At 41.6% G+C, this 144,179-nt stretch overlaps 2 protein-coding genes across 4 annotated transcripts in view; one reads left to right on the top strand and one right to left on the bottom strand.

The window, feature by feature from the left end:
- The window catches only part of LY75 (lymphocyte antigen 75), a 47,360-nt gene extending 6,626 nt beyond the window's left edge, over window positions 1-40,734 (top strand). The window contains exons 6-35 of the mRNA XM_030454262.1: window positions 364-504; window positions 2,176-2,364; window positions 2,966-3,123; window positions 4,032-4,142; window positions 5,353-5,441; window positions 5,805-5,977; window positions 6,153-6,349; window positions 7,673-7,815; window positions 13,414-13,495; window positions 14,051-14,122; window positions 15,539-15,662; window positions 16,508-16,543; window positions 16,813-16,988; window positions 18,081-18,145; window positions 19,224-19,300; window positions 21,219-21,355; window positions 22,831-22,936; window positions 24,848-25,008; window positions 25,674-25,803; window positions 28,328-28,554; window positions 29,387-29,555; window positions 30,687-30,848; window positions 31,797-31,919; window positions 32,383-32,577; window positions 32,959-33,179; window positions 34,616-34,790; window positions 35,310-35,477; window positions 36,616-36,738; window positions 37,182-37,349; window positions 38,305-40,734. Coding sequence (XP_030310122.1) covers window positions 364-504; window positions 2,176-2,364; window positions 2,966-3,123; window positions 4,032-4,142; window positions 5,353-5,441; window positions 5,805-5,977; window positions 6,153-6,349; window positions 7,673-7,815; window positions 13,414-13,495; window positions 14,051-14,122; window positions 15,539-15,662; window positions 16,508-16,543; window positions 16,813-16,988; window positions 18,081-18,145; window positions 19,224-19,300; window positions 21,219-21,355; window positions 22,831-22,936; window positions 24,848-25,008; window positions 25,674-25,803; window positions 28,328-28,554; window positions 29,387-29,555; window positions 30,687-30,848; window positions 31,797-31,919; window positions 32,383-32,577; window positions 32,959-33,179; window positions 34,616-34,790; window positions 35,310-35,477; window positions 36,616-36,738; window positions 37,182-37,349; window positions 38,305-38,489 — 4,283 coding nt within the window. The 3' untranslated portion in view covers window positions 38,490-40,734. The remainder of the gene's footprint in view (window positions 1-363; window positions 505-2,175; window positions 2,365-2,965; window positions 3,124-4,031; window positions 4,143-5,352; window positions 5,442-5,804; window positions 5,978-6,152; window positions 6,350-7,672; window positions 7,816-13,413; window positions 13,496-14,050; window positions 14,123-15,538; window positions 15,663-16,507; window positions 16,544-16,812; window positions 16,989-18,080; window positions 18,146-19,223; window positions 19,301-21,218; window positions 21,356-22,830; window positions 22,937-24,847; window positions 25,009-25,673; window positions 25,804-28,327; window positions 28,555-29,386; window positions 29,556-30,686; window positions 30,849-31,796; window positions 31,920-32,382; window positions 32,578-32,958; window positions 33,180-34,615; window positions 34,791-35,309; window positions 35,478-36,615; window positions 36,739-37,181; window positions 37,350-38,304) is intronic.
- A 5,822-nt stretch (window positions 40,735-46,556) lies between these two features.
- On the bottom strand, window positions 46,557-138,962 carry LOC103532494 (unconventional myosin-X-like). Of its 3 annotated transcripts, XM_030454049.1 has the most exons (41): window positions 138,833-138,962; window positions 124,379-124,477; window positions 118,980-119,138; window positions 114,662-114,849; window positions 114,293-114,427; window positions 109,531-109,655; window positions 108,202-108,215; window positions 107,486-107,570; window positions 105,775-105,878; window positions 104,347-104,476; window positions 103,362-103,480; window positions 99,772-99,918; window positions 98,939-99,039; window positions 96,711-96,777; window positions 96,163-96,255; window positions 92,672-92,740; window positions 91,713-91,795; window positions 90,160-90,268; window positions 89,379-89,459; window positions 88,233-88,357; window positions 87,325-87,439; window positions 81,365-81,471; window positions 76,831-77,136; window positions 71,849-71,888; window positions 69,601-70,371; window positions 66,902-67,025; window positions 66,170-66,413; window positions 65,255-65,350; window positions 63,607-63,700; window positions 62,920-62,975; window positions 61,870-62,012; window positions 60,592-60,786; window positions 59,274-59,431; window positions 58,076-58,199; window positions 55,927-56,224; window positions 54,483-54,690; window positions 53,732-53,868; window positions 52,699-52,822; window positions 50,454-50,903; window positions 49,470-49,661; window positions 46,557-48,872 (listed from the first exon to the last, which is right to left on the bottom strand). In XM_030454049.1, exons 1-41 carry the CDS (start codon window positions 138,851-138,853, stop codon window positions 48,759-48,761), a joined length of 6,150 nt encoding a protein of 2,049 aa, XP_030309909.1. In that variant the 5' UTR covers window positions 138,854-138,962; the 3' UTR covers window positions 46,557-48,758. The 3 variants fall into 3 exon arrangements, with proteins under 3 accessions (XP_030309909.1, XP_030309911.1, XP_030309910.1); XM_030454051.1 differs by lacking the exon at window positions 76,831-77,136 and having other exon boundaries at window positions 138,833-138,961; XM_030454050.1 differs by lacking the exon at window positions 99,772-99,918 and having other exon boundaries at window positions 48,491-48,872.
- Between the last annotated feature and the right edge of the window lie 5,217 nt (window positions 138,963-144,179).

The raw sequence follows: 144,179 nt of genomic DNA, 5'->3' as shown, positions 1-144,179 counted from the left end.
CTGGAAAGGGTCTGCCAAAGGAAACTGAAGGCTGTAAAAAGTGTTGTCCCCAAAGATATTTCTACTCTGGTAAAGTGCTCAGCCAAGGATATGTTGTATTTTAAATAAAACATTCCTCCTGGTTCTATGATTAAACATTGAAAAAGAAGTCCAGAATCCTTGATTCTGAAACTTAAAAAAACATTTCTCTGCGACCTAGGACAGGACAGGTGCCTTCATTCAAAGTAAGTTTTGTCCTTCAAATGCAGGACACTATACTGTGTAAAGTATTCCTGTACTGAAAAGCAATAGAAAAAACCAACAGTCAGTGCCTTACTGTTTGGTGACTTGTGCTCTTCTGGTTTTGTTTGTTACTGGCTATAGATATGAGGAGTTCATCCCCACTGGATGGAACTAGCTGTGTGGTGATGAATGCTGCTTCAGGTCAGTGGCAGAGTTACCACTGTGGGACTCCACTTCCGTATATTTGCAAGAAGTCACTCAATGAAGCTTCAAGCCTCCCAGGTAGGAGACCTTGTGTGTTTGTTTTTGTGTAATGTCCACTGTTCTTTTTTCCTCCCCAGGCCTTCTTAGGAATCTCTGCCAAAACACTTATACAACAGCTTTGGGGTTTTACCAGACCCAGAAGCAAACTCTCTATTTTCAGTGTCAAGATGATACATCACAAACAGCTTTCATTTTTTGCAGCTTTCTCATTCACACATAAAGTATTTCCCAGCACAGTCCTGCCCTTTTTATCACATAATTCTCTATGGCTTGTGCTTTCTTTCATATGCTTCTGAAAGTCTGGACCTGGAAGTTATACCTCAAGCCTTCCCACATCTACTTTAAGCCCATTTCTCTCTTTGTGTGTATTGACATAAAATAAGACCTGCCTGAGGCTTGGATCAAACTCTGTTGTATTAAAATAGAAGTAGTTAAATGACCTTACTATCCTTTGAAAGCAGGCCCAGCACTGGAAATAAGAGTGCAAGAGTTTGTAGTTCATCCAGTATAATCTTTACTGGATCTATAACAGATAAAAGTAAACAATACAATAGGAAAACCAGAACAGTTCAAAGATTTATTCTTTCCTCTCTACACATACACACACGTAGTCCTTCAGTTTTTACAGTGTCCAGGTGTGGCACATAGCTGTCATGCTTTTGGACATTTACCTACTCCTGGATTTCCAACAGTACATGGCCTTTTCTTCCGTGTGTGCTTTTTTACCCAGTTTCCACAGCTAATGCTTGTGGGGCTCTCTCTGGAAAACTTAATGGAAAATTATTGTCTTCGGGTAACAGGGAGGACTAGGGAGTAAGAGGGATGGAGCATTGTCCTAGAGGTGAAAACTGGCTGAGGCACATTCTCTCCAGCTCCTCCAGGGGAGAGGCGTGCCTTTGCAGAAAAAAGCCAGTAAGCAGTTTCAATTTAACTGAACCAGTTCAAAATTTTAAACAATTCTTTGAACCAATTAACCATCCTTATCTGTTCTCTGGCTCCTCAGAGAGGTATATAGAGTTGTTACCAATGTTTATACAGTGTTTTATTATTTAAAAACAAAAATTACTGTGATTGGAGTAATTTCTTGTACATTTTGAATCAGAAAGGCTAGTATATATGTTCTCCAGCATGCTCTAAAAACCATGTGAATTCTTGAATATTTTAGTTTTCAGAAGAAAAATGTTTTAAATGAAGTATTTGTTTCATTGTGAGCTATTTAAAATTGGTCTCATGCATGGTACTGCATATAGGTTATAGTGCCCTGTAAAATTGCAAACACCTGCTGGAAACAGAAAGTAAGCACCTTTTTGTTGAGGTTGCTGTCCTTAAATTAATAACTGGATTGCCTGAAACTGCTTTTGAAATCTTGCTTACAATTACTTTGGAACCTTTCATTTACAGTAAGACCAGCTTAGTGTAATACATTCCAGCTTTTTACTTTCATTCCCACTAATGTCTTTCTTATGGCCTCAAAACATTACTAACCCCGTTAATGCTGCTCAGTCAAGTCTGTTTGCTTGACTGAATTGTGATCCTTTCTTAAAACATTATCCCTGTGAATAGGTGCTGATTGGTGCTTTTTGGCTGTTCTCAAGGTGCTGCCAGATTTGAAACATGAAGAAAACACCAACCCATTGCACTGGCCAATATACAACAAAACCTCCTAATTCCATTTCTGTTCACTACTAGAGTTCTGGAGATACTTGGATACTCGCTGTGATTCAGGCTGGATGCCCCATAATGGTTTTTGCTACATGCTGATGCCCACCCAGGCACCTTGGAGTGCAGCAGACAAGTTGTGTAGAGCAAATAACAGTAACCTCATCAGCATACACTCCTTAACTGATGTTGAACTGATTGTTACAAAGCTTCATAGTGGTAAGTTGGAAAACTAGTAAAGGTCAGGCACCAAGTGCTGCACACCATAAATTACAAATTGCTTTCCATTTTCTAGCATATGATTGTCATGTTCAGGTCCAGTCTCTGCTCTTGTTCCAGTATGATCTTTATTTATTTATTTATTTATTGGGCTAACCTACTTCTTGTTGCCTAGTACCTCATGCTTAATTTTGTCATTCAAATCATTTGACTACTGATTGATTTCATTGAACTCATAAATGTTATCTGTACTCTATGGTTCTACATCGTTGTGTGCACTCTAAAAATTTAATTTGGTTGAGGTTTGTTTTTTTTTTCTTGAGTGTTCATTATTTCTGGGGCTTTTTTTGGTTTTTTTTCCTGTTTTTTACATTCTCTGTGAAACTTACATTCATGAATATAATTCAAGAAACAGGATTAAAAAATGCTGTGCTTGTCTCACACCCCCTTTATCATTGTAAGAAAAAAATAATTGTGGCAGTTATGCTGTGCAGCATAGTGCTAAACTCCTAACTTCAATTATTTCATATTCTTTTCCAATTTTTTTATTCATTTGAATATTATTTTGAAACTAAAATGTTGTCCTAATTTTAAATTACAGATGTTAAAGATGAAATGTGGATGGGTCTCAGGAATGAAGATGTACCGACTTTGTTCAAATGGTCAGATCACTCAGCTGTGGTTTTCACATACTGGGATCAGAATGAACCAAATATTCCTTTTAACAGCACTCCTAACTGTGTGTCATATTCAGGCGAGGTAGGAATACAATGTTGAGTTTCTATAGCTTTTTCTCTGTCACAGTAGAAGCAACACTGATGTGTGTGAAAGTTAAGGGGAGGGTAAAGCAGATAATGATTTTCTGGGATAATCTTTAAAATGCAGAGAATTTTTCTACAAACAAATTTTTCAACATTATTTAGCTGACTTTTGATAGCTGTCTTCTGCTAAGAATAACCTCACAGCTCTGAGACTGCCATTGCTGTTGGCCAGCCAACTGTCCATGTCACTCTGCATTTTGGGTTCCCATATCCTTGTGTGTCTGGCACAGAGAGCTAGGAAGGAGGTGGGCCAAACTATTGAAAGGAAAAGATTAGTTCAATTATTTCCAGGACAAATTCAGGCCACCCCATCTGCATATGGGTTGTAAGATGCCTTAGTAAGAGAAGAGGAGAGGACAGGTGCTGGGGAGATAAAATACAGAAGAAGCAATGGGGTTGGGGGGAAGTAGGTCACAAAAGATGAGTAGAGAGGGAAATGGGCTGTAATCCATTCCCCAGACTCAGTGGAAAACTGGGGCAAGCACCTGCCTGCAGTGCTGTTAGGCTCTCAGCCTGGAGCTCATGCCCAGCTCCTCTGAGCTGCCTCCTCCTGGCCCTACAGTAAGCTGGGCACAACTCATGTGCCCACCCTGGCCTTTTCCACCCTTTTCAGATGCAATACAGAATCCTCCCATCTCTGCATTTGTCAGCTTTCCCCCTTCCAAACCCAGACCTGTATGCTTGGCACTATTAATAATCCAGGGCATCCTGCCTCTTGTGTTGTTGCTAGAGGCATTTTAGCTGCTCTCCTTACTAAAACTCAGCCACTATACTATCGAAATTGAAAGATTCTAAAATTTTAAGGGTTTTTGTTTTGTTTTGTTTTGTTTTTTTGCCTTCTCATAGTTGGGACAGTGGAGAGTCAAATCCTGTGAAGAAAAATTGAAATATGTGTGCAAGAAAAAAGGAGAGATTTTGAATGAAACAAAATCAGATACAAATTGCTCATTGGAAGAGGTAATAAGAAGTCTGTTTTTCTCTTACTTCCACTTGGTTCACAATCCTGCATACAGTTTCTTACTTCCCTTTTTTCACTTGCCTCTACAATAAAATCTACAAAAAATATCTACAATAAAATACATTTTTAAGAAATAGCTGAAAAAGGACATTTGTATAGCATAAGCCAAATTTTTTATTCTCTTAGTCAGACTCTGGACATATTACCACTGTTTATTGATGCAGGTATTATGGACTTGGGCGATGCTGTGTTTTATTTATTTGTTTGGGAAAAAAAATTGGTTTTATTAGGTTATCACTAGTGCCGCTTCTTCTATGTTTTTTGCTTTAAATGTGTTCTAAAATTTAGGATAAGCACTTTGCAACAGAGGTTAGCAGAGGTTGATAAATGAGATTAGCTTTCTGTTACACTTGGCTCTCATTTTGTTCTTTGACTTGAATGCAGGTTTTGCTTGTTTTGTGTTTGGGCTTTTTACAGTATAACATGTTTACAGAATAAATAAGACTCGAAAAGTAATCCTTTCTGTTTTGAACAATCTTGGCATAGTATTACTGGCTACTTAAGTGTTCCTTGTTTCAGTTTTTGTGTGGCATATTGCCTGCAAAAGGAAACAGGCTTATCCTTTATCTTTCTTTCTGTACAACCTGGGGGTATTTTTATTCAGTCTCTTCAGAGACTGACAGTGTGTACAACTTACAGCTTTCTGTGCTCTTCAAACACCAGTGCATTGGTAGGCTAGCAAAGAGGTAACACATTAATGTTCATTGAAATTTTGAAATTTTAGTGGGAATATAGCCAAAAAGATTTGAAAAATGGAGAAAGTTTTTAAGTTCAAATGTTTTCAACCTAAAATACTTTTTCTCAGAAGTAAAGAAACACCAGTAACACCCTCTTTTTATTCCTCTGAGTTCTGGCGTTGGTGGAACAGCATGAAAACTCCTATTGTTTTGAATAGGACTAAGCTGTCACCCTTGTGTTTCTCCCTCTAAATGCACATGGCAGTCAGAAGACTCAGCACAGTTGAGCTAAAACAGTGGTGTATTTTATTCCCGTGGTTCTATTATTTCTTAGAACTGTGAATCTGAGAGTTGATGATAGTGGACCTTGTATGTGATATACTGCATTTCTTGTATATGCTGTGCCAGCTTGTGGGCACTAACCAATGTTAGCTATGATTTATGGAATGTATTTTCCATTCTCTAACTCTAGGGATGGGAGAGACATGGAAACTACTGTTACAAGGTTTATAAAACAGAAGTTTCATTTGGAGCACAATGCAATCTGACAGTGATGAACAGGTAAAGCACAACTCCATAATTTATGGGCCTGTGTTACAGTACGATCCTGGAGATATGGTCAGAGATTAAAACCTTTGTATTCTAATTAATAGTTTATAAAGAAAAAGTAGAGATAGAAGATAGAATTGCCTTTTTAGAGAAACAGCAAACCATGTTTTCCGTGGTGTGACACTGGTAAACCTACTTGGTAAAACCTTATTGGAAGTATGTGAGTTCCCAGCCTGCTGACCCCAAGCTGAATCCTGGGACTGCCTGGATGGTCACGTGAACTAACTCATGTAATAATATGCCTGGTTTTCAAACTGTCTCAATAGTTTCAGGTATCTTTCAAATACTGACTTAAATTAATCTGTGAATTTTCAGATTTGAGCAAGAATTTATAAACAGTCTAATCAGAAAGCACACCAAAGTTGAAGAAAAATACTTCTGGACTGGTTTGCAAGATATTAGCCAATCGGGAATATATTCCTGGGGTACAGTGAATGGCGAAAAAGCTGAAGCTGTGACATACACTAACTGGAATTCCCTGCAACCTGGTAAACTTAACAGTTAAAAAAAATGTAAAAAATCTATAATTTTACATCAGGCAGTCACTGGAGTACTGTGTTACAGAACTCGAAGGATGAAATAATATAGCCATTTAGAAATCTATGGACTTTTTTGAAAAACAGCCAATAGTTTAAAATAAGTCTTTGGTGGCTTAAATTTTAGAGTTTTCTGGAGGATGTGTGGCCATGCCCAGTGGAAGATCTCTTGGAAAATGGGAAACTAAGGATTGTAAAACCAGTAAAGCATTTTCAGTCTGCAAAAAATATATTGGGCTGGCCAAAGAGCCAGAAGTGCTCCCAAAGCCAACAGATCCCTGTCCCCCTGGGTGGCACAATGGATCTGGCCTTGCCTGCTATAAGGTAAAATGTTATTCCTATTGCATGTTAATTATTTGTTATTGTCTTGCAGCAAGTGTGTAATTTGCCATTTTGGTGCTTGTAGCTTCTCTGAAAGGTATTTCAAAGATGTTTTATGATAAGAGGATGAATTATTGTTGATCTAGGTTGACTGCCTCAAGTTGTTCTCGTGCATCATCCACTGTCAATTCCTATAAAGATGCTGTGTGCCTCTCCTTGCTCTTTCTGTGACCAGCTCTGCACATCAGAGCTGAGTGGGGTGACAGCATCCACCTGTGCTGTCATCACAGGAACCTGGTGCTGACAAAGGATGCTGTGTCTGTACCCCAGACTGCCCTCTGGAACATGGAGACACATGAACAGGGAAAGAAAGTGCTTTGCATCACTTTTCCTTGTCCTTTCCATTTCTATGCTCTAAAAGTGTAGTTAGGAGAGGAGAGATTTTCATTACTTTGAATATCGATATCAAAGTTTATCGAAAAAGTGCAGCCTCAATTGTATTTTACTTAAAAAAAAAAAAAAAAGCAAATAGTAGAAGCAAGCAGCCAATCAAGTTAAAACTGAGGCTGTCTATTAGATTGTTTATTCATTATTTCTGGACTTAGTGTCTGCAATGATCTGTCTTGTAAACAGCTCATGTAGCAAAATGGGGAAACCCAGCCTGAAAAACAAGGCTGTCAGCAACTGCCCCAAAAGGGTGGATCTAGCTGATGTGCAGCATAGCTGTCCCATAGCTGATGGGATGTGACAGCTGGCCCGGGTAGTTTCTCCAAAACTCTTGTTGACTAAGTGCAGCATGTCTGTGCAGAGAAATCCAGCTGATGGGAATTGGCTTGGATTGAAGTCAAGGGGATCAAGTGGACATGTTAGATGAAGTGTATGAGCCAAATAGGCAACTCTGATACATACAGGTACCAAAGAGCATGCCAAAGAAATTTCTTCACCTGTGGCACTCACAGGTCTGGTTTCAGTGAAAATTTGGCTTTGCAGCTCACCATAAATTTGAAATAACAATATCCCTTGAAACCTACAATTTGGCTTGCAGTTTTGGAGTGAGTTTGGTGTAGTTTTGTAAAATCTTTGGTAAAGAAAAGAAGAGACTGCCATATGGGATATGTAGCATTTGAAACAAACTTTGTCAGCTTCAGAGTCTGGCTGTTGTGAAACAAACTGAAGAAAAGAATTGTTCAGAAGTCCAGCTCTATCCCAGTGTAAATACCAATTATTCATTCCTACCTAGGGTGTCCATATTTGGGTGATACAGGAGTGTTTTAAAACTTAATTTGCTTGTGTAATTTTCTACTCTGATGTTTGGCTGTTGTGAAGTTCTTCCACAGTGAACGAGTGCTGCGAACCAGGACCTGGGAAGAGGCAGAACGGTTCTGTGAAGCTCTTGGAGGCCATCTGCCTAGTTTTAGTCACTCAGAAGAAATCAAGACACTTCATTCTATTCTGAGAAAAATAATCAGGTAACAAACTATCCATCGGCTAAAATCTTTATTTCAGTTGTGTTCTGTGGTTGATAGAAAATGCTGTTGCTGACCCCAAATGGCAAGTATGAGATAGTGTATGTGACTGTGTTTTCCACAGGAAAAATGGCTAGTTGTGGCATGGCGTTTGAACTGCTGGAAATGCCTCTATCTTCTTGGAAGATGTCAAGGGAGTACAGCTTGAACAAATGTTTCACATTGCTAGAGGGAGCACAGGAAAAAAGATTTTGAGTGTCTTCCAATACATGCATTGAAGTATCTATTGTTATAATAAGTGTTTCCTTCTTTATGTTGAATTTTGGGCACAACTGAGTGATAGTTTCTCCTGTTCTTTACTGAACAACTCTTCAATTGTTTTTTAATTTTTCAGATAGCTCTCATCTTTCTTTATTAAATGCTTCCTGACTAAACTGGGTGCTATCTTTTGAAAATATGAGTCCAGCCATCTGGTTGGCACAGACCCCATTATTTGGCATAACTGCAATAACACTATATGGGCATTAGATGGGTGTGTTGAGTTTTCTGGTATCAACAAATTAAATGCTACAAAATTTATGAGTCTAAGGCTCTATTTTTAATCAAAGGAACTGTCACTGCAAAGTTTTATTAGGCACTGGTGTGATGTCAGATCCTTGTGCAATACAGTTTTTTTGACTGTCAGCCTCTTTTTTCAAAACTTTTGCCAGCTTAGATCACATAACTGGCAGCATGTGAGTTAAAATTTTTTCATCAACTAAATCAGGATTATTTCAGAAGCTGCCAGTGTACAATGGTGCATGATTAAATGTTAAGATTTGATAATTGAAGAGATGCCTTCTTGAAAACCCGGTGAACTTTTTTTAGAAGTACACAAATCATGACAATTACTCAATGTTTATGTTAATAAAAGACAAGATTTCTGTGCTCTATATATAGATCAGTTTAGCTTGTATAAAAGCCACTTGTGACTTCTTTGCTAAAGTGACTGGAGTCCTTGAAATAAAAATGAGGGCACAAATTATTTTTAGCTATAGATATTATTATACTGCTTTGCAATTACAAATTTTGTTTCAGTGCACCTAATCAAATATGAATTGATAGAGATGTAACTTGGTTTATTTTTCTACAACTAGTTGAAACTACTTCTCAGCATGCAGATTCTCTGAGGTATTAATTCTAGAAAATGGCCATTTTTTATTAGGAGTTCAAAGATGGAGATTTCTCCTGTCTTTCCAGAAAGTCAGCTGACACATGATGTTACTGCATTTCCCATTTTTTCAGAAAATTTGAACATAGTTTGAAAGGAAAGACCCAGAACTTAAATACGGGGCAATATATTGAGTGCCGTATATAAATAAGGGAAAATATTTTGAGCCCACTACAAACGGACTTTTCAGTCAGTATTGCAGTAACTGCATGTGTCAAATATAACCTAATACACAGTATTTTCATCTGTGTTAACCCTTTTCAAGCACTGCAGTAATTTCTGAAGAGAAATACTACATAATTAAGATTGTCTGAAGTATTTTATATAATGTTTGTTTGTTTGGATAATGTAATGAAGTGTTAAAGTGAGTTTTGCTTTTAAATTACTCAGAGGTGGTGATTATATAAAGTATTTTGGAGATCAAGAGTGAAGGGTGACTTGCCTGAAAATAAATTAACTTGAGAAAGGAGAGAAGAAGGCAAGTTAATTACTTCACCGAGAACAAATAATTTGGGTAACTGGGAGAAGTCATCCGTAGATAATATCAGATGTGATTATCTGCTGGAGTTCACTGGCATGCAGTTTTTCTCTGTTCCCTGCATTTACTCAGTGCAAACTCTGACCTAAACTATTCATTCAGTGCACTCATTTCAGCTTGGGGAAGGAGCCACACCTTGGCTTTTTTTAGTTTCGGGTTTTTTCCCCTTGCACAGTTCTCTGGTGACTCATTGAGAACTGTTTGTTTTTAAATGTTAGCAGGAGTCAGTTTGGTTCACCAGGAAAAGGGCAGCTTGCCTAGTCCATTCTGTTCTTTGCTTGGATTCCACCTTAGAGGCAAATAAGAGCTAGAATTTCTTCAGCCAAGTCGGGTGATTGCCATTGGAAAGGAAAATAAAACTTGCCTGCCAACCTTCCCCTGTCTGAAAGAAGGAAGATAACCTCTTTTCACTTTGAGGAACATGATACAGGCAGCACAGATCCAGTTCATTTACTTCCATTCTTTTAGGGTTGTTTTTGTGAGCATTCTGCAGCTTGCAGCTGGCTGTGATGTTAGACTCAAGGAGAGCAGCAGCTTGGATTGGTTGGAAATTACATTTCAATGAGGACACCTTGCTGGAAAGAAATCAGCTTCCTTCTATAGACACAGTTCTGCTGCTGTAAATGTTCCAAATCTAGAAAGCCTCACTAACACTTGAGTTTGCAAGAAAACACTGATTTTATTCTCAGCGCTCTAGTTAAAATAACAATAAAGCAAGCTGTAAATTGTAGTAAGTTTATTAATACAGCTCCTCGTCTGCTAGAATATGTGGTTAGGAGCATGGGGATTCAACTAGTGGCAGTAGCTTGTTACAGAGACAAGAGAAGGGGGTCAAATGGCTTTCTGATACACCTGGAGGCCATCACTGCCCAGGATTAAATGGTGTCATAAATTTCACTGTTACGGAGTTGGCACAGATGTAGATATGTTACCTGTTACCTGTCAAGAGCTAAGTTGAACAACAAACCACAGTAACTTCACTTAATCTTATATTGGAGCTGACATAAGGGGATAAAAAGTCCTTTTTGTATTTCAGCAGTTAGAATATGACAGTAGAAAAAATGCAGGCTTATATTTCCTTCACATTGATCTAAACTATATTTCTCCACTCCTGTACAATAGTGAATTTTGTTTCAGCCCTGTGTGAAAGAGAAGCCACCGGTATTCTGCAGGGATTGCTTGAAGTTTAGCATCTTTTGTTGTTTAAAGCACAAATTGCACTTTTTTTATAAATAAATAAATTTATAAATAAATTTCTTGCTGCAAGCTTATTTTCAACAGTCTTAATGCATATTTCTCTTAAATAGTTGGAAGAATGTTTTCTTGTGATGAACTCATAGTATAATTTTGGAGGGTTATCAAAAGGTTTCTCTTCAGTTTGAAAGTGTTATCAAGGATAAGATAGCAGTTACTGAAGTACTCTTGGTCATGTCTGAACAGCTCCAAAGGAAGAAAAAAAAAATTTACCTTAATGTATAAGTGCCAAATCAACTGGAAAACACTCTTATGTTTGCAGACCAGTATCTGTAAATTGGGCAATGATCTGGATAGAGTCTTGACCTGGAACATTTATTTATTTATTTATTACGTAAAAGCACAAATACTTTGAAAAACTTTGAAAAATTGCTCCAGTTCCTCTGGTAATTACTTCAGATCCTTTTGAAATGAATGTGTCAAATTTTTGCTTTAGTAGATTTTAGTAGATTTAGTAGATTTTAGTATATTTTAGTACTCTGATGGTCAGTTGCTTAAACTGGGCTAAGCCTGTAGGTGACAATTAGGGGGGGGGGAGTTGGACAATGTTTGATTCATAATTGGAAAGAACCATCACAGAAAAATCAAATGCTAAAGGCAAATTGCCAAAAGCCTCTTAGCTGCTTGACAGCTGTGAATGTTTGGCTTGCAGTTTTCCCTCTGGAGTGATACAGGGCATTTAGGCTCTTTAAATGCTCTTCAGTGCCTATCATTAAAAGACTAAAGACTATTCAGTATGATAAGATCTCACTAGTGTGATCACACTATCATACCTATGTCAGAAAATTAATACTGGAGTTGAGGAACAGAAAATAGGAAAAAAAAAAAAAAAAAAAAGATTGGTGGCTGCTGTTCTTTTTAACTGGTCGAGTTCCCATTAGGAAAATGTTTTTACCCTTCTTGGATTTCATGTACCTATCTCCCATTCTCAGGGCTAGGCTGCTCCTTGTTGGTGATGGACTGTCAGCCATTTCAGGCTCTGATAATCATCTTCATGGTGATATGTGTGGAAAGGTAGTGGCACAGACTTGCCAAAGAATTTCTTAGCATTGCCCTGTGATTTCCTAACATTGCTTATGTGGATATGCCTGGTATGTAAAACCAACCTTCTATGTAATAGTGATTTTCATAAACTTTCAAGGTTGTGTCTTAAAATCACTTTTAGTTGCTTCAGCAACTTCTTTGGAAACCTTTTCCAGTTTCTGACCTCTGCTGGTCAGATATATCTTCTCAATTTTGAGCCTAAATTTATTTTAGTTGTCATTCCTTCAGCCACAATGTCTTTTTTGCTCAAAATGCTCCTCTTCTTGGAGGTTTATGCTCCCAATACATTGTAAATAATACTTATATCCTTTCCTGTTTTTGTTTGTCAAGACTAGGCAAGAAAACGCTTAATTCTTGCTAATAACCTAAGCTCTCATTCTCATATATGCTGTATTCCTTCTCTGTATTCTCATACAGTATACTTCTGATGCAGCTTCACAAGAGCCCTGTACTGTGATATCAATGCTATTGCTGTCAGACAGCCTTGATGAGAGTGCCTTTTCCACAGCTCTATTGCAGGAGGGTTTCATGCAGCCTGTGATTTCATAGGAATCTTGTGGTCTTTCTTCTGCTGCTTTCAACAGATACCATCATTCAGAAAAGTGTTTATTGCCTTTCCCAGGCAAGGCAACAGATTGGAGAGAGTTATTGTAAATTTCAGGACCTAACTTAAAGCAGAGAAGCACTTAAGCCTTGAGAAGCAGAGACTGCAGTGCAAAACTAACCTTGCAGTTTGACTAGCACATACCTAATTTTGTTATAGTATCTGTAGGTTCATATGCAAGATCAAGGAATATGGTAAAGACTGTTACTGCATATTTAAGTATTTACATTGCAGACCCATTTTTTGGCAACTTGGTATCTTGGAGCATAGCAGAAATTTTCATTCTTTGTGTCCCCCGCTTATGAAAAATGAAAAAGTAAAATCTATTAAAAAATAACAGTTCTGAGTGTAGTTCTGTAAAACAGAGCAAAAATTCTACTGTCATTATTTTATGCAAGCACTCTATTCAGTGGTGTTATGTGCTCACTTATGTCTATGCCTTTTATATGAAAGGGAATAGTTGGAAAAAGTGCCATGCTTGGTTTGTTTAAATCAGTGATAAACTCAAGGGAAATATGAAGCCAGTTATTCTGTATGAGTAGAAGTTTTTGTGTGGCTTGAGAAAGAGTATTTTTGAGCTGATGGTGTAGAGAGGGGTGACCCAAGAAAAAGAGAAACAAGCCAAATAAACAATGTGTGAGTGATTCTGTAAAAAAAGTACAGAAGACCTTTTATAACAAGTGAAAACTAACAAAGTGGTAACACTGTGAACAAAGGAATTACATGATTTTGTTTTCTCAAAGAAAGGCAACCTACGGATCTTCTTAAAGAAAAGTGCAGAATGGGCCTTAGCCCTTACTCTCATTTTCTCTTTGATCTGCTACAACTTGTAGTAATAAACCTTTGTTTATGCTGCTTGGTGCTAAGTAATGCCATGACATAGGTCTGTCTTTCTATTAAATGAGCTGAACTATATCCTTGGCTTAAGATTTTTACCTGGTTTATTTACAGCAATGACAGATGGGTATGGATTGGAATGAATAAAAGGAATCCAGATTCTTTGGGAACCTGGCAATGGAGTGATGATAAACCTGTAAGTTAACTTTTAGCCAGAAAACCTCATGTCATCCTTTATTTCAGCTTGGACGGGATTAAAAGTAAATTGATAAATATTTTAATTATAATATGGCAGTTCCTTCAGCAGATGAATTACTCAGAAGACTGCACACTTAAGAGCTGCCACCCAGTTAAAAAACATATCTTTAATAAGGTTAACCTAATTTCTGCCTCAACTACATTAAAATAATTTAATGGAAATGAAGTAGTAAACATTTCAGAGATGGTAGAAAGAACATGATGTCTTCATGCTTTAAAAAAGATGGGCATTTATCAGGTCTTCTCCTTTATGTGTCCAAAAATATCTTCCTCACAGTAACTGATTTTTATTTGACTGAAATAATGAGTTCTTTACCTCCCCCTAATAATAACAGGTGATGTGAACTCAGAACTGATCCAGTGACTGTCATTTAATAATTATTTCAATAGTGATAAACATACTGGGATCCCAAGTTTTAATATTTATTTCTGGGGATTGCCACCACAAAAGTAGTCATAAAGTAATGTTTCTTTCATCCTGTCCATTCTGCAGGTGACTAGTGTTGTTATGCCACTTGATTATCTGGAAGATGAATATGATACTAGAGACTGTGCTGCACTAAAGGTTAGTTTCAAGATTTTGAAAAATGGCATGCATAATTTCATTTTGAAAACATACTTTTGCCAACCATGTATTGAACTTAGGTTGACTAGTGGGATGTTTTCTTTGCATAGTGAAGAAGTTGCTGAGTGTTCCCTTTATCAAACTATACCTATTATCAGTTTTTCTTTTTTCAATATTTTTAATGAACCAAGAACTGTGATAATTATAACCTTTCATAAGACTTATTTGTTACTAAAATATTTTGTAGTTCAAATACTATTCTCTATTTCATAATGCCTTACTCTATATTTCTTGGATGTTACTTAATGATATAACATGGAGTCTAAAACCAACAAACCAACCAAAAAAGCCTAGGCCTATCAGTAACTTTAAAAATCTGGATTAGTATTTCTGAACTGCAAATTTGGAAAATGTTTGAAACCTAAAGTGTGGGTATTCAGTAACCAAGACAGAGCATCTGTTTGTATTTATTGTGTATATTTCCTTGTTTACAGGTTAAATAGACTGTACACACTTTCTGATTCAAAATATCAGGCCTCTGCTTAATTCCTAATCATGTTCTTCATTGCTTAATTTAGACTTGATGGCATGAAATCTAAAGTAGCTCTTAAAATTTTCTGAAGCATCACCTGCCTTTCTGTAAGATCATTCTACTACCATCCTTGCTTTTAACCTAATTAGAACCACCTCTGCTTTTAGGATTTACTGAAGGAAAGAGTAGTTGCATCCCATTTCTTCTGTTCACAGCTATTTCCCCTCATTCTCTTCTCCTATGACCCCAGACCCAGAAACTGTCAGCATGAAGCTACTAAGTTTTAGACAAGAGGAGAGCAGTTTGAAGGTCACACTGTGAAAATAGTAACCTTCCTCTCCTACGTGTTATGTACAGACATTTTCTTTCACTAAATGATAAAATTTTTTCCATATTGGAAAGATTAGTGGAAGTGAAGTCAGATTTAGTGAAGTCAGATTTTAAGCTTAATTCTAAGAAATAATCTTAAATAAGAAATATTATTTCTGCATCTGTTCAGATGTTTGCTTCCTTGGAGCAGAAATGTGATCCAAGTCAGGGCAACAAGTTGCAAAGAACAATTCATTAATAAGCATCAGTGGATCTTGCACACTACAGAAAAGCAAATTAAAAGTGTTGAAAGACAAGACTTCTTTATGTAGACTGACCTTAAGCCCCTTATCTAATTGCTTCACAAACTTGTCTAGCATGGAGAGTTATAGATAAGAGCTCCAGCTGTATCTTCTAATAAAAAAAAAAAAAAAAAAAAAAAAAAGTTGTAGAAGGGACTAAACCCACAGTAAAATATGCTGACTTTGCCAAAGCACCTTTTGAATAGAGTTTCATTTCATATTTCAGATGCCTGTGCTGGGCTAATTCAGTTCTCTGTTTCTACTTTTATACAGACCTCTCAGTTTTCACGGAGATCATTCTGGAGATTTTATTTCCATGAAGGCAGAGACCTGGATTTTTACTTCCGGCCCTTTGATTGTGAAGCTAAACTTGAATGGGTTTGCCAGATAACAAAAGGTACACTCCAGTTACATCCATTTATTAATAGGAAAGAGTATTCTTTATTACCACAGATGTGTCATTATTGCCCAACAACAGGAATTTCTCAAATAATATTTTACCATTTCTCATCTGAACTGCTTAGAGTTCAGTATATAAGGTGTCTTGCCTGTGTCACACAGATGTGCACTTAGAATATTCTAACATATATTGAAAAATGACCATGAGGTGGATGCAACATTACTGCTCTCATATTCTTTCTTGTTTCATGAAGTAAGAAGTGGCTTCTTATTAAGTGGGGTGATTTATGCCACCAAGTTGCAGCATTTGTGGACTTTAATCTTTCTTTGTGATATTGTAACTAAATGACCACAGATATCTTGGGTGTACGGTTTGCTTCAACCTCAGGTGGAGTTCTCTGGTAAACCTGATGTACTAGCTTCTCATTATAATGAGATAGAGGGGTGGGAACACAAAGCAATGACATGGCATATCTGTACAGATAAAGATTTTTCCATGCAGTAAGAAAAGTACTGTAATCCAGTAGGCTTACATTTTGGTTGCTTATAAAAAGGCATTTTGGGGGATGAAACTTTTTTGTTGTGAGGAGGTATGTGTAGATATACTACTTCTATGCTTGTATTCTGCTTCGGAAGAAAAAGCCATGGTTGTTTTAGACTGAGATACACAAAATTGTCATTAGTTTTTTGTCAGCTTATTTTTAACTATTAAATTTGTGTGTGATTTCCTTCTTTTTTTTATGTTTTCATCAAGCATGAATACAATACCTCACTTCTGTTATTGGTGACCACAGTTTCATTAGAAGGTGAACTTGAAGTGACTATTTTTTTTCTTCTGGACAGGTAGCACTCCAAAGACACCTGAGTGGTACATACCAGGTAAACAGACTTCTTGCGCATTTTTTCACTATGTGTATCTATTTTTTAATACACTATATCTTTTATCAGTTTTGTTACATTACTACTATAATACTTTTTGTAAATGAGCAAAGGTTGTGACTGATAGAATTTAATTCTGAGAGAGCTCATAATGCAAGGAGTGTTGGCTCTTCCCAGTGCCAAACTGAAATTTCTTATTATGTTCAGATGGAGAAAGGATGAGTTTTTCAGAATTTGTTTCTTATGTGTGTGGTATTTCTTCTGCATAGATGACATTGGAATTCATGGAGCCCCACTTATTGTTGATGGATCAGAGCTGTGGTTTGTACCAGATAAAAACCTGAGCTTCCAGGAAGCTATTTTCTACTGTCAAAAAAATGATAGCGATTTAGCCTCTGTGGACTCTTACCCAAAACTCAGGACAATACTGTCTCAAATAGAAAAGGTAAGGAGGTCTAATCTGTCTAACAGATACTTTCCAATACAGGGATATTTTCCAATATAAAAAAAATGTTAGTCCTAAATTTCTTTCTTTTTCCTGTTGGCCTTAATAGCTCTTAGTCATACTTTAAGGAAAAGATGGGTTGAAAAAGAATTATTTTAATGTCAGTTTATTTAAAGAATTTTTTAAATTTAAGAGTAGCCTTAACAACACGAGAAAAAAAAAACAAACCAAAAACCCACCTCCAAATGGGGAGAAAGTGTCGTAACAGAACCACCATGTAAGCATCCCATTGTCTGCAAATACTTCACTAACAACTGTGCCAGTTCTTATTTTTGTGCATGGGACTGCACATAATTTTTCCCCTGATGAGAAAATTTAATTAGAAATTCATGGTGGTCTGATAGCCTTTACTGAAAGGGATTTATGGTGTTCATAGCATGAAAATACACTCTTTTAAGGAATTTTAACAAAAAATTTCAAGTTGCAGCATCCATGTTACTGCTTTTCTTCAGTGCTACTACTTGTGAGAGAGACAACAATACTTCCTGAAATTATCAGTTTTCAAACTCTCTTAGTGAAATTTTTCCAGGCATGAAGTTACCATGAAGGAGAAATTATGAGGCAAGAGAACTGATTATTTGATCTGCTGGGTCTCTAGCCTTTTAACAAACTATTTGTTGTTAGGCTATCTGCTTTAAGAACAGGATATTGTGAGGTAGAAAGGCCCTACGGAGCTATCAGCTTTAGGCAGCTTAGACCTATGTTCTGGGTGTCTAGTAGAGTTCCTATTATGAATTTTGTTTGAATTATGTTTCTAGGACACATTTAAACAGTGCTGCAGGATTACCAGTAGCCTTATCCAGCACAATGGAGAATGTGGCCTGGTTTTTTTAGATCAGGTCTTGGGGTCTATCTACTTGGCCTGTCAGTCTTGATTTATCCATCCCTATTGGTGAAGAAAACTAATTCCTGCACCTTTTAGAAACATCTTAAATCAAAATTATTTTTGTCACTGATTTATCCTTGGTAGAGTCTGGAGCTCTTTCTGTATGGGTTGTAAAATACCGGGGATTTTGTTCTGTATTTCTGCAGTTATCAAACAGCGAACAGAAGTGGTGGCTGAAGTTTATCGATTATGGCTACAACTATCATTCACCGTATGTAGAACAATAATGGGATGCTTTATTGTAAGCTTTTTTTGATGTGTTTATTAGGAATATAGTTAACCAGAATAGTTTCCAAAGGAAAATATATGTACCTGCACCTATTCTTGCCATGCTATACTTAAACCATTGAGTACCTAAGAGAGACACAGTAAAACTGTGTAGTGCTCAGGCAAGGCAAATAATGGTTAAGACAGTATGTGTGTACAATTATAAAGTGTGTATATTTTAAAATATTGTTGAAATGTTTTAATTATCTGCCAAATTCTGAGTTCTGTTCCCATTAGGAACTAGAAAAACAAAACCCTACAAAATGTTCTGAAAGCAAACTCTGCCTATTGATGAGGGTATCTGAGCAATACCTGAAAAGAGGAAATGTGAAATGGGTTTCAGACATCACTCTTGCATTTGGGTAATGCTAACGAATGGAAATGCTCTCCATATGGATGTTAAAGAATTCCATTTGGCTTTAATGACCTTCAGGTTACACACTTTCTATGCCCAAATATGGGATTAGTCCTCCTATGAAAAATCATCTTATTTCATTATTTTTCTCTTTGAAATTTTCTCTGCCTACATAGGTTGCTAATATTTCATATAGTTCCTGGAGGGCTTGTAGTATAGCCCTGTAGAGCTGACTCTCAAACAAAACTTGCATCATGCCATTCATGGCTGCAGTGAAGGATAGTGGGCTTCTTACAAGGAAAATTCTTCACTTGTCAAAATACTGTAGTAATTAACTACTTTGAAAATAAAACAGGGACTATTTCCTATTCTACTCACTTGTCCTGACACTACACTAGTGATTACATCATGGCAATAAATAACCTCCTACCCTCGTTCAGCATATCTCCTCAACACAGTTAATTTGGGGAACATACAAAAGTCTAGAGATTATAACATATTGTTCCTGGTCTAGTTTTTTCCCCTTCCATACTTTGCAGTGTTGTAGGGCATCTCTTAGAGACAGTTACCATCCAGCATTTTTGTTTGCACTGGCTCTCAGTTGCTATCAGTGTTTCCATGTGAAGATTGCATCATATTGAAGATTGACTGAAATGTTTGTATCCAGTTTACAGTTATTTTCACGCTTCCATGATCGATTCCTCAGAGACTGCTGGTATGTTTCTAGAAAGAACTGGTATAGAGGTAAGGTTGGTTTTATTTTTTCACCCTCTCTGTCATTGTTATATGTATTTTTTCAAGTAATTACTGTTCTGTCCAAACTCTTCTACTGAATGTGAATCTTTGTTGAGTTAGGACTGAATGGCTTCATGATGATAATCTGATTGAATTTTGAATAATTTATTTCTTACTTATGGTAGAAGCCATGATATTTCTTGATGACCAGAGGCAAGCCTGAATTCAGATAACAATTTTTTGATTGTCACTCTTGTTGTGACATAAATCGAATGAGTGAAATCTTGTTTTGGTGGTTATCTTTTTGTGTTTATGCTTGACTGAATACTTGGAACTGCATATGCATCTGGAAATATAAATCTCATAAAATAGTGAAGTCATACTGGAAGAGCTATGCAAAACATGCCACCTGATGGTACTTGAAGGTTCTTATTTCCTTCCATCAATATTATTGTATATTGAGGAGGATGTATAACCCCTGGAGAACAAATAGTTCCTTCTGCTATTATCAGTTCCACTCTAAAGCACGTTATTCTGTTGTATGCTCCTGGCCTGTTTTCAGCCCTGTTAACCAAAAATTGGTCTTGACTAGAAAGCCAGTCCAGTTACTGTATAAGTCCTATACAGTAGTACAGTATAGGCCAGATGCTCTTCATATGGAAGTGAAAGGATTCCTTTTGATGTTAATGATCTTTAGGTCACACACCCTCTGTGCCAGAATATGAGATTAGTTCTCATATTAAAAATCATAGAATCATAGAATCATCCTGGTTGGAAAGGACCATCAAGGTCATAGTCCAACAGTCAGTCCTACACCATCTTAAGCACTAAAACATCTCCAGAACACCACATCTACCTGTCTATTGAGTACCCTCAGGGATGGTGAATCCACCAGCTCCCTGGACAACCTGTTCCAATGCTTCACCACTCTTATGGTAAAGAAATTTTTCGTAATATCTAATCTGAACCCCCCCTGGTACAATTTGAACCCATTGCCTCACTGCAGCCTCCTTTCAGGTTGTTGTAGGGAGCAACAAGGTCTCCCCTCAAACTCCTCTTCTCCAGGCTGAGCAGCCCCAGCTCCTTCAGCCTCTCTGTGTAAGACCTGTTTTCCAGACCCCTAATCAGCCTCGTTGCCCTTCTCTGCACACTCTCCAGCACCTCAGTGTCCTTCCTATACAGCGATGCCCAAAACTGCACACAGTACTTGAGGTGTGGTCTCACCAAGGCCAAGTACAGGGGTAAAATCACCCCCCCTGGCCCTGCTGGTCACATTGTTCCTTATACAGGCCAGGATGCCATTGGCCTTCTTGGCAGCCTGGGCACACTGCTGGCTCATGTTCAGCCAGCTGTCAATCAGCATCTCCAGGTCCCTCTCTGCTGGGCAGCTCTCCAGCCACTCCTCCTCAAGCCTGTGGTGCTGCTGGGGGTTGTTGTGGCTGAAGTGCAGGACCCAACATGTGGCCTTGTTGAAACTCATGCTGTTGGCCTTGGCCCATCAGTGAAGACTGTTTAGATCCCTCTGCAGAGCCTCCCTACCCTCAGGCAGATCAACACTTCCACCCAGTTTGGTGTCATTTGCAAAATTACCAAGGGTGTACTCTATCCCCTCATCTAAATCATCAGTAGAAACAAACCAATCTTATTTCATTACTCTTCTGTTTGAAGTTATCTCTGCCTATATGAAGTGTTACTACTTAAAGTGAGGGATCAGGTTCTGGGCATTTAGGAATGTTATAGTAGTCTGATATAAATTATTTGTCTTTTGTTCTGCTTTACTTGTAATGCTTTAGATTGCATAGTAATTCACTCTGGTGGCACTGAAAAGGACTTCAGATTGGTCTTTGTTATGTCATAAAGTATAGCTGGCAACTGGAGCATGATCCAGCATTGGATAACTGTTTTTTTAAAATTTATATTTCTGCAGACTACCCTGTTAACTGTAATGTGAAACTGCCTTTCATCTGTGAAAAAAATAATGCTTCCTTACTAGAGAAGCATGATCCTAGTTACCGCCCAGTCAGAGGAGGCTGCCCTAAAGGTTGGCAACAGTTCCGGAATAAGGTATAGAAATATAATAATCCTTACCTATTTTTCTTAGTCCAGTAAACTGGAGTGCCCTGCTGAGAGTTGAGGAAATAGGCCCTGTGTTCTGGACTGAACTGGGAAGTGGCTTTTTGGAAACTATGTGCAGTGATTAAAATAAGACCACTTATTTCTCTGTCCCTTATTCAGAACTGATGTTTTCTTAATGTCAAAGCAGGAATTTTTAGATTTGTTGTTTTCCCACCACCACACATTTTGGTTTGAGAATGTTAGATGTGTTTTCTAATCTTAGGCTCTGCTTTGAAGGAAGAGAAGGACTAGAAAGGGAGAGGGTGAGGTTTCTGTGGCAGAAGCATCTTTATTCTCCCACTGAGTAATCATGGGCAGGCAGCAGGCTGGCAGACACTCTGTTTCCTGAGTTCTTAAGGACTTAAGAACTAGAAGTGGCTTTTAAGAATGAATTGACAGAGAGCAGAAGCCATAGTATAGTATATTTTCGTACTATGATTTAAAGCAGTCATCTGCAGTGTCTGGCTGATTTTTGTTATTTGGCCTGCCATTATTCTGTATGTAACAAGGAGAGTGCATAAAACCTGCATGTCTCATTATGCCAAGGTTTGCAAATTTACATAATTTCAGAATACAGCTTTTGAGTTTTCATGTGTTTTCTCCAAAATGTAATGTGTTACAATACAGATTCCTGGATCTCTGACTTGAGAATTTATGTGTAAATTCTCATTCGTATAATACATGATCCTGATTTAGCTGATTAAAAATAACTGAATCCTAATTCATAGAATCATAGAATCATAGAATTGGCTGGGTTGGAAGGGACCTCAGAGATCATCGAGTCCAACCCTTTTACCATCGTTGCGGTTGCTAGACTATGGCACTGAGTGCCACATCCAGTCTCTTTTGAAATATCTCCAGGGACGGGGAATCGACTACTTCCCTGGGCAGCCCATTCCAATGCCGGATCACTCTCTCCGTAAAGAAATTCTTTCTAATATCTAACCTAAATTTCTCCTGGCACAACTTAAGACCATGCCCTCTTGTCTTGTTGAAAGTTGTCTGGCAAAAGAGACCAACGTCCACCCGGTTACAACCTCCTTTCAGGTAGTTGTAGACAGCGATGAGGTCTCCCCTGAGCCTCCTCTTCTCCAGGCTGAACAGCCCCAGCTCTCTCAGCCTCTCCTCATAGGGTCTGTGCTCGAGTCCCTTCACCAGCCTGGTTGCCCTCCTTTGGACTAATTGTCAGTGAATGAAGACTTAGTCAGTAGGATTATTCATCATTTTATATTTAGCTATTTTGTTGAATCTAATAAGAAAATGGATGCAGGTAGGATCAGTTGCCTTGTTTTTCTGAGGAAGAGAGTTATATGTTCTCAGGAAATGAGAAAAGAGTTTGTAGGGTTGATTTAAGAACCTTTACTTATGCATTGTTTCTTAAGAAGCAATGGTATGATGAAAAATTCATTACGTTTATTTTACAGTGTTTTCTAAAGATGAAACCTGAGTATTTAACTTTTAATGCAGCCAATGAAAAGTGTGTAACTTTTGGAGGCTCTCTTCCATCTATCTCAAATCAAGCTGAGCAAGGTATGGTGGCGAACGGGGGGGTGGCACTTTTAGTATGCAGCTTCTCTTCCAAATTTAGTGATTTTATGAACTTGTGCATAAAATCACTTGGTTATCAACAGGCATACTGGGAGCATTCTAAAAATTCAAGACCAGTAGAAAAGTGTTGTATACTGTTGTTTGCATCACTGGAAACATAGCCTGGACTTGCAGTCAAATAACATTTGAGCCAGTACAAAGAGCCGCTTCCCTGTATGACCTTAACCTGTTTTAACCACCGAAAAATGTAAAACCTCACATTCAGGGGTGAGGATGGAAGGTTCACCACTTAATGAAGAATTCCCATGTTTTGTTTTACAAGTTAAAATAGAACCAAAACCACCTTAGGAGCAGCTTCCAAGACAAGCCCTCCTGTCTTGTGCAGGGATGAGATAGCAAACACTATGGCAGTTGGAGCAGATAGGATGTAGCATGTCTAAACTAATGACCTGTAGGATGTCCGGGACACTGCTAGGTGGATGGAAGGCAGGGGGCTGCATAGCACGGAGTTGTTCCACATTTGGGACCTGCCTCTCAGAGGCGAGATAAAATAGTCACTGAGGTAAACACAGGGAGGAAGAAATGCATTCACATGGGCTGCAAGTAATGTTCAGTGCTAAACTGCTGAATAAGACAGCTGTATTTGCATCTAAATTCTTTTAGACAATTAACAGTTTTCTGCAGGTGTTTCTGCAGAAGTAGCTCCGTTGAATCCTGCAGTGTGGATACTGCGTGTTTTCTTTATAAAAAAATGACCTCTTGCCAGAGGGAAATGGACTAGGGAGGCCACTAGTTCACCTGCAGCTGAATGGTAATTTTTTTTTTTTTTTTTGCCGCTGTCATTGAGTAACAATTGGTTTGTAAACATACACAAATATACATCTGAGACCTGCTTGGTTTTGTATGCTTTTTAAAATTGCAAAAGCATAGCCATTCCAAAACCTTACAATGCATCGAACCAGACAAAATTGATCATGCTTAGGGAAGTGTTTGGAATCGTTTCTTGTTTGTTTGTCTTCCCTCCTTGTAGTGGAGGCCACAACAAAGGAAGGCACAGTCCTTTCTTTGGCTGCTTCTTTCTGGGCTGCTTCTGCTCTTCCCAGTGGTACTGGGAGACTGGCAAGCTCTGACGTGTAAATTTCAATGGCTTTGTTTAGCTCAGAAAACAGGAGGAGGCTAGTTTGGCATGTGGCCAATAATCAAGACATGTCAGCAAAAGCTGATTACATAGCTTCAATTTGTCTTCCTAATCTAGACAAGCCCAGTGCATGCCTTTGATGCCTGGGGGGTTATCAAAGCCCATTGTTTTGTTCTATAATGCTCTCTGAGAGGGGTCTGATTTAAGTTTTTCCCTGCTGCAGTTTTTTTCCAACTAAACCTGAGTTCCTTTGTCCTATCTTGCTTTCTCTGGTGGTGGGGTGAGCAAACTCTGCCAGAATCCAGGAAATGTTTCTGGTTTATGGCATACAGCAGGTGGAGAGGAAGATGAGAGATAAGACTTAATCAATTCAGAGAGGGCAGCAAGAAGTTATATTATCTCTGCAGAGAGACAGTAGAAGATCCTTACAGACTTGTGGAAAAGCGGCTTCTAAAATTTTCATGTAAGCAAGAATACAAAGTAGTGGGCAGAGAAACAGGTTAAATCCATTACTTGCTCCTTAGCTGAGCCTTTGGAGGACAAATACCAATAGTCTGCTCCTTTCAGATAAAATCAATGTGAAAGCTGTTATCATATGGAAGGAAGATAAGCATTTAGCAATCATTAAGGCCTGGAAAAATTAACTTACTAGAAACGTGGGTTACATTACCTTATTTATTTGAAGTGGGATTTTTTCAGATGTTTCCTGTTGTTGTCTGAACCAAAATATGTACATTTACTGTTCTGCCCAACAGATTATATAACATCCTTGCTTCCTGGTATGCCAAAAGATATTTGGATTGGTTTGCAGTTTCTGTTCAGCACAAGGGAAAATAAGTGGATAGATGAGAGTAGGCTGCTGTACAGTAACTTTCACCCACTCCTAACAGGAAGATTAAGGAAAATTCCACTGGATGTAAGTTATGACTTTTGATTTCTCCTGACTATGAGTAATGGAGTTTTAAATATAAACTGTATTTAAAAAACCACCAAAACTAAAGCCTAGTAATATGTAACAGACCAAATCCTTCAGTTACTGGTAAACAAGGTCACTGATAGTAATAGAGTTCTGTTTACTTTTATTTGGGTGACAACTTCTAAATTACGATAGGAAACACTGAAAGTTGAATGAAAAAAAGTTGAAACAACTGTTTAACGACTCTTCTGGAACTTCCATGTGCAATTTAAAGACTACACGAAACCTGTCAAGAAAAAGATGCCATCAGTAATTCTTGTTTCAGTTACACTTACAATGCATCTGCAAACATCAGTATTTTGCTCACTGCTCTACCCAAGGTGGAGCATAATAAATATAATTGACTCACACCCACAAACGAGATTTATTTTAAGCATTAAATAATTACATGTAATATTCTCTACTGTATTTAGCATGTTAATTCTTTCTGAGCCCAGGCACCTGGTAATATTTGTAAAATAGGCAAGCTGTATTGCACCACTCCTTTGAATCTTCTTAAACAAGTTCAGACAGCTCGGGTTCTCCTAGACCCATGTTACTTCACCTTCTCTAAACAATATGTTTATACTTTATTTGAGCCTGATAAGCATATTTCTGGTTTTCAGCTTTTTGATGAAGAATTTAACAATCAGTGTGGTGTAATCCTCAATGATCCCAAATCACAGTATGCTGGAACATGGAATTTCACTGCTTGTGCTGACAAGCACTTCTTGGGTATATGCCAGCGGCCTATAGGTAAGTCTGAAGAGTCAATATAAATCACAGCCAGAGTTTGCGATTAAGGTGCATGTGCCAAGAGACCTTTTAATGCATGTAAATTGTTGCACTTGAAAAGCAAGATTCTTGTGGAGACTAAGCAGGTAAATTTTGGAAAAGCAGAGTGTGGAAAATGATCTAAGACCTATTCTATCAGTCATTCAGAATTTTCTCCTCCATTTTTCATAGCTGAGCTCAGAAGGCATCTCTTTCCTTCAGAGACCCTGTGTGGTTCCAGTGGAACCATACTTCAGTATTCGGGGCTTTAGTGTTCTGTGGGTATAGAGGTCATTTATGTCAAGGGGTGAAACAAGTGATTCCTTTTTCCTCTTCAGAAAAATGGAATTGAGAAGTCCTGGGATGGAGTGTCACAACATTTTCATCCTACTGAAATGTATCCTGTGTTTTGGGTTTTTTTTTAGCACTAACAGAATATGAAGTATTGCTGAGCAAACTTGGAGGGCATACATAGTTTTGAGGGACGCAGCTTTCCCTAGCTTCTTACAGATCTGTTGTCATGAGTAGTTTTTCTTGATCTGAACTAAAAATACTATTCTGATGTTGCCATATGGGTTGGTCGACACGAAGTACTGGAATCAGATCAAAAGCACATAGCTTTTAAACACACTAATTTGCTGCTATATGCTACTCTTCAGCATACCCGCTTCTGAGTATTCTCCTCTATGTAAATAAACCTTTTAGGTAATTAACATGCTATCTTTTAAAAAAAAGATTAAAAAAATCTTTAATTCAGTGTCAAATGCTTCAAAAATTACAAGTGTCCACATGAGAAATCTTGATGGAAGGGATGTAGTAAAAAAAATTTGAAAGGTGGATTTTTATTAATAGGAGGTAGACTGTATAGCTGTGTAGATCAATATATTGTTAGTCACCCCAATCTAAATTATGAAGCACTTCTTCCTCACCCCAGCTGTAGAAGGTATAATGATAAGGGGGTTGAGGCTGCCAGAGAATGGGGTCCTGGTATGTTCTGGTCTTATATCATCATGGTCTTAGGGATCTAGGGAAAATTAAGGTTGGAAAGGACCTCAGCAGAGTATGGGGACAGCTGTAAGAGAGTCCAAGTTGCCCAGCTAAGGCTTTATCCTAGGGAAAAAAACAATTCTGCTTCGTTAGAAGTTGTGACATGATTATAATTTGCAGAACTTCTTGAGATGTTAACAACCGGCAATTACTTCTTTAAGGAATTGACACTTTTCCTGACTACCTTGTCTCCAATTTGGTACCCCTTGATGTGTTGTTATGGCACCTTTGTATGGTTCTTTTTTGTAGCTGTTTACTAAGTGAAAGCATTTGGCAGCAGACACAAGCCACTTCAAACAATCTGTTTCAGCCTTGTCACTTTTCTGATCTATTGAAAGCTGTAAATTGCATATAAATATCAAATTAATACTATGTTTATGTCTTCTTATGTTTTGAAAAACGTCTCTGTCAGCCAGTTAGTTCTAGAGTGATTTCCCCCTCCCATCCCCTACTCAGTGAGCCTTTTTGTACTTGAGATATTTTAAATATCAGGTGTTTTCTCTCTTTTGGAAAGCAAATTTATTTTTGGTTGTATATAAAATGTTGGGGATTATCAGGTTTGCATGCTTGAATTTACCACCCATGTTTCCATCTTCTATTAACTGCAGCTGGTCTGCATGGGTGAGTTGTGTGACTTCAGTGTGATGCTCATAACTGATAACACTCAGTGCTTAGTGCATGAACAGTGATTATACCCCTCCCTATACAAGGTGGATCTTCTGTAATTAGTTAAGCACATGTAGAGGCAAAATCAATTTCTACTATACCCACGGATTACAGTAAGGAATTCTGGGACTGTGCTGTGCACTGTAAGATATGCATAGACAAGTTTTGTGGCAAAATAATTTTGCATAAACATACATTCACATGCTCCAAAGAGAAAAATGGGCCAAGTTTAGCTGCTGCTATATTGCAGCAGAGAGAAGTTGCTTTCCCCCATTTATGTATTTAAGTTATAGAATACATTTTTAATTCAATAAATAGAATTCTTAGCAGTATCTAGCAGTTAGCTAATGATAGTAAATATGAAAAGATCATAGAATCATAGAAAATTAGGGGTTAGAAAGGACCTCAAAAGGTCATCTAGTCCAAACCCCACTGCCAGAGCAGGGTCACCTATAGCAGGTCACACAGGAATGTGTCTGGGTGGGCTTTGAATGTCTTCAGGGAAGGAGACTCTACAACCTCCAAAATGTGAACCTAATTTGAGAGAAAGATACATAAAAATAGATTGGCTGAAAATAATAATCTTTTATTTCCTTTTATGTATTTTCTATCTAAAGTGTCAAAGATAGGTGCTTCTAGCAGTAATCATTAGCATAGTCTACTGCCTAAGAAAATATTTTTTTTTCCACAAGGAATTCAAACAGGTTTTTCTGTTTGTTATAGAGAAATTGAGAGTTTAAAATGTACTACAGTGTTTAACCACCTAATAATTAGATTTCTTTCTTATATGTAGGAACTGCTGACAATCAGACAGAGCAAGTCCTTAATGAAACATTGAACTACCAAAATGTTCAGTACATGGTAATTCTGAAAAATTTGTCCTGGAATGATGCAATGGCTGAGTGCATAAGTAACAAGATGCAGCTGGTTAGCATCACAGATCAGTTCCAGCAGGCTTTCCTGGCTGTTCAGGCTGCCCTTCACAATTTCCCACTGTGGACTGGACTCTTCAGCAGAGATGTAAGTTTTAGATTCCCCTCAGATTGTAACTTAAATTAACTTTTAGAGTTGTGTGATGGAGAAGCTGAAATAAGGAAATGCAATGAAAAGTTAATTTCTGCATACAATTCAGGCATGCACTGGCTTTTCACTATTGCAACACTTTCTTATTTGGGCACAATTAAAAAATCACATGAAAGGAAAATATAATGAAACTGGTCAACAAAACTTGTTACTCCAGTGCTGGAATCATAGACACAAAAGAAAGATACTAGATAAGTTACATTAGAAAGTAGCAAGGGGATTTCCTGATGAAAATTTTAAAATGGAATATTCTTAAAGGATGGCATGCGTGTTTTATGTGGGTTTTTTCTTAATCTTCCTGCATCCCCCAGGGCAGGAATACATCTGATTTATTAATTCACTTACATAATTAATAGATTACTTTCAACTCAGTGTGGAGTAACTGAGATGAGACCTTATGCTCAGATATTATCAGTTTTCCAAGACCAGATAATTATATATATTATATTATATATTGATCTGCAGGTGCAAATGATGCAATTTGGGCATGTCATTGCCAGGCTTTACTCCATCAGCATAGTAGTTAAACATCACTGTTTGCTAATTTGCCATCCACTTCTGCTAATTCACATTTTTGCAAATGTGAAACTTCAAGTAACAAAGTTTGTTATATTGTGAGCAGCAGATCAGATCGTGAGGGTAGTAGAACACTTATAGTTCTCACCAGAGGCACTGTAAATGTCTAATCAATGTAAATATATTATCATGTCATTTTCTGTACCTAATATAATTTGCTATGTAGCCACCTATTTTGTTTATACAATGCTAGGGTGGAAAACATTATGGCTGGCTGGATGGGAAACACGTTAGTTTCAGTCACTGGTCTGAAGATGATGAGGAAACAGGAGAAGAATGTGTGTTTTTGGACACTGATGGCTTCTGGAAAACTTCTGACTGTTCCTCTGAAAATCGAGGTGCTATTTGCTACACATCAGAAAGTATGTATCCTAGCATAATATTTATAAAAGCTGAATTTTGTTTTATTATGAAGCATATTTGATAATTCGCTTTTGTAACTTCAAATATACAACTTTTTTAAGGATACATTTCCTCAGGCAGGCTGACTTGCATGCCAGGAAAGAAGAAACAGATTTCAAATAGGAAGGCATACACCTCTTGGTCTTAGTCCACATGTTACTTGCAAATGAATTTGGCATGGATGCTTTGAGCCAGACTGTACTCTTCATTTTGCCAACTGATTCTACCTTTCACAGTCTCCATGAGATTGGTTCTTACTGATCTCTCAGACTAGCATGTGGAAGAAAATTCAGCTACCTCTGTACTATTTACATCTTACAATTAGAACATCCTGAAATCTCATCAGACATGGAAATCTATACAGGGAGGAGGTACATGACTATATGGAGAAGAAAGACAGCAGGCAGACACTGAATTGAAATGTGTAAACTAATGTCATCTGAGGTTCACACTATAGCAAGACAGTTAGGGATATAATGTAGGACATCTTTTGGAGCCCTATTCTAAAAAATAAAAATCTTTCTAAGAGATCATGACAGTTTTCTTCCTTCTGAGACTATTACAATTTTATTTTTCTTTCCTCCAGAGAGGACACAGTTAAGCTGTCGTTGTACATACTTAGTCTCAGTAAAGTGTATACTTGATGTTAGGATATCCTTAACTATTTTGTGCTTGCATTCTAAGCTATTCCAGGAAGAGTTTCTCACTCTTCAGGTATTGGATGAAGCCATGGAATTATGTTGTATTGCTAGCTATGAATTAGCTTATTTGTTTTAGTGATCTACCTTCGTACAAGAGGCAAGAGCTTTTAGTTATTGGCCCACACTTAGCACTTCTATATGGGGATTTCATTATTAAACCTCTATAATGTAACAATTGTGAAAAGTTTTAAGCATCTACTCTTCAATAATGGTTACTGCTGGTTTTCTTACATTAAAAAACTCACCATCAGGAGCAAACTGCAAGCAATTACACATTTCAAGGATGGCCCGATGTCTCGCACATTTTTAAATGGTACCTGAAAGTAACGTGATATGTCAGGCATTGTTATTAATAAGTGATGTCCTTAATGTCTTCTTTCCTTTCCTTAGAAAAGACTGAAAAAGAACAAGTGACACAAGTTAAGTGCCCACATAAAATTAAAAATACACCCTGGATATCATTTAGAAACAATTGTTATACTTTCATGATAACAAAAAACAGATGGAGAGAAATGAAGTCTCAAGAAGCTCATCATTTATGCAAGAAAATGAGTAAGTACTTTGTCATATTACAGGTATTTTTGGACTTCTATCAGCTTTGAGGGTGAGGAATTTTAGATCTGAGTCACTGTCTTACAATGGCAGCAAAGTGATTGTTGAGAAATGTTGTAGTACTTGGAAATGTTCATTAGGATTATACTGCCTAATGCTGTTTGCCCTTGCATAAGAAGTGGCACAGCATGGGTAGGAGAAGTTGAGAGAGATGGCCAGGAACCATTGAATTCCGAGATCTCTGAAAAAAAATGAAGGTTTGGGGTTTTTTCCCTCTATAATACACAAATTTTAAATAGCTTGGGTGTAATTGTCATCCCCTTGGCAACATTGCAGATTTACAGTCATATTTGTTTAGGTTTTTGCATTTGGTTTGGTTTGGTTTTTTTCCACTCCTCATTTAGGGGAACAAACTGAATAGATTGAGAATGGTTCAATTCAGAAAAGCATGTGGGCTTTTCCTGTCCATCCTGAACAAAGCATAAACTTAGGAACAGCTTTTCTCTTATATTAAACCAGTTTTTGTGGCAACTCACTCATCTTTCCAGAAACTGTTTTTATTTTCTGTGAATTGAATGTCTTAGTATAGTTTCTCCACTATCATGGAGAAATCATGGAAAGGAAATTAATTCAAGGAAATAATGAAAGATTGCTGACATTTTTATGTTCTATGCAGAGAATTTTTACTACATACAACTTAAAGTGACAATAGGATCCATAAATGTTTCTAGACCTCATGTATTTCAGCCAGAAAACCAGAGGAAGCATAGTTGATAATACCTTTGAAAACTTTTTTCACACTGATCATTTAGTTATTATGTTGTAAAGGTCTAGCTTTTACATACTTTTGTCCTATCTGTAATAGTTACTAATAATAATAGAAAAAAGTATTTATTTTGTACAGAAACATGAATTTGTAAGAAAGTAATTTACAAAAAATTTCAACAGACCCAGAAGCATTTGTTCTGAATGTTAGAGATGAAGAGGAGAACAATTTTGTAACTGAGCAGCTTCGTTCATTCAGTGGTCTGGCTATGTGGGTCTGGCTGGGTGTGATTTACGATGACAATGGTAAGAATTAAAGTGTTCTTTCTTTTTAAATGGACTGGAGACAAGTTTTGCACCATTAAGTGTATGTTTCTTACATGTTTCAGTGTACAGTAAAGGTCAAACTGATAGCAAAAGTGTAATATGCTTTATATTTGTATTTATCTTAGAGGAAAATTACTGGATATGTTTTCTCTTGGCATGGCAATTAGACTCAGTATGTTCTGGTTAGTCTAGATTTGATTTCACTGGAAAGCAGGACTCAAAAGGACCTGGATGAGTAATGCCAATATAGTTAACATTGTATATGGGACTGATTTACAGTAAATTTAGAGTTTCACTGCATTTTTTTTCTAAGTGAATATCTGTTTATGTCATTAATATAGTTAGAGTTAGATGGTATATTGGTATATATTGGTGTGTGTGTGTGTGTATATATGTGTGTGTGTGTGTCAATATTTTAATAAATATATAATATTTTCCACAGATAAAGTTCTCAAGTGGTATGATGAAACTCATCTGACTTACAATAACTGGAGGCTGGGAAGACCTAACATAAAGAAGAACAGTTTTTTTGCTGGTGTAAATCTTGATGGGTTTTGGGATATTTATAATTATTCTCAAAGTTGGCACGGTCATCACTATAATGTGTACAGTATTCTCGCCTGTAAAATTGAAAGGGGTAAGCTGTATAGATGTGTGTCTGGTGTTGAATGAGGGTCATCAGTTAAGCCCTGATTCTGCAGTACCTACTGTATTAGGCTTTGGGTTTGCTCCCAGTGAAACCCATGGCACAGCTGTCATGGGCTTCTGGGGTTATGTGATCAGTCTGGGCATCACAGCTGTAATATTCTCATCAGGAGGAATGTGTTTTCTGTACTACATCAACTGCTCACAGTGTTTAAAGTAGCAAAAGATAACTTAAATTGATATAAGGGGCTTGTACTGAACACTTTAATGCTTGGATTACATTCACTATAGATGTATTTTAATGCTTTCAGTATTTTCCCAATAACCTGAATGAAGTGCACAGAACTTGTTGTTCTTTTATTCTTTGAAACAGGACCTCAGCAGCACAAGCCTCCATTGCCTGAGTCTATTCCACATGGAAACAGAACATACAGGATCCTTCAGAAGAAGTTGACATGGTATGAGGCATTGAGAGAATGCAAGCAAAACAGGAATGATTTAGCAAGTGTGCACAGTGAATCACAACAGATATTTCTAGAAGATATTGTCAAGCAGGATGGCTACCCTCTGTGGCTTGGGTTGTCAATTCATGATGTAAGTGCATACTGCTGGTAATCTCAGTAACAGCTTAGAAATTATTTTCTGAACAGGATATGAAATATTTTCTTCCAGTTTCTTGGAATTTCTAATCCATGTATTAAATTACCTACTTTTTAATCCCTTGTAATAGAGCACCATAGAGTAATAGCATATTAAATTTTAGTGAATGCAGCCACATTCCTTAGCAATTTCTATCCACAATATTGCTACCTCTGCCCATCCTTTGGTCTGAGTGGGTCCTTCCCCTTCTCACAACTTGACCTGTCATTGTCAGGAATTTCCAGCAGTGTATCTGAAGGAGCAGACACAGCAAACTTTTCCTGAGCTGCCCAGCTTTACTCAGTGAGGCCATCTCAACAGTTGAGCAGTTTTCAACATACCTAATAATATCTATAGCAAGAAGGACAGAATTCTTAAATGAAACAGCAGGATGAAATGAAGTAAAATGTTTCCTGTAGCATAGAACAAAGCACACTGTAGTGAAATAGAATCATAGAGTCATAGAATTAGCCGGGTTGGAAGGGACCTCAGAGATAATCTAGTCCAACCCTTGACCCACCGGAGCAGTTGCTAGACCATGGCACTGAGTGCCACATCCAGTCTTTTTTTAAATGTCTCCAGGGACGGAGAATCTACCACCTCACCGGGCAGTCCATTCCATAGCCTAATCACCCTCTCCGTGAAGAAATTCTTTCTAATATCTAACCTAAACCTCCCCTGGCACAACTTAAGACTGTGTCCTCTTGTCTTGTTGAAGGTTGTCTGTGAAAAGAGTCCAGTTCCCACCTCGCTACAGCCTCCTTTCAGGTAGTTGTAGACAGCAATGAGGTCTCCCCTGAGCCTCCTCTTCTTCAGGCTGAACAGCCCCAGCTCTCTCAGCCTCTCCTCATAGGGCCTGTGTTCGAGTCCCTTCACCAGCCTGGTTGCCCTCCTTTGGACCTGTTCCAGGACCTCTACATCCTTCTTAAACTGAGGGGCCCAGAACTGGCAACCAGGTGCCACTAATTCCCAGGGAGTGGCATGATCTTGTGTTAAGCCTACTTGTGCCTAATTAGGGTGGGCCCCCACTGCACATGAGCAGGGTTAGGGGGCCCACCCTTATTAGGCACAGGTGGGCTTAACACAAGATCATACCACTCCCTGGAAAGTAGTGGCAGCTGGTTGCCTTATTTCACTACAGCACACTGCAGGGTTAAACTTACAAACATGACACTTTCTCTGTTCCCACAAATAATGTTAAGAATTGATTTGAAAATGCAAACTATGTTGTACATCTATTTAGTATGGATTTAGAAAATGAGGACACTTGCACTTTATTTTATTACTCTGCAGGGGATAAGTATTACTACATGACTTACTAATGATTACTATGATTTAAACCACAGCTATATGCTGTGGTTTAAAAGTTGTGGGATTCTTTCTTTCATTAGGGAAGTAAAACTAATTTTGAATGGTCAGATGGAAGTGACTTTGACTACTATCCTTGGGAATTAGAAAACTCAAATACTACTGAAAACTGTGTTCTCTTGGATACTAAAGGATCTTGGAACCGTACAAAATGTACAAATGTTGCTGAAGGTGCCATTTGCTATAGTCCTCCAAATAGTAAGTGCTATTTTTAATGTTTTGTGTAATTGTTTTATGTCTTGTCATATCTTTACCTGTTATATTTAGAACTGGAAATGAAGGGTGAAATACTACACATAATTGCATCTTTAACAGGAGTTTTCTACCGGGAAAAATAAAACAGTTTTTAATACTTAAGGGAGGCTAATTATCTCCAATACAGGGATGAAAATCTGAAACAATTGTAGTCATTTTCGATTGCCTGTGATACAAATATCAAACTGTACGGATCTTTTCTGAATCAAAATCCTTAACAAACACATACACCAAACTGCAAACTCCCTTAAAAGGCAAGAAAAATGGTTTCCAAGTCTTTGGGACTTGTCTTGTGCTCATTCTCAAATAAATAGAACAGAACATAAAGAAGGAATGTAAACTAATAGTGTCATGGTAGCTGGGAGAAGCAGTCCTTTTTGATAGTCACTGTCCTATTACTACAAAAAGACTATGCATAAAGTCCTGTGGCAGAAAATAACATTCTTTTCTTTGTCTTTGCAGACAGGCAATTACAGCCAAAGCAAGCAAGCAGAGCCCCAGCGTGCCCGCAGCTTGGTGGTACCCTAGAATGGATACAGTATAAGGATCATTGTTATGCATTTGACATGGCATTCTACAATTATTCAGTATATAATGTAGAAGATGCTAAGAAAGTCTGCCAGAAACTGAGTATGTTTATATGCTTTATTGTATTACAACTTATAAAATTAGTCTACTATTCAAAGAGAAATAAAACCTTACAACCAAAAAACCTACACTGGTTAAGCTTTTCAGCTTTTATGCTGCTTTAGTTTAGGAAAAGTAATAGCAAGCTTTATATTTGAACATCTGATAAAAGTTCCTGATAAAACACTGCAATGTGCTAGCAGGTTGTTTGGCAGATACCTGCAAGTAAAATGTAAATAGCCATTGACAGATGATTCAGAAATTTGAGGCTTTATTTGCATACAATTAACTTTATAATGAAGTTAGTGCTATGAGCAGAGCTTTCTTATTATATTTTTTCATTAGCTGCCTGCTTGTAGGAAACTTGCTAACCTATCAAACAATTGAAATCATGTGTTTTATAGGTATTATTCAAGCACATTTCACTAAGACTTCATGATAAATTTTAAAGACTTTCCTTTTCTTCTTTCATATGTGCAGAGTTGTACTACGGAAGATGATGTTAAGAAGTCTTGTGTACAGAATGTTTCATTACCTTCTTACCTTAGAATTTTTTGATTGAATTACATTATTAGGTGAAGTTGAACTTGCTATGTAAAGTGGAAAAGAAAAGGTCATCCTCCTCCTGGATGCAGTCTTCTGTTAAGTCCCAGCTGGCCGGTAGTTGAAAGAAAAGTGATCTTTTTCTAAATTTTCTGGCTTTCATTTGCATATACTTGTAAACAATTGGTATACTCTGAGTCTGTCTCCAGTATACTGTTTTCTTCCTTTTGCTCCTTAACTGCTATAACATGGTATATAAATCCTGAGGCCCAATGAGGGATTTATTTAGAAATCAACTTGACTAATAAGAATGATGAGCTTTTGTTCAACTATATTTTTGAAAAGGGCTTATTACATGGACAAGACTAGGGAGTCTGAATATGGCATATCTTTTGATATCTTTCATATATAGTTAACAGCTCCAGTAAGTTCACTCCCATTTATTTTCTATGACCTGCTTGAATAAGCAATCATCTTGTGTACCATGCTGTATATTAAGGGGTAGGTATGTCTTTATTCTGCAGGTTACTTCAAGGAAAGTTCATAAGCACAATGGAAAATTTCTGAAGTTGTCTGACCAATGCCCTCTCCCCCTTAGATCCATCAGCAACCCTTCTGACCATAGTGGATGCTGAAGAAAATGCATTTGTGAGCATGCACATAAAGGAAAATGATCTCATCACCAAGAACGTATGGCTGGGCCTGGCTCAGAGCTCTAAGGGTAAGAAGTGGCAACCACGTATATGAACCTGTGTTTTGTGTGGTAAATAAAAATGCATAAATCCTTAAATAAGAATATAGTTTTGTAGTGTTGTTACCCTATAGTACCTTCTGCCTGAGGATGTAATCCCTCATTTAGCATCATAAAGCCCTTTGGACTTCATTGTAGTTTAAGCTGCTTCCTGTTGCACAGTTAAAGAGAATCAGAAGTTACTGAAATTCATTTTCCCCAACACTGTCATTGATTCCTAATGGCTGAGCAGTAAATGCATCAAGAGCTAAAGATCTGGAGGTGCTATATGTTCATACTAACTGCTTTTAATATGTGGGATACTCAGCCCTGTTCTTTTTACCAGTGTAAAGAAATTAATAGATTGTGGATGATATCATGTAGCATTGCAGCATGTTTTGGTGATCTAAGCGAAGCATTTTTTTTCCCAACAGATCAGTCCCTGAACTGGCTTGATGGTTCATCAGTTAATTATGCCAACTGGGAAAATAAAACTGCAGAAGTCAATGAAAAATGCAGTGTTATCCTGTCCACAACTGGCACATGGTCAAAAGTTGACTGCAGTCATAGTCAAAGCAGAGTGGTTTGTAAAGCTCCTACAGGTATGGAATCATTGATTCTTAATGTGGAAATGACTATATTAAGGATTTTTATTTTTTGTGAGAAAAGTCTGTGTTGAAATTATTCAAGTGCGATTCAGGAAAGAACCTATCAAATACCTCTGCCTAAGCAAGAGTCTTCTGCTTCTGTTCTGTCATAAAATTACATTCAGGTACAAATTCTCCAGGAAGCTGCTTCTCCTGGCTCCTGCTACTCTTTTAAAGGGTAAGGGACAGAAATTAAATTTCCACTTAAAAGCACAGAGTAGGTGCTATCGATTCTCACCACACTCACATCTGAGGTGGGTGTGTGCAGACGGGAACAGAAAAGCTTCTGTTTGTGAGAGACACCATGTAAGCAGCTACTGTCTGCATTTTCAGTCTTGAGGAGGCTTCTGAAAATGGTGCCCCATGGCTCAAGAAACATTTGGGCCTCATGTTACTTCCTCACACTCTGTGTAAGAAAGCAGTTACCTAAGCATTAAGCAAGCAAATGTTATCTTCCTGATTTTGTATAGATTTCCACTGAAGTGGAAATACAGGATTTCATTTAACTTTTTGCTGCTAAGGAAGACCTCAGCAAGATCTTTTCAGTACAAGGGAAGCATAATTCCCTTTTACTATAAGAGAGACCAGGAACTTCTTGGATTTCTGAAGTATACAAACCTGTAAATGAGTGCAACATTTACTAATAGGTTTTTTGACCTGTGGAATTCCCTTCCATCTTAAATATTATTTGGAAATTAACAAGAGAATTATCAAAATACTAGTAGATGCTGACTCATATGCGAACCAAACTTCCCACTAAATGAAGACTATTAATACAATGAAGTAATTTTCCTCAACTTCAATTAAATGTATGCAATATTAATGTATAGCTACCATAGCATCAATCCCATCATGAAAAATTAGCCCTATCAAAACTCTTAAAGAATAACTTTGCTTTGTTCTGTTACAGGTTCTAATCATACTGGGGTGGCTGTAGCATTTGCCCTGTTAATTATCTTGGTCTTTGTTGCTGGATTAGTATGGTACCTCTATAAAAAGAAGCGTCTTCACTGGAGTGCCTTCTCCTCAGTACACTATCAAAGAGGAATGAATGATGAGGATACTGATGAAATGTTCACAAAGGATAACTATTGAGAGACTGTTCCTTCTGACCAACTTAGCATGAACTTCACCATGTGAAGCCATAAAGAATTAACTACTTGATGTTTTATTAGCTATTTTTGGAAAAGTAACAAGAAGGTTATTAATGGGGGCTAAATTTTCTTCTCTTATATAAGTGCAATTTTTAATCAAGTCAATGGTAATTATTTACATTTGTCAACAGCCATTTAAGGTGCAAGATTTCTAGAGTTCTGTGATATTTTTAAATTTACAGTATTTTCTCTCTTTACTGGAAAGAATTTTTAATGGAATTATTAATTCCAATAGTACATCATGCAATGTCACCTTAACAAATGCACTTACAACTGGTGCATGAATTCCATAGCTTTGTACAATTATCCATTAATAACTTCATGCCAAATGATGTAACATTTTGATATGCTGTAAGGGTTTTACTGCTAGCATTGGGTTACCTTGTACACAAAGCTGATAAATAGGAGACAAGGTGTCTTCATATAGAAACTTTAAGAAGCAGTTTTTAATATAAGCAATTTTAATATAGCAGGGGAGAAAGGAGTTACCAGACAACTTAGAATTAATTCCCACCCAACTAGAATTTATATTTTCTTGTTGTAGTGGAAAAAGATCATACTATGATTAATTTTTTTTAATTATTTTTTTTTTATTCCCTCAAAGACACACAAAAAAAATCATGTTGTAGTAGTGAGAGAGGAATGTTCCTTGGAATGTAGAATGTGCATTTTTAATAAGGAGTTATGGGAAATATCCTGTACTAAAAACATACCCTTCAGGAGTAATTTAAATAAACACAGAATATTTGAAGCCTGAGACTTTGGCAGTCTGACAGATTGCTACGCTTTTTCCCTGAAGGTTGTAGTGGGTAACAAAAATACCCATTAATGGCTAACTGCTAACACAAGTGGAACTCAAGATACAATAGAAGCAAAAGCCTGAATGTTACATTTTATGTTGTGACATAATTGTTAAGTAAGTGGTTCAATTTTTTTCACAGCTCCTTTCACAAAGTTTTGAAAGCACAAATAGCAGGAATGTTTACAACAAAATCTGGACTCCAGCATTGATTAAATAGGATTTTAAAACCTGCACTTAGAGTAGTATTTAGACAAAGACATGCTATATTCTGTCTTATAGCTTAACTCTGGAGTTAGCCCTGAGTGATTTTTTTGTAGATCAAAACGCAGAAAAGATCTACTCCATTTTTATAATCTGTTGCACTAAGACACCAGCGGACAGGAGTGTTGTGGTAACAGTGTTCCTTGCTCTGTAAGAAGATCCTCCTGACATTTACTTCCCCTAATACTCTTTTTTATATACTAGGGTTAAATGCCTAGCTTCATTTGGTGAAATATGTCATCTGTCCAAGAAACAAGATGAGGATATATATCAAAAGAAAGAGAAATAATGTATGGCAAATAAACTTGTGTACATAAATGGTAAAAATACTTGAGTATTTTACATAAAACTTAAACTTGATTTTTGTATGTGTCACTGTGGCCTTTTCTATGCACTCCAAAGAAAGTTAGAAAGGGAAAAAGGGAACACAGAATGTTATCTATTAATTACTCTTATAATTTGATTGTTTTGTAAAAGTCTGTAGACTTTTTTAATGCACAAAGAACAGGTACATTTGCCTTTATGAAGGAGGACATGTAAAAGACTAAATCCATTTCCCGTGTGACAGTGTATGATATATGATAAACAGGAATACACTTGGTCTGATGTGCTGAGAAAAGTACTACTGATCTATCTGAAGCAACTGTGCGAGGTTATGATGTCCAACTGCCTTTTCCCCCCCTGCAATTTTCTTATATTGACAGCACTTTTCTTTGTTCCTGTTTGCACTATTTTGATAAGCAAGTGTTTATAATCTGTACTGAGAAACAGAAAACTTCTTGTAGGTACTGCTTTAGAGCCTGTTAAAACAGCAGCCTGAAGGGGCACAGTAAAGGAACCGTGGTGTTAATTTGCTGATCAAAGAAGTAAGCACTTTCATTGTTAATTTGGTACTTTGGGCACAATTGTTAAGATTTTATTTCTTGAGCTAACTTGTAGAAAAAGTAGTTACGATGCTAGTTACTGTGTAATAAAATTAACTATCACTCACCTTAAACTTACACTGTGAGAAGTATTTGAAACTTAACAAAGCCTGGTTCCTGTCATCTTCTGGTTTAATTTATATGCCTAAGAGCTTTATAAAATGACTTCTAACTTAATAGACTAAAAAAAAAAAAAAAAAGGTTGTTTATTGTCCTTTTCCAACAACAGCAATAGGTGGGCAAAATTATTTAAAAATTCTCATATTTTGCAATTTTCTAGTTTTATAGATGTTTATACTTTGAGTGGTTTTAGATGTGACTGAAATTGAAAGTGGACACTAGTAGGAAGATCTTAATTATCCAACACACATGAACATATACCTTTATTTAAAAAAATTATATTATATTCTTATGAGTGATGTAAATAATTTTAAGACCCCATTTCTTATGTTTGTTTAATCATACTCAAGTTGTCCAATCACTGGTAGTTTTTATTAGAGTAAGCACAACTGCCTTAGTGCAGGTGAGTAACCCTCTTGATATGAATACTTAGAAATTTTATTTAGCAGTATTGTTATTGAAACAATAAAGTTAAACAAAACACTAAACTGCTTACACTGTTTTTATTTCTGTGGAAGCAGTCAGAGCTCAGGTACAGCTCAATCACTGAGTAAAAAAGCATATAGCTCAGGGGCTTTGCTCACAATTAAAGCAGGTAAGTGCTATCATGATAAAACATCAGGTAATCAAAATCTTTTATTTATTTTTTAAAAGCACTAATAAATACCTTTTTGCAGTTGAAAACATACTTTATTTTCAAACCTGTTTATGCCCAGATTTTATCAACCTTTTTCTGGGTTTGCACAGAAAGGGAACTTTGCTCTGTGTCTTTTGTTGGGTTTGGTGTATTTTTGTGTGTGTTTGGTTTTGTTTTTTGTAATTCAGGGTGTAGTTCATTAGCACTTTGTGGTCCATCTTAGCTCCAAAGCAGTTTAAGGGCTACCAATATATCTCCTCACAAAATAGAGGCAAATTTAAATTACTTTCTGTCACATAATATTTGTGATTAAAGCATATGTATCATTGGAAGTTCCAGACCTTCAAAATCTGGTCAAAGGGCAATATTATGTTTAGCTGCAGTAATGATGAAGTCATCTGCTTCAAAAACATTAATCTAATCAGCAGGGAAATAGAAATATAGAAATGCAGTGCTTTTCACAGGTCCCAGAGCAATGAAGGTAGGAAGACATTCTAAAACTCCCTCTCAGAGCAGACTGCCTGGTGGACTCTAGACAAAACTGTCCAACTTCAGGAAAACACACAAGGGTTTTTGCACACTTACAGCTCGACCTGTAACTCTGTCTCATGGTCCTCCCTTCTGTTTGGCAGAGTTCTCTCCTATGGGAATGAACTCCTCCACAGGGAGTGGAGCAGAAGGTGTTTGGTTCCTCTTCCCGAATTTCACCCAGGCTCTAAAGACTGTGTCAAGGAATGGTTAATCCACATGTACTACAAGGCCAGCCAATGTTTTTATTTTAACACTGTTTCTGCATCAATAACTTCACATAGAAATCAACCACAAGTGCTTATGCATAGACACTGTTTAGGCCCAATGCATTTGATGTTTTTCTTACCATTTTTTCCCCTCTTTCTTTAAACCAGACACCACCTGCTCATTGTTCTGAACATATGTTATACTTCTAAAGATTTTTGAAAGGAGGAAATTGCATTGTCCTGCCTGTGCTGGGTTTTTTTTTTGGGTTTTTTTTGTGCATATGTGTGGCTGCAAATAAACAAAGACCAAATCTTACATAATTTTTGTTGCTAAAAGTTAGAATTACAGTTTGTAACCTTTATGCATCTGCTGGTGCTTTATGTTTGGAGCACAGTGGGATATGTTGGATATGTAACACCCAGGTTCGTAAAACAGTCAAATTGATTCTGTCATCAAGAAGTACATTAGGTTCTTACTGACCAAATTAAAGACTTTGCACAGTTTTAATGCAAGAACTATAAACAATATTAAAGAACTAAGCTTTGGAAAAAAAGAGATTAGCTACTGGAGAGAAAAAAATCAATCATCACTCTAATGGAACTTTCCCATTTAGTTCTGAGGAGTTTTAAGATGAGAGTTAACAAAGCCCTAGAAAAAGTAGTTAAGCAATTCACTGCTCTCTTGGTTTTGTTCCTATTTTCACATTTTCCTCAGCACTCTATTGTAATATCTGCCAGTTAACTAAGATTTTTAACAGACTTGGGGAGTAGGGAAGGATAGCAGATGAATTTTTTTATTGTGATTACACAGTAATGCAACACAGACACAAGTCCTTCTGGATTTCGATTTGCCAATGCAAAAAGGACTAATTATAAACAAAACAACAGCTGCTTGTTCTGTTTATTTCTGTGCCCCTCCAATGTGGCTTTTAAGAAAGTAGAATTTCAGTGATACAAAATAATTATCGCAATATATGCTTATGCTGGACATTTGTTATGTGCACATTTTTCTTAGAAGAAATGAGAACAAAGATATTTTTCTGCATGCTGTATCTCAGGACACTTATGGATAGTACACATTCTACTCCTGCTTTCTACTATACCTTCTGTATTCAAATGTAATGTTTCACAGTTACTCTTTAACAGATGATATAGCATAGATACTTACACAAAAACATGTTTATACACTGTAAAAACTAGTAGAATTTGGATGCATATTCAAATTAAGCATATCGAGTAGTTAATTGAGAAAATTTCATAAGTGTGCATGATTGAATGTTATTCCCATTAGCAATCAAACTGGTTTCTTTTTCAGTGAAATGCCTTTATTTTCATAAAACGTATCTGGGTATTTAGAGAGCATCTTGTGTCAAGTGAGGGAGTGAATTGCACATGTCTTGTGCAGGGCACATTTACCCAGGGCTTGTGTCATGAATGACTCTGAGGAAAAGGGCTGGGTTCTTGCAATTTCCATCTTGTCTCCTGTGGCTGTCCTGCTGGGGACTTGTTCTGCATCATCCTAGCTTTGTAGCACTTACAAGTATGCCACCAAAAGATGAACTCACCACCACAAAGATGAGAGCCAGCATTGAACCAGTGCAAAGTGCCAGGAAAGATGAGCAGAGAGCACCACATCCTAAAGAGCAGCAGCCAGCTGAGCACAGCCACAAGCCTGGGAGGTGTGGGATAAGCACTGCCTACAGCCCCACCACACCAGCACAGGATGCTGAGAAAGGACCAGGACAGCCAATGTGGGCAGCCAGAACATTCCCTAACAGGGACACCACAGCCCTGCCATGGGTGGGTCTCTTCCCCTCCTCCATGGGCAGTAATCTGACAGCAGCCAGGTAGAGAGCAGCACTCTTATGCCCAAGCACTCATAGCATAACAAGGAGTTTACTTTGGGCAACAACAGCACTACCCTCTTCTAGCCTCAGGGACTCCCTCTAAGCTTCTCCTGCTCCTGTGACCAGGGCTTCTCCTCCCATAGAGACTTGGCTCCTTTATCCACCACACCAGTCTCACCTCTCATGACCAGCTCTTCTTCTGAGTCCTCAGCCACAGGCCTTCCTCCTTTGCTCACAGAGGATGACTAGCCAGAAGACATGACTGTCCTAGAAGAGGCAGAAGGAGAAGGTTCCTGGTTTAAATACTGCTCTGCCCATAGGCACACCCTGACGAGGCACAACCAGGCACAGCTGAGTTTCTTCTCACTTACTCAGCTTGGAGCTGCAGCAGGACAAAATGGCAAGGCAGGCAAGTCGTTCCTATGGTGCATCTGCTCTATTATTCACCTTGCAAAAATTGTTCCCAATTCTTAACCCGTTACAGAAACTGCTGGGTTTATATTGAGGGGCTATCACTTTGTGAGTAGGAGTTGCAGAGGATTTACCAGTGCTTGGTTTTACAGATAGGACATGTTTGAGTTGGTAAACCTGAGCCATCGCAGCATTTTGATGAAAGACTGAGGCACCACCATGCCTGATGGGGCAGCACCTGGGGGCTGCAGGAGGCCACAGATGTGTCCCTGGGTGCAGCATTCGGAGGAGGTGGAGCTGGGGTTCCTACCAGACAGCTGTGCCCCAGAGCTGGCCGGGGGGGGGGGGGGACACACACGACACTGAGTCAGGGATCACCCAAAATAATGTATTTGCTCTTGGTGGTGTCCAACCCTAAACACTAGTTCAGAGTGCAGGTACACCATGAGATGGAGTCCTCCCCAAGGAGTTTGAAAAGGCTGTCCAGCATCCAGACCTGCCTGAAGAGCAGCACTTAACAGGTAGGTAGAGATAAGTGGATTTTACTGACAATGGAGTTCTTGCCAATCAACCCTGTGCTGGCAGTGGCATGGGGCCATAGTGTAGATCCAATTGTAGCATAAGGAATTGCTGGTATAAAATGTGGACAATAGCTTAACAACTGGCAATCCACAGATTTAGGAGCTTACATTTTACAGTGGGGGCTGGAATTAATGTGTGAGAAATTTGCTTAAATGCCCAAGGGGAGAATGCTGCTTTGAAGTCAATGCACAGTGTAATGATACAACGTACAGCCTACATAGGGAAAGGCTCTGTGTTTTGGAAGAAGGTGTAAATAAACAGTTAAAGTTTACAGGCAAACTGGTTTAATCCTTAGATAGTTGGGCTTGTGCTGGAGCAGAGGCTGTGATTTTGTGTATAACCCATTTTATGCTTACAGTGTAGGTATTGTTCATAAATTGTAACCCGTTCCAAAGCCTAACTCTAACATTCATTGGTATGAAACTGTTTCATATAAAATAAACATTAATATATACAAATGTGAATTAACTGTTAGAGAAATACTGAAGTGGAGGCTGGCAAAGGCTGCATATGACACTCATGGGGTTTTAGAATTATAGTAAGAGTGGGAGAACATCATCAGCCAGCCATCCCCTTGAGTGGTCGCTCACTGCAACTAGAAGCATAAATGAATTTGTGCGTATTGTCATAGTCATGAAAGTCACCAGCTGCAAAAAAGGGAGACTGGCTAGATAGCACCTGCTTAATTTGTGGTCACTGGGGTTGGCCTCCATGTCTGCTGCCAAGAAAAAAATTCAGCTTTGCTTAGCCACAGCCTAGCAGGCAGTGTGGGGGGGAGACTTACCGTGGCAGCACCTGATGTGACTGTTACTGTAAGAGGTCTACTGGGGAGAGATATGCAGGCCAAGCAGCCTGTACTTGGTTTTGACATCCTACTCCACCCAAACAAGTGGTAGCTGCCCGTATGTGACTTCGGGCTTCCCAAGCAGAAAGGAGGGAGGCATGGCATGTTTTAGGAAGTACACAGGAAGGAATGTGACAGCTAAGGAAAGAAAAAACACTGCTGAAGTAAGCAGTGGCAGTTCCAGCCTCAAATAAAGACTATGCAAGGTAATAAGAATGAAGAAACTGAAAATATGGGTACAGTTAGAGATGAAGTTGCACAGACCTAACTCAGGGTCCCAGGGCTCTCAGAGCATCTGATCAAGGGATATATGACCGCATATTAATGGAGATCATGCATTACTGCTTGGTTTCCATACCAGTCTGTAGATTGAGGAAACTAGTCTGTGTTGCTGACAGCCCAGCTGTCCTCTATCCAAATTTACCACTTTGTGAGACATAATCTTACATGAACACCATGCCCTGCTTATGTATTTCTCTCTGTAAGAGAGGTACATCTGGCAGCTTATTTGGGCTGAGAGTGATTTTTCTGTTATTACTGACTTTGGAGGTGCCAGAGAGAAAGGAGTAAGTTGATGAACAGGCTGAGACTTGGGATATGTGAACTTGCATGGAACACCTTCTACTGGCCAAAGATGTGACCCAGCCCCAGAGTGGCAGAAGCTGGAAAAAAAAAAAACCTTCCTCATTGTAGAGGCAAATTACTGTCTTTAAGTCACCACAAATGACAAAATTACTTCTGAGAGGGGCGGCTGTTGTTTCCTCATGCTGTTGCTGCCTACTTTTTACTTACAAGTTCTGAGTATTAGATCTCTAAGCAAACATCTCAACAGGAGCACACAATGTCTGGGAGCAAATACAGCCTGTGCAATCCAATAATTTATTAAACTTTCATCTTGTAAAGCCAGTTACAAATTAAAAAAGACAGCAGAAGGAATTCTGTAATAGAAATGAGCTAAATTACAACAAATAGTAATGGGACTTACATTCCCAAGTGGGTTCAAGCTGCCTGCAGCAACCCAAGAGCCAAAACACAGAGCTAGTGTAGAGTTAGGACAGGGATAATCAAGGCTGCTCTGATACATAAAGAGATGCAATCAGTGTACTGACTGATAACAGTGTTACTTATCAGGTTGCCTTTGCATTCCTGTTCTCTCTCTCTTGTGACTTGCTCATTTTTTTTTTTCTTTGTGACAAAAATGGGATGTTCTAGGAACCTTCAGTAAAGCTATTTAAGGCAAAACTCCAATTGAATTTCTGATACACAGTAATGTCTATCCTCTGGTTGTGTGGCAAGTGCAGAGTGCTTGCACATGCTGCAGTGCAGTGGAAATGAGAGAAAAGCACAGATTATGCACAGTGTTTTTTCTTGTACTGTCCATCTCAAAACACGAGTGTTCAGCAAAACAGTACTAGTGACATGGCACAATTTGATGATGAATTGTAACAGAACCTGTTGTATACTGACTCCTAGTTTTGTTCTCTATGAAATTTCTATTTTGTAGCTCACAGGCCTTAGCTGCCACTTCTTCAGAAGTGGAGACATCAGATATTACACATGGATCAAGGCCCATGTTACATATAGCTTGTCAGTTTCATTAAGTAAGTGGGTGGGCTTTTGTGTTCTGGAGTGGGATCCAAGACGATGCAAAGGTAATAGAAAATGGCTAACCACCAGGTTTCTGATTGCTATTGCAACCAGTTTATGGTGTGACTGATACTTGATATTGTTGTAAACAATGAGATTAATTTTCTGAAGTCAAGAGACCGAAGATGACTCATCTTAAAATATTCTGCTTCTTCAAACTGCAAGTGTCTATAAAAACCTCCAAGAAGCTATATGAACCTCCAAGTTGTTTTGGCAAAAGTGTTGCTTTTGAGTTTTGCTGATGACAAGGGACCTAGAGGAGACTGGAAGGGGATTTGGGGATTCAGTGATTGAAGCAGTTCCAATTAGTCTTTGAATAAGGATGAAGAGTTTGGCATTTGCTTACAGTAGTACCGAGCAAGTTACATTTTTGCTTATAACCATTTATCTAGGCACCTATTCACTCAGTAGGAAACTCAGTAGGTTTACTTAAAACTAAAGTTCAGGGATCGCAGTTCTAAAATCCCATACAGAGACAAAAGAAATGTAACACAGGAAGACTGCTCACTATATAAGCCCCTGACCTCCATCTAAAACTTGGAGTTTGTGAAGAACAGCTCTCTGGAAATGCACATAATTCAGTCTCACCTCCTGGGCTGCATAGGTGAAAGGCCGTCATTAACTTTTTGGTAACAGGTGCTGCTTGGAATGTATCCAAAATGGCACCTGATGATCTATTTCAGTGGTGCCAGTCCTAGAGATTTTCTCCTAATTGGAGTATTTAGAATTTTAACTTGAGGTGCTGCTTTTTACAGTCATGTACCTGTGAATTTCTATTGGAAGATAAAGAATCACCTCAGGTGTTTTTGTTTGTTTAATGTTCTGTCTTGTAGGGTTTGACCTCCTAGCTGGACCACTTGGCTTCAATTATACAAAGGCATTTACTTTTAAGACCAGATCACATCATTAGTATATCCTGAAGACCACAGAGTTACTTGCAAAATAAATAAGAAACAAATATTCCTTTAGCAGACTATGCTGTGATCCCATGATCCCAAGTGTTTGCATGTTGAAACTGACAAGAAAGCTAAGGTTTGCCTCTTGTAGTGCAGAAGTTACTCTTGTGAATTTTTCTGCCACTATGACAGGTAATGGTAAAAGCAGAAGAGAGGACAGGCAGAAGAAGGAGGGTGCTTCCAACATTGCTTCTTCAGAGCACTTTGTTCATCAAACAAGGAAGGGGAAATCAAGTTTTGGGCCATTAATATTTAACACCAATTGTTGCAGTTTAGTGTCTTTGGGCAGAGGTGCAAATCCTATGGTACTGTAGATGTCACTGCAGTTTTTAAATACAGTAGTGAGCCAATTCTTAAAAAAACATCTTTGCTACACTTGTGCTGGCAAGTTGCAAACACCAGTTGTTAAACAACTGCCTCTCTCTCATGGCAGTTCATTCGTATCACCTAGTCCAGATGCTAGCATGACTGTCCACACTGGTGGCTGATTTGACACTGCAGCGTTTCTTCACAATCATGTTGATGTATGCTTTCATGATTTTTATTATCTCGCCCACCTAGAGAGAGAACACAGTAACAGGATAAGCACATTAAAAAACTAATTTCATTGAGGCATACCAAACACTTTGCAGGAGAAGATTCCCCTTGTCCAAAGTCATGGCACCATAAATTTTGCATGTAATATGAATGTGACAGTAAGGAAAGAAATGCTTGACAAGTTTGTGCTCTGTTGTAGAGACACTTAAAGACTTGTATCTCAAAGGAAATCAGCTTTAATCTTTAACGATACTAAACTTTTTTCTTTTTATTTTTTTTTTTTAGGTTTATTAACTCTCCATTCATATACTGGAAGGGAATGAAAAAACCACTCATGAGAACATAAAATTTCAAGATTTTAAACTTCCAGTGTTCCAGTGCATTGATAGACCATCCAAGCTCCTTCACTTTCTAACCAGCATCTTTTTTTTCTTGTTTATGCCTGTATTCAATAAGTGATACCATGGCACGTTAGGCTTACGCTCTCAATCTTTTTCTTTGGCTGCCCAATCCATTCAAACGTTCTCATGTATAGACTTGTCTAGTCCATGGAAATTAGAGCTTTACTGAAATGCTAGTAAAGCTACACATAGAATAAGTCTTGTGCTTTCATGTACCTGGGATGTTTCAAAGAACATTTCTCTCTCATCCACTGTAATTTTGAAGGTGTTAGGCTGTGGTGCTCCAAAGAAAACAATGTGTTCATACTGGAAAGTTTCTAGTGGTTTAGGATCCCCTCTTTTGTAGACAGACACATTCTCTGTGCTGACTCCAAGCCAAAGATCATTAGGAAATCCACCCTCCTTGCACTGGAGAAAAAGAAACGTAAGATTTTGCATAAATGCAGTGGAGGATCAAGTGATTTTTGATTCAAAGATTTAAAGTCCTCTGTTTCTGTATCCCATAGGACATTTCAATTCTTCACTCCAATAGAAAAAAATAGAATATGTGAAGAAGGAATTTTTTAGGCACTCCTGCTGCAAAAATACAAAATTGACAGTGCTATGAGTCAAACACTAATTAGGTAAAAAAGAATTGTAATCCCTAACAGCTCATCAGTCATTTAGGACATCAATATTCTACTTATTATTTTACAGATAATATAGTGAGGGCAAGCAACCTCCCATGGTAATATACCCAAGCAGCAACAGAACTGATACAACTGGAACTGTGGATTCCTACTCCAGCAGGAGAAGCAGAGCCCAGTCGGAGCAGTTTCTGTTACACTGCTGCAGAACAGCATTGCTCATTTTGCTACTATGGACAACAGAAGGCTTGCTTTACATTTGCTTTTACTAGCCACCACCAGAAAAAAAAATTTAAAAAAAAAATCACAATTTCTACTGCTCTTCTAATGGAGGGGGAATCCATTGTCTCCCTCCATATACCGGGACATACCAACTTGCATGTTCTGTGCTCTCTGTATCACACCTTTTTGTGTGCATAGCACTGCAAGCTTATCCTAAACTTAGTAAGGCAAAATGCAATGAGCTCCTGAAATTCCCTTCTGTTGCTGAGCAATGCAATACACATGGCTATATCTGTCCTCCAGACTGATGCCTCTCCTTGGAAGTAGTTATGTGAGTTTATAAACTGCTCACCTCAACATCAAAGAGCGTTGACCCATAACCTGGCCACTCTTTTACAATGGCCATGTATTTCACCATGGCTTGATGCTGAGAGAGTCCCTGCAGCTTGGTCCATTTCTGTGCTATGCTTGCCCGAGCAGCTGAAAGCTCTTCCTTTACCCACATCTCCATCATCTGCTCCTCTTCTACCTTCTGCTTCTTTACAGAGCCTGTCTTGAAGCTGCGTTTCAATGTCCCTTCAAGGAAGCTCGTCCGTCTCCTCTCCAGAGTGTGACTGCTAGTGCCACTGCTCTTTGTTGAGTGCAGTATTTTGGATTTTAGTCTGTTAACTGGGTAGATTCCATCCAGGGTCCAACTTATTTTAGAATAATCTCCATGTAGGTACTGAAGCCGTAGAGCAGCGAGGCGCTGCAGAGTGTCCTCTGGTGCAGGAAAGTGGCCATCTATGAGGCTTTCGTGAGCCTACAAACAAACAAAATTTCCCCAAACTCATTAGAAAGCAGAAGCATACTTTATTTACAGCTGGGTCCACATATAGATTCCTATGGCATCTGCCAACCCCAGCAGGAAGGATGTAATTCAGGAGGTCAGAGTAGACATATATTATAATAAAGAAGTCAAAGTGAGCAACTGGTCAGTGTGGAGGAAACCTCTTTCTGCAAGCATGCATAGGATAGGGATCTCTGAGGGGCTCCTATCCTGTAGTGAAATGAGGACCTCTTAAGTCTGGAACAGATGGGAAAGACTGCAATTGAGGCAGCTTGTTTTGTGCTCTACCAACTACAGCTCCTCTGTGGAGATTAAATATTTAACAACAGCGAGTCAGATGCAAAGAACTCAAGACTCAATCTTGTTGCACACCAGCACATTCTGCATCCTTCTCTTTCACCTGATGTGACCCCCGGTGTTCTTGCTTCCCTTTGTTTTTCTGGGAACTTTATTTATAGGGTTTTTTGCTACATCTGTCTAATGCCTGGATAATACCTATTCTCCTACTGTTACTTCACTTCTACCACTCTCTGCCAGTGAAAGCTGTCAAGATGGAGTTCAGCACAACTGAGTTCCACAGAATACCATGATGTCTTGTTCCTGACCATTTCCTAGACAATTTATAGCTAATAATACTTAATCTTCATTTCAAGAAAGCTCTTAGGGATTTATAGTGTACTTGCCATCAGTTTGTCTGTCAGTGAGTTTCAATCTGCATGACACTGACCCTTCTTAATACATATTAATTAATTTTCAACAACTGTAATTTTCTGAGGCAAGATCAAAGTGCTCATTAGAAGTAAGAAAGATGGAACAAATGACAAAAGCTACGTGCTCCAATCAGTTTAGGTTTGCATCCCTAATTGCAATGTTATTTCATTCTAGTATGATCTCTGGCCCAACCAGCATCATTGCATGAAGTATAATCACTTAAGAAAAACATTACTTAGCAGATAAATATAGTCAACTATATTATCTTCTCCTTTTTCTGCAGTAGTCTCTTCATGCCTCTCAGTTAATCAAAAGAAATTGCCCAAAAGATAGGGGTTTTTTCAGTCACTTCCCTTAACACCGCAAGGACAATGGGCAATGGGCACAAGCTGGAACATAGGAAGTTTCATTTAAATATAAGAAAAAACTTTTTTACTATGAGGGTGACAAGGCACTGGAACAGGCTGCCCAGAGTCCCCTTCTCTGGAGATACTCAAAACTCACCTGGATGCAGTTCTGTGTAATGTGCTCTATGTGATCCTGCTTCAGTGAGAGAGTTGGATTAGAGGATATCTGGAGGTCCCTTCCAACTCTGATAATTCTGTACTTCTGTTACATGCTTTTCTTGCATGTTGCTAAATAGATAAGTACATTTTCTTGTTTTCTTTACACCTATGTTCTGTACACAGCTGCTTCTAATGATTCTTCTTGAATCATCCAAATTTCTGTATCTTTTAAAAGCTACAAACATTTCAAAAGCATTTTATTATCATTCACCTTCCAGTTTTTTTAAGTCCTTGCTCATTTATCTTGCTTTTGATCTAATAGTCTTTATTTCCGAGAGAAATTTGCGGTGCATCTGGTTGGTAGATTCCAGGCAAAAATCCAACACATTGAATTCTTCTGTTGGTAGATTCCAGGCAAAAATCCAACACATTGAATTCTTCTGTTCGAACCAGCATTCTCACTTCTAATACAAAGGTAATCCAGTTTTCTGGATAGTCTTGTGTGCTTCTGCCACCCTGAAAACCAAATAAATCTCCCAGAGCCAGCTTACCTGCTCAAACATGAAGGCAAATTCCACCCCATCTTTGGGAACATTTTCAATATCCAAGAAGCAATAAAGTTTGAAATACAGCTGCCACTGTCCTTCCTCCTCTTCTTCTTCAGAGCCAGCAAGTCTGTAAGACAAGAAAGAGAATGAGGGGGAAAAAACAGTGACCAGAAGCACAATACTGGGATGTCAACAGCACAGCTCACAATACAAGGATAGCTTTGGATTTCTGAAACAGAGAACATACAGAACCTAGTTTACCTAATTTACCAGAACAATCTAAGTGCAGCAGGCCTTTCTGACAACTTCCATTTTTTCCCATGGAAAAAACATGGAATGGAATTTTACATGGAATTTTGATTCTGAAGGACTCAAAGGCTTCCTCAAATATATTGATAAAAAAAATAGACCAGTGGCTCTAGATAAATGCAAGAGTTGAGGACAAGACACAAAATATTCCACATTTTCAAGATACTATCTCCATGTAATCTTGTGACTCTGAAAAGCATCATCCTTGCAAACAGTTGAGACCATTTTATTTTTGTCATTAGAACAGATTTAAAAGAGACAACGGCATTGCCATCTTCTTTCACAATTTGTTGGTTTTTTTGTACATTAGGCCACAAAAGACCGGTTCACAGTAAGAAATTAGAGCTGTATTTCTATGCCCAAATCTTTTTCTCTCTCTTCTGATAAAGCTGTCATGATGTAAATCGACAAGATTATCATCAGACTTAATCAAACCTTCTCTGAACTCTTCTAATACATCATTACTCCTTGAAAAAGGCATTACTAATTTTGTCCTGATAAGCCTGTAAAATAATGTTTCTTTGTCACCAAAACAGATGGTGACATGGTTAACATGGTTTTCCACACAGTGAAAAGGCACCCCTGAACCTCACCAAAGGGAAGTTTAAACCCGGGTGAATGGCTGAGCCACTGTGGCTGCTTTGGATAAAACTACCTGACTGCACTATCACATAAACCAGTGTTACATCCAGCTAGGAGTTAAATATTTTATGAAACATTCTTCTACCTCTCAAACTTGGCCAAGATATCAGCCACAATCACCCGACTCTCAACAGCACGGTCCACCTGCTGATTGTGTTCAAAGAGTGCAAACATGTTACGGCTGTCCTCCATCGCTAAACCTCGGATCAGCTTTTCAACCACCTGCAAAACCAGAGACAGATCACAGAGCAGCTGCTACACACACTTTCACAACACAGAATCAGTACCTCTTCAGGATACTCATAATTTTCATAGACCTCTGCACTACAGCTCTCCCTTTTCAGAAAGAATTCTAACCCTAGGAGATCATTCCCTGCAAGGAAGCCATTACTTGTATTTTATCACTTCTTCTCTGAACCTTTTTCCACGTTCTCCACTGCCCGTTGGGGGAATTAGAACTCTGCACAAGATAAGGGAACAGAATGGATTTAGGTGTCATGGTATTATTCTTGGTTCCTCTAGTAACAATTCCACTTCTTGCTACTATATTTAACCCCATTTAGTGCTGTTTCCACAGATATGCCTACTGTATAACCTACAATCTCGCTTCTGACCTGCTAAAGTTACTTACTGGTAGAATACCCCTTTCAGAAAGATTACATTATGGTAGATTTTAAAATTATCCAGAAAACTCTGTTTAGTGAGTCTTCAGGCATCCCAATGGGCAGAATACCAAAAGTCTTTGGAGATGCATAGGAAAAAGAAGTCCCTTCAACAGACCCAGTATCAAGACACAGAGGTGTGTCTGAATCTAGTTAATGCTACCAATGCATTACCTCCCCAGCACTTGTGTGGGAATTGATGGTTATTTTACAGGAGCCACCACCATGGCAGTACACTGTTGTGGTCATTTCTTCACGGGTGAGAAGAGCCTGTATTTCCTCCTGGGAGGGTACAAACTCCCTTGTCTTTGTTCTCTTCAGGGAATCAGTGATGAACTGTGCATACCTGTCTATTTCTGAGCCTGGAAAGAGGTCTTTTACCCTAATTGTAAAGAGAAGCATAGAAGAAGAAACAACACATTAAGCAGAGAACCAGAAAGGATGCACATTACCATATAACTTGAACTACTGTATGTAGAATTCTGTTCAGATAGTGATACTTAATTGCAACCACAGGATGACTGAGCCTGCTTATTTCCCAAATCATACAACCTGCTTTTATTAGTCAGTCCAAAGTCAGCAGCATTTCTCAGCAACATATCAAACAAGCAGTTCAGACTTCCAGGAGTTTAGTACCAGCTGATGATAGCAGGATGGACTATCACAGTGCACAAAATTGAGACTAAGAAATCAAAAGTAATTTTTTTTTCTCATTTATTATTAAGTTGTGTTTTGGTTTTGTTTTTTTGTTTTTTTTTGCTGGCTGCTCTTGAGCCACTTTTACACTATTTTTCAGAATCAAGAAGGTAGAAAGTAGATACTTATATGATGTTCTCTTCCCTCCAAGGCCAGCAGTTCTAAGTATAACATGATCTGCAACTCCACTGATAAAAACATGAAATGGTAATATCAGGTATTTGTCAGCATCTCTTAGAACCAGGCCCTGGATATAGCTATTTCATGTACCGGCATAAATTTCACCTCAGTCTTTGCTAGCTTAGAAGGACTTACATGGATTTTACTGATCTTTCTCATCATCAATTGATAAAGTGAGGCTATATGGCTGCAGTTCAGCACCAGTGTAAACTACTTTGGAAAGCTGCATTAGATCCAGAACACAAATTGGGAAGAAATGTAAATTATTTAGTTCCTGAAAATTGGAGGTTAAAGCAGATCAAAAATATAAATTGTAAACATTATGTGCAAATATTGAAAAATTATGAATTGTATTTACAGTATATTTACTATTCCACAATGCCACATTTAGACTGTGGCAGATGCAAGGTAGTGCATATGAAAATTAACATGAAAGTAAAGTCTTCACCTCTCCTGCAAGTTAAGAACGTTTATATGGGCATTAGTAAGCAGTAGGTGATCATCTGTCAATCCATTTTTAACACAGTTTCATGGTATTCTGTTTGGGTAGCTTTACTTTCCCTGTTCTTTTGACACAAGAGATGGGTGGCAAGAGGGGAGTTTCAATACAACAGGACAATTGCTGGCAAGAATCGTGCACAGAGGCTGCAACACCACAGGAGGAGGGTGAGACAAGATAACTACAGCAGACAGTGGAAGATAAACAGAAAGGAAAGAGGCTGCAAATGAAAAGGACATGTACCTCCTAAGGTGGAACTTGAGGTAGCGCAGGATCCCCCGACTGGGCAGAAAGGTGCAGCTCATGCATGACATCAGCTGCCAGTGGTGCAGGTTCCCAGTACTGTTGGGATGTGGCATGTGATTAGTTTGTTTGATGAGCTGACAGTAAACTTCATCACGAAGGGGCTTTAAATCATGGCAGGTCTGCAGAATGCCTTGAATAATTGGTATGGGGTCAGACACTGTCTCGATTTCTTGAAGGGAGTTAAAGATCTTCACAGCTTCATCCTGTAAGCTGCTGTAACCCTTCTCTTGTTGCACTGGGAAATGATCACAAAGGTGACAAGAGGTGAGCATCTCCCTCATTTTCTAGTGGCCTATCAACACTACTAGCTTACTATTGCACTAGTCTGTCATAGAAAGACAGCAACCTGAGCATTAGGTCATCTCCAGAACTTAAACTTGTACTCAAAATTCATTAATGCTTCCCCTTAAAATATGCAATTGCAGTTTTAATTACTATTTGCCAACTAATTTGTCACCATTGCAAATCCATTTTGGGGCATACTGTGCAGAAAAGCAGATTAATGTGTTAAGGGGAAACTAGGATTGAAATCCAGTGTGGGCTTCAATGTCTACAGATGACGTGCCAAGAGACAGCTTTGGGCACCTGATCTGCAGACTTAGGTGAAGGGGTAGCAGGAAGTAATCTCTGTGCAAACTGTCTCCTCACCTGAAAGCAGCTATAGAGCAGAGGGTCACTAATGCAGTTAAGGCTTTAAGTGCCTGAATACAGATACTGAAGCCTGGTTTACATCACAATTCTGTGTTGTGCCTGTTGACCCCAGAGCCAACACAGAATCTGAACCACAGAAGCAGCTTTTACTTACCATGAATGCCTACACCAACATTGGAAATTAGTTTTAATCACCTAAATGTTTGCTTTGTGTGTCTCAGAAGTATGTGATACCACCATACTGCTGCAGGTTGCATTCTTCTTTGCACATCTCTGGGCTATAAGTTCTTCTGAATCTCCTATACAGCCATTGCTTCCCCAGTGGCCATGCATTAATTGTACAATACAAATACACAGCCCTGTAGCAATAAGTTCCACACTGTAAGTATTTGCTCTGTAATTTTTCTGTATTTCAGATTTTTTCTGTGCTTTCTGTGCAGAATTTTTCTGCCTCTTGATTTGATTCTTGTATCATGAGAGACAGTGAGCAGCTATTCCTCTTTTGCTTTTTCCATGGCAGTCCTGCTATATTTATTCCTTTAATTGCATGCAATTCTTTCTATGCCTTCAATGATCTTTGGTTAGGTTTACCTCTCCTGTATGTGGAATACCAAACTGCATCCTGTATTCAAGATGCAGGAGTGTGATGTATCAGTATAGCTGCAAATACTTTTTTTCCTTTTGTAAGCTTTCTAAACCTTGCATTAGCTCTTTTGTTTCTGTGCTGAGCAAAAGAATTGACATTTCCATAAAGCTACGTAAATTTGTGTTCACTTTTCTAGGGAGAACTGGAACACTCAGGTCCATCACAGCCTGTGTGGCAGACTGTTTTTCCCATGTACCTTGCTTTGCATATATAGATTGTAAATAATTTCTGAAAAGATTTTTGTGGCCCAGTCACTCTACATTAGAGATTTTCCTTATAGGTCTTCAGCATCAGCTTTCAGCTTTAGTATGCCAAATAATCTGGAATCATCAGCAAATAACTTTGGTTTTCTGGTGGCCTATCAAGCACAGCTCTTTTACATTGATGAAGCACTTGAAGAAAAGATTAGACTGGTATTATAGCAGCTTCTGTATGAATACTATGCCACAGCCAGCTGCATGGTGTAACCTGTTGTAGGATTTGCACTGGAGCCATTCACAACCCAGCTGCAGCTCAAGGATGACAGGCTGCACATCCCTTGGATGGATGACAAACTATCTGCGCCCCACATACTTTAGGATTCAGAGTTCCTAAGATCTGAGGCTGTGGATACAAAATTCATTCTGGGTAGAGGAAGTGACTGCTCCCTCTCTCAAGTCTGTGGGCTACACTGCCACACATGGACTTCACCAGACAGCTTATTGGCAACATTTCTACTTTTGTGGTGCTCAGGCTCCACACTGATCTTCAAAGTGAGAGTGTATTCAGTCACACAGGTAAAATACTTACAGTTGACATTAACATCTCCATATGGTAGTGGGAGCAGTGGGGAATGCAAAGGGTGCTGGGTGTATCGCAAGATTGGGTTCCTCCTGTATGTCTGTTCCACTACTTCTAAGTTTGTACTGTTTTCCTGAAAAATAAAAAAAGCATGATGTCCTTATACATTTAGGTTCAAGCTCAGCCACTTAGTACCTAAGTTTCTTGAGGTCTATAGAGGTACTAGCTAATGAAAGCATAATTCACATATAAAAATTACTCTGTGCATTATTTCTAAAAATTAAATGTAGGAATATCCATGCTGGGTCATAGCAAAGTTCACCAAGCACAGGATCTTGACTTCAAATGTGGCTTGTGGCTGCTACCTAATATAGGCATGTAACACAGATATATGGCATGATTCCTTCCTGGCATGTCCTTCAAACTTTCAAGAGTAAATGGTTAATGGACTTTCTAACCACAGATGCACTATGTTTAATATGTAGTAATGGGCCTGTCCTCCTTGCATTTGCCTCTCACTATCATACACACTGGCATCACATTCACCCACACTTTGCCCTATATTCCTTCCCTAATAAAACTTGAACTCTGAGCTGAAGTTTTCGAAGGTTACCACAGTCACAACCAGCTCTTTCTTCCTGAATAATTACTATCTAATTGCATCTAGTTTAGGGGTCATCACAATGTGTATGTTTCCATTCACATTTCTTCTGCAGTATACTTTAGTCTGTCTTCTAATGATTCTGGATTTAATTTGTTAAGAGTTTCTGGAAAGAAGCCTTTTCAAAAAATCGCTCTTGCTACAGTGGCACGGTGTTTTTTTCAAAGGATATTTTCTCTCTACCCTTTATTCCAATCTTTAACCACACAAGCCTAAGGTGTGAAAAGGACTTCATAGAGTACAGCAAAGTCACATGGCTGGTAGGAATGGAAATGTTTATATTTGAGTTAAAGGGATGCTTAGGAAGAGGAAAGGATGCAGCAGGGATTTGCAAATGCTTACATAATCCTGTATGCCATTTGTAATTACACAGCAGTTGTAGTTTCAACTTATGCAGATCAGTTAACACGCTAATTCAAAATAAAATTCACATTAAGATTTGATTTTTTAGTTCCACAGTCAATTAGCTTTCTAAGGAATAGTTAATTTTTCTTCCGCTCCAAGACAGTAACTCCATTTCTTGGGAATTAGCATGATGCCACCTACCCTGATGTCACGAATGAGTTGCTGTGTGGGTGTTTCTATGGGAACTTTGCTGTCAATGACACCTTGAATGGCAGAGGCCCAACGCATGGCCTCATTCAACAGCTTCGTATACAGTCTGTAGGAGTGCTTTCGCCCATGGACAATGATGTTCCAATAGCCTGTGGAGACAAAGAACCTAGAAGGTGAAACTTGCTGCTGTGTTATTTTCTCTTTTTGCCTGTAGCACATGGCTGAGAACACCCTTGCTGCTTTGATAGCAACATATGGTGTGTCTGTTTAAAATTTATGTCCCCGATTCTCCATACCTATTTTTCAGCAGGGAGGTCTCAGTTCAGGATTTGTCACAAAGACAGCTTTCCAAGATACAAGTATGTCACATCATTATGGGACTAATTCCTTGCTGACCAGTCAGCTCACTTTCATAGACAGGGTTTGGGCTATACTCTGCTATCAATCACTCAGAAAATGACCACTCTATGTACAGTCCCCAGTCAGATATCCCTATCAATTGTCATAACTTAAAAAAATAATATGCTTGACATAAATTGAAAGAACCAGTCAGGTTGATGACAATTCACTCTGCTAAGTTCCCCCTAGACATCTGTTGAGATAAAAAATGTGGACAATTTCTCATGAGTGAGCAGAATAAACTTCATCTCATCTGTCTTCACTACATGCTCCCAGCTTCCAGTTTGCTTTCATATCTTTTAAAAATATCCCAAGTAAGTCCAGTATTGAAATGTGTAGTATTTCAAATCTTGTCCTATGCTTCAAAGTCTTTATCAACAGGATTCAACCTTCATTTCATAATGCCAGTTCCATCCCAAACTAATCAGGTAAGCAGTGGAGGATCATGCCAGATCCTGCCTTCCAAGAACTGTGTCATGATGCACCAAAAGCCAACATAGGCCCTTGTCACCTTTTGGTTCTAAAAACTTGAGTGATGCTACAGAAGTGATGTTTATTTATGGAGTTGTACTTGTCATTACAGTGTCAACTGGTATTTACATCTCAACTTTGAGAACTCATACTCCTTTCCCAAATTTGGAAACACTGAGATAAAGAGTGACACTACTGAGTGCAAAAAAACATCAGCACTGTGCATCTACATCAGGTATGAGGAAACTGGCATACTATGGTCTGTCCCTTTTCAACTCTTACAGTTTCTGTGGGGAGAGATGTTTTTAGACAGACACAGAGCCTCAGATAATACCAAGACCACCTTTCAACATGGCACACCATTACATCCCTCCATCATGCTCTCTTCAGGCAAGTCTACACATAGGAAGTCTGCTCATTAGCACTTTCTTCCTCTTACCTGTGTCTTTGAAGACCCTCTCATCGGGTTGCACTACAGAGCAAAGGCTATTGAGCACAAGTGTGCCAAGCTTGGCAGCTGTGCGCTCAGATGACTTGTAGTAATCAAGGGCAGTGTTTGTCAGAACAAACCAGCGTTTTTTCATCTTCAGAGAGGACATCTTGTTACTGCTCTGAACCTCCTTATGAAGCCAGCCTAGCACAGGAACACAAACATGTCAATGGTTTCACCACAACAGCAGTTCCTGCCTCCCTCCTGGTGGCTCTAACTCTGAGCTTCACCTCTCTGACAAAGGCTCAGAATTGAACATACCAGCTCTGCTTAACAGCACAATCACTGTAAGAATTTAGCCCGAAGTTTTCCACAGCGCTGTTCCATCCTTCAGCCCTATTACTTTTTGACAGCAATCTTTGGTTGAGTTTGCCATTGCCATGAAGGCATCCTCTATTAAGGATGCTTCTCTGACAAGTCACAAATATCTGCATAAATAATTTACGATTTCGGGAAGTCATAAGACAATATGCTCATGCACTTGCTTTCCACAGCTTGGATCAGAAGCACCTTCATACCTTTAGTACCATGTGATGAGATTAAAGCACTAAGAAAATCTTAAAATATTTGAGGCAAAAAGGGGATATGTGTGTAATATGTGTGTGATACTACTCACGCATCAACTCCTCCACCTCCAACTAAGTACAAACTAGAGAATCTAAATCATTTGCTCAGCCTCAGACAATTATTCTCACTTCCTGATGTTTACCAAAATCAGGTTAGTGTGTTTGGCTGTTGATAGCAGCAAGCCCACAAAGCTGTCTCTCCATCCCTCCCTATATGACAGGTGTCAGAAGGAAAAGAGCTTTCTGAAAACAAAAGCTGCAGTGTCATGTTATAGTCAGTCTAAGCCAGCTGCTCCTAAACAGCAGCCATGCTCCTTTCTGCTCCCCGATGGCATTTGCTGGACATGTTGAGAAAGGCTATGGAACTAACATCAGAAAAGTAAACATATAAAGAAGTACTAATTTTTTTCAGCTTTAGGTTTCTGAATTCACCTGACAGTAAGTGCCAGGGCCGGCACAGCACAGGATGCAGAAAGCAGTGGGTGGAAGGTGGAAGGGGGCAGAGAATGGAGGGTTTTTTGGGTTTTTGAGTTTTGTTTGTTTGTTTTTTAAATGACAAGCAGCTAAACCCTAGATTGGATTAGCTACAGTCAAACCTCCCCTTCAGGTTATAAATCAAAGATGAGTTTCACATGTAATAATTGCATGCATTTCCTTTTACCTCTCACAAGGAATTCCTGGCCATCAACCTTAGATTCGCCTTTTGGTTTCTGCAGCAGGGAGATCCAGTGATGCATCTCCTCAGGGGTGTCACTATTGCAGTGAATCACTCGATTTGCTGTGATTATCACAAAAGAATTTGGTCTGCCAGAAAAGAAAAGCATTAAAATTGATTGCAAACATAAAAATATCTCAACTCACTCTCAGCACACCAAAAGCCATGTACCCTCTACCTTCCCATAAACAACGCAGACTTTCTAAATACAAACTACAGAGAAGTACAGAAACACTTTAGAGATACCCTGTACAGTTAGTCTAAAAATTGATGAATGCAGAGAGCAGATAAATGGAATAAAACATCTTTCAAAAGTAATTTCCAAAGACTAGAAAATATTAATTAGCTGGTGACATGTGTGAGAAAAAAAAGCAGACCACAGAGGTAAACAACTTAATAGCTAACATTTCACTTCAGCACTGTAGTAAGAATCTTTGCCCTGTCTGGACTTGTTAACATTGTAGGAAATAATTAAATGTTAACGTAAAGTGATATGACTATCCCATATCCTATTCTCTGAAACTAACCAATCTGTGAACTAAAGGTCTGTGTGCTCTGTTGGACTGCAAAGATTTCAAGGAGTACAGATTTTCAGTTTACCCATTATTCTTCCACAATGCTGCTGCTTTCCCCTAAATTAAAAAAAAAAAAAAAAAAAGCTACTTCTATGCTGAAAAACTGGAAGTGCTGATTTTGCTGAACATTTTCATTCAGTGTTAATAAAGCTAAGACTATAATTTCTTGACACTGAGATTATTCTGTTTGCACTTTAAAGAGGGAAAGGAGAAACTTCCACCTACAGAAAAAACTTATATGAACTCCAGGCCTGGAGAGGCACAAAGCTTGAAACAAGCTAAAGACTTCAGTTATATTTATGTTTGAAAATAAATTCTTGTGAGTTTAAACAAATGTAAACCCCAAAGCAAACCTGGACCTACCCACAAAAATACATTAGAGAGCTTCTAGTCTAAGAGATTGTCAGGTTGCTGTACCTACCTATCAGGATTGTCTGAGGCACAGACAGAGTCAATAAGACCAACATCCAGGGTTCCCTGTACAGTGAGAAAGACACAAATACCAGGAATTATTGTAACTTGTAAGTTACAGACATTCTCCTTTTTGAACAGGATTGGAATTAAAAACATTCTTCTGAATTCCAATAGCTTGAGTAGAAATGAACATATAAGAAAGGCACAAATGAGTCATCTTTGCTCCTTAACCAGCACGGAAAGAGGTGCAAGGGTTCCTTCCACAGGACTGAAAGAAAAAGAGCTGCAAGTTTCCAGCAAGCACTACGAATGTCTGAAATAACCTTTGCTAATATCTCAGTAATAGCAAAATACATTAATACATTGTTCTTCCACTTTATGCTGGGAAAAACTGTGAGCCAGACTAGTCCCACATTCTCATCCAAAGACATTTTATCTGCATGAGGCAGCTTCCCACTTCCCCTCAAACCACGGAGAGCTCTTGGTAATCAAGCCAAGCCACCCACCACATCCACTATGTTCCCTGCTGCTTATCCTCCTTTGCTACCAGCTGTGCTTTTTCTTTATAATAATTGTTCAACTTTCTTGCATTGCTTACAAACTACAGCACTGCAAGTCCTGGAAAACCATACAAAAAATAGTTAAACACAGAGGGCTGTCAGCATGCCCACAGACTGGTTGCACAGTAACTCACCACAGCATTCTTGGGATTGGCCTGTTCATCCTGCATTTCCCTCAGCTGCTGCGCTGTAGCGCTGTGTACTCGGCTCAGGACATTAAACCAATCACTGCCAATCAAAACAGACTCAGAGTTATGATTTGAGTAGTGAAGCTAGCTGTAGAATATTATCAAGCTTGGAAAGCTGCCTGTGGGAAAACTTCTTCATTCACTATTTCCTGAGGACTCTGCTACAAAATACATCTTGGGCTTATCATACCAGACTCGTCTTCCTTCCTCCTTATTTATCCATGAAAATTCTGTGCATGTTCTCCAACCTACTGAGAGCTGCTCCTGCAAAATCCAGTTTTCTTCTTGCTATTCAAGCAGGCAGTGGCCTTACCAGGGAGCACATGTCAGCAGATGGAGAAGAGAATAGAGCAGTTGTAAAGACAGGGTCAGCCTGGAATCTTCCAGGACTAGAGTCTTACTGATGCCTGGAAGCCTTCTTAACCAGTCACTCTCTGATCTGCTCAGAAACCTGAAAGTCATATGGCTGTTAAATAATCATGGGTTTTTTAATAAATCAATTTGGAGTTATTTGTCTGTGAAAGGGCTTCTCAGACTAATCTCTGTTGCCAAACAAGCAGATCCTTATCTGCTGCTTACAGTGAGATCAGAAAACATCTAGACTTCATGGAGGATTCTCAGATTGGATACTCTAAAACATCTGCTAATCTGCCCTTTCTTGATGCAAATGTTGGTGCTTTCTTCTCACTCAGAACAGAGACAGATATGGGCACATTTGTTTTACACTTGCCCTAGCAATGCTACCTTAGGGCATGCCTAAGTAGTTTTTTCAGCTACTATCCCTTCAATTTACCTGTTTCTTGTTTCTGTGTCTGTTCTTTAGTCTATTTCTGTTAATATGTATGTGTCCAAACACTTCCCCCCCTTCCTCTCTCAACACCCAAATGAATAACAACAGACCCTAAATAACTTCACAGAATCATATTAAAATTTATTAGAGAAACAGTTACACTGGCTGTGCTGAGACCAGAAGCCTTGGTAAGAATCAGAAAACTGGGAAGACATGAGCAGCTAGGGACAGTAACCTCTTCGCTTGGCTTTGCATATCCAAAACAGGTTGTCCAGCCTGCCCTTAAGCAACTTATTCCCACTGCCTGGCCAAGACGCCAAGAAGGAAGGACATGAGTCATTTGTTTGCTTTGCCTGGGAAGATTTTATCAGATGACACTACAGACTCTGATAAGCTGCAGCCTTTTCTCTGTCTCCTGGATAAAACCCAGCTGCTCTTGCAATCATTTACAGACAACATGAATAGACTTTTTGTTTGATTCAGGATTCCATTTAATAAATAAATCAGCTATTAGATGTTCCAGTTTATATTAAGGTTCTGTGTCTCCTGAAGTAACCCCTTGAATGCAGCATGCTCACAGCCATATACAGTCCTGTGACTGACCCACAGGCTGAACCACTGTCTTGTTAGCTGCAACAGTGTCTTCAAAGTAGGTGTGGTACCTCACAGTAAGCACAAAATGATGCTCTGGTATGAATGCCCTCTTCTCCAGCAAAAGGAAAGTGATCGTTTCCCAGGCCCTCTCATGAGGGGCTGAGTCAGACCCACATGAAAAGCCAAACCTATCAAAATTCCATCTAATACCTGGCATCTTCTGGTGACTCTGCAACAATGTGATAAACTCTGTCTTCTGTCACAATGTCCAAAGCATTCTCCTTTTCATGAATGTCCACAATCTCCCTGGAACATATCAAATCACAAGAGCCAAAAATGGCATAAATTCACAGGCATAAATTCCACCTGGCCAATTTTTTCCTGTCATACCATTCACTTTGAAGGGAAATCAATGGTTCAGATGGTTTGTAACTATGACAGAGAAAAAAAATCCTCTAATACACATTAAGACTCCTTTAAGGATCCCTTTAAAAAGATGTGTACAGTTAATTAGCTACAAATCAAAGCTTAAGATGTTAAATGGATTTTCTTCAAGACACCAGCAACTAGATGGAAGAAGAGGTAAACAGGGAGGTTGACAGAGAGCTGTTTACAATGTCAGATAAGCCACTCTTTCTAGCACTTTACAGGCCTAACTATTGCTGATAGGTGACTCCTCTCTCTTACAGGAGGAGGTGTAAAAAGAGCAGCAAAAAGAGCATTCAGGGCTCAGGAACAGCTAGCACATACTGCCAAATTAAAATCCCACAGTCTGTTTCACACTACCGCGGTGAAATGCTTGGAGAAGCCAGGAAACAGATGTACTCAGGGTAGGGGAGAATGCATGGGGTATGTACTTAATTAGCCCCTCCTGGTCTGGCTCCATCCATGTCTCAGAAAGAGCTTCTGCCAGATTATGAAATGCTGGGAAAAGAACTATCAAGGAACTCCAAATTCCCTCCAGAGTAAAAACAGAAGCTCTAATTGTCTTCTCCTTCCCTTATGTTTCTGATTCTCCTAGCCCCAAAGGAGATACGTAGTCAGCTGAACTGACAGCACTGGACACTTCATTACTGATTTAGAGACCAAGTACTAGGGATCAAAAAGATTTACTACTTCACTCACTTTGCCCTTCTGATGTCAATGGTCCCCTTCAGCTTCTCCTCGCTATCATTCTCAAAGTACATCAGTTTGGATTCTCGAAGCACAAACCAACGGCGTTTCCAGTTGCGGCGTGAAAGCGTTGACATGCCTCCACCTTTTTTATAAAGCCAGCCTGACTTCAGTGCCTCTTGCTTGGTGCGGAACCACATGAAGGCCTCGTTCTTCAGAACACACCAGCGACGCCTCCATGGGTTCATGAGCCCTCCTGCAAAGTGAGCGAGGAAGATTTCATCAGACATGCAACAAGAGGGCCATGTTTCCATACCGACCCTGCTTCATGGGAACTTAGTTGCCACTTCAGTTCCTACATGAAACAAGGGAGCTGACGGAGGCAAACAAGGTTATGTTTAAGCTCGAACAGAGGAAAAAACAGAACAAACTAGTGAAGCAAACAAAATACAGAAATGTGTGCACTGCTCAAGTATTTTGTATTGGCTCCAGTTTCATAGCTCAGAATGAGTCACTTAAGCCCATACCAAATGGGCACAATGAAGTCTCTGTGGCAAATCCAGTCTGATTCCCTGACATCCACCTCCTAGCTCTTTGTTTTAAATAAAAGAAATCATTAAAAAAAGAGAAAGCCAAGCAAACAGAGATCTGAGAGCAGATAAGGATGATGACTCTGGAGAAACAGAAAAGGAAATTATGTTTCCTGGATTCCATTCTTCCATGGTTTTGGTTATCACTGCTTACCTTTCATGTAGAGATAGCTGTGAAAATAAGGTGGCCCTGAGCCATTGAAGATGGTGACTCGTCCATTACAGAACTCTTCATCTGTATCAATGTAAACATCCACTTCTTCTTCACTGTCCAGAAACTAAAAGGAAAGGAAGAAATCGGGGCTTTGAGAAACCTGGTGCAATAGGAGGTCTCCCTGCCCATGGAACGGGGTTGGAACTAGATGACCTTTAATGTCCCTTCCAATCTAAACCATTCTATGAAATAAAGGTTACTTGGGCTCTCCTTGTGGTAGGATTGGAACAAAGTAAGAAGGCTTGAGAAGCCACATGACAAAGAGGTGCAAAGCTACACATACTCCCTTTACAGAAAAAGCAACACAGTAAAACTAGAGGCTTGAAAGCTAACCTATTAATGCCTAAAGCAAGAGTCTCTAGAGCATGGAATTTTCATACAAGAGAGTGCTACTTTGCAGTGGCCATGGCTACAAAACTCCAGTTACCTTCAGTAACAAACCTTCCTGTTTCAAGGCAGAGGCCACAGTCCAAAATCTGATTTAATGGGATTAAGAGAGAATTTTTCTTTTTGGAAGCTTTTTCCTATTTTTCTTGGCAGATATGCCAGAACACTGGACAAGATGGAGCACATTTTGATCTAACCCCTGCAAGGAAATGTCTTGCTTAGAGTTGATCAGGAAAAAAAGCACATTCCAGGATAAATGAACCCTAAAAATAAAGACATAAAATACTGAAATAATAGTACGGTATTTAGTCATCCCTACTCTCCAAGTAGGTATCAGCCCTCAGTCAGAACAAAATACTTCACACATGAAATCCCAAGTTACCCTGTCATTTCCTTTACCTTAAATATAACTCTCATTGATTGGCTCTATCAATTTAATACTAAGTTGTTTCTTTTCATTTTTCCCTTCTGTCCTCTCCCTGTGACCTCTCTAAGCTCCTCTTCTGTCTCATTCCAGTTCCATTCTTTCTCCCTCTCCTGCCATTGAATTCCAAAAAGTATGTACTCTTGGATCAGCAGCTACTGGTGGGATCACGACTCAGCTGAAGTTCCCTCCTCCTGCTGTGGCTCATGCCATGATGCAGTATCAATCAGATTTTTCATGAGCCTTACTCACTGAGGAACTAAATAAAATCATCATTGAATGGTTTAGGTTGGAAGGGACCTTAGAGATCATCTACTCCAACCTCCCTGCCATGGGCAGTGAGCTTCTAATCTAGACAAGGTTGCTCAAAGCCTCATCCATCCTGGCCTTGAACAGCATCCTGGCATTCACAGCTTCTCTGGGCAATCTCTTCCAGAGTCTCACCATCCTTGTACTGAAGAACTTTTTCCTAATATCCAGTCTAAATCTATTTTCCTTCAGTTTAAAACCACTTCCCCTCGTCCTGTCGCTGGACAGTCTTATGAAAAGTCCCTCTCCAGCCTTCCTGTAGGTTCCCGTCAGATACTGGAAGGCAGCTATAAAGTCCCCCCAAATCCTTCACTTCTTCAGGCTGAACAATCCCAGCTCCCTCAGCCTCTCCTCATAGCAGAGGTACTCCAGCCCCTGGATCACCTTTGTGGCCTCAAAATCCTCCATTTCTATTTACATTTTCAGAAGAATGGTAGACACTGGCCTAGTTGTGACAGAATAATTCATGAGTTGAAGATTACCTGACAGTGATCTGTGAGTACCTGTCCACCGAGAACATATTTTTACTCAAGCAGATCACATCATAAAAAATTCTGATGTCTGGCAGCTGACATTAGAGAAATGCAAACAGAAAAATTCATGCAACCTTTTAAGAAGGGTCACAATCTGCCATTGGAAAAGAACAGCAAATGAAGTAAACTGAAATACTTTAAAAAACAAATCAATCAATCCTTTTTTTTTTAAAGTTATTTCATAGTTAAACCTCTCTAGTCTCAGGGACATAATTTACACAAAGTATTTTTATTGCTGTCATTGGCTTCACACCTGACCTCCTCACCATCTTATGTGGGCTCATCTGACATCCTGTTCTGAAAGGGGATTTATTTTTGTATTATTAAGCAACTCTCCTGAAGGCAGGAAAGTTCTGCACTGGGCTGTGGACATATCTTGGCTTTACCACCATGTGATTGTCCCTGTATAGGAATCAAAAGGTTCAGTGGTCTTGGTTGTGTGTAGCAGGACACAGCCTGGATCAGTACAGTAATCTCCTCAATCCTTCAAATAGCTTAACTTGTACACAGTGCCTGAAAATAAACCTTGTTTCTGAACAGCAACAGGACTACAACGAGAAGTTTTAGTGATGGAAACATATCAAACCCCAGCTTTTTCCCCTTCCTCCTGTGATTGTCCACTACAAGCTCAGACTACTTCACTGAAATCTCTCTAAGACAGAACACATACATACCTAGCGGATACTAGCTGACCACTTCCAGTCTTCCTACTGGGCAATATGTCAATATATAGTGATGGAAATAATCTAAAATAGCCTAAAATATGTGCTAGCTTGTATACCAGTAACACTTGACAGTCACAAGCCCTCTGGCCTTCAGCCTATCTATGACACTTCCCTTTTTTTCAAGCTGATATTGATGTAACAGACAGTTATGTATTAGTGACAATATCCAGAGCAAGCAGGCATGCAGTAAGAAAACAAGGATGTTATAAATATCAACAAAATCAGACTAATGACTGGAAAGGTAAAGGGAGGTATTCTTACTGAGTCCAGGCTGCCACGGTTGGAATCCAGGCTGGTACCATGGGAGTGTCTCAGACCTTCCTCACCATTCAGGGGCTCAACTGAGGCACTACCTGCATCTCCACACCCATCAAACTCCTCATGGTCATAATCAGACTCCACATCTGGGGGACAAGTGTAAATTGGTTCTCCCATCTCTCCGCTGTTACTCCTCTGTGTATCCAAAACACTGCTGTACATGCTTTCTGCTGGGTCAGATAGGGCTTTTTGTGCCTTGGGACTAGTGGGTATTTCCACAGGCTGTCCTGGAGCAAGGACAACCTCTCCCACTTTTCTCTGGAGAAGTGAAAGTCTTGTGTCTGCACCTTCCTCTGTGCCATGCTGATTCAAGACCACTGAACTGGAACTTGGCTGTCCTTCATCATCAGCATGAAAACCCTCATCCACTTCCTCTTCAGCCAGTGGTGCCACCAGGCTGCACTCAATGTTGAGCGTCCCCTCGCTAGAAAGTGAGCGCTCCAAGTTCTGCACACTTTCATCCAGATTTCCAAAATCCAACAGCTCCAAGAACTCCTGGGCAACCCTAGATGCCTCCTTTTCCAGCCTCTGAATCTCCTCTTCTCGCTGCCGATTGATTTCATTCCTGGTGGTTTCACAGATGATAGACATGTGATCCTCCTTCTGTTGCTGCAACTTCTCAATCTCTTTCTCCAGTCTTAAGATCTCCTCCATTTGACGTCTCTCTTCTTCTTGTAGGGGAATATCAACTTCCTCAGTCTTTACTGCTTCCACCTTAAAAGAATTTATAATAGTGTTAAAGCAGTTTCTTCAACAAGTATGCCCAGACCTTTCATTCTTCCTACCTCCTGTGCTTCCCTTGTACTTCCCATCTGCAAAAATATAACTCTAAGCATCCTCTGCTTTTCTGATTGGCATCTGCAATCATACATGGTGTAAAAGCCAAAGGTAGAACCATGGAATCTTCAGGTACCTCCTTTTTTCCAGCAGCCTACTTCCTTTCTGAATCAAACAAAGTAGCTCACTGGGATGAGGGAATTTTTAGAAGAGCCTCCTTTTGTCTTCTGTTGCTCATGTTAGAGTCCATCATACTCTAAACATACAGTTTGCATAAAAGCATTCTGCAAGCTCATTCTCTCTTTTTGAACTATCTCACACACATATAGGAGAAAGCAATATATCCAAATACATATATATGTACAGCCTGCTCAAGCTGAAGATTTCCCAGAAATTCATTAAAACATCTAGGGATTTTGTTGCTGCCTGAGCTGGGGGTCTAACCATCAGAATCTTGGTCTGGAATGAATATTTGCAATGAAGTATCCAACCCAACCCCACCGAAACTCCACACGGAATTTCTTGGCATTCTTTAGCATCACTGGATGCATGATAGCTGACTGGCTGATGAAAGATACTGTCTTCCTCTATTCTCCACACTGAAGTAACACGAAATTTCTTGCAAATACACAATAATTAGAAGACAGAAGATAGTGGTAAAGCCACCATCCCTCCCCTCTCCACAGAGGAAGTTGAAAACATGCACACACAAGAAAAAGCAAAATAAATTCCAAAAGGATTTAATGTACTTCCTGATAGGAGTATGACAATGCAGCCAATGAACAAGCCTATCTAAGCCACAACCCTTGTTTTCTTTAGTTACCCTGTTGCTTTTTCTCTATTTGACTCTTCCTTGTGGACAAATGTGTTTTTATGCTCTAATCTGTCAACTTCACTGAACAGAGATGGCCTGAAACTGGGGAACAAGTGGTTTGGGAAAAGACATCAGAAGATAGACAGCTGTTTTCATGCACCTCAGGAAAGGTGCTCTGCTCTTTGATATATCAAGTACCAACAAACAATAAGATCAGTTACAAGGGGTTTATTTTAGCCATGGTAGCAGCCCTCTACACTTTTATTTTCAGTGTTACAGGCAACAATCCAGCAAAACAGACTGTGTCACAGAGTAGCACATCACAAGGTCATGTAATAATAAACTCAAGCAGTAGAGATAAAAAAGGATGTGGCATGTTCAATACAGAAATTTTCAAAGAGGAACTATGCAAGCTAGTACATGAGCCTTGAAACAACCCCAACCACCTCTATCCACCTCTACCTAAGTGAAACACCTGCAGTTTTTGAGTGAACAAAATTCATTTTTAAAATGGTGTTGCCACAATAACAACAGTTTCAGGTGAAGTGTAGGCAATGAAGGATCCCTTGCAGACATATGAAAAAAATAAATTAAACTTACCTGAGCCACTTGGAGTAGCGCATTCAGTTGCTCCTTTTCTCTGTGAAAAGCCAAGACATGATAGTCAGAAAGACTCAGTTCTCCTACATGAGGCTTTCAGAATTACATGAACACATCACACCTCCATGGATAAGGTTAAAATAAGGTACGTGTTGTAAGACTGATTTAAAAGCTTTTGTAATTTAGTAAAAACCCCATTCTCTGTGGTTGGCATGACCTTTGTGGATACAACAGATTTTCCTCACACACTTTCAGATCAATCAGGAAATTGGATTAATTGGAACACACTGGGAAGGACATTGGAAACAGCGACAGAAAGGCAGAGCAGTTAGACTCATGATAAAAGGAAACAATCTTCTGAAGTACTTTACATGCATGGATATTAAAAGAGTTTGTACAGACATAGTTGACAGATATTAGGACACTGCTTTTTTAAAAAACAGAATTATTGCAATACCAACACCAAAATTGTGTTTTATTTTGCTTTTACTCTGCCAAAGACCTCAAAAAGTTATCAAATTTTTGTACTTTGTTAAAAGATTAAACAGAGGACTTTCTATTCTGAAGACCTGGGTAATCCATCTTGTGTAACTTCCCAGTAGCATGCAAAACCTAGTTTACTAGAAAGGGCTCTAAGAGTCAGAGTTTGTTAGTAAAGAGGAGTAGAGGTGGAAAAATAAATAAATAAATAAATCTACCTCACAGTGCTGCATTTCCATTCAGATCAGAAAGGTTGCACTCCAAGAGAAAGCTGTACCTATGGCCAGTTTCTCCACAATGAGCATGCTACAAAGAACTGAACTACAGGGGACAGGCAAATGCCACAGTCATGCAAAGGGAACAGGGATAAGATGTGGCTGAGTATAAGAGTAGCAACCACTGTGCAGCTAAATTCAGATTGACAGTAGTAGCTTTCAAATCTATGGTTCAACCTCAAGCAGAATAGGAGGGCAATAACTATTTCTCAGGCCCTGCAGCTTTTCCCAGCCAAATTCTAAATTGCAGTTGCAAGTCATGAAGTCCTTAAAGCTCTCACTCATGCACACCTTCCTTCAAAACCAAAAAAATCAAAAATTAAAAATCCAGGAAATGCTTGTAAATGAAAGATGATGTAAGTTAGATCCATATGGTTCAAACTTTACTCAAAGATCTCTAACAGCAGTAATGAGTTATACAACTGCCTTAAATGCTATGAGAGTACAAGAAGCAGAACAATTTTAAAACAAAGCAGGAATACCACCTACAATGTACATTAATCCTTAGAACTGTGTCTCACAGTTTTCAGACCTCTGATATTTCATGCTGCTTTCCATCTACCTCCAACTGATCCACACTCTTCCTGAAACACAATACTCAAAGCTAGGGACAGAACTCCAACTCCAGCCTTACCAGTGCCAAGAGGAACAGAAGAATCACCCCACATCTTACAGAAACAATCTTGTTAATAGATAGCATTCGCTTTTTCCCCTCACACTCCACTAGTGAGTAATACTCAACTTAGCCTGCAGACCTCCTTCCTGATATTGAAGCAGCCCAGGCTTTCCTCCTTCTCTCTGTGTGCATTTGATTATTCCTACCTGTATATGTCTGTACAGAATGCTATCCTATGTTTTTTGGACCATTTCTTTAATTTGCCACAATTATTTGAATTGTAATACGTTCAAGCTATATACTTAAAGCCCCTCACCAGATGGTTTTATCTGCAAATTTAATAAGGATATTCATATTTCCTCATCCAATATATTATGAAAACATTGCACTACTACCATACTCTAATACAGACTGGAAAAATCTCATTCAAGGATTCTCCCATTTAAATAAAAAAACATTGTTTACTAATTAAAATGCAATAGTAAAATGCAATAAATTCACAAATCCTGTTCTTGTTTCATCTACTCTTTTCCAAACCTCAATACTTACAGTATCTTAGAGTACTGTCATAACATGCCCTAACCTATCCTCAGCCTACTCAAAGTCGAGTTACCTACCCTCTATGACTTTTTCATATCCACAAGGCATGCCATAAGATATCACAGAAGGAAAGAGGTCTTCAGAAATCCACACTGGCTCTTAACTCCTTTATCAAGCATTTACAACTGATTATTTCTTTCAGTATCTTCCTGAAATGGATGCTAGGCTGACTGATCCACAAATCCCTTGGTTTTCCTTTTCATATTTTAAAAGGAGGTCATTATGTTTGGAATTTTCCAGTTCTATGGAAAGTCCATTGCTATCCACAAAGGAAGAGAATGAGAAAAGCTATTGATTTGAGCTGTTTTAGCTGGTTCTTGAAGGACCACTAATTTTACCAAATCCAGATGACTTCTTTGTAACTTGATTTATCACAGCATTATTTAACCTTTTATATCCCTGCTAGGTTTTGAATCCTTGCACATCTCTGCTAATTGTATTACTGTTCAACTGTTAAGCCTTTTGTGGAAGACAAAGACACTATCAAAGACCTCTATTTTTTCAATATTACAGATTTTTCTCCTGTTGAACAGTAGATCAAATTGCTCCAAGTCTCCCTTTTTCTAACAGTGTATGCACAATAACTGCATATCAGCTTTAATTTCACTATAGCTCACTTTGCATCTTGGTCCTTCTGATTTTGTCTCTGCATGTGTGCTGGACTTTTTTTGCTTGTTCTCAGTAGACTAGCAAATTTACAGTTTCTGTGGATTTCCACCTCATTTTTGAGGTCAAATGCAAGTTCAGGATTTAGCCAAGTTTGTCCAATAGTACCTTTTTGGCTACTTGCTATGAATGCAGACATTTGACATCAAGTCAATGAGTGATGTCCCTCAGGGCTCCACAGATGTGGGGATAGAGTGCACCTTTGGTAAGTTTGCAGATGACACTAAATTCAGTAGAAGTGTTGATCTGCCTGAGGGTAGGGAGGCTCTGCAGAGGGATCTAAACATTCTCCACTGATGGGCCAAGGCCAACAGCATGAGTTGGGTCCTGCACTTCAGCCACAACAACCCCCAGCAGCACCACCAGGCTTGGGAAGGAGTGGCTGGAGAGCTGCCCAGCAGAGAGGGACCTGGAGATGCTGATTGACAGTTGGCTGAACATGAGCCAGCAGTGTGCCCAGGCTGCCAAGAAGGCCAATGGCATCCTGGCCTGTATCAGGAACAGTGTGACCAGCAGGGCCAGGGGGGGTGATTTTACCCCTGTACTTGGCCTTGGTGAGACCACACCTCAAGTACTGTGTGCAGTTTTGGGCATCGCTGTATAGGAAGCACACTGAGGTGCTGGAGAGGGTGCAGAGAAGGGCAATGAGGCTGATTAGGGGTCTGGAAAACAAGTCTTACACAGAGAGGCTGAAGGAGCTGGGGCTGCTCAGCCTGGAGAAGAAGAGGTTGAGGGGAGACCTTGTTGCTCTCTACAACAACCTGAAAGGAGGCTGTAGTGAGGCGGGTGTTGGTCTCTTCTCCCCAGTGACCAGCAACAGGACAAGAGGTAATGTGTTCAAGCTGTGCTAAGGAAGGTTCAGGTTAGATATTAGAAAATATTTCTTCACCAAAAGAGTGGTGAAGCATTGGAACAGGTTGTCCTGGGAGATGGTGGAGTCACCATCCCTAGGAATATGCAAAAAAAGGGTAGATGTGGTGCTTCTGGAGATGATATAGTGGTTAAGGTAGTATAGGACTGACTGCTGGACTCGATTTTGAAGGTCTTTTCCAACTGTGATAATTCTATGATTCTAAGTAGAAAATGACAGCAAAAAGAGCAGTTCACCTGATTCCTAGAAACAATGACACTTCTTTACAATGATGCTGGGTTGAACAACAATGCTGGGTTTGTCTTTACAGTGAGGCTGGTTCTTTTATGGACTGGGAACCAGAGGGCAGGGCAGAAATAGAACACTGGAATGAATAAACTAAATAGGTCCTTTTACCTAAAACTAGATGGGGACAAGCTCTGCTCAGTACAATGAAGACCTTAGACTTGAGATTACATATGTGGCATTTGATATCTTCCAGCTAGTTACTGACATTCTGAACTTGGAGAGCTTCATGTTGCTGAGGAGGCTGTAGCTGAAAATTGGCACATTGATAAAACAAAGCCTTCAGTGCTGGTCAATGAATTCCTTGATGAAACTGCTGATCATTCATGCCCCTGCCTCTTTGTCTTGTCCCAACAGATACACAACCCTACTGTCTCCAGTAAAACCATAGACGACCCTTGTAACTTGCTTTTAGCTTTAGAATTTTCTGATGATTGTCACAAATACAACTATGGGACAAGTATGTAGCAAAAGTCTATAGGAAATGTAACCACAGTTTTATGCTTCTTAAAACAAAATATTCTCAAGAGAGGCACCCACTTTGGACAGGACGCAGGTAACTGTGAAGTGAACAGTAAATGATACATCCATCAGGTGTGGGATTCTCAACATCCATACTGTCACTGCTCACAGATCACCTCTTTGTCACATTAGCTTTTCCTTTTCCCTCATGATCTCTCAACACATCTGTATCCCATATAAAAGATACACAGCAGCAGGAACACGGAGAGGACATGTATCCTCATGAGTGTAAGAGCTGCAGTCCAGCTTACTGGACACACCAAGACCCATGAACTCTGGTACCTTCTCACACTGCTAAGCCCTTCAGATTTTGAAAAACTGCATAAAACTAACATTGCCATTGCAAAGGCAATGAGGAAATCATGCATTTCTGCCCAGTCAGTGAAACAGCCTTCTTTTGTGTACATTCCAAAGCAGAAAAACACTAAACAGAGGTAAATATACACCAGAATTAGCCTTCCTACAGGAAGTAGGACACTCCTTTTCCACTCTGCTTTTCTATCGTGAGCTGCCCACAGCCCATCCCAATTCTGCCCCCTGTCATTGGGACACTGCTGCATGCAATAGCTGTTCCAGTGTGACCATCACACCAGTGTCCCAGACCCACTTTTACACCTCAAGCAGCTTTAGTGTGAGGGAACTACAAATGCAAGATACCATCTTGTACCTTTCCTTCACCTCTTCCTCTTCCTGCTTCCTCCTACGCTCCTCCTCTTCTTGCCATTGTCTTTCCTCTTCCTCTCTTCTGATCTGTTCTTCCTCTTCTTGCCTCCTTTTCTCCTCCACTTCCTGCTTCCTCCTGAGTTCCTGCTGCAGCAGGTGCTGGTAGAGGCTGCGAGCCAGGCGGCCACGCCAGTGCTTCTGCAGGGTGACTGCAGAGGCCTTCAGTCGGAGCAGGCTCTTCTTCCAGAAGTATGCTCGGTAGTTCTTTTGGATTATCACAACACTGGCTAGCACCTTTTGATACTTCTTCCTAAAAACAGAACCAGACACTTAATGCACCAAGAAGCAATACATGCTTTGCATTTCCCATTCATGGAAAAATGAATTTGGAAAAATATTGCTCAGAAACAGCACAACTTCTGCTTCTTTACTGCCACTAACCATAAATCAAATTCTCCTCACTGTTCTCACTCCTGCATCTGCCACTGGTTTGATTCTGTCACATCTACTTCTGTGATTACCCTCCAAGGATAAAGGACAGATACTTGCCACACAGCCAGAAAGAAGGTCCACTGGCTCAAAGTCTCCTTGCATCAAGTATAAGCACAGTCAGTGTGCAGTTAGCATAATGACTTGATATGGATTTATTACAATAAACACGCACAAACAGCCTTACTGTATGAGAACAAAGTCCCATATTGTCCTATCTTTTAAGTGGCCAAAAGCAAATTACTCCAGGAAAAGCAAAAATGGTACAAAAATAGATCTAGTCCCATTAATCCCATATCTTTTGGGAGAAAACACAGTGATACTACAATACTGATTGCTGAATGTAACATTGTAACAGGCTCCCATAAACATATACTAACATTGCAAAATATTTTGTTTAAATATAGTGATATAAAAATAAACTTTGCCATACTTTAAAATAAAAAAAACAGAATAGGACCCCAAAATAAAAGGATCATCATTCAGTGTTTCTGCAGTCTACTAAAGTTTTAGGAAAGTCAATCTTGCATCTGCATTAGAGGATATATTTATCAAGAACAAAAAGAAAAAGTCATTGATATAAGTTTGTGCATGATACGCAAACTGGGAAAGTAACAAAAGGGTTACTATGGCACAGTAATCTGGATCAATTTGTAAGCTAAATTCAAACAAACACTAAACAATTGAAAAGAGTGAAACATAAGGTCTTCTATTGAAGAACCAAAGGCCAAACATACCCTTTGTGGAACTATGCTAGGAAGCAGTAAGTCAGGAAAGCATTTAGGGGTCACAGCAATCATCAGGTGAAGGCATGCTCCCAACACATTTTATAGAAAAAGATGCTAGTGGGATTCTTACACTTGCAAGCATAAATACTGTGTAGAAGGGGACCACACTGCTACTTTTATCTCACGTTCAGTGTTAGCAACTCCATTTCAAGAACAATGTTAGACCCTTGGGTGATTTCTGAGGAAGCAAGATTGGAACCAGAAATCCTGGTTAACAGACAGAAAGTGCTTACTTCTTAACCTCAAGAAAGTAAAAGCTTGATCCCAGTCAAAATTCCCATGGTTTTAGTAGCATTTTTATTTATCCAACAGGGGACACAACAAAATTTAATTGACCTGAAGCTGAAGTCTGTTCAGGCTGTAAATAAGCAGATATTTTTTTAAGTAACAGAATATATTTAGACACCTTAATATCTTGCTTTAGGGAAATGATCAGTGGTAGTATTCAAATCAAAACCCTCTTTACTCCAAACCAGAATTTGCAGAGGGAAATGCTATGGGGCTGTTACACAGGATCTTGAACCAGCAGGCTACAGTAATCTTGCGAGGTCTAACAATCCCAGAAGGCTTGCTGGAGAAAGCACAGTATTCTCGCACATCCTTCCCACAGACCTTCTGCAAGCCCCCGAGGAAAAGGCACACTTCAAAATACCCTTCCTGACAATCAAATCCCCTTCAAATGGCAACAAGGACCCATGTTGCAGCTTGCCACCTCCCTCCCCATTATATATATCAGTCTAGTCAAGAAAATCAAGAGAGAGATATGCTAATAGCAGTAGTGTGCAGAGATTGTGAACTTTTCTGTAAGTCAAAGGGAGGAAGCACAGAGAAAAGAGGAGGAAAGAGAAGAGGTGAAAAGAACAGGGAGGTTTTATACAAATTGCTCCAGGGCTGCAGTCCCCTCACCCCTGCTCTCCTTCTGTCCTCCCTGTGCCCTGCATATGGGGTGCGAACAGCTGCACATGCCCCCTCTGCTAAGGCAGACAGAAGTTCATCAAAAAGAGCATTCTGACTTTTACAAAATGCATCTGCCAGAAACTCTCTCAAGGGCAACATGTGCCAAGCTCTGCCCAGCTACAGGCCAGATCTGCCTGCTAATCTGCCAGGCTGAAGTACCCCCTCATTCCTCATGACCACAGCCAAGCTTGCAGACGCTCTTCAGCTGGAATTGCTGGACACAGGCCTTGAATTTCATTCCCTTTGTTCAGTGTTCCACTCAGCCTCTTGCACTGGCCGAAAAAATTCAATCCTCAGCCCATGCTGAGGAGCTGGGAGACATCCTGACCATGTACTGAAAGAGAATGCAGGGTAGTTGCAAGGCTCCAGTGCTGCATTTGGATTTAGTTAGTTATTATGTCAATTAGTTGTAGTTAGCAGTTATGCCGCTAGAAAACGCAGGACTATGGAGTAACTTCCTATTGTCTCCTTCCACCTGATCAATAAGGTCCTGCAGAATCCAGGGAGATGGAAAAATTTGTACATGGATCCTGCAAGCCTAGGAACAGCTATGCTTATTTCAGTTGGTGAAGCTATTACCTGCAGCTCAGAGTTACACAGACTAGCTATGAAAAATGCGGTAATTTGAATGGGCGTGATTTTTTTGTCTCACATCTTAGTGAACACTCATATACTATGCTGTGGGAAATTAGAGGAAAGAAAATGTTCTCTCCCTGAGAGCTGGTTCACTAGACATACAGAACAAGTTCATAAAGGGGAAGAAGCCAGTATAATCCTTCCGATGGCATATGTACCCTTCTTTGCCAACCTACTCTGCATGAGACCAAATTAATTTAAATACACTTGCCCATACAAAACTGACAAAAATGCTATCAAGCTGAAGGCAGCACATACTGGTATTCCTGACCTCTGCTGAGATGAACTCCCTCTTGCTGGACCTTGTCCTGTAGAGGTGCAGTACCACTGGAAATTCTTCACAGAAAGGTTTTCCAGTCTCCCTCCCTCTTTTCTCACTCCCTGCTCTCCTCACCTGCAAAGTGAAGATTTCTGCTCTGGCTGCTGAAGCACAGTTTGCTCTTAAAAGACAAGACTCAGAAGAGCAACATGTGTGATGAGGAATTCAGATCTGTGGGGGCCAAAGTACCACAAGATTTCCAGCCCAGAGAAACACTACAGCACCACTGTCTTCATCACAGCCCTACAAGGCAACAACTACCTTCCCAGGAACTCAGAAAAGCAGTAATTCAGTTTCCCTGCAGTGATGTTTCCCATTAAAATCAATTTTCTTGTGCTAATCCCTAACCCTATCACCAAATGCTGGCACAAAGTAAAATAGAACAGAGGCCCAAACACAAAGAACTTGCAATCTCATGTACAAACAATAGAGCTAGCTCATTTGTCTTCCTAGAGGGAAATAAATGAGTAAAAAAACCCAAGACAAATGTGTATTTTCCTGATATTCCACACTGGAAAGGCAAGTTACAACCCTTACACACATTTCCCAACACAAAATGAGCTACCTGGTGTAACTGGAGCTCTAAGAGTGTCTGCTGGAACAGCTCTGCTGGCCAGGGATTTCACCTCCTCACAGCCCTGATTGACAGGTGTCTGGAGCAGAAACCAGCCAGGAAAGAGCATCTTACTGGGATTAAGTGTGCATGCCACAGCCATTAAGGAGTCAGCTGTTAACACAGGCTGCGAGGGGCAGAGGAGGGGTGGTTTGTCTGCAGCTGGTTCTCCCAACCCTCCTCCCCTGGTCAGGTGCAAAAGGGAGCGGCAAGAGGAGATTACTGGTGCAAAGCTGGCCAAAAACCAATTCTGAAGAGTTAATTAAAAAGGAAAGGGAGATCACGAGGCAAACAGGCAGGGCGAGGAAAGAGGGTGAGCAAAGGCAGAGCTGCAAGTGAGGAAGAAATAATTTGCAGGGGGAGCAGAAAACAGAGTTGACAGGCATAAGGAAAAGGAGGGCACCCAAAGTGTACTTGGGGCCCAGCCAGGAGAGCCCTGAAGGCAAGGAAAAGATGTCATCAGATGCACGCAATGGGTATAGAGCTCCCTGCAGAAGCCTGCTGAACAGTGTTGAGGGAGGGTGCAAGTGTGCACAGAACTGAAGAAGAGGTGCCAAAGGTGCAGAAAGGTTTCAGCAGGACTGATGCCAGCAGAGCGGGCAGACACTGCAGCTCCCCCTTAGAATACAGGAGGGGAAGAAGGGAGGGATGCGAGGGGACTAGAGAGCAAAGCAAGGGGTCGGGGCAACCCAGGCACACAAGCACAGGGATGGTGGGGCAGCCCCCCAGCACTGACCTTGCCATGTAGCCCAAGACGTGGGCCCGGATGACTATAGCTGCTTTCCTCAACTCCTCTTCCCGATCCTTCTCCAGCTTCTGCTCAAGAGCTTCCTTCAGGAAAACCTGACGCCACGGGGAGGAGTTTCAATAAACACAAAGAGAGGAAAGAAGTCAGTCCCCGGGAGAGCCGGGAGATTTCATCCCCGGGTGACCAACACAGAGCGCACTCTGTGCCCGGGGCCGCGGCCGCTCCAGCGGCAGCTTCGGCGCCTGCCCCGGGGTGACCGTGCTCACAGCACCAGGAAAAAGTTTTGCAGCGACATGAGCCAAACTCTGCGCCCAACCCCCTCCTCCCTCATTCTGTGGTCAAGACTTAAAAGAGAGAGAGGGAGGGAGCAGAGGAAGGAGGGAGAGAAGAGGGAGGAGGAGAGCGTGTGCTCTGCGATTAACTCTTTCCCAGCTGACAGCTTTGCCTGCACAATCCAGTACCTCCCTGCAGCAGGCACGGATATCTACCTGAGTGATGAAATAATTTGCAAAGAAACTCCTCCGCATTTCAAGGAAAGGGAGGAACATCTAGGTTTGCAGACTCCGCGGAGTCCAAGGAAGCAACCTTAACAGCAATCTTAATAATGGAAGACAGAGGAAAGCTAAAAGCCCTGCAGAGGTGCAAAGCTGAGCACACCAGTTCTGGATGGAAGCTGAAGCCCTCCACCAACCACCAGAAACTCTGAAGTGGAGATGCTTCCTTGCTGAAAACGTTCAGCAATGCAGCATACATTAGGGGGAACTATGTCCCGATGGGACTGGTCTCCTAATATTACTGATTACTCCTCAATGTCCAGTATTTTCATTCTCAAGCATCTTCCTTCACTTGTATTTCACACTGCTGCTCAGTGCTGAAGGCCTGTGTGAGGTGTGATGGTGCTATCTTGGAGACAAAAGGACTGAGATACATGCAAATTAGGGGCATATTTACAGTAACTGTGATAACCTATCTGAGATACTTAAAATCAGCTGGCTTGCATTATGTTAGCACAGAGCTCAGCACAAGTTGCTGAAATACATGCTTTGTATTTCATGCTTTTTGACACGGACTGCAGCCTGCATGGAGCTCCATGGCACTGTGGCCACACTGCTAGCAGCACCCAGCCTAGATTAAAGTTGGCTAAGGTATGTCCATACAAGCTGCAGTCACAGCAGTGATTGCCATATGGCCCTGCTTGTGTGACCTGCTGCCTGATAATAGCTAAATCACTGCCAAGGCCAGCAGCAGAATGGACGGGGCTAGGGAAGTGCTGCCCCACTTGTCAAAGCACTGCTGTGAGCACAGGCTGTGAGCTGATAACTCATCTATCTGCAGAACTACATCAATCAGTAAAGAACCCTTACACATATATTGGATCCACATGGCTAGCTGAGACGTCAGAGAGGTGTTCTGAGATTTGAACACTCATTTAGTCCAGTGTTCTAACAAACTCACCCCCCCACTTACCTCTCCTATGTCTCTGTACACCTTTTTTTCAATCATTGCGTTTGGCCTCATTGTTTAGGCTCTTTTTTCCCTCTGACCACCATATACTGAGTTACACCTCTCCCTAAGTTAGCAGCCACTGCCAGTGACTTCCTTCAACTTGAATTTCTCCTTGAGGAGCCCTTTCCATTAAGATGGCCTTAAGAAATAAGCTGGTTTGTAATGATTAGGTAACTGTGGGGAGCCTTAAAAGAAGGTTCATTATGAAGGTACTGCCAACCATGAAGCTGGCATCCATCCCTGGAAGTTGTACATCCACTCCCTCTGTCAACTCAACAATCTTTTAAAGACTTATTTGGGGCAGGGATAGGTCTTTCCATTACATTCCAGAACCAAGCAGCAGTAACCCATTTCAAAAGTGCAGCCAGCAAAACACTGATTCAGGCCACTGTCTTAATCAAATTGCAAAAATATCCAGTCCATCAGTATTTTGCCAGCAAGCAGAGACTTTGCTGTGTCAGTAAGGAGTGGGGGAAAAAAAGAACAAACTTTGAGGCGTGCAGAGTTCAAAAGGACTCAATCCTAATCCTATAGGGTTTTCTATATATGCTTGAGAGTGATGGGTTAAATCCCTAATATCATAATATCTAGTTAATAAGCTATTGGCATTCTGAGGGGCTTTTTTGAGACTCCTTAAGATGAGGAGGATGAAAAAAGTGTATTCAAGTGCAAAAATATTTTTGATGCCTTGTGGAAATAATTTGGAAGGTGGGCATTTCTCTATCATAATTCATAGCCACTCTCTGAAAACAGGATTTCATCTGAGAATTCATCAGTTTCATCTGAGAAAGGGCTGATTAAACAAAACATACAAGGTTACTTCTATGTATCTGCTCTTCTTTACATGCTGGCCCAGCACTCCTCACACACCCTCAATGCCTACAAGCACTGTCAGTGCAACAGTGAACATATTAAGGTTACATGTAGATCAGCAGACACAAATGTAACTGCATGTGCACCCATGTGTATGCAAGTGAGAACATACGATTCTTGGGGACAACACTGAGAAAGCCTGGAGTTGGTCACTGTGACCTGTATGCCAAATAGTCTAAAGAAATCTCCTTCTTCAAACAGGCCCTCTAAAACAGCAGGTTGAAATGTGGAAATCATTGCATTCAAACAGCAAGGATTACTGAATTAAACAGCCTTAGGAAAACTATGTTGTGGGTATGGGCAAGTATGGCAGAAGGTCCAAATGGACTGGAGAAAGGGGACAGAAGGTGCTGCTCCATCCCAGCATATCCCCAATAAAAACAAGGGCATGCTAGCACAAACTCTTCCACCATTACACTGCTTATTTGCATCCAAGCCCTCACCTCTGGCATGCCACCGGATAAAACCTGCCTTATATACATTAATACCTCTTATAAACATTAATTTGACAATTGCCAGCACAGCAGCTGCTCCATTCTTAATGAAAAACACAAAGATCATCCTGCCCTTCCTCCTCTATTTCCTTTCCCAAGCTTCACAATCCCTTGCACTATTTCACAAAGTCTTTTCCTTCCTCCTCCAAACAATTGCTAAGGATATAATTATCCTTCCATTCATTTTGCAGGAAGTATTCCCCTTCTGTAAAACTTGGTTTTCACCCACCGTTTATACTTCTTCCTAGGTTACATCCCCATTGGCCTGTCACACCTTTTTCAGTTACTACTCCTGACTCCATAAGCCAATGTTAGTTCTGAAAATCACTGCCTGGGCACCCAGAGCTGCACCTGTAGCAGCAAAGGTAGCAGCAAGGGCACACATAGGATTTTCTCTCCAGGGCAGTGACCTACACTCTCACGTTTGACTCTTACCAGAAAGCCTCTGGAAAAATCAGAGGGCTCGTCTTTATTATGCCAAGTGTTCTAGGCCTGTGTTACCTACCACAAGGTGAAACATGAATGAAAAACATTTTGTTATACAAAACCAAGACACAACATCTGGGTACAGGCAGCAGGGAAGGGATTACCAGGAAGCAACACTGCTCTGTGCAGCCTCACCCTGCCATCCTCTTTCAGGAGGCACTGTCAAGAAGCAGAGTTGCAAGATGGGTCTCCAAGGGAGCAATGAAATGGCTTTGCCACCATCTGAGCATGGCAAAGAAAGCCAGGAAACTCATCTGAAGAATGAAATGTCAGGTCAATGGCAACAGCACCTTGGAGCAGCCAGGGGCCGGCCAGCCATTCAGCATGGCAACAAGGGTGGAACAGGCTAGTATAGCCTTGGAGTGATATCTTCTTTAGAATAGGTAGAACTGCTCCCCTCTACCAGGATGCACATCTGTAATCCTAACCATGCCAAATATGAAGTAACTTCTGCAACCAAACAAGATGGCTCTGAATCTAATCAAATCGAATCAAATCAAATCAAATTGAATCGAATTGCATCAAATCAAATTAGCTGGGTCGGAAAGGACCTCTGAAATCATCAAATCCAACCCTTGATCCACTACCACCGTGGTTACTAGACCCTCACTACCCTGTAAAGAATTTCTTCCTAATATCTAACTTAAACTTCCCCTGACAGAGCTTAAGTCCATGCCCTCTTGTCTTACTGATAGCTGCCCAGGGGAAGAGACCAACCCCCCCCAGCTCCAACCTCCTTTCAGGGAATTGTAGAGAGTGATGATGTTTCCCCTGAGCCTCCTCTTCTCCAGTCTAAACAACCCCAGCTCCCTCAGCTGTTCCTCATAGGACTTGTGCTCAACTGCTTCCCCATTCTTTTCAGTTCTGCTTCTCAGTCATAAAGAAATAAGGAGATACAAAGATTTCCATTCTTGATCATCTCTTTCTTCCCACACTATTGAGACCCATCAGCAACCCGTGTTCTAGCAGAGGCTGGTGTTTACCAACATGCTGCATATAGCTCCTCAGCCAAGTTTTAGTTTATAGGATACGATTGTTTAAAAAAGTGCATTAGAACACATCCAATGTTTTTACAAAATACAAACATTTTTTTTTGCCATATATATTGTTTTTCCAAATTAATTTGTGTAGATCAAAGTGTGAAAACAGACATGGACTTGATCCTTCTGGATGCACAATGGAAATGGAAGAGAAAAGGGATCCTATTGCCATCAGGAGCTCAAAGCAGCCTGAATTTCCTGCTTGTCATCAGTCTGTTATAGCCCCTGGACTCCAGTTACATAGCTTAGAACCTTTTATACTCTGAAAGGTGAGTATGTGCATGAGAATTCTGTCCTCACATGTATTTCCCTGCTGCCCTTGCTGTAGCCCAGCAATCTTCCATCTTTTGTCATTCTAGAAAGAAAGTTCAAATTCTATGTTTGCCAGCTCTAACCAGCACTTCCTAAAGCTTTCCAGGCACAAGCAGGTCTGTAACACACACAATCCACACATGCTTTAACAGTAAAATGCTAAGAGACTGGCAGCCAATCAAGCAGTGTGGTTTATCTAGGGACAAGAATGACTTGGATGGTTCCTGGCTTGCAGGGACCAGTGAGGAGATACTATTTCTCCAAATCAAAGATGTGGAACACTTTAATCACAGAGCAGAAATGTAGCTAAAGTGATAAAACCTTCTTTCTTAAACATAACCTTGGGAATATTCTGAAATACCTTTCTGAATGCTTAAGAGCAAAAAATGCAAGAAAAGTTGCTTTGATGGACCACCAGTGGCTCTGGATATGGCCTTCATACCCACTATGTATAAATTTTGTCTGTACTGGACACCATCCATCTTGGAATATTCTTTGAAAAATTTACTTGAATATGTGGAAAGGTGTGATAGAGACAGCTCCCCACTCCCAGATTTCTATACCAATATACTTCACACAAAACAAAACATAAAAACCTCCCCAGACTGTACCAGGGAAGAGAAAGGTGTTAAACACGCACCAAAACAGAAGCAAAATCTGAATTATGCAAGTAAGGAGAAGCATTTGGAATCTGAATACCTTTCCCTAGAATGTATGCTAGTTAGGCTGACTGCACACACCATCAGCTGAGCTTCCACAGCACAAAGCTGTCACACATCTGGTGATCCAGCTTAGAAAGCATCTAGAAAGAATCACCACATCTGGTGATTCACAGTTTAGATATACACCAAGCACCAGCTCACTGCCTCCTGCAAGAACTTTGATTAGCCAAGCAGAGCAAAGTATCTGGCACGAGAGTCAAGAGTTAATGGCACACAAGGAAACATAAAATGAGACCAATGGTTGTTCTCCTTAGATATTTAAGTTGGATCAGAGACAACAAAATCAAGCTGGTTTGGTCAGCAGGAAGGAGCTGAGACAAAATCAAAAAGCCTTCTACTTCTTTAGATACACAATATCAGAAATATTTGAGATGCTACAGATCAGTAGCATAGTCTGAGGTAGTTAAAGGGTCATCACTACTTTGCCCTTTCCAGTGGCTTGAATCTCACCAGATACAATCACATCCCCTTGCTGATGGAACAAAGCTGTACCCTGCCCTTCACTGATGAAGTACCTTGGTTTTACCCAACTGCCATTCTTTCTTGCTGCTGTCATAGGTCTGCAGAAAGCCTGCACATACAACTCTGCTGTTGTCTGAGGAATTTGGCCCCTTCACAAGCATCTTGTACCTAAGAACCAAACAAAACCTCATGAGACTATGAATGACAGTAACCCAGTCCCCACTCCCAATCTTTTAAGTTGTATTATCCTCCTCCCATGAGTCCCTCTTCCTCTGGGATCTCCCTTCTTCATGCTTGCCTTCCAATTTGGAAATTTCCATCCCCCAGCCTTTATCTGTTCCTGTACCATACTGGCAATTATTGTTGCAATCCCAGCAAAAAATACAAACTCAACAGCATTTTTCAGTGAAGAACAACTGTCCTTCTGAAAAATGTGCTTTCATCAGACACAAGTTATTTTGTTCAGTATAGGGGTGGCATTTAATGCTCCAAGAGACAAAGGAAGCAAAGTTCAACGGTCTCTTCTAGCCTTAATTTCAAGAAATCCTTTTGACACAGCTAATTAAAACAAATAATCACTCTTTCCAATATGAATCATCAACTATACAGTCCATTAAAATTTGCTTCAGCCTGCCAGATTAAAAATTTTAAGTATAATATTTTCTTTTTATGTATTACGACCAGCTGGGTTTCACAGCATCACACAAGCAAATCTGTGGCAAAACTACAGACAAAAAAAACCCAAAACCACCATCTGGCTATTTTTCCATTCTGACTTGTACCCTAAAGGCAAGTGTTCAAAAGGACTTCCAAATCAGTCTGCGATACGGGCAATAAGAGTATGTTTAGAAAAACATCCCACAGATGATCCACACCAGCAACAGCAGTTATGGAGGGAAGAAATACATAGAATTGTATACTTTGGGGCCATCACAGCATGCGGTACAGTGATACCGATTACCTGGTGAGGAAGTCCTGGAAAAGGCGCCGTATGGGGAAACCTGCTCTCCGGACTTTCACTGTCTCCAGCATTCCTGAGTACCTGAGCTGATTTAGCACCACATCTGGATTGAAGAGGTTTGGTGCCTACATAAAGATTCAGATTCAAAGACAAATAAGAGAGAGAGAGAGAGAGAGAGAAAGAGAGACAAAGAGAAAGTGTTGGCTGTGGAATTACTTCTTCATTGACTTGAACAGTGACTGTTTTTCTGAGCACAGACCGTCACAGGTTGTATAACCATTTCACTGTAAACCATGTACATTTGGGCATGTGAGGTGAAAAGGGGGATGTTTGGGTCAAGAGAAAAGCAACCTCACAACACTGCACGGTGCAGAAAAAGGGATGAAAGAGAACTGGGCAGATCCTGGAAAAAAACAGTCTGCAAGCTGCTGTCATAGTTAGATCATGGCAGTAAAGCAAAAGTGTAATGCATTAACACATACAAATACAGAACTCTGACTCAGTTCCCTTTTCAGTCTCTAACCGAACTGGAGATAAATCACAGAATTCTTTTCCAGAATACCACCCCGAGCAGGTTTTCCTCTGCCATATTTCACATGGTTTCAAAACTCACAAAGAAACTGATCAGTTCAGAGCTCCCCACTCAATCTGGCTAGCAGCATATCTTCCCATCAGTGTTCACAATACAAGGGAGCGCCATCCTGTCTCTAAGAACCGTGACTTTCTCATGAAGCATCCACATCTCCTGCATCAGAGCCAGGGATCTGCAGAAGATGCTTTCTACTGGATAAGCCCTGCAACAAGTTGTCTACTGGCACCAGAAACAGAAGCAATTGCTTCTTCTACCACGGCTCTGGGCTCTGCACAACCCTGGTTATCTTTCAGACTTCAGAAGCACAGAAAGAGGTGGGAATGCCCATATCATTTCATACTCAGCATGCAGTCTTTTCTTCTGATTACCAGGACCAGGGTCTTTATTTCTGCAACAATAAAACAGCTAGAAGAAAGAAGAGAAGGTGAGAGGAAATTGCTCTTATCCTCAGCTTGCATCCTGAGAGAAGGGGTGTGTCTGTCAGGCACTTGGGCAAATGACTGCTCATGAAGGCCTGTGTCATATGCATAGGTTCTGCTGGGAGACAGACTTGCCTTTTCTGTATTTGGTTTGATGCAACGGATGAAAAATGGGTTGGAAGTACTAAGCGTGGCCATCAGAGAATGGAGAGAATCCTAAAAAGAAGCAAGACAAAACCAAAAGGATCAGTCAGTACAGGAGGGACAGGGGCTACATCTGATGCAAGTGGTTCTTCATGCAGCCCTCTCATTCCTAGCATCCTTCAGCTCTGCCTACCAAAATTTCAGTAACCTAGGAGATGCCTTCCTGTCCAAAGCATAGCTACACAGTTATTTACTCTAACATTGCTTGCATGGTCATCCTTGTTCTCAGAAGTATATAGCTGATATGAGTTATTTTTACAAGTCTCTCAAATTCTAATATAGGAAACTAAAACTGTGAAATTAACAGAAAGTTTGCAGATAATCTAGGGGAATGAGATCTATACCTGCAGGGTCCCCTTAATAAGATTTTATTGGAACTGCCACTATATGTCTAAAAGATGTGGCCTAAAAGGACAAATATACTTAGCTGAAGTACCAAACGACCATGGCAGATTAAAGAACTTCTAGAACTTTATATACTTAGCAAAGTATTCTCTTCCTCTACCACACTGCTCAGTGTTAGCATCTTGCGTTTTACACCAGACAGAAATCTTTGGGGCAGTGCACTGTCTTTTATTTAGCACCACAACATTCCTACACATTTTCAGTGCTGGACACAAAACAAGGATGAATGACTTCTCTTGGCTGCAGGCCTTGCTTTGCCCATCTGCTCCTCCATAGAAGCCTGCTGCTGTCTTGGAAAACATCCTACCCTGAACTGGGAACTGACAGTCGGTCTGCGCCTCTGGGTGCCCATCTTCAGTGTCTCTTCACTGCAACGACTGCAGACTCTCTCAAAAAGGTCATAGATGAAGTCCAGCCTAAGGGGGAAGAAAAGAATTAAAGAAGACGCAAGACACTTACCACCTGTGAGAAAATGGCTCTCATTCTCAGGCCCTATCCTAGTGTGAAAAACCTTGGTTTTATTCCTGGTGTGCCACAGAGTGGCTGCAGGAGATAGTTCAGCTGGCCATTTCAGTGAAGAATTTAATACTTTCCATGTGGCTACCCAGACCCTATAGGGCTGCCCTGTATGCCACACTCAGCTGCAAAGCCAAAAACCCAATCTCATACTGTCAACCAGGACATTACACAAAGGAAGATCATCCTACAGTGGCTAGGACACTTCCCTTGAGCTATATGCCCCAGGCAAAACTACCTTGAGAGTACTCCAGCTAGACTGTGTACTGTCACACCCCTCCCAACCTAGTTCTTATGGTTAGCTCCCATGACATGCTCATTGCAACTGCAGCCCCTTTGTAGCCAGAGGATTTCTAGACCTACCCTCATTGCAGGTCAGCTCTAGGGAATCTTCCACCATTTCTCCAGTCCTTAGGCAGTAGTGTTGGTTCTTAAAAAGTGGCACAAAATTCTCTAGCACGTCTTGAGGCAGTTTACTATTATGATTGGTTCTAGAAGAATTTCTCTTTCTGACTTGTTGAAAAACCCTGAGTCCCTCTATTATGCTGGACAATGATGACCACAACTCTGGCTTCAAGCCCTGGGTGAAATGTTCCCCAGATGCCACTGTCCAAGTAAGGCAGCTACAAGCAGCTCACACACTCAGCTTCTTCAGGTTGTTTCAAGGCTTCCCATAGTCCAAACTCTGCAGCAGTCTTCAGAGAAGATGTATGTGGCAGAGTTGCAACTCAAAAACTTGCAGTGTCAGACATGTTATTAAAAGCCTTTCTCCTCCTACTAAGCTGCACCTCTGTCTCCCACACCTTGCTCAAGGCCAAAGCCAGCTCATTTACCTAGGGTCATGTTGCAGCACTGGGATATAGTATTAGTGGCCATACCTAGTCCCAGAGAGAGGTAAGGACAGAAGCTCTCCACTAACAAGCATCCTGGAAAACAAGCAGCCTCTGTACAAAGGCTGACATTCAACAGTGTGGCAAAGAGCCTTGACTCATTCAGAGGCAAATTTACCATTGTGGGGATGGGGAGGTAAGAGGAAGAAAGGGACAGGAAGAAGAGAAGAGAGGAGAGAGAAAAATCAGAATTGCCTGGGGGCATTTATGTCATGCTTTGATTGCTCTTTTCAAAACTGGGACGAGAACAGTACTGATTAAATCTGTGCCTCATCTGACTTCTCCAGCTCTCCTTTATTTTGCCAGGACACTTAAGCACAAAGAGAAAAATGGTAAAGAATAATGTTGGACACTCAGACAAAAGCAATTGCCTTCCTTGGACTGCTTATTACATGAATGTGCCCTAGCCCAGCCCAAAAGATACAGCCTCCTCAAAAGCATCAGGGGGGCATACCTGCTGTCTTTCAGCATGTTTAAAATGTCATCTCGAAACGTGTCTCTGTTCTTCTCCAGAAAGCCTCTCACGTCATACAGCACCTGCAGCACAGAGCCAGTAGAACAGCACAGTAGGAATCATTAAGCACTTCTACGTGAACATGCCAAGGTACAAGTCCTCCAGCAGAGCTACGCTGTTACAGTGCTAGCATGTGCCAACATCCTGACTTTCAGAGGAAAAGAGCTCCAGAGCTCTGCAGTTACTACAAAGTAAGTTGCTTTTAGCTATCAATTAAAAAAACTAAAACAAACAAACAAAACAAACAAAAAAAAGTGCCAAAACCAAAAGCCAAGTGAAACAGCTGCAGGGATTTGCCCAGGCTATGAGTGTGGGGAAATCCTCTGCAAGGTGTGAGGTACTCCACTTCAAGAAATACTTATTATGCCACACAGTCCCCTGACCTCCCAACCACTAATGCTCAGCAGATATGATTTTAGAAGGAGACTAATCTTTCTTTAGTGTGCAGGTGCTCTCCCTTGACAACCTCCATCTGCTCCATATCTCTCCACAACTAAGAGCAACATTTAACTTGGAAGGCTTGGAGACCTTTTCCTTTCTGGCAATGGGTATTTAGCCTTTTCTCCTCCCCCACAAAAGTCAAATTTTCCCTGTGACTTTTACTTTAGGTTTTGTTTGCTTGTAAATGTCCAAGAAAAGACAACATAAATAATAGAGGTAAGGTGGAGCTTACCCCCCCCCAAACCAGAAGTTATTTAAGAAACTCAAACAAAGGTCCAAGCTGGTGACATGCTGCTACTTTAAGCACATCACACTCTCTGGACACTGGGACAGTGCAGTACTAAATGAACAGAAACACACAGCCCTGAGAGATATTCCTGATATTTTGAATCTTGATTTTTGGAATCTAAGCAAGCCCAAGATACACCAAACACATCAGATACACCATGTACACATACCTCCCCAGCATAGTGTTTTATGCCAAATTGATGGTCTGTTACCCGAGGCTTCACATAGTAGTGGTTGCTCTGAAATAAAAGGAAAATTCTTCTTATAACAATAGTGTTAAAATAAACAGGCTGTCAGGAACTCTGCCATGACTATGACAATGCTGGGATGGGCAAGGACCTTAGCTGTTGCAGAGCCTGACCACATCTGCTGCAGCTATCTGCAGCTAAATAACAAATATGTTGTTCTAATAAGATGGAAAAATCCAGCCCCTCAAGGCATGTCTCATATGAGTAAGGGATTGCAGAATCAAGGTTGGGCAAGCATGCCATGGATGAAATGCTAATTCCTGTGTGTCTAACACCCGAGGAGACTGGACTCCACACAAACCATGTGGTGCAGGACACAGGATCAGGATGCGGGGAAGATGGCAGCTTTGCAGAACACCTACACATCTTTTCTTTGTTAAAGGAAGTATCATACCAATCTCCTTTCTGTCCTCTCTATTTGATATTTCTTTGCATCCCTCTTCCCCTTTTTCAAGATTAATTTTTCCTTACTTTTTCTAGCTGTTACATTCTGCATTTGTCCCCTCCGTTCTTTGTTCTATGAAAACCATTAACCCTGTAAAAACTGCCATGCCACTGGAGACCAAAGGTCCATCCATCTAAGCACTCTGCCTGCAGCAATGGCTATGTAGGGCAGAGTAAGAAGGAGGCAAGTAAATAACATTTTCATCCTATTACTCCCTCAAACTCCAATTATTCTCATGAGGTCTGCCTAACTAGTAACTTCAAATGGATTTCTCTTTAAAATACTTGCCCATTCCACAACTGAACCAGATTTCTGCATCCAGAGTGTCCTTTAACAGATTTTCATAATACTGAAGCTGTCCCACCAGTGGTATACACTGTTCAAAGTCCAGGTGATGTATGGATTATACAATATAACAACATATAACAATGTTTTCTGCTTTTATTTTTCTTCTTTGCTAGCCATTTCTGAAACTTGATCTGCATTTTTCAGCACTGTGCTGATGTTTCCATGGAAATATCCATCACAGCCTCTGTCTGGGTCTTGCTCCTGAAGAGCAGCAGTCAGCTCAGGGCCCATTATTTCAAATGTGAAACCGAGTTTGTTTTCCTTCAGGCTCATGGTTTTACATTTATCTACATTACATTTCATCTTCATTTTGCAACCTAAGCAGTCTCATAAGGCCCCTTCATCTTCATTTTGCAACCTAAGCAGTCTCATAAGGCCCCTCACAGTCCAGCCTTGCCTTGTAAATCATCAGAAAACTGCCACCTTTGATGCTCACATGGGACAGTCTCACAGGCCTCACTCCACTGAGGTAACTGACCATTTACATTCTGTGAACTTACCCACCAGTGAGATAAGGATTACAGGCCTATAATTTCATAGAATACTTTATAAAAATTAAAACAATTTCACACCTTCTCAGAAACAAGTACTAAAAATTTTAAGGAAGATGTTGCACAATACTGTTAGTAAATCATCTCTTTCATTTTGAAGTTCTCTTAGCAGTACTGAATGGTAATAAATTGTTAATGCTATTGAGAACCTTCTCATTGCCTTTTTTCCTTTCCATATTGACCCTATTTCTTTGCTCTTCCATTTCCCCAGCCCAGTTATCTTTCTCCAGTAACAAGCTTTACTCTATTCTATACCAGGCATGACTGTTACTGGTTCCCTCATATGGACCACTACCCTTCTCTTCCTCTCTACCAAGTGAATCTATTTCATCCATGTCAGCAACACTTCTGGTTTATTTTCTCATCTCCTCTGTTGCTCCATTCCTCAGTTGTATCAGAGGTCATATTCTCTTAAATCCCAGCCCTTAAGCATATTGTAATGCACAGAAAACAGGGCTCATTCTCTTACCAGGTCCTTCAGACTTTCCAGCAACACTGGCTGGATGCCTGCCAGTGCTTTTCCAGCTAGCTCTAGAGACTTTAACTGTTACAAAATATGCTTTTGCCTTCAAAAACTGCAAACCCTAGAGCACTATCTACTTCATCACTCCTTCTTGCACTCCAAATTCCTCAGCCTCTTCCATCTCTTGTAAGCTTGCTAGGGTTCCACGTTAACTGCTATCCCCTCAAAGCAGACAGAGGTGACGCTATGACACAGCTTAATGAGAAGGCTACTCAATGCACAGAAATCACCAAAAATAGCAACCAAAATGTTGTGGGGAATAAAGGAATGCAAAATAATACTGAAAGTCTCATGCTGCTGTACAATAAACCACAGGTACGCTCTTACCAAGGGAACTGCATTCTGGTCTGATTATTTATCTCAGAAAAGAATAGAGAAAAGATGTAGAGGAATTCAGAGACAAACAGAAAGAAAGAGGAGATTTGAAATTCCTCCATGTGGAGAGGTTAGGAAATATAAGAAAGACAACTCGAAAGTGTTGTATTAAAAATATTCATAAGTTATATAGTAAAAGTTAACAAAATAACAACATCAATGAAAAAGGTAAACCAGGCAGTCTCGTATACCTTGAGCTAAAATACAAGCGAAAGCCACAGTGGACTAAATTTAAGACATAAATTTATGCCTAAAGAAAGGAAATATTTCTACAAAATTATGCATAAATATCCAACCAGAACTCATTGCTATTGTATCCAATTTGTACTAATGAGTATTACTAGCAACTTTAGATGCAAATATGAAAAATGAGAATATGAACATCTACAGGACTTAAGAAGAAAGTTAGATAAAGGATACAAAATTGTATGTTTTCAGGTTTAGATAAATACTGAATCAGGTCTAGGAAACGTATTAGCTGACAGTGTTCTTACTGAAGTAGTAAATGATTCCATAAACCCCTGCTACAGGGTTTAATTTGTTTTGTTTTCAGTCTGTTTACTATTAAGAACAGAGTGTTAACTGTACCAGAGAGAGGGTAAGACCACACTACAGTGATCTTACTGTGGTTTCTATGTCCCCAGGATAACTTTTTGACCCGCATGAAAAAGCCCCTCTACTCCTGTGTCCAGAGTACAAGAGGAGGAAAGAATTTAATTAATTAGGAACAATAAGAGAGCTTTCACTAAAAGTCATAAGGCAAAAGCCAGCCCCAGCCCCAGGAGACAGATTTGATGTGCTCTGGAGCAGACTCTTGTGAGTCAGCTGGCATGCACAGTGCACCCACATCCTGTGCCTGGGGTGCTGCCTTGTGTCCTGTCACAGACAGCAGAACCTGACCTCCATTCCATGCTATGAATTCAAATCTCCTTTACCCACAATCTGTGGAATGCACACTCCCTCTATGTGAGCAAGAGACCACTTGCAGGTTTCCTCACATAAATTTTTTCAGTGAAGCCTTATTAAATACTTGCAGGTTCATGCCTAAGGCATTTTAAATTTCCTGCACAAAGAACATATTTTATATCAACAAAACCTTCACTTTCAGTTTTGAAACTCTGATGAGGCTAACATACTGATCATTTGCCTGCTGGGTTATTCTCTAACTTACCATATGCTGGCTGTGAAGTTTTTCCAGAAGAGTGTTGTCTGTGCCTTTGGGGAATCGACTCTCTTCGTTCACCAAAGCCAGTAGACCCAGTTTCTACAGCCAAACAAGAGACAGACTTTTACAGTCAGCAAAAGCTCTAATTATACAATAGCAAGCTAAGAACTGGAGATCTGGACAACATATTAAGCAGTGATCCCTGAAATATACCCAGCAAACCTTAAGCTGAACACAGAATTCTGCCCAGCCAATGCATTCAGCAAGAAAAACATAAGCAATGATTATTTATAAAAAATGCACATTAAGGTTTTGCTGAAAGGCTGCTCCCCGTCTAAAACTATGACAAACTCCTTAAGATTACTCTCAACCATGAGCCTCAGAGATCTGCATTCTTGAGCTGATAGTGGTTAGAAGAGATTGCACTTATGCCAGATTATGATGGGAAGAGGATCTAAGCAACTACCTGTTTTTTAAACCAGGAACCACCTGGTCTTAAGACAATCAGAAGTCCCCAGTGTGATCCCTGGAAACTGTCATAGATAGCTGCTCACCTTCTCGATAAGGTCCAGGCACTCTGCATTATCCATCCAGTCAATGGCTTCCCAGATTATCCCTTCCCTGTGAAGAACAAACAGAACAAAGATGTGAAATGCAAGATACAATGCCCTGAGGTGCAGGAGAAGAGAAGTTCTGAGCAGCTGTTCCGTGACTCAGAACGACTTGCAGGAATTAGACTTTGCAATGGCTGAGGAAAAAGACACAAAATGCACTGCTGACACAAAAGGATGGAAGTAGAAGACAGCTTTTCTTATTCATCTCAGTGACCTACGCTGATGCTCATCTTGTAGTTATTGTGCAAATTCCACACCAAGCACTAAAAAATAGTAGTTGCTGTCAGTTGCTCTTTCAGGAGTGAGCATCAGCCCAAGTGGTGGTGATGATGGCCACTTTGCTACATAGCTTCAAAAGTCAACTGTTGACCCACCCATCTGGGAAGGAGGCCTAAAGCACATCTGCCAAAAGACTGAACCACAGTTCATAGGTCCACCAAGAAGAGATGGGAGAAACTTTTCAGGAAGAGTTTTGAAGAGGATGACATATAAGCTTTGGCATGACATGGAGGGGACTTACAGAGTAGACCTGCAACTTTCAGAATGGAAGGTGACATAGATACAGCTGTGCAATAAGTGTGCTTTGAAAATCATCCATGAAATTCTGTAAAACTGGGCTGAATCACTACCTTCTTATACTCACATAGCACAGGCCATTTCTGTTTTCAGAATTCAGGGAAGCCTGGAAATAACTTTTGCTCAGGAGTCCAAGGAAGACTACAGACTTTGTGTGAAGCTACTTACTGACATTCTGACATATCCATCTTTCAGGTGAAGGCTAACATTTGGAAGACAGTGAAGATATTGTCTATAAACCCTGCAGCCTAGGTTTCATACTTTCAGATTCAAAGCATTCAGAAACCTGTGGACAACAGCTGGAAGCAGCAAACTGGTACCATTTCTGAAGAATGGTTAAGAGCTATCTATTCCCTACAGAAAATGTAAGATCTTCATGACACAAAATAGTTCACTGTGTTTCAGATTTTGTAGCAATGGCTGTCAGAGGCCATATAATTTCACAAGACCACCTTCTGGATTCCTTCTAAGAGCAAGAAGACCTTTCAGAATTGAAGGGAGAAGAGTTTTCTGAAACAAATCAAATCACAAATGAGTCAAGATGTCTTGAGTGCCACAGATCCTTGTCTAAGCACATGATGAAATTCATGGAGCTAGTTAGTAAACTTGAGGAAGCAGAGCTGATACTGTGAAAGATAAGTTTTAATCACATCACCCTAGAATAACCTGATGAGTAGTCAATAATAAAATTCATTCTTTCCAAAGTTTAGTCATGGAACTTCAACTCCTATGTAATCATCGGGAAAAAATCTTTTGTTATGATGATACCATTGTTAACACAAGTTTCCTGCAATGCTGGAATTGGTCTGAAAAGTGAGTGCATAAATAGCCTTGCAGTGTTGTAATCTTCAGAATTTCATGAATTGCCTATTCAATGATTTCCCTTTACAAGACTGCTCTCATTTGACCTCACTGACGCTATCCAATTGCTTCATTCACAAACATAAAGGCTTCTGTTTCAGAGTAAGAGCTGAATTATTTGTCTAACAGAGTTCTCTAGAAGCAGAAACACTCTGGAACTTCCCAGGTACTTCTCAGAATGTAATCCAGTATGAAGCCCACAGAAGGGAAACAGCCGTGCAGAGGGCCCCACACTCTTTAAGGCCAAGAAATAGCCTTATTTATAACTCCTTGCTGAGGAAAACAGCCCTCTTCACACCATAGGAATCCCTAGGACGGAAAGAGCTGTGGTATACCTATCCATCTTCAGGATCTCTGCTTTTTGCATACCAAGATTCTGCCTGCATAATACCATCACCTGAGGTAAATCATTACTGAAGTCAGTAATAAGGCCAGTGACCGTGTGTTATAATGGGCTAAAGTCCAAGATCTTCCCATTCAGCTGGGAGTTAGAATGGAATCTGGACTTCCCAAATACTGCAGGGGAGAAAGCTTTTTACTTGAGGACAAGTGACCTATTCTGGCAAAGCACACAGACACCGCCCACAGAAGGCATCTATGCAGTCAGAGCTGCACTAATGCCCAGCTGCCTCTTTTGCCTTAGGTAGGGACTGAGGAGCACAAAGGAGGAATCATGTCCTCCATTCTGCCATCCATGAAAGCAATTGAGGGACACTTTCCCCATTTGTTACCTGTTATATTCCAGCTGCTCCAAAGAGAAAATGTGTTTATTGAAATACTCCTGGAGCTTCTCATTTGCATAGTTAATGTTAAACTGCTCAAAACGATTCACCTGTGAGAAGAAACAAAAATTATGAAACTTAACATTTGTCCCTGAACTCTAAAAGAATGTATAAAAGCTATGGGGAAGGTTCCAGGCCTGGAATAAGGCCAGAGAGCACAGAGGCAAGGGGTGTCACATGGACATGAATAGGAAAGTATGTGGAGGTTGACTAGAAGAACAGCTTTTGTAGCTCATGCCAGGTTAATTCAGTAGGCCTAAAAAGTAGTAAAGGATGCAGAAGACACTCATTTTTCCCTTCTTCTTAGGAAGAAAGAAGTAGCATTGAAATAGCATTTCTTAAGTGTTAGGTCAACTGGATTTCTCTTCTGCAAAATATCTAAGCAGTCACTATATGGCTGCTCAATGTAGATCCCTCATCAGCTGCAATCAGAATCATTACACACAGGATTCTCAACACAAGGCAAAACAGATGCAAACAATCATGTGCACCTAGGGCTTGGACATTTAATTTCTCTAAAAGACAAAAATTTGCTATTGCCTATCACAGCACATCTGCTTAGGGTCTGTGTAACAAAACAGCCTTCAGCATCAGCCTATATGAATACAGGTAACAGAAATGGACACCTAAATATATCTTGCTGCTCCCAGAGGGAAGCGCCAGTGGAGAAATGCAAGAATGTCCTATGCTAAACTATAAAGGATTCATACCAATCAAAATTTCTTCCTATAGGCACTGGCATCTTTGAAACAAACACACCTTGCACAGCACAAAACCCTTACCTGAAAGTTCTCAAAGCCAAAGATATCCAGGATGCCCACAGACTTAAAGTTTTCCTTGCCCCTGATCTTTGTATTAATCTTGCTAATGAGCCATGAAAAACACTGGGAATACAGTGCCATAGCAAGGGAGTCCCTGGAGTCAGCTGCCTGTAAATACAAAGAGAAAAAAGAGTCACAGTGAGAAGAGGTGTAAGGGGCACCACAAATCTCTATGGGACTTCAGGTTCCTCCATTCCTCTTCAGACACCTCAGCCTCTGTACTGACTGTGCATGGTACAGTATTTATATGTACAGTCAACACTGAATTTGCAAATAGCCCAGCCACATATAGATGTATCACATCTGACCTTTGGGTAACTGAACTTGAGAGGCTGAAAGAAGCAGCAAAATCCTTGACATGTTTCAGAACAGGTGTTTGTGCAGGGAATGTCACAAAATACCTCCTGACTAAGCCTGTAGCAGTCATTTGAATCACCTGAGACAATATTTGCAGTGACAGATGAGGTATCTTGGTTCAGTACTCCTGATAGCAGAGCTGCCAAACGGGTGTCCACTCAATTTTTTAAAAACTAGTAGGGCAGAATTTAATAGAGTATTCTGTCACCAAGCTAGCCTCAAAAATCTCCTCTCCAAAATTTTCCTGCAAACAGCATTATCTTACTGGAAATCTGGGTAGCCCTGCCATCAGCCAGGACACATGTCCCAGAAGAGCTTGGGTTGGAGACCTTTTTGGAGCTGACCCAACATCCCATGGTGGAAAAAATAACATAAATTGTAATCACTAACAGGCAGTAGACAACTTGTTACATGCAAGTGTGTTGATGAATGTTCAAAATTGAACTTCTGAAATCTCAAGCAAAAGCTTGCTACTTCATAGCTGTAGAAGAAATGGGCTGGCTCTAAGTTTTGGTAATACTTGGAATAAACAAGTGTGGCACACCCCAAATCCATCAATTAATAAAAAGACATGAGATAGAATCACAAATTAAGTGGCTGATCATATGCTGTCCTACACATACATTATTTAGGCTGAGAAACCATGGCTTAAAGTTCTGGGGAAAAAAAAAAATTCTCAAATAGAAGACATGATCCCAGAGAATAGAAAAAGGGGCCAGGAAAGAAGATAGCATGGATCTTAATGGGAAGAAAGATGCTGGAAGTGGGGAAGGATCCTGAAGAAGCAAACATTTCAAGGCATAGGCATAAATGCCTTTTCTGTGTATTTCTTCTCTCCATCAGATGGTCTGTGTTATTAGTTGGGACTGAGAATGCCCAAATGAGATTCTCAAAGTCTCCTTTCATCCTCCCAGCTTTGCCCACCTTCATGCCAGTTTACCTATTCCTACTGAAATATCAGAGCTCAGATGAGCAACAGGTTTCTTACACAATGAGAAATCCCTGACTGCTCTATCAATACATTCCTGCATGAACAAGTGGGAATAGAAGGGTACAAGACATGAGGGCTTGAGGTGGAGCAGTCTTTACATGCACCATGTTCAGTGCAACAGGCTCAACTAATGATGGCAGCTAAGTAGCAGCATTCACTTGATAAAACAATTTTCTTCCAGTTTTAGTATTTCACAAGGCTGAAAGCATTAAGTGTGGGATCCAACCTGCACAAATGTCAGAAATAGCTACACCACTGGGGAAAGCTCTGTTCAGAGAGACTCTTGTGAGTACTACAACTGCACACTGTTGCTCTGTCTCTGGCATAATTTGTTATACACCCTTATGCACTGCTATAGAAAGATGCGGCTTATTTAGGACAGACAGCTGAGAAGAGAAAGTGTGGTACTGAATACTGAGGCTATCTATCACAGATTATAGGCTGAAAAATAATTTTCACACAATTTCATTTCAAAGAAAGGTCACAGTCTATGAAAAAGACACCAGTTTTTAAAGACAAAGCTTAGTTTCTGGTATATTAGCAGGTGTGTTTGCAGCAAGAAAAGAAGCAACTACTCACACCTGGAATACTGTATCCAGTTTTGGGCTCTCCAGTTGAAGAGAGACAGGGATATACTAGAGACAGTCCAACGGAGAGCTACAAGGACGATTAAGGGACTTGAGCAGCTCTCCTGTGAAGAACGACTGAAAAAACTGGGGCTGTTTAGCCTTGAGTAAAGAGGGCTGAGAAGGGATCTTAATAATATCTATAAATATCTGAGGGGTGGGTGTCAAGGAGAAGAGGCCAATGACTTTCCAGTAATAGGACAAGGAATAATGAGTTCAAACAAGAATATAGGAAGTTCCACCTCAACATGAGAAGAAACTTCTTTACTGTTACAGTGACAGAACACTGGAACAGGCTGCCCAGATTGCTGTGGAATCTCCTTCTCTGGGGGCTTTCAAAACTTGCCTGAATGCATTCCTGTGTGGCCTGCCCTAGGTTATCCTGCTCTGGCAGAGGGGTTGGACTAGATGATCTCTAGAGGTCCCTCCATCCCTATCATCCTATGATTCTACGATACTCTGCTGTAATGAGTTCTGCTGAGACTTCAGTCGGAATATGGTTATAGGCACTCCGCTTCTTGAAAGACGTGGGAAAAAAAGGACAGAAAAAGAGATTTAGAAAAATACTTGTAAGAAAACATTGAAGGAACTGGATTGTTTAGCTTAGAAAAGCTAGAAAACACCACACGAAAAACTCCACAGTAGTGGAAGCTTATAAGGTGGACAGCTGGGATGTCAAAGGTAATCTAAATAGGAGGAAAAATCTTTTCCAGCAGCATACTTAAGGAGGCTGTGAAATTCCTTCCATGGGAAATCTGAAGGAGAGTTAGACACATCGATCTGAGACAGCCTAGTAACTCTGATTTGTTTGTATGGGAAGGGTTGGATTGATAACCCTCTGCAGTCTGTGCTGGCACAAGATTTCCATTACAGATGTTCATTTTGCTATACCATGCTGCTTCTTCCTTGTTTTTCAGTAAGAAGTAATTTTATAAATGACAGAAGATTTTATCTATGCAGAAGTTACCTATACATGGACCTAAAACACCAAGAGTGCCCTCAAGTGATCAGCAACATCATGAGTTAAATTTCATAGGCACAACACTAATGAACCACAGAGACCCATAACAGATAAGCAGAACTGTCTCCAATACACAGCACAGTTTGGGAAGATGAGAATCACATATCCATTTGTTTTGTCCTCCTTTGCAGTTGTACAGATACATGAAGAAGGCACTGTGGGGTAACAATCTACCACCAGCTGGATGTTTCGTGGTAACTTTGTGCAAGCTTTTAATCTTCCAGTAAATGGAGCGTAACCTGGGAGTTCTGTGAAGTAAAAGCATTCACACATGCAATTATCACAAAGCATCTGATGTACCTTCTGCATGAAACAAGAATGACCAATTCCTGGTGAGTGAAAGTGACTTAAAACCAGTATTATGTATTGCCATTTCCAAGTGAACTACCCTACAAAGCCTAAAAAGGAGTCAGCTTTGAGACCTGAACTACCAATAAGGGCAAAATACATGAGGACATACAGGATGTAAGAGAAAACCTACCCTTGAATGAATTATACAAGAGGGAGACAGAGGGCCTGGAAATGCAGAAGTAGTTGCATACACTAGGACACTTACCTGCTCTACAGTGAGAGGGGAGCTGATCTCTTCCCCACGTAGAATCATAGACCTCTGCGTCAGTACTTCAGAAAGCTGGAAAGCATCTAAGCCCAGGAGGTCACTGGCAATGTTCAGCACTAATAACAAAGGAAGACACACGTTTTTTCTGCTGTAGGAATCCCCATCACTCATGGGGGATCCATATTCTGCACCTCAATAATAACATCTCAGGGACTCCTACATGGTAAGTGACCAAGTCCCATCACAAAATGCACTCCCCTTTACTTAAGTCTCTTTTGCATACCCAAAGCTGTAAGCTCACATATCCAGTCTGAGGGATGGTCAGCACCCATTACGGAGCAGGCAAACAAGCACCTAAGTCAGCCTTTCTGATGACAACAGGAAGATCAAAGAACTGTGTAAAGCTCAGCACCAGCAAAATATTTATTGAATGAGAAGATATATTTTCCTACAGGTAGTGCAGTCTCTGAGAATGGGACTGCTAAAATTGGATGTCAAGAAGAATGGCAATTAATTAAAGACTTGAAGCACTTCTGATAAATAATCACTGCTTCTGTCTATTCAGGGATTCACTCTAGCAGACCAGCTCAGATTGGATAACTGCAACACAGTGCACACTAGCAGATGCTTCAAAGGAACATACGGGAAAGTCTGTAACAGGCTACTTTTATCTAAGACTCCTCCCTGCTCCTATTTTTTCCCACTCTTTCAACACAAAAGAGAATCTGTGAGGCTGTAGACTCAGCCTGAGAATATTGAGGGGGATAAAAAGATCACAGGACAACAGCCCAACTAAATCAAATTGGTGCTCTGGAGACATGCATCCTGTGGCAATGCTTTTGCAGGGTTAAACTGCAAGGAATCTACTGGCAAAAGCACTGCAGACCAGCATTACTGAGGGAGAAAGGATGACAGGCTGGTCTTTTTGGGGGGGCTTTTAGAGCTTTGCATGGTCTACCAAGTTGCTCTGGGTTCTGCTTACCTGCTTTTGTTGTAACCTGGGCCCCTCCAGCTGTCATGAATTCAACATTTCCCAGATGAAGCGTGCCAGAAAGAAGCTTGAAGATGTCTCTGATTTCTTCAGCACTGAAATCCACCACCTTCATGGCAGTCTATGCAAAACCACACAGGTAATCTTGGCTGCATGTACAACCAGAGTACAATGCAACTACCACACTCATGTAAATGATGTAAAACTCAGAAAACAGTCATCATGAATCAAAGTGAAATCTGAGGATGACACAGCCACTCCACCAATGTCTCCCATTCTGTCCTTTATTTACCCTATCCCCATCTAAGGCAGGTGGGCATTTCCCCTATTTTCAAGATGGACTTTGCTGCTACTGTTGCCTCTCTGTCACAGGAAGAAAGTGTTTGTCTGCGGCTGAGGAAATTCTTCCCTGATCACTGGCAGTTCAGGTTACAGATGTCACTGGACTTCTTGACATTCTACCTTGTTGTCTTCCCTGAAAGACATATCTATATAACTCTGGATCATTTACTCTGTTTCATGTAACACCCTAAATTTACTCCAGCTTAGAATAGCAGATTCATGCAGCATGATTTGAAAACAGGCTTTCAGCATTAAATGCTAGAAGGTTAGAAACAGATTACTAGATAATGAGAAAGTACAGCATATTCACAGTGTCTCAGTGCATCTGAGCCTGAGTCCTGGGGTATAAATTGACTTTAATAGCTAGGACCTAAGTTTTACACATTTGCTTTGTCAGTGGGGTACTACAGGGTTCTAGTTCTCTTCTTTCCTCTGGCCTCTCTTCAGCTGAAATATAAATACCACGTTGCCATTGAAACCTCTGCTGTACAGGAGATGTTTTCCCTTAAATCATACCTAGGCAGGAGCTATTGAAATCCTAAGATCACTCCTTTCACATTGCCTTTCTGGTTTCACCAAGATTACTAGAGCCCTCAGGCTGATAAACACTTATCAAACAAAACATGAACTGCACATTCATCCCACTAAATCTGTTACCCCTGTTGAAGTTAGATATCTATTGAAATCTGTGTGGTATTTTAGAATATGCCACTTGGACAGGTGGTCCAACTTTATCAGAAAGCTTCTGGAGCCCACTATCTCCAGACAAAACTATCCCCTTTGAATGGTCAATGTGAGGTTTCCTTCATCAGGCCATCTAGAGGGCTCCCTGGATCCATGTAGTGTCAGGTCAGGTTCATGATTCCCAAAGTTTCCATCATCCTAAATTATTGTTCATCCTCAACTAGTTCCCCATTTCTGTACACTAAGAACACTTTTAAAGCCTTGTTTTTACCATTAAAGAAAGGTAGGTATGAGTTTCAGATTCACTGAACACCAAATTTGGGCTTAAAGCAAATAAATTCTGCCCATGAAATCATCCTTAAAACATTCAGGAGAAATTAGGACAAGACTCACCATGACCTTACTGAACATCTCTGCATCATTCAGGTTCTCATCAGTCACACAGCCAGACTGGTTCAAGTAGTGGTAAGTCTCTGGCTCAGAGAGGGAAAGGCTTTCTGCAACAGAGGAAAAAAAGGCAGGGAGGAGAAAGACAAGAATTTATTCAGCAATCAGCCTTTTCATTCTATGATCTTGGTTTCCAAAGCCAGTGTGCATGTTTACTATAGTAAACGATAGAGTTAATCTGAACAGATTCTATATCCCTCAAAAGCCACACCTAGACAGTGAAAGCACCGGAGAAGAGGAGGGTGTGTGGTAACAAAGCTTGCAGATGGTATGCAAAATTATTTAGAACAGTCAAATCCCAAGCTGCAGAGTAGCAGAACATCTCAATATTTAACTGACTCCACATAAAAAAGTAAGATTAAATTCAATTATGTAGAAAAATAGTCTCAACTATATACTCCTCTAAATTAGGAATCTCCACTTGACAGGGTTCAGAGAGTTACGGTAAGACTTCTGAGCACATAACTCAGTGCTAAGTAGAAGTCAAAAGATTAAGAGTTCCATTCTTTCAGTTTTCGAAGAAGAACAAAACATAAAAGCAGAATCAGGTTTCTGCATAAATCTTTTGCACAAACAGATTTTAAATATTATCTCCATGTTTGATCTCCCATTTCAAAAAAAGATAAATAATTAAAAGATCCATGGAGAAAAGAAACAAGGATGATCAAAAGACAGAAACCCATTACAGACGAGGGAAATGAAGCAGCCTGGGACACCAGCTTGGAGAGGGAGCTGGGGAATAGTCGCAGAGAACTGCTGAAGAACAGAACCTGGTTTGTATGTTTTCTCAAAGTACCTGCCCCACCTTCCAAGTGGGGATCAGATAACCAGGGTCCCCACTATTTCCTTTTGATTTAGATAAATCTTCGAATTGACCTTCATAGCCATCCCTGCCTGAACTCCCTAGAACTGAAGCCCTATTCCCTTCTACTCTGCACCAGGCTCAGTTCTCCCACCTGACTACACTAGCAGACAGAGAACAAAGGAATGAAGAAATTCCCCAGCCCCTTAAAACCAGTTCACTGTAAAATGTTCCTGCCCATCTACCTAGCCTCCCAGACGACATCAGTGCTCAGCAGTTCCTAGGGATAGGTACACACAAATGTCATGAAGGGGGTGCTGCACTACAAAAAGGGTGCTTCCACCCTCTTACAGACCCACCTCTCCCTTCCCCACACAAACTACTAAACCCCTTTGTTCAGAAAGTGGGCATGTTGTGACTCTAGTCATACCACTACATTGCTGGTCTTCAAATTCTTACTTCTGTTACCTATACTGCAGGGTGTTGTAAATGTATGGCTGTCAGTCCAACCTGTGAACTTCCTGAACAGCTCCCATCAGCATGTGAATCGAGATCCTTTACCCTTTGCCTCTAGCCAGGTTCACTACCTCTTCTCCCTTAATCCTCCCCTCCACTTTGCACTGAGTTTTTCCTACACCTCAGAGTGACTTAAGTGTCTTTTCTTATATAGCACTTCAGTCACCCTCAGCCTCTCCCTCTACTCTCCTTTCTGTGTTTCCCATGAAATCCCCATACAGTATTCAAGAAAAAGTTATATATCAAGTACCAGAAATATCCATACTCTAGTTGACTTACACTTTCTTCACATGCTGAATTGGAAAGAGAACAGAGCCATGTGCCAGGAAATGAAATTACCTTTCTGCTCCCCACTCACACCAGCTAGCAGAGCATAAAAGATGTGGTAATTCCTCTCTCCAGGGTTTTGGTGTACCACTCTGTTCTGAAACAAAGAACACAGGACTGGCAAGTAGAAAGAGATCATACTTGTGTTTGCAATAGCAGAGAGGATGAGAACACAGGTATATTTCCAGGGTCAATGCACAAGAGAGATTTCTTCAAGTTTAGTGATAGTATTGCCTATATAAGCTCTACATCAAGATCTTGTCTTGTATGGCTCTACAAATGAACACATACAGTCTTGTTTGAGCTCACCAAGAGCACACACACGGACAAACTGAACCCTGACAGTTCTGGCCCTGCTCCTAAGTGAGTTCCTGAGTCCAAAATAAACTACATAAGAGACATCTGGAGTTGTAGCCCCATATTCCTTTCTATGTAATTTACTTTCCAGGAGCTTGTTCTCTTTCCCTTTCCCCTTGGTTAACAGCTTTTACTTGGGTCTTTCTGTAGCACTGTATTTAGCAAATACACGAGAGCAGACTCTGATAGATACAGAAGAAATATTGGTCCTCCACTATCGTTTTCCTCAGCTGGGACAGTTGCAGTAGTAACACCTTAAAAGCTACTGTCTGTGCTGTGACAGAGGCAGCATCATCCAGCAGAAGAACTGGCACTGCCCCACCATATTATGAAGAGGGCCTCATCCATCAGTCAGTAGAGGTGACACATACCTTTTCCAGTAAATCTGAAGAACATGTTAAGGAGACACAACAAAAAAAACAACAAATGACATATTCACAGATCTCCTGATGACTGACAAAGAATTGTTTAGAAAGACTGGAATGAACCCTGCAACAAGCAACAGATCATTAAATAACAGATGCTCTGGAAAGTGGAGAAAGAGCAATCCCAATCATCATCTCAGATCCTCCACTCTACTCCTCTCTCCATACGTCTATGGAGACACTATGTGCCAAGGAGATATTTAGAAGGGCAGGATAAGATAGAGCATAGGACCTCTACAATGGTGAGTTAGCCCAACAAAGGATGAGCCATATTAGGGAGACCTAGAGAGATAAAGAGGCCAGTCTCATCCAAGTCTGTATTGCACACATCAAGTCTTGCATCAGTTCTCATTGCCTCTTGCAAGAGACAGCTATTTTGGATCTACCAACAGCACAAAGAGCAGAGACTAAACAATCCAAGCCTGTTATTTACAATGGTGGTAAAATCAGCTAGCTGCTACTCCTGTGGAAATTAGTGTGGTTTGCAGTCATTAGTAGTTTTGAACACAAGCATCAAGAAATGTAGCCAGCTTTAGCTGCCTCATGTAGATATATCTAAGCTTTTGGGGAGGCCTACATGGCCCTACATGGGCCTATTGGGAAGAAAGCAGTCATGGCACAACATAATTTGACTATACCCAGTCCTCCCTGTCCTTGCTACCACTGGAACAGGCTCCCCAGGGAAATGATCACAGCACCAAGTCTGTCAGAGTTCTGGAAACACTCTTAATTACTTGGTTTAGTTTTAGGCAGTCCTGGGTCTCCTCCAACTCGTGATATTCTACAATTACTGGAGATGGGCAGCCAAAAACAGGGAATCATAACTGGCCCTCTAAATTAATGTTCTCCTCTGCATACAAGTATTGCACAGAATATATTGATTCTTTGCTTTGTCTCACTTTTCTAAATCATTAACTCATTGGCAGAGCTAACATCAGGGAACAATCCTCTGGGAAAAGCAGGATATAATCAGCAACCAAGATGAGGGATCTTCCTAGGCAGCAGAATCTAGGGATTTAGGTAGCAAGTGTTGTGAATGCCAAAGTGAAAAGTCAAACTATGTCCCTTCCTAATGTAGTACCCTAAACAAACATTTCCAGAGTGATGGGTTACAGAGCCACAAAACAAACACTTTCTCCTTCTTTAAAGTGCAAATTTGCCCAGAGTTATAAACTAGTTTTGAGAAACTCTGATGAGAGATTTCCTGATGTACTCTGAATGCCTCCTCACCTTCACTCACTCAAACCATTTTTGGTCCACTGAAAAAAAGGATACAGTCAGTTACTCGTCCTCCCTGGATGTGTCCATGTTGAGAGAAGTGCAGCTGGATGAACTTGCCAAAGCGGCTGGAGTTGTTGTTATAAACTGTCTTTGCATTTCCAAAGGCCTCCAGAATGGGGCTGCAGAAACAAGGCAATCAAGGTAAGACTGGTGCTTTGACCCTGTTACAACAAAGTGAATGCCCAGCCTTATTCACAGTGTTCTCTGCGATATGAGATTAATTTTTTACAGCATCAGACTGGACAAGTGGGAAAGACTCAAGAGCAAGGAAGGATGGCAAGAGTAACACACTGCTGGATAGTTTATAAACCTTTGGGACAGAAGTTAATTAAATCAGTCGCCAGTCAGTACGGGCAGCTGACATTCATGATGTTGAGGGCACTCCCAATCAATACTGTTTCAGGAAAAGAAAGGTGGCAAGACCCAGCCAGGCTATGTGCTTAACATAAGAGCATCCCATGATACAGGCTTGTATTTTTTTTCAGAAGCATCAGATATGTAGGGCAAACACTGCAGCTTTAAACCACTTAGTGCTTGATTTCTGCATCTACCTTTGAAAGAGAAGACAGTATAAGCCATCTCTTAAAATTACAGGTAAACATTTTCAAACTAATAGACAAACACAGTACTAAACTGATTTGTTTGGTACTGAAATTTGATACCAGAACACACAAACACTTGTTATTACTTAGGTTGACACAAGCCACATAGTTTCCAAGCAGAGGGAATATTCACACATTATAGATTAGAAAACTTGATTCTAAGAGAGCCACATCATCCACTTCAGGTAAATAAACACAAAAAAAACCCAAACAAAAAATGATCACCAAATTTCAGACAGGTGTGGAAACGAAGAATTTTGTCTCCTGGTCACCCTCCAGGTTCATGTAATGTGGAAAACGATGAAATAAAATGTAGTCTCGTCACTGCTCCACAAAACAGTACAAGAGAAAAACCTAAACCATTCAAACTGATGCACTGAAGCCACGATTAAAATATTTGTTTTGGCAATTTAGTCAACTCTAAAATAATCTGAAGGCCTGAAAAACAAGGAGTAACAAAGACATTACAAGAACAGTCTTTGTGTTGTCATGTTTAATTTTAAAATATACACAGTTTTAGACAAAATGTGTTGCTGTAATTGCTGGTGAGAAATACTGATGTTTTAAACATCTCCATTGATCTACTGTGCCATTTCACTGCAAACAGGGCAGACAGAAGATTAGTCACAAGTTAATAATTACAAGATGACAAATAATCTCAACTACAGATACTGCTGGAGTTTGTTAAAAGCTTCAGGGCTTCCAAGTGCTCACTAAGTGAGCGATGTGGTTGTGAGAAAGACACAACAACCTTCCGGAAACTTTGGGCAGTGTTTTCCTAATTTATGTCTTGAAACTATCACTTTAAAGAAAGAAAAGCATAGAAATAAAATTGCTGCTATAATAAGTTACTACGACAGAAAATCCTGTCACAGAAATTGGCGTGCACACACCATGAGGTAAGTTCCTTGCCCTGGAGAATTTGACCTCCAAGTCCCACACCTCTGAAACAAGTATGCAAACAAGGACATTGCACAGAAATATCCCACTGAGCACACCAACACCACGAACCAACAAAAATTAATGGGACAACCAGAAAAACAGAGGACAGGGTTATGTTATATGCAGCACAGTTGCAGCGAGAGCCCGGTAACCAGTCATCCAATCTTAATGGCTCTAAATCAAGTTATATTAGATAAATAAAGCACAAGGAAGTATCTTTATAGTTTAGCTTGGCAACAGGCACACGCATGAGTGCGGAACTCTTTGGGGGATGGGGGAGTAAAACAGGCACATGTGTGCCTGAGGGTGGTGGCAGCTGCAAAGCAGGGGGGTGGGTGATCTGATACAACCGGGAAGGAGGGCAGGTACCCAGGTTGAGCAAAGCACCTGTGCCAGCAGGGACATCACAGAGCAGCGCCCATGCAGCAGTAAACTGCGTGAGATGGAGCAGCACAGCAGGAGGGGGCTGCGCAGCGGGGTGGATGTGCTGCAGGAGTCCAAACAGCGGGGACCAGCAACATGTCAGGGCAGCAGAAAGTGAAGCCTAGATTTTAGAAATACTGCAACATATGCAGCTCCAGGATTTAGAGTCATAGCTGAAGACCAGAAAGAATGTTCAAAGATTAGATGGATGAGTATCAGGAAAGTCATATAGGAATGTTGTAACAGTTGACACTGATATGCTGTCAGCAGCACCACCCAACATGTAGAAATGAGCTTCAGAGTCAATCAAGCAAGAACAAAACCTGAGAGGAAAGTTAGCAGGATTCATAATGGACTGGGATATTTTCAAGAAGGAAAACAGACAAAAATCAACAATGCAAAGGGAGTTTTCAGAGCCCGATTTCTGAGAAATACACCAAGCATGATAGAAAGCTGATATAATGCTTTGTTTATAGCATAGTCCGAAGCACACAGAGTCCAGTATTGTTCCTAGGTATGTACTGGGGTGCAAGGATGAAAATCCACCACAAGCTAACCCAAGAAGGGCCAATGGCAGAGCAAATAAAGCTTAACTGCAAACATCTGAGAAGGACTTTTTTGGGAGTGGTAGCAGCTTCTGGCTCTGGGACAGGTCTTCAGCTTCTCCAGAGAAAAAGTGACAAAATTATCTCACACTCACATTGCAGTATCTCACATAGGACTTGAGATGTACACAAAATGGGTCGTGACCTCTTACTTCACCTCACAGTTGTGGGATTTTGCAAACTCAGGAATGACCTACCTACCATCATAAGCTTTCTGGATCAGTCAAGCTACACTTAATTGCTAAGCAGGCTTAGCCTTCTAGGCTGCTCTCTTTAAAGCAGATTTTGCAGATCTTGAGCTGTGACTGTATCACACTTAAGAGCTTTTTCCAGTCTGCCCATATCCCTGGTAAAATCTGCACACCTGGGTAGGATAAATCATACAACAATGGTCTCTCAAGTACCAGATCCAAAAGCAGCAACTCTTCTGATCCATGCTGCTCTGCTTATAGAATCAAAAATCACAATGCTCTCAATAGCTACCACATTAGATACTCCATGTCTGCTTAGGCTATTTTAACCACAGTTCTTGGTAACTCTTCTGAGTCACCACCTTCCAGGAGACATTACTCCTCTCTCCATTCTGGGTCCTGAAATATACCATTTACATGATGGCCACTTTCACACACAAAGTAGTCCATCTTACTACACAACTAGGTCCTGTTGCAGACATCTGAGTTATTCATCTGGAGGTTTCTGCAGCTAGGCTGCTATCACAGGCTCAAATTGGAACCAACCTACAGCGTTGCCCTTGACAGAACTGAACTGCAAGACCCCAGCAAGGTCCTCCAGACACAGGCAAAACAGTCTCGCTTTGGGAAATTTTTGTTTAATTTAATTTACTCCTGATGAAGAGAAACTTCTAATCATGGGATTTCAGTATTAAAGAGCACACAAACAGTAAAATGGAGACTGAAGTAAACAACTTTTCTCCCTTCTCTCAAGGCTTAAGTGAAGTCAAATACATATTGCCCCCCTTTCTTAGCCTCAGATTCCATTTTTACCTCAGGTTATGACCAGTCCCTCACAACCTCCTCACAAGACTGTGAGGGTGCAGGATGCTGGAGTCCCACATGTAGCAGCTTCTGTTGCTCTTTGCTTCCTGACTTTTTCTGCTGTTTTTTTGCCTCTTACTCATTTTCCTCAGCTTCACTTTGCTTCTTCAGGTTTAGTGGCATTTTTCCCATGGTGTCCCAGTTTCAGCATGAGTCACTTGTGGGCCATGATTCCTCACCCTCAGGGTGTCCCTCTCCAGTGTGAGTCACATTCCCACAGGGGCATCAGGACCTACTCTGGCATAAAGGATTCCCCACAGAGTGTGTCTCCATCCCCCCATGGCTGCCAGTTTCTTTCCCAAACACATTTCATCTGGGCACCATAGGCTTCCCTGCCTGCCTGATGCCCTGGCAAGGTTTTGGTGAGTGATGGTTATTCCCCAGTGTCAGCTCCGGCTCTGAGTGGCCCTGCTGAAGCCCCCAGCAAAACTCCCCATTCATGCTCCTTACAGCTGCCACTGACATTTATTCTTAAAATCACCTGCCTGGACAGCAAGAAAGCTCCAGTGTGTCCCACAGGACCTCTGAGAGACAGACACATTGGTAGCCTGAAACAAATGGAGGCGGAGGGAGAGTGGGGACTACAGGTGGAGAGTAGGAATCAGAGTGTGACAGAGACTCACCACAAGCAGAAACAAGAACTGTGGAAGATGGGAATGACCTGGAACAGCCATCCTTGCAGCAGGAAGGGATGTTACCCACAACCCCTGCAGCTACTGCCATGAAATACGTGGGCCTGAGAGTTGCAAAGAGTGAAAGTGCAGTGGCGTGGGTGAGCTGGAGGCTGCAGCCAGGCAAGGCACAGGGGTGAGTTACTGAAGGAAGGAGAAATCCCAGCCTTGGGTAGAGCATTAATTCCCTGTCTGCCCCATGCTGTTATTGGAAAGAAGCCTAATTCATCCACAGGCAGCTGGGAGAGCAGCCAGCACGAGGCATCCCAGCAAGACCGCAACCTCCGTGTTTCCCTGCCATGGCACCACTCAGCTGCACAAGCCTCTCTGCTCAGGTTCAGGTCCATCCACACCCCAGCTCCAGAGGCCCAAATGCCCAAGTGCAGAAGGCAGTGCCCCTGCCAAAGACACCAGTGTCTGTAGGGACAGAGATTGGTACACCCAGGAGGTGACCATACCTGCTCTCTAAGATAGCTTCTTCTACGTGAGTGCTCTTCTCAGATGCAGGGGCCCCAAGGGAGGTCTGGCTCATGGCTGACAGAAATTTTAGCAGCAACTTGGTGCTCTCAGTCTTGCCAGCTCCACTTTCTCCACTGTTAAGGAAAAGAGATACATTATATTCACAAATTCAGGACAGACCCAGACAACAAGCATCCCACCCACAGCAGAGAAGTGATCTCCAGGGGCATTTCCACTGCAGCAAGCAGGGGATGGGCAAAGGGTAGGGTAGGATGGTGTGGATATTTTTGTGGATGTCATCACAAGTGGAGCAGCAGGAGCAAGGCATGCAATGCCATCAGAGAGCAGCTGGTTTTCCCATTTCTAACCTTATCAGAACACACTGGCTGTCATGGCGCTTCCACAAGCAGCAGTAGCACTCATTAGCGGTGGCGAAGATGTGGGGAGGCAGCTCACCCAGGCGGTGCTGTCTGTACAGGTCTATGGCATCCCCACTGTACAGACCAGGGATAGGTTTGTAGGGATTTACTGATGCCAAGATGGAACCAATGTTTGTCTAGGGGGAGAAAACAAAACACAGCAAAGAAATAAAGCTCCTGGGAAAAAAAAAATCATGACAAACCCAGACTCTGAAATAACTCATGGTGAAGGGAGAAAGCCTAAATAATGAAGCTGAGTTTCAGAAGAGAGCTCCTCAAATTGTCAAACAACATCAGACCCCAGGGCAGGGGCTGCTGGCCTAAGAATGCATGGGGCAGTTTGAATTTTACTGCTTTTCAAAAAGATGTTCTTAGTCTGCTGTCTGCCAAATTAAAATTTATAAATAGGAAGCCATCTTCATACCCAGCTATGCCACAGTGCATACCTTGCGCTGTGCCTGAAGCTGAAAAGCAGAGACAGGACTGTAGGAATTACAAGAAATATCTTCAGTGCTCCTACCCACAGGTCTTAAGTGGAGAAGGGCTGGCAGGTCCAAGCACCTCCTGAACAGATATGTGGGACACAGAGACACACACACGTGTGAAGAGCCAATAAAGAGTGCAGTTTTTCTTCTGCTGAAAAATGCTGTTTAGAGAAGCTTAAATAATTTGGTAAGCCAAATCAGAATTGACAGCTGAAGATGAAGGTCAGGATTTCAAGTCAAAGTCATTTCTATACTTTTTAAATATTTTCTTTTGAAAATATTTTTAAAACCTTCTGGTTCAATAAAGAGTAAATAAAAATTTAAAAAGAAAAAATAATGGTTTAAAATTAAGTACTGAAAGTCTAATATTGAATTTCAAACATATTATTTTGTGAAGTCAGAAGGAAATTAATTTTGGTTTTTGGGGCATGACTTTTTCAGTTTAGCCAACCAGTTCAAATCCTGTTATTTTCAGAGCTGCAGCTCAGAGCAGCTGTACCACAATGGCTTTATAATATGGTCAACATTCAGCTTAAATCCTGATGCTGGTACAGTCGCCTCCTTCACAGGGATATTTTGGGGTACCGTACTTCAGGAATATCCATTCCCAGCAGGGGTGACAAAGAAAACATTTAACTTGCTTAGATTTATATCAATTAAATTAATTAAATTAATTTAATTGTTGTTCCCGAACTATGAACTGCAAGTCACTACCTACATATACAAGGATTTATGCAAGGCATGCATCCATTGGAGAAACTGTAAATAAAACACTTGGTGACTCTAAAGATTCATGCTTTCCCCCTGCCAAATGAACTGAGGCCAGACACAGATTATTAAGGGGGAGAAAACACCACCTCAGCCTAACTGCATTACTGGTGTGGACAGGCTAGCACAGAACAAGTCCTGAGGACCACAAATACCTTCGTGGGTAGAAGTGTAATTCATTGATGAGGAAAGCAATAAGCAAGCAGATAATCTTTGGCAAGACAGGTGGGAGGAAACTGGAATGCATTGAGAGAGAAAACATGGATTGGGAAAAAGCAGCCAGTTGAGCAACAGACGCTGTCCAGAGACCACAAAACAGAGTTCTCCATCCTGACACTTCTCCCAGACCTTCACAGTGCTTTTTTCCTCTCAGAAGTTTTATTTCGCATTTGATACTCCAGTTTCAGTTCTGCTAAGGAACAGAGCTCCTGCCGCAGACCTTTCCAGAACTTCCTCCAACTACAGTCATGCCTTTCAGAGCTGTTTCTAGGAAACTTTTCCACATCCCACTTGCAGTGTTTCCATCACCTGCAGTCTCTTATAGACAATTACCACAGTTTTGAATAGCAGTAGCATTTAGGCAGCAACAATGTACATACCAGCCACTTTATTAGCAAGGGCTGATTGTTCCCTGAGAAGTCTGTAGAGAAGGATGAGCCACGTGCAGCATGTCTGCTTCTCAAGAAAACTGATCCTACTGGGGTGGTTAGACACAGCAGAGCTAGGGACAGCACAACATCCAGTAGTACAGCCCCTGGCTCATTTATACATTGCTCACATTATGCTGGGTCTACTTTTATTAAGGCATACAGGAATTGCAGGAATGAAGGTGGAAGATACACTATTAAATACTGAAGGCTGCTGCTGTGGTGACATGATTTCCTTAGACAGTTTGGTAGAACTTGTATAGTATTTCTGTGGAAAACAAAAGGTTCTATTCCTATAGCACAGTAACTGTGGGTACCACACCAGTCTAAATATACCACTACCTGCACTCCCTAACCAAAAAGAGTACAGTTTAGGAGCTCACAGTAGGATGCCTCCAGGCATACAGCTCAAAAATGCATTGCCTTCTTTCATAGCAGTTGTCTATGTTCTCAGTTTTTCATTTCCTCTTTATTTATTTTCATTATTGTTTATTATTATTTGTAATATTAATTACCAGCATTCCAGGTTCCTCATTCCTTCAGATCAATTTGTTTTCCAGAAAATAATGATACTTCTAACCTGTTTGAGATGTCTCTGATTTCCTTTCAAATATTTTTGGCTTTATCTGGTAAGCAGAAGTCCTCTAAGTATGGCTTTACCTGCAACTTTAGGACATCATTACATGAGCTCAACTCCTGTAACATTCATGGTATTCACAGGTCACTGGAAGTAATTAGGTGGCACTACAGCTGACTATCTCAATTTCTGCTTACTGAAACTATGTGCAGCTGGGCTATAGCAGAAATGAATAGTTAGTGATAAGGTAAGTGCAATAATAATGTCTGCACTGCAGAAATAAAAAACAGCACTTGTACAGTTTCAGGTCCTCCAAGTCAAACATTGTGCAAACACATACCCAGAGACAGTCCCACTCAAGGAAGGGCCTACAACCCTTACAGAGTTCTTCCCAGTGCTGAGCATGTTACAGAAGTCAGGCTCCTCCATGAATCTCCAAAAAATCAGATCTGAGGCACACAGCTGACATTCATGCACTATGCACAGTCAAAAAAAGATGTATTTAAACTTCAGCACCATTACAAGCAGATGCAGAAGATACTAATGTTGAGTAGGGAAAGGAATGATACATCAGAGCTAGAGGGAAGGCTTAAAGAGAGAGCTGCTGTGACACCATCACAGTGTTGGTGTCATAGCATTCCTGGTGTAACACACAGACTGAGAACCCTGCTTCACATTTCACATTTCAAAGCATGAGGAAAAAGAGATGAGAGAAATATAGCCAAGTGGACAAAGAGCTGCACAAACACATAGAACATGTCAAACACAGGTTAGAAACAGCAGCAAGGACAAGGACCACCAAAAGTGTGTGTGAGCATGGGTACTGCCACAGGCTCACAAGTATATGTTGACAGGCAACAGGCAAGGGGGTCTACAGCAGCAAAATATAAAATTTGCAGTCTCCTCTGTATCCCAGTGAAGAAGATGGCTCAGAAACAGGGTCATTTTATTGATCATTTCCTGGAATACAGGTGCATATGGTTTGGTTGCCTTAGTAACCTTGTGTTGCTATGCTACACAGAGTTTTAAATTTTTTCTCACATAATCTCTGGGTGCACAGAGCACAGACAAGCAAGCTAAGAGTAAAGCAATGTAAGACAGTCTCTGTAATACAGCCTTCTAGTCCTCTCCAAGCCTCAGTAGAGCACACTGCCATCTCAGCATTCCAGGGATATCAGGTCCCAGGTGTGGTTTTCCTCACAATTCCTTTTCCTGATGCTTGCTTGCTTTCTGAAGGCCCAGGAGGGAAATCAGGGGATGCTTTAAGTAGTCAAGCAAGCAGACCAAAGCAACTCAGAAAAGGTGAAATTGTATGTAAAAGCAGCAGAATTAAGCAACAGGTTTGCTTTCCTAGTTTTGTCAAAGAGTAGCTTTAGCCAAATCAGGAGGGATACTCAAAAACAACCTGTATGCACTGCACATTCCGGTCTGCTTGGCCAAATAAACCTCTGAGCAGCAATAATGGGGAATCTGGGGAACATGAATGCCAACTTGTAAAAAAAACAGATGGTCATAGAAGATACAAAGCTGCACAATTACCATGAAGCCTAGAGGTGAATGTTCATGTTTTAGAAGTTCTATAGATGGAAAAGAGGTCCCTCTGGTAGGGGTTGAATCTCACAGGGCTGATGGAGCCAGCAAGGTAGAAAAAAAAAACAAAACTCCATTTTTATCCACATGAAACAATGCTCAGGAAACAACACTAAAATCTGTATTTCACATGCGAAGTGGCAGCCAAGCTAAACAAAAATTTTTAGCCAAAAGAGACATGGCCCAGCTTGAGCACTTACGTAGATGTTACCCTGCTGGTAGCGCTGGTACAGGTTCAGTAGGATGGCAGCTTCATGCAGATCTCCCAGCATGGACATGTCTTCTACCCCATTGATGCTGGTCTGGTGCATTGGCAAGACCTTTTCTCTGGAAAGTGAGGCCCTGGGGTACTGGAATACCTAAAAGGTTAGAGATAAGGACAAATAAGCTTGACACCTGATCTTATTTCCTAACACAAACGTGCCCCTTTCCACAGATTTATACTTCATTCCTTGAAATGAATATGGCACAAATCTGCTCCCTATTTTTACAGTGATTCTTTTTCTGTTGCCACCTATTTGAGCTCTCTGGCCATATAACAACACCCTCTTCTTTTGCTACAGAATCACTCTCTCACCTTCACTACTGACAGCAACAGATCAATGCAAAACTACTTGATTTTTACCAAAGTCTCCTTTGGTAAAAGGGAGCAGTGCACCAGCTTCCAGCTGCTCTAGGCTGGACACTGCATTCATGACTGAATAATGATGGCAGCTACTGCCAAGAGACCAGGAACAGTCTTTCTCAAAAATCCAGGAAGGATCATGCCTCTGGCTGTGGGGAGGCTGATGCAAAGCTTATTTACATTTCAGTTTTGCCCCTGTACTCTCCACAGGAGCAGCCAGAGAGTATCTAAGACAGGCTGTCATGTCAAGAACAAACGAAAGCAAAGCAGATGAGAAGCCAAATAAAGCAGCGACCTCCTGTGTGCATGCTGACATGTATGTATATGATGTAGCTTTCAAAGTGTACAGTGACAGCTATTAACTTGTACCACTCTGTGAAGTGCCCTCTTCTCTATATATGTGGTTGCACTCTTTTTACCTCAATTACTGCATCCTTCTTCCTGCTAGAGCTTCCTCCTCCTCAATAACCCACTCTCCAGCTATTAGGTCATCTTCAACCCCTTTCAGCATACCCAGGATTCTGTAACTGTTCCCCTCCACCACAGGCACATCCCAGCCTTCCTTGCCTCCTCCTCAAGCACGATGCTGGCATTTCACAAAAGTTATTTCAGTTGCTTCCCACTCTTGGATTCAACCTTGCACCATCTTCCACCCAGCATCCCAAGCTGTGCTAGGTGGTAAGACCCAAGACTGACAGATGGGAGACTTCATACAGACAGCATGGAGAGGCAAGCTGGCCTGCGGTAACCCTTCAAAGAAACTTGGGCTTCTTCTTCCCTTCTGAGGCTCTGGTCTGGTCTCTACATCATTCCAGCTCTGCCTGTCAGCCCTCCCAGGTACCAGGAAGAAACTGACAGGCTCCATAGAGAATGAACCATGATCTATGATTCTATGATTCTATGATCTATAGCGTTGATCTAACTGCTTTCTCCTGCCTGTTTTCTTGCAGCCCTCAGTCTGCTGTAACTGCCAGGCAGAGGCCATCCACACAGCTGCAGTCTGAAGACAGAATGAGGTCACCCTGCCCCCTCCAGTGTGACACCCGTGCAGGTCCCTTGCAGGGAGCTCACTGCTGCAGCACATTGCAGGTGCCCAGTGAGTACCTTTCTCAGCTCTGAGCCTGCACCCTTGGCCAGCACAGGAAAGGAATAACCTGGCACAGGATCCCTTTGTGAGACCCTCATGATGCCTGCACAATCAAAACATCAGCTCTGTTCCTGGAGGGAGCTGGGGAGGAGAAGCAGGCTCATTTCCCAGATATGTTCACTCCAGGTCTGCCCAATCACACCACACGTGACATGGACTTGCCCTCTTCTGCTGGGAGATCACCCTACAGTCCAATTTTCTGCCAGCCAGGGTGCTTTCAAAAATACATAGTTCATGTTTATGAACAGCGTAGAATGAAGCCCATGCCAGCACACAGGCTCTCCCCAGGCTTCCTGAGTGTTCTCTTCGCCACTTCTGCACCTGCATCTCAGAGAAGTGTGACTCTGCCAGCACTTTGGAAGCATAGCCCAAAAATACCATTTTTTTTTTACTTCTTCTCTACAGCAGAGGCCTCAGGCACTTTTGCAAGAGAACTGAGGAAGAGAATGGGACAATATTCGGGGGAGAGTACAAACTGCAGATGCACAGCATGAACTACTCTCTGTCAGGAACAAAACCACTACAGCTCTTTCAAACCATGAGGTAGCAAACCATCCTGGCTGGCTCTTTTATGCTGACTTAGACAAATTCTGGAAGGGAACAAATCCCAGACAGTGTGCCTTGACCTTTCCTTACATCTGCCTAGCACTCACTTACTACTGCATTGTCAGCACTTGTGGCCATTTGGGACAGAAGAGAAACATTAAGAAAATATCTAAGGAAAAAGCTGAGTGGACAAGTGTTCCAAAAGGTACCAGGCAGCTGGCAGCATCTGGGCCAAAAGGCAACTATGCATGAAAAATAGCTGTGTGATGGGCCAGAGGTTGTTTACTTGGTCTCATAGACAACACAGAAAAAAACAGGACTCTGAAGAGCAGCGAAGATGGACTGGAAACACTGCCTCTGGAAAGAATCACTGCATAGGTGAAGTATACTCTCTGGAAGAGCATTCTGATGCCCCACTGACACCTTAGCTAAGGGCAAGATGTCATCCATCTGTCCCTAAGACCGAGTACCTTTGCTCACCAGTGCACCCTTAGCAGCTCACCCTTCCTTAGGAAGAGGCTTGGCTCTTCAGTTCCACCTAGATTTGGGAGGTGAGGTCTCCATGCCTCTGGAAGGTACTTGTAGCACATGGGAGAGGCTTCAGCCCTTCCCTGGAACGGGGAGAGAGTTGACTTTCAATCTTGTCTGCTGCCCTTCAGGGTAGAAACAAGTTTCCAGTTCCTGTATCGTCAACGGGCTGCTGGGATTGTCCAGGGTCCTGGAGATAAACATGTGGTGGGTTTCGGTTCCCAAGACTGTGTTGAAGGGGCTTTTCCTGAGAGCTTTGACACAAACATGATTTAGACATGATGACCCTTCAACCCTTAGAGCTTTCAGTGTTACACTGATCCAGGCCAGCCAGGCCCTTTCCCACCTCCAGCCACCCCAGTAAAGATGTTCTTGATAGCCCACTGCTCATTTCTAGTCCCCCTTCAGCAACATGCAAGGAGAGCAGCCTGGAGGCACACCCTCCTCCCCACTGTCCTGCTCCAGGTAAGGTGAGCCAGTCTGGCTTCAGCAGCTCACACTACTTAGCTGAATATCCTGGGGCTGGTTCTGCCTGAAGCAAGTAAGAATGCAGATGAACAGATCTCTCAGCACAACTGCCTCTGGAATACCCCTTTTCCAACAAGTTAAACAGAAAGTCACAGGTACTAATAGGCAGATCTTTACTATTTGGGAAGAAAAATCATCAGCTTTCAGTCTAACTACAAACAAGCCAAATACCACACAGGCACCCCACAACACAGCCAAAGATTCACACTTCCCAGTCATAAACTGATTGTCTCAGATTTAGCCCCCAGTCAGAAAAAAGAATGACCAGAACTCTCTCCAAGCCCCTGCAATGGTCAGGAATAAAGCAAAACCTGGCTGGCAGACAAACCAACATGAGCACTGCCAACCCAGACAAGCTGGGAAGAAATTATTTCTTCTCAACCTTAAATCCATCCATTAATGCAACCCTGAGCACACCAGCAAAGCTCCTACTCAGCAGCTAAGTTGTTTATTCATGAAGCATTTGGCTGGTCTGTCTGGACTGTGGTTTCCAATCTTGTGTTTCCTAAGTGTCGGCCTCCTCCTTTCCTCCCAGGAAGTCACATTTCTGATGAATTTTTTGTTTGAGGTGTTTTTAAGGAAGTGAAAATAAATGGAAAAATCCCTGGACTCAACTTCTTACCTCAGAGCTGCACAGATGCTGGGCCACAGCAAACACAAGGATACTAGATTTTGGGATCCTAAGATCAAAGGAATCAACTGAACCATCCAGCCCAAAGTAAAACCAAGAATTTTTTATCTGAGTTTTCTCTTGGTGTAAGACAGATAGTTCCTCTCATCATTATCAAGCAATGGAGGTGGCAGGCAAGGGAGCACACAAAACAGGTATTGTGATGGGCACTAAATAAAGCAAGCCCTTGAATGATGACCACGTGCTTTTTCAGCATAAGCCATAAAACATGATGCTCCTTCAGCTTAGTGGCTTCTTCTTTCATGGAGGAAAAGAAATAAAATCCAGCCTTTTTAGACCTGTGACTCCACCCAATATTACATTGTGCACATTTTCTAGCACGGACACTCAGCTGGCTTTGTGGTGGGACTTCTGGTGTCCTCTCAGAAATAACAGGTGGGCTTAGAGGATTTTCCTAGTCCCTAGCAGCATATCAGAAGAGAGAGAAAGGTGTCTGTGAGAGTTATAGAAGTACTTGCCATTTTGTTCACCGTCCACTACCTGCAATGAATGGCTCTGTGATCTCTGAAAATGAGTTAGTACCTACCCAATGCTCCCAAAACAAGGTAGCTCCTCAAGAAAGGATTTAAGAAACTAGAGTAACCAAATAGAAAACCTGTGTCTGCTAGGTGAGTTTCTGTCCCTGAGAAACAAAGGAATTCTCTTTAAAAAGGAATGATGGTTCGAAACCTATCCCTGTCAGAACAAGACTGAAAAGTATGACAGTTCTACCAGACTCTCCACAAGCTGGAGTTCTAAATCCCCTTTCCCCCTGTGGACTCCTTTGTTTGCCAGGTAAGAAGCAGCAAAAATAACCTGTCCAATTTTCTGTATCAAAGAAGCTGCATGCAGAGCACCTTCACCAAAAGAGCCCAGAAAAATCTATTAATTGCTCACTGCTGGACAGCACAGTCCTGCCCATTTCCCCCTCCTACTTCCAGCCCAGGCACCAGTTTGACTCAGTAAGAACCTCAATGCAGGCAGTGAATAGTTTTCCCAGGGTGAGGGAGTCAAGCTGACTCACTGAGGACATGGATGATGCCCAGATGTCCCTTCCTACAAGTGTGGCTCCAAGAGCCCTGCAGCTGGCACAGCAGGGAACCATAAGGAGCACAGGGCTGGAAATAGGACAGGAGAGAGGTTTGTTCCCTATTGCTGACAGGGAGAAGCTCCCAGAGGAGCTCGGACGCCTTGTTGAACTGTCCTGTGCACAGCTGCTCCACTTACACTGCTGACTGAGATCAAGAGCTTGGTTCCACATGCCCCTGACCCAAAGGGCTGATGTCAAAAGCTGCTGAAGCAGATGGTGAGAACAATACCTTTTATGGCAGCACAGCCTACAAGCAGCACATCCTGGAAGAAAGAGCTGCCTATTTTCTGGGAGCATTTTGACAGTATAATAGTTTTGCTCATCTATTAAAGCAACTCCAAAGGTGGGCCAACAAAATTGCAGCATTTCAGTTGATATTTTTTTTTTATCATGAAGCACATGCAAGACCAAGAAGTTCACCTTGCAGCTTAGCACAGCCTACAGTTTCATGCAAGCTTCACTTACCTTGCCATAATCTGAGGTGAAGAGCACACTTCCATCGGCACATGAGCCCACAGTGCATGGCTGCAGCTGTTCCTGCTCCCACAGCCATACCCTGGCACCCTGCAAAAACCAGAAGAGATCCCATCAGAAAGAACTGGAGTCTGTGAGATCAGCACATGGGGTGCAAACACCCACAGAAAGATGGGAGAAGCTGTGGTGTTCAGAGGCTACTTCCAAGCTGCTTATTTTCAACAAGCCCTCCTAGAGATACAAACACAGAATAGTGGGTTCTACTTCCTAAATATTTTCAAACTTAGAATAGCCAGTCATTAAAAGTCATTATATCATAATAATAATAGAAACTGTAAATAAAGCATGTTTACAATTTCACTGTAAGTGAAAATGCTTCCAGAAATCATCAGCAACAACTAAGCTGACTTCACAGAGCTTTGTATACCTCTCTTGCAAGAGTTTCCTTGAGTAAATGTCATGACTTGACTGTTTCTCTGATGTATATATATACACACCTATATATATGTGAGATGGCCCTGGTGTATATAGTTTCACACACACTAAAAGATCTTAAATTGCTCAGTGGCTCTCAGGACAACCCTGAGCACAAAGACTTCTGGTAACACCTATACAGGGATCTGCCAGGCAGGCAGATCTCACAGCTCACAGGGGAAATCAGTTTACTTGATTGGGATCTTCTGCCCTGCCTGACTGTGGGACCTGGTACAAGGGAAAGAGCATGAGCATGCAGGCAAATCAGGGAGAGCATGACTTGCACTTAGTCAGAATTAGGCATAACATCAAAATGCACTTCAGTTATTGCAAACTAAAGTGTTCCATGTCTTTCCATAGAAATCACATAAACTCTGCTTAGGTAAGTATTAAGAAAAAGCGAAAGAGCTGAACTGTTATGTAATGCTAAAGCCATCCTGCTTTTCATTGATTCATAGACCTACTTTCTTCTTAATTTGTTTTATGCCCCTAAGTTATTGATTACAAAAGCTCTTCCTATCCTCTTAAACTCATCAGCACCATTAGCTCTTTGCTTATAGACTCATTATGTTTGAAAAGATGCAACAGCATTTCTATATTACATTATCCAGAATGTGGAACACTAGTTCTATTTTTAATGATTTATTTTATTTTAGGTGGGTTGTTTTGTTTTTTTTTTTTAAACTACTGTTGTCACTTTAAACATTTTATTTCTCTGGATTTCCCTTACTATAAGATATGTCAATTGGCCAACCTCCAGTCTTCCTCATAAAGGAACTGGTTTTAATGACATTTTTAAAAGCCTACATAAGTCTTTCTTTTTCTGCTATGTTCTGCTCTGGAGTTTTCACATCAGGCATCTGATCAGTACCTTAACCCAAGGACAACATCGTTTGGTTTATCATTTGTGGACAATGAGAAATAGCAACAGGAAAAAGTGTTTTCTTAGGCTGCAGATTCAAGATGCCAGAGAACTGGTAAGCAATGTATTCAATACAGATTTTGAGGAACTATATTAGAACTCTTCATGGCATCCACTTATATTTTCTGGAACTCCTGATGCTAGAGACAAAGACTCATGAGGTATTTGGGCAGGACACTGCTTGCCTAGTGTCCTGGCTACCCACCCCTCCTGGGACATGCGCTCAAGTGTCTCTAAATCAGACCAGGACAACAAGGCAGCTGCTTCTCCACCACCTCCCTGGCCCCTGTATCAAAATGGTGTGTGGACTGCGGGACTTTGGGGAGCCCCTGAAAGAGGTGGAGCTCTTGCAGCATCTTCCTGCTCTTCTGAGGACTTGTCATTCAGCCAAATTCTCATTGCTCATTCATCCCCATCAAGATCATCCCAAATCATATTCTGATGACTCTTCACAAGTATGAATGGCAAAGCATGTTAGCAAAAGGTCTTTTCTATTTTCTCCAAAGGCTCCATCATGTTATCAAGAGCAAAGAGTAACAAAACAGCAAAGTTGTGTCTACAGTTCACAGAAGGGGGTTAAAGGAAACCTTTTCTTAGACTTATTGTTAACACTCATTCCCAACAGTGCATTTCAAGGCCTTCAGACACCTGTAACCCAGGAGCACAAAGATGGGAGTCCACAGGAAGTGCAGTTTTATCACGAGCCTGGCCAACATCCTCTCACACACACTGCACCTCAATGCCATGGCATGCACACCGGCATTAGGAGTGTGCCATGCTGGTGGAGTCTGGGAGAAACTCAGACCATGAGGATCTGGTTACACACACTTTTCACACCCGAAGCTCAGAAACTAGTTTGGAGATAGAAGCAGCTGATAATCTGACACACATGCGCACAAACGCAATTATTTATTTGCTAACATTCAGAGGGAAAAAGAGGGAAGATGGACTATGGGATTACTCTGGTAACAGGGAAGTGATGGTGCCCCGGTACTCAGCATTGTTGAGACCGCAGCTCAAGTATTGTGTTCAGTTCTGGGCCTCTCACTACAAGAAAGACATTAAGCTGCTGGAGCAAGTTCAGAGAAGCTGGTGAAGGGTCTGGATAACAAGCCCTGTGAGGAGATACTGAGGGAAGTGGGAATGTTTAGTGTGGAGGAGGTTGAGTGTTACTGCTCCCTGTAACTACCTGAAAGGAGGTTGTAGGGAGGTGGGTGTTGGCCTCTTCTCTCAAGTGAATACTAGAAGAAATGGCCTGAAGTTGCATCAGGGGATCTTTAGACTAGATATGAGGAAGAAATTCTTTACTGAGAACAGTTAGGCATTGGAATGGGCTGCCCAGGGAGGTGGTAGAGTCACCATCCCTGGAGATATTTAAAAAGCATTTAAAAAGCATGTAGATAAGGCACTTCAGAACATACTCAAGTGGATGATGCAGATATTGATATATATATATTTTATTTGGGGGGAATGTTGACAGTTGGACATGGTGATCTTAAAGGTCTTTTCCAACTACGAAAATTCTGTGACTTCAACACCAAGAATTTATCAGAAAGTCCAAACTGACCCAGACCCCTTTTTCAGAAAAAGTCCATGTGCAAAAGTAGTAACAAATACTCCCAAAAGGAGACCTAATTCTTTCATACAATATTGCTCTGTTTTACAAAATCACAGAATTTTCATGGTTGGCAGATCCTTCCATGTGCTAAGGAGTACAAGGCAACATGATCAAACTCCCAGACACCATGCCATTTCAGCTGCTCAGAACTACACTGGGTTTATTTTTTAAGTTTACTTTGACTTTGCAGCTGTTTTTACAACAGCAATTGCCTCTGACTAGTAGAATAACTGCACCCATTTATGTTGTTTTCAAAAGGAATATCACGCTAAGAGAGACAGAATAGGAACCACAGAGCAAATAATTATTGTAGCTTCTGCCAAGGATAGCCCCCATTTCCTGAAAGGCCAAGTTTGTTTTAGTCCATCTCTTTCCATTAGCTCTTTTTTTCTAAACATGTAATCCCCAGAGGAGCCTCGACTAAATACAGAAACAGATGGTGACACCAAAGACACTGCCCTCACACCACCCTCCTCTTCTCCAACACCACACATTTCATTGATCAATTGAAAGGATTAAATTGAGCAGGAAACTTCCAAGGACTGACAGGCAGCAAGGTTTGACTTCCATGGGAAAACCAAGGGAAGCAACATGGAGCACGGCCCAGAACTGCAGAGCAATGACATGCCAGTCTCTTGGGGGTCTCAGCTCCTGACAGCACTGCAGATGATGGGAAAACCCTGGCTATGCAAGCACAAGAGTAAAAACCCTTTTGAGTTTTTAAACTGGGATATAAAAGGTCTCATCCACATCCAGAAAAAAAACAGTTTAACAAAATGAAACTAGCAATCACTGTTTTGAAGAGAACACCTTAAAAGACAGCTAAGGAACAGCAGTCATGATTTTGTGTAACCACTCTCCATTGAGTAAAGCTGGCTGAATGCTGATGGCACAGGCAACCTGAGCCCCTTATATAATGAGAATGTCATCCTCTCCCAATTCATCTTATAACTACGTGTTTATTAGGGGAGCTGTTCTGTCTTTAAGTGGAGTAAGAACAGCAGGTACTGAAAGAATAAAATAAAGTAGCAATGTCCCAGAGTTCCTGTGTCAAATGTAGGTAACTCACATTTCATATGAACTCTTCAAGACCAGCATACTCAATCCTATGGCCTCAGTGACAATGAGTCCATGAACTGCCTTTGCCGCAAAGTGCATATTGAAGCACAATACTGAAAACTGATCCTATAACATGGGGTTATGATTTAGAAATTGAAGTTGCTTGCGTTCCAAGAGTACTGTTTCATATACAGTGTCTTATTCTCACACCATATTGTCTTCTGCTCTGGATAGCAAACTCAAGGATGCCACTTTTCTCTGTTCACATAACAACACAGACTTGGAAATAACTAACATTTCCTAGTATCCATTACAGAAAGAAATCAACTGGAGCCACAGATTTCTTTGACCTTATGTGCATTTTTTATTGACTGATACCAGAATTTATCTCTTGCACCTACACACCTGCACCTGCATCTCAGCAGCTGCAGCATGCTGTGTCAGCAGGGAAAGGATAAGGGAGATCACTGGACCCCACGGGAAAAGCCCAGTAGTCTGGACTCTCCTTGAATATTCATGTTTCCTCATGACCTCCTCTCTCTTCTAGAAACTACCTCTTTTATGCAAGCAAGAATAAGCTGCTCCAACTTTACTGGATTTCAGGAGACAGGCAGTAGTGCTGCCTCTATCTGACAGGTCTCATGCCTCATTCCTCCTTGTGCACAGAGCTGCAGAACTCCAAGGAGTAACATGCTCCACAGTAGCTACAACCATGGCAACTGTATGAACTTACCAGGAGTTATTCAGAGAGGAAAAGTGGTCTTGGTTGGCAGATAACTTACAGATGCACACAACTGCTCAGGCTATTGACACTGCTGGAGGGGTTTGGTGATGTTTTCTTTGGAAATGAACATGACATTCCCAGTCTCAAGACTTATCTGCAAACACAATACTACAAGAGATCCCTGCAGTGCCTTGGTTTGGTTAAGTATCCCAAATCACCACTGCAGCTATTCTGCAAGGGACAGGGATGTCTCAAAAATGGACCCCTCTTGCACTCTGAGTCCAAGTCAAAAATTGCTGTTGGTGCTGTAAGTTTTTTAGCTCCAAGTATTGTGTACATACATACCTTTGTACTCCTGGCTCACTGAGGCTGTTCAACCGGTATTAGGTGTCCAAGTCTTGTGTTCTTCCTGTCTATGGATACATACACTTCTAGGCTTGGAAGCAGCACTGCATGAAGCCAGCTCTCTTCCTAGCCTTGATGAGCTTTGTGGTTGTAAACCATGCAACACAGATGGGGCTAGAAAGGCCCCTGCAATCCAGAGAAAGCCAGGATCAGGTTTCAATAAATGCACTTTTCAACAGATTGATTTTGATGATCATGAATAAGTGATAGGACAGCTACAAAGAGACTTAGCTAATGGATACAAGATTGGTAGGGAGGGGGAGTCCCTGACACCCTAGACTCTTTTGGGAAGGAATGCAACCTTGCTGTTTTTTCTGATGAAAGTCTGAAATAAAGTCATACAATCAGTCCCTGTGTTACATCTGATCAGCAAAACCTGGACCAGCTGCTGGAAGGGAGGGGACAGCTTGGAAGACCTCTGGTAAGGAGACAGACAGAAGCAAGAACAGCTGAGCTAGCAGCAGCCACCAGGGAGCAATTGGGAAGGGGGACAATACCTGCAACAGCAGGAGGTACAACAGAAACACAAGTCTACTTGCAAGGCACAACGATGACAGGCTGCAGAGCAAAAAGGAATTAGATTTCACCTGGAAAGAACTCATGGCTCTCACACAGTAGCCTGCTGAGCCTAGGCAGCCTCTGCAAGCCAACACAATCCACAGAGACGAGCACAAAGTTGCAGCCATGGGTCCTGCTGCTCTGGAGCTGCAGCCTGGGCAGAGCCTATGACTCTGATAAGTTCTGCCAATTAGCAGCCCCACTCCTTACTAATTAAGGAGCAAAGTCCTTAGACTGAGGCAACTGAAGAACAGCAGTAACAGGAAAAGGTTTGTGCATTTTTAATCATCTAATCTAATAGTAGTTTGTCACTTCTGGTCACTGATGTATGTGCACTGCTTCCCACCTCTCTTTTGCCTCCCCCTTCCATCTGTTCTCTTCCACTCTCCTTCCCCAGTTTGGCTGTTGCACAGATCCTCTTTTCCCCACTCTCCTGCACATCTCCCAGCTTCAGATATCCCCCAGGAAATGTCTGGTCTTTGAAGATAATTCTTCATGTTTTCAAAGGAAAAACTACTCACTACAGCAACCACCCCAGCTCCCCACCATGAGAGTGGAGGGAGTGAACACCAACTGTTCCCACATGCTTCAAGGCTGCCCTTTACCATTAGTACAAGGTGCATACAAAAAAGGAAGGGGAGTGGTATGTATATGCAGGTCTGCATCCTTTGAGACTTCACTGCAAGTTCTCACCAGGCCCAGTCTGAGATGAGCTGACCCCCTCCTTGCAATGCCACCATGGGAAGTGGAGTCACTGCCTTCCTCCGGTGAAGCAACAGTCCTACAGAGCTTGCAGCCACCTGGGAACTTCTCACCATCCTCAAAATGGATACTAAAGTTCAGTTCATAAAAGGCAGCACCACTACCATGCCTTTTCTACTAGTCTAAAACTTAAATTAAAACAAGTCATCCCTTGGGACACATTCTTCACATGGATACATAGAGATGCATATTTCCTCTCTGTGAATATCCCTGACATGTCACAGCAATGCTGGTTTTCCCACATCTTCTCTGTAGCCCTGAAAGGAAGGACACAACCTATGCACAGAAGCATAGCCTGGGCCTAGCAAAGCTTTCACTGATCAGCTACCTGCTCCAAACTGAGAAGCGAAGCAAAGAGAAGAGCTATTCCTGCCCTCAACTTCGACATTGCTGTGGGTCTTCTTTCCCTCTTACCACTAAATACATAGTGAGGCAGCTTCCTTATAGCTCCCTCTCTCAAATTTGGCCAATGGCTTCAAGGCTGAAGCTGGGCTGACGGACAGCTGAATGGCATTCAAAGTCTACGGAGGAAAGCTCAGGGCCTCAGGAAGCCACAAGGATACAGCAGTCCATGACAGAAACGCCAGCTTCAGCATCCTGACTGTGAACAGTCAAAGGGCAATGTGTTTTGTAAAAATCTCAGATAAGAGCCCTGAGACAGTATTTTTTTTCTTGCAATGTTTATTGCACGTGATTTGGGATTATGTCCAATACCTTTTTGTGTCTTGCCATATCCTTGACTTCATTAATTCCCAGTCATGTGGAGTTCTACCATCTACTCACACATTCTATGGAAATGTATACTTTTTAATCAATCAATCAATCAATCAATCAATCTCATCACTGAGAATCCAGAAAATCCCTTTTTCTTGCAGAGGTGGAGGAACAAAGGAATCCAATCCACAGTCTCTGTCTCATACATTATCTTCTGCTCTTTTGCCATACCTCCCCTTATTTGTCATTTAACTAATAAAATATTATTAGGGGTTCTCAACTCTTCACACAAGACATTTTCCTGTTATTTGACCATTCTCAGTGTCTTTCCCTCAAACACCCCACAGAAAGCAAGTGGAGTGCCTCCCAGATAGCATGAACTGTCAGACAGCCTGAAATAAGAGAGAGCGTGGAGAAAAAAAAATGGGGGAAAATACCTACATAAGTAAGAAGCTAGGGAACAGTAAAGACAGTAGTGTCCATGTTTTGCTATTTTCTGTCAAAAAATCAGCACAGACAAAGACATGCAAGTAGCAGCACCCCATTACTAAGTGGGGAAGGCAGCATTTTGAATAACTATGGAGACATGCAGAAGATTTTAGTAAACATTGCTGGAAAGTGCCTCTCTTGAATCACAGTGAGATGCTGAAGATCATATACTAGTAAATAGAAAGGGCATAAAACATTTTAAGAATCAACCAGTCCAAGAGTTTCCAGAACTCTGTCATATAAATTTTCCCACCAGCTGATACTCATGTTTTATAAGCCTGGAAATGCTGAGGGAATTCCAAGAAACTGGAAGAGTCAGAGCCTAAACAAGGGCAGTTGCAGGATTATCCCAAGTAACCATGGGTTGCTTAGTCTGACAACCCCAGGGAAAATGCAGAGTTTTTCCTTCAGCTTTTCCATCTTAATGATACTCTAGCTTTAATCATTGTCCAGTGCTAGTCAACATGTGAAAGAAGTCTAGTCAAAAAGACTTCTTCCTTCTTTGCATCCAAACATAAGAGATAAATAGGACAGTAATAGATTCCCATGGCACTGATATATAACACAGTATTCTGATAAAAGTCAGTCCTTGAGGGGCAAACAGCAGCAATCTCAAAACAGTTGTTATGAATGGGGAAAATCATGAGTGATTGAGGGAGTTTCTAATAGAACTCTGAAGACAAAGGGTCAGAACTATTCTGTATTCTCATTGAGGACCTAAAATCAAAAGTAGTGCTGACAGTACTGGCAGATGCCAACATCTGGTAGATCAGTAAGTACCCACAAGGATGAAACCATCAGAGCAGAGTGGATTCCACAGTCAGCTTGTTTGAACAAAATGGGATTAAAATACAGCCAAACTGTAAGGTCAGCTTCGGGGGAGAAGGAATGCAAGGAACACTTCAAACAGAGGAATGTCTTCTGGAAAGTCACAGACCCAAAGAGGATTGAGCACTGCTGAACAGAAACTCCCAAGACATTTGCTTGCAACAAGAGCTGATATGTGTCTGGGATGCATAAACAGGAGTAAGAAAGTTTACTGCTTAGTAATGCTTTGAGGTATGAGAAAGAAGCCTTTCAGAGAAAATCTAAAGAAACTCAGTAATTTTTGCTATTCAGAAAGATCCCTTGTAATGCAGAAGGACTTGTGAAAATGTTAATGTCATTATGTAGATTTGCCAGAGCTAAGTCTGCCCTATCTAGGCCAGACAACTGATAGCGTGCGGATCACAGCAGTATGTAGCCCAGCATGGGCTGTAGACATCCCCTGAGTCCCTGCATACCCAACTAACTACACCCTGCTGAGAGGACACTGCTGCCAGCAGTGCTGAGGAAACGGGTCTGCTACCTGCTGCCTCATTTTTGTTGACAACCTGGTGCAAGAGAATAATTTCTTGCAGATGGAAGTTATTTGGGATGAAATAACTCTCATGAAACAGAAGAAAAGTAGGACCTCAAACTGGAGGGAGTTGCCAGACACTTTAGAAATGAAGCCGGATTTATTTTAAAACAGGGTTATGTAACCACTTGAAGAAACTGCAAAAAAGCGGGGGTTTCCTCCAGAAATAAGAAGCTTTTCCAGAAGGCGTGATTCAGCCAAATCTTAATCATGGGCTCAAGATGCAGGCAGCAGGAATAAACAGGAATAATATATGGCCCTGGCCCTAAGCCAAATTCCCCCCTTCTCATCAAATACATCAATCACTGTATCTACGTGAGGCCCCACCACTGGTTCCATTGTTACTATAATTATTGCATTTATAATGACAGGACCCAAGATGCCCTGGATGCTGTGCCAACCAATGCATGGCATACAAACCCTCTGTAGGTGTTTTTTGCTGGGACTTGGCTCTACAGCATGACTGAACTGTGTGCAATCTCAGATGGAAATGAGACAGAACTGCAGATCTTAGGGTAACTGGAGGATAACCAGTAAACCTAGACTTGCAGAAGTTTCATTCTTAATGATCACATTTAAATAGCTTGCACATTCTCCTTAAACCAAAATGGGGAATAAGAAATAGTGAAACATTTGATTATTATGTTAAGAAATAGTGAGGCAAGAAGTGAAACCAGAGTGGTACAAGGTGGTTTTGGAAGCAGCAATGGGGCAGCTGCAGGCTGGCCCTGGGCAACCCAGATTCTCCTCATGGGGGGCTCCCATCCAGCACTACCACCAGCCCACCCGTGCACCTCTGATAGGATCTGACAAGATCACAGCTCATGCAGCCTGACTCCAGACAGATGCCCTAAGGAGGGAGCTAACAAGACTGTTTCTCTTTTGTCAGACACTTCTACATTTCACCTTTGGCACAATAGTTTTCTTCCCTGCAATTGCTGGTCCAGAACAGGGCAGCCAGGACCTTTTGCCCTGTGTTTGCCTCCTTATTGCTCTGAACAGTTTTGGGAAGATGCAGCTTGGATGGAGGATTCTTCCTGCATTCAAGGAACATTCATGCTACACCAGCCCCATGTATATCTTCAAGGAGAGTGATGCTTCTTTTTAACTGAATTATGCACACTAATTACAGAGAGGGGTTGCTCTGTTTGATATTGACTCAGGGAGCATTACATACACAGCATGAATGTAATAGTCAGCATTTCTCTGTCTCTTCTCAATCTCTCTGGATCCTGTTTGCTAAGAGGTCACAATATTCTCAGTAAACTAAGAAGAGTTCATCAGGGAGTCAGCAAAGCACGTCTTCCTCAGAGAAAAAGAGAGGTTTGGTGGAAATGCGGCTCCACAGAGTAGCCTCACTGCTGAAGAGGACGATGCTCTATCTACTGTTTCTTTCTAAGACGGCATTTTCCTAAGCTAAGGGTTGTTAACACATGGGCAATCAGCTCATTGTTATCTGGAAAGACAGCATATCACTCATAGTCAGCATCATCCAAGTCAGCTGAACCATTTCCCTCGTCTCAGACAAGAACCTTGGGAAGTATTCTTTAGGACATCCAGCCACACTCCTCTCTCACAGGAACTCCACAGTCTCCTAACTTCAAGGAGCGTGGAAAGGGCAAAGCAAGATGTTGATAAACCTAATCCAGCATGCCATGTATGAGCCCTCCCCACTCAGCAGAAGCTGCGCTCCCTGGGGACACTGATGCAGCCGGGCAGCTTCAAGTGAGTTCAAAGCTGGTTAGCTCTGCATGTGCAAACAAAAATCAGACCGGCCTTTTACCTGCTACACACTGCAAAGAAGCATTCACAGACAAGTTCCTTCAATTCCTCTCTTTATCCATGTACTCTGTCTGCAAATGTTTACACACATGAGTTTACATCAGGAGTAAGAAGCCATCAGACACATGGAAGACAGCATGTGCAGTTCAGTACCATGTGGCTAGCAAAAGCCCACACTGCAGACTAGCTGATGGCTTTGTGGAGTACTCAAAGACACTTCACAGTTGCATCAAGCAGTCAGTGCATGCATGCAGCAGCCACAGCAAAAGAGATCTGCTTACTCACAGTTTGAGGACAAGAAAGTAGCTCAGATGCATGCATGGTGGCAGCTCAGGTAGCCCTTGTACTGCTCCATGGAAGTGGCCCTAAGACTCCCCGCTGGTCTTGCCCCATGTGTCACTGGGGGAGGTCACTCCTCTCCCCAACTCTATGGCAGATATCTGAGGCCACAAAGAAGAGATGTGCTGTAGCCAGGGAAAAATGGGGGACAGTAAGTGCAGACCCAGCTGTAGAGACGACAGCTCCAACAAGCACAGCTGTGCAGGACATGAGCAAAGGCTCCACTCTGTCTTTCTCTTCCCATGTCAGAAAGCTGAAGCATTTTGGGAGATTCATTTTACAACACAGATGAAAAGAATTGCATTTCACCAAAAGAGCAATGAGAAAAACTGTTTAACGCTTAAAATGCCAGCATTTCTACGCCAGTGGCATGGTAGCTAAAAAACGGCATCAGTGACTCCACTGGAGGCTGCTGTTCAGTGCAGGCTGACAATGGTGCCGCGCTGGCTGGTCACTCCAGCTGGAGAGCAGCGACAGAAGGCATGGAAGAAACATCTCCTTTAACCCTGGCCATGACATTCCTGCTCCTCAGAGGGTATTAGAGAGCGAGTCATATCCTCTGTGTCACCCTACATCCTGCCCACACTCCAGGCAGGCAGGGAAACTATCAGCAGTCACCGTGCCATAGCCCGGGCCTCTAGAGCCCCTCCTCCCTGTCTGGGCACAGGACTCATTGCAGCAGCCAGGAAGGGACACAATGGCACACAGTGTCAGCTCCTTTGCTTATACCCCGCTGGAGCAAAGGCATCATCCATGAGCCATCCTTCACACCACACCTCAGATGGCAAAGGCACACATCTTTGTGCTATGCCACTTGCTGAGGTTTGTGGCCTTCCAGTCTGGCCCACTTGGGACAGTGCAGGGGAAGAGCAGCAGCAGCATGCATCCCTCTGCCAGTTTACCCACAGCAGGCTGTTTGGGGGGGCGAGCCTGCTGTCAGAAGCAGGCACAGAACTTGGGAAGCCCATCAGAAGTGTCAAGGTGACACAACCAGCCAAAACTATTTCCCTCATTGGCAAAGCCAGAATTATAAGTAGGTTGAATCTATCAGTATGCCACTTATCGTAGATAAACTTCAAAGAACAGGAATCCCTTTGGTCTCCAGCATGCCAAGAGAGGAACCAGGGAAGCAGGGAAGACCCATGACATCCCCAGACACTGACCACACCACTGTGTGGTATGTAAATGATGAAAACACAGCATGGGAACCTACATAGCCAAGACCAACAAGATGCTGGGGTTTAAGCTATTCATTGTAACAGCTGACATGCATCCCCTGGGACAAGCTTGGTTTACGTTGATGTAGAAAGAGGTGGAGCCAATCACTTCTGATCAGACATTAACCCTGCCACCAAGAACCCCTAGGGAGAAGGAGGAAGAGTGGCCAGGGTGCAGCAAATGCCAAACATTCCCTCTGCAGGGAAGCCACAGTCCTCAGCCACAGTCTCTCCTGTCCCCACAGCCTTTTCTGCAAAGCAAAGCTTAATGCTTTCCCCTGTGTGCTCACTCTAGCTCTCCAGCCTTGGCCACATTGCTTCACCAGCATTAAGCCCGTGATTTACTAGAGATGAAAGACTTCTAGAGAGTCCCTGGCTTCAGGGATGCCCCTCAGCACTCCCCTGGAAATCCCTGTTTCTTCAGATGATAGCAGAGTAACATATGGACAGAGATGGACAAAGTAGGTGGTTCACTGCTGGGTGCTACTTGCTGAGATATGCAGCTCTGGCGATCCCTTCTCCAGTCTCCCATTTCCATCAGGTGCTCCAGGCTCCTCAGTGGCTACTCCTGTTGCGAGAGGTCAGAAGGTTCCTCATAACAGAAGGATGGGCATAAAAGCTGTAGTGAAATGGCTTTTTGGCAAACCCTGGCCTCCATTTGATTAGATACAGGCTTCCAGGAGCAGCAGGTTAATCAGTTAATGGCTGAAAGGATCTTGGGTGATGTGCTGTGCATGCTGCGGGGCAGCCCCAGGGGCAGCCACTCCTTCCTCATTGGGGCCAGATCTGGGAAAACATCTGTTCTGATGAAGAAAGTGCTTCTTCAAGGAGGGGGCAGGCCTGAGCCCATCAGCTGTGCCAGTTCACCCACAGCAGGCTGTTTGGGGGGGTGGGAGGGGCTGCTAGCTCCCCTCCTATTCTCGGGACATGGCAAGGGCCAGACACCAGGCTTAATGGCCTGTAAACCAAGTGTAGGTTGGAGGAGAGGGATGTCCGATGCCCCTGGCCCCAGAAAGGTCTTCCGAACTCAGACCTCGAGATGGTCCCATTGCCCCACAAAGCCTGCTGTGCCCACTGCCATTGCCATGGGCACCTGCTGTCACCCACGGGGCCAGCAAAGGCTGCCCCAGCCTTGCACTCACCTGTTCCTCACAATCAAAAGCAGAATCAGGCTGGGCAGGAAACCTGTGTGCACTCAGGTAAGGAAAGAGGCAGAGAGAATGTCGAGGGCACCTGGCCCTGTGTGTTAAGGCTACACATCAATTTCCCTCCCAAGTCAGGGCAATGCCCCACACAGCTGTTGTAAACCCCCAAGGAAAGGACACTATGGGCATACATGATACACGCCTGGCTCCGGAGGAGCCTGCTTTGCCCGCCAGCGTGAAGATGACTGGACAGGGGCACCGAGGAGGCAGGGGAATGAGGCGAACGCTCCCTCCCCTTACATGCTTCCCGGTTCCTCACCGTCTGGGCTCTGGCCCGGTGCCACGCGTGGCCAGCCGAGCTGTGACATGCACACACAGGCAAGAGCAGGCTCCGGACCCTTAAGTCTCTCCAGGGGATTAAAGCAGTATGCGAGCTGTCTCTGGGCAGCCATGACTATCATGCGACAAATCCTCTCCTCCTGCAAGCAGCCCTCAGCCTGAACTGCAGGAACAGCTCATCACTCGCGCTCTGGCTCCCGTAAACCGTTCGGCTCCTCTCAAAACCCCGCCGCATCTCAACACTTAAGAAAAAGTGCAACCGGGACCGCCCCGGCGAGGAGGCAGTGGGGGCGCGGCGAGCCTAGCGGGGAGCGCAGCATCCCCCACACTCCCGGGGCAGCGCCCGCCAGCCCCGAACCCGGGCACAGCATCCCGGTGCTGGTCCCACTCCGGCGCCCGACCCTGCCAGTCGGCTCCCCCCGCCTCCTCCAGCTCCGGACAGGGCCAGGAGGTGAGCGGGCAGCCCCGCCGCCGCATCCCCGTCCCCGCTGCTACCCACCTGGCGCAGAGAGGCGTCCATCGGCGGTTCCGCCCCTCCCGGAGGGCTCCCGGCACGTTCTCAGCCCCGCGGCCCGGCGGGCACGGGCACAACTCACCCGCCCCACGCTGGCTCCGCCTCGCCGGCCGCGGGCAGCGGGGAGCGGCCGGGCCGGCCCGCTCCGCCCCGCTCCGCCCCGGGGAGCGCGGCCCCTGCGGCGGGGCCGGCCGGCTTGGCCTGTGCTTGAGCGTTTCGGAGCAGGGAGGTGGGTGACGCCGGCTGGGGAGGAGCCAGCATCTCGAGAGGGGGGTGTTGAGAAGGGTTTACGGTGCCGGCGGTGCCGGCTGAGCCCGAGCGGCCAGTGCTTACCCACGGACGTGCAGGATGGAATCACATAGAAAGACCTTTAAGATCATCAAGTCCATCCATTACCAACCCTTCTCCGGGAAGACGGACAGCCTCTGTATACAGCCTTGGCAGCCAAGCATGGGGTTTGGAAGGACAACTGTTTTTATCTGAAAAGGCAAACATTTTGGGTTGAGGGTCCCTTCAGCAGGTCAACATAAGCGTGACAGAGTGACAGACACCGTTAACAGGAATCCTGGCAGCACATCAACATTATATATCTCCAATCTGGAGCAGCTGGCACACAGCCAGAGGCTGGGTGAACTTAGTCAGAAAAATGTGGCCAGGTCATAGTCCATCAGTACCTACACTGTGGAGGGTGTTTCTTGCAGTAATAATAAGTCATATCTTTATTCTGAAAGAAGGAGGCCAAACAAAGGGGGGCAAAGTTTTGGGGATTTTTTTGGGGTGTGTGTGTGAATAATATGCTTTTTTAACTACTTAAGAGATACAGGGCTATGGAGGAGGTGGCAGTATCAGAGGGAGGCCAACCTCTGCCACAAGACAGTTACACCTAGACCACTACAACAGATGCCTGTGGTAACCACCCCCACCAGCCATTTCCACCTTCACCATCTGGACATTTTGATAAGGTTTTCTAATATGTGTCACTGTCATGTGCCCTTCCACTTTGACACCAAGTCACTGAGAGCTACCTTGGAAATGATTATCCAACCTGTTTTGTGCTTGCGCTGGATTAGCTTAATCTACTCCGCTTTCCCTGTCTTAATAAAATATGATGCAAGACAGAGCCAGAACCCAGAACTACAAGATCTTACCTCCTGTCTAATACTTCTGTGTGCAAGGCCAATTACCTTTAAGTGAAGGGGATTAGATCACCCAATGGTGATGCGTCCTTGCCAGTCCCCTCTGCAGCCATACATTTTTCATCAGGATGTTCCTGCTAGAGCCAGCCTTCTATCCACAGGAAGAGAATTCCTCCTTCACTACTGCTGCTTCTGCAGACCATTACAGCTATCCATCTTCTCCCTTCTAGGTGGTCACCAGGAAGCTGTGGAGCTCCTCACAGCCATGGAAAAGTTGAGCAGCACACCTCTGCTTTATGTCTGTTGCCTGCCTGACAATGATCTCCACCACCAGGCATCTCCAGCACCAGATGTCCCCTCCCAGACTTCTCCATGACACTTTGGCCATGGCTTCTGTAATCTAGGGGTGAGTTGCCCCTGAAGTCATGACACTTACAGCTGCATGTCTAGGGAGATCTGACAATGAAGTTAAGAGTCAAGTGTGAAGAGCAGCAAATCAGTTCCCAGAAAACACACCAAGCTACCTAAATGTACTCATCATAAATTGGGTCTTTACCCATGTTTTCCAAACCAGGGTCCTTGTGAGCTCTCTTTCCAGTCCATCGATTCTCAGACACACACCATGGCAAAAATGTCTAACCCCAAAACTGCTGAGGTTTTCAGCACAGTGACAGTGGTGCAGCACAGGTATTCCTGAGTGACTGCTCCTTTACAGCTCTCAGACTAACAGATCTCCCCGCAGCTTTGAGTCAGAAGGCTAACAGTGCTTGGTAAGCCCACAATGAGGTAAAGAACCAGACTTTGAAAAGACAAGGTCTTTAGTATTAACAACACTGTCAAGTGGCACCTTCTAGGAGGTAAGAAGTTAGTGGCTTGACTTGGTTCTCAGAATAAATTAGCTTTCCAAACTATACAGGCAGTAAATACTGGATTCCCCAAACACAGCAGCAGTGATAGATGCTGCAAGCCCTGTGCTCCATCTGGCTAATAGGAAAAGTGGCAAGAATCTTGATAAGAAACTTATGCCTGATATTTGCTCCTTCCTGTTACAGGATTAAATCATTAGCCCTACATTCATGCAGCCCAGCTGGAACTGAGGATGTCTGAACTGTCTCTTAAATCTCTTTAGGGGTTTCTCACTGTGAAGGGGTGGCTACAACCATCTGCTTCATTACAAAGCTTTGATAAGCAGGCAAGTTCTGACTTGCCATTGCTGGCCAACCAGACACTACCACTACCACATGTCTGGCACCTAACTTCTGCACCCCAACAGTTCTGGGGCCAGCTTGTCACATCGGCGATGTGATAAACATGAAGCAGTCAGTGAGAGCTGCTCTGGACCCAACGCCCAGGACAAACACAGGACCCCTCTCCCGTCCATCAGCCCCTCTCCTCGCCTCAGGGCTGCCTCCTTCCCCAAGCCTGGTGCAGCGGTGCTGCCTGTTTGCACAGCAGCTATGCCAGCAACCCCGGGAGCTCCCAACCCGCCTGCCAGCCTAGATGCAGATAGCACAGAAACCAGCGCCCCGGCGCTACTTCTCTGCTTGTCAGTTGAGAGCTGGGCTCAGCTGGAGGAGAGCCAGGGTGGGAGGGTGCCGGGGGGTATGGACGATGAGCTATGTCTGCATCCGTGAAAGGAGCAGCCCCGCGGTGCTGCAGGCAGCAGGGCCCCGCACCCAGCAGCCATGGAGAGAGCAGACAGTGAGTCAGCTTCCTGATGGGCTTTCCACACCGAGGAAAGGTCGGCGGAGGACTAGGAGAAACAAGCCGAGGCAGGAATTCCTCCTGGACACTAGACAATATCATAATTTCCTCCTCTGCCACAGGTCTGGCACATGGCTGGGAAACAGGCTGGGAGGCATGCCCCTGCTGCGGGGAGTGAGCCTCTGCCAGCCTTGCTCTCCTATCACCTGCAAGGGAATGAGCTGTGCCACCTCCATTGCGGGTGCCACCTCCCCAACAGCTCATCTAAGCCATGCTCTTAGGGTGGGGAACAGATCTTCTCCACCGTCATCTCTGGGATGATTTCATTTGGGAGAGTCAACAGCAAAGACAGGACAGCAAAGACCTTAAACCCAGCATCGAGAGGCAAAGATGCAGGAGAAGGGCAACCACTTTCTTCAGTGCATTGCCACTACAGCCCACCCCTGGCAAGCCCTGCTCCTTTGCCAGGGCCACCACATTCCCTCTTGACCAAGGAACTTAGGCTCCAGCTCCCATAACCCATTTAGCTCCTCACAGGGGCTTGCCCAGTGCCGCACAGAGCAGCCAGAAGAAGGTTTTCTAAAGAGGGAGAATTACTGAGAAGCAGTGGCCAAAAGTCAAACATGTTCTCTTGAAGTGGTCTGACCCTGGCAGAGCAGCAGACACGGAGGTGCTCACCCACTGCAGCCCACGCGTGCGTGAGGGGAAGGGGACACCTAGCAGGACACACTGTCCCCACAGCCCTCTCCCCCTCCCTGCTCCAGTTTCACAATTGCTTGAAATTGGCTTTCAAAAAAGGGCAGTTCCTCCCTTCTCCAGTTCCCAGCCTGCTGGGAGCCTGGCCACAGTTCAGATCTGGGCAAGGTCGGGCCAGGTCAGCTTAGGGGTCAAGCTGCCCCAACTCAGCACAAAGCTGTGGACCTTCCCTCCTGTCCTGCTGCTCACAAGCCAGCCCTGTCCCTGGAAGGTGAGGATGGCATCAATCAAAGCTGCGCCAAAGCTCTCCCTGCCTGGGGCTGCTCTGGGGCTCTGCAGCAGCACAGTCTCCGTGGGGACAGGATCATGTTTGTACCAGATGTGTCCCTGCTCCAGAGGAATGTGATTAAGGCTGTCTGGAGAGGCTTTCACAGGGTCACACCAAGCATTGCGGCACCTGATCCCCGCAAGAGTGGGAGTGAGATGGGGGAGCCCTCTCAAGGAGAACAATGCAGGGGGGGTGATATTTATATGTCCTGGGCACCCCACTGGCTCCTGCCTCACTTCAGCCATCAGCAGCAGCATGCTCATCACGCTGCAGAACAGACCACTGGCTCTACACACCACAGAACTCAGGCCAAGGCTGGCTGCAGCCCAGCTTCATCTGACCACAGCAGTAAAAGACTTTTATCCCATCCAGGCACAAGAATGCCCTCCAGGGCTGCCCCTTGCTCTGTAGGTCAAGAAAACAGGATGTCCTCTTCATTTTCAGACCCAGCACAAGAGCAGAGATCTGGAGCAGACAGGACCAGAGGGTGAATGCTGGGAAAGGCCACAGCACTGTCACTGCATGCCATCCCTTGGCCTCTGCATCATGCTCCTGAGATGCATCACTGGGGTAGCAGTAGCTGTGATTTCCTACTAGCACCAGAGCACTGGTCTGGATGGACCAAACCCATAACCAGGTGTCTTCAGATTTGCCTGCAAATAGTAGTCCTGGTCTTGTCCCATCCACTGGACCCTTCCCGCCCTTCCCTGCCACATCCTGGGCCACGCATCCAGATCCCAGCAGCAATGAGTTAAGTTTCCCTGTCACAGCTCCCTTCATGCTGCTGCAGGTTTGCTTGAGACTTAAAAGTATCTGCTTGTGGCTTTTACACCTCAGTCATGAGAAATGTAGTTCTGGCGGCAAAATCGCTGAATAAGAGAGCTGAGCTGCACAGGGATATAATTACAGTAGGAACACGTAGAGATGAGGCCAGCCAAGCACATCCACCTAATTTCCTCTCCTATTAAGCCTGCCCTGCTTTTGTTTGACCCAGACCAAGCCTTGCTATTAATGGCATGATGCTGTAGAGGTCACAGATGGCTCTGTTACAAACAGCCTTACGGACTCTGCTTAACTGAGTGTACAAGCAGGGCTTCGCTCACAAATACCATTACTGCCAGGTTCATGCTGTAGAATGCATGTCAGGCAGCTGTGGTGCAGTCATATCCCAGATTGGGCTGTTTTACCAGGAGTGGGTAGTTCTCTGTCTTTGTCTCTGACTGCGTGATAAACCCAGGCAAGCACGTGAGAAGGTTAAATAGTGTCATATCACAACCCATGGCTGTGGCCAAGGTCTGCTTGAGGGTGCTGGGAGCTGGAGCTCAGTACATTTCCTCTTCCTGATTTTGCCTGTACAGCTTCAGCCTGCAAAATAATTTCTATGCTAAAGGAGAGAGCTCTTTTCTGTGTACTTTCAGCCAAAATGGTGCTGATTTCTGCCCTGTTTTGGTTTAAGAGTACATTGTAT

This window comes from Calypte anna, chromosome 7 (genome assembly GCF_003957555.1).
Source record: "Calypte anna isolate BGI_N300 chromosome 7, bCalAnn1_v1.p, whole genome shotgun sequence".
NCBI classification, from domain to species: domain Eukaryota; kingdom Metazoa; phylum Chordata; class Aves; order Apodiformes; family Trochilidae; genus Calypte; species Calypte anna.
This window is presented reverse-complemented; position numbering and strand designations above follow the sequence as displayed.

Coding starts and splice junctions, on each gene's coding strand:
- LOC103532494 (XM_030454049.1), bottom strand. CDS start 138,853: ATGGACGCCTCTCTGCGCCAG. Junction 109,656..114,292: donor GAAGCTATCTTAGAGAGCAG/GTATGGTCACCT, acceptor TTGTTTCTGCAG/CCCCATTCTGGAGGCCTTTG. Junction 70,372..71,848: donor CGCTACTCCAAGTGGCTCAG/GTAAGTTTAATT, acceptor AATTCTTTTAAG/GTGGAAGCAGTAAAGACTGA.